Here is a 144179-nt window from a genome sequence, read left to right as displayed (position 1 = left end):
GAAAAGTGGTCCCACCACACTGTGGGTGCCCCCTCTGGGAGCTGCTTCAGAAGCTGACCAGGAAAAACCAGCTTGACCCATGAGGGATAGTCCTGCCTCAAAAGCAATCAAAGCCAATGAGGGCTAGGATACATTTGACGGTGGCAGTGCTCAACCCTACTGCAAAGCAACATTGGTTCAAAGTCCATCTGAAGCTGGACTGGAAGTTTGCTTGCTTACCTTCTGAGCTGCAAGCAAATAGTTGGAGCCTCAGGAATCAGTCAAATATGGAAACAGCAGGGAAAACCACAATAAAGAAGAACCAACATAGAGACATTAGAAGTGATAAAAATGCCACAAAAGATTCAGTTGGACAAAATAAGTTTTTATCATCTGTATGTGACAAATAGCTTAATAGTGATGTTATTTCCAGACATTAGCAAGTCAATGGTTATATGAAATGTAATCCTGTAGTTGTTAACTTTCACACACATGTGCAGGTCAATAAGAAAATTCCCTCATTATAACCCCACCATTCCTAGACAACCTTCAATCTCTCTGCCATGTGTAGTTATGACAAATCGCATTCCATTAACAACATGAAACTAGTTATGATTCAAATCAAATCCTTTCATGGCTAAAGGAGAGAGGGAGAAAGCTGTAACCCTGAAACGCAAAGCATATCCAGTTTGAGAAAAGTGCATTTTCAGTTAAGGCAAGTTCATAAAATAAATATCAATAACATGGCAGGACATGTTTATTAGGGAAAACTCGTGAAAAACCTTCGTTGATAGTAGACATTGCTTCAGTGCTGATGGTTTGTCCCAGACTCTGTCATGATATTTATTCCCACGGGTAACTTATTAGTGAATGATGCAGTTATTCAAGAAGACCTTCATGATGTCTGTGGTTGGTCCCAGAATCAGCCTAAACAAGACTGCACAGCATTAGACTGAACACTTTCAGTGTGGGCTGAGGCTGACATCAGAGCAGAGCACACCCTGATATGAAGCCTCCCAAAGCATACCCATCATCTTACTCATTTTTTCTTTTTTTAGCTGCATCAGTTAGTTAGTGGATAAGAACATATCTTTCTACATAGCAAAGTCACAAAAATCTTAATTGTTAAAAAAAAAAAAAAGCAAATCTAAGCCCAAGTTTCTCTACTAATACAGATCAGTAAGCATTCTCTTTCTACTTCATGTTTATCTCAGACCACAGCACAATACAATACTGCCAGTTAGCCCACAGGCATTTTATATGTCTTCTAGGGTGTGTTCTATAAGAGTTTAAGATCTGAGATAACTATCTTAAGGACACACAGTGTTCAGAGATCACTGTATATAGAATGTAAAGAAAAGAAGCTGTGAAGTTTGGAAGAAAAGGCAAGGGGTGTTCTCTTCAGAAGAACTGAAATCAAATTCACTTGTCCCTTCTCCACCTCTAACTAGGCTTGTGTATGTTAGCATTACTGGACCTCAATTTCCTCACTTGCAATATGGGTAGAATAATATCTAATGGGATTGTTATGATAATGAAGTAAGATGGTATCTGTGAAAGGGCTTTGTAAATTAAAAATTTCTACATAAACAAAAAAGAATGCAGTCAAAATTTTGAGTATCTATTTTAGGCACCCAGATAGAGCTCATAAGAAGCATTCCTGCTAAATTGATCAGATAAAAGTCCCATTGTGCATTCTAACGTCAAATTAAACAATGCATTAGTTGACTTTTACTTCAAATCTGATGATGTCAGGATTTTAAATAGAATGTGGTTTTTCTTCATATGTGGTGAAAGTTCTGACTTAGAAGATAAGATACCTTCCCAAAAAGCCTTATCCAGGTGCTCAGATTTTAATATATGATTCCCATAGGCATGGTTATTTAAAGATTTACACACAGGAAAATGTTTAGAAACTCTTTGGATGATTTGAACAACTTGGTTTTTAGCATTCTAGACCATACTGGCTACCAAGTTTGCTTTTAATTTGAAAACTTATTTGTCACCATCATGGCAACACAGTTCATATTACAAAATGAAATGAAAGAAAACTGTCAACCCAAATACATGTAAAGGCTTAAAGTCTGTAGCATCACATTAAGTAAAATACCACCTTGGTTTCCGAGAAATACAAATCCAAAGAAAACATGATGGATACAGGCAATCATAATTTTTAGTTGTTTCTTTATTATTTGCATACCATATTCTTATTAGTGATAAGTTACACATTTTTCACTGAAGAAAGGAAGACTATTAGGAACTCCCTAACTCTCCCCACCCTCCAAAAATAAATGAAATCTATGAACATATAATGGAGACAAAGGGAGTAGATGCTATCAGGTGACAAAAATAAGCTGAGCACAGAATTTTATTGTAGGTAACCTGAAAACTATGATTAAAATGCATGCCCACATTACCATCGAAATGACAATATAAGGGATATAAGAAGCATAAGACAAATTTAAAAGTTTCATTTGTGGCCCAGCTCGGGGGCTCATGCCTGTAATCCCAGCACTTTGGGAGGCTGAGATGGGCTGATCTCTTGAGCTCAGGAATTCGAGACCAGCCTGGGCAACATGGCAGAACCCCATCTCTACAAAATTTTTTTTTTTTTTTAATTAGCTGGACGTGGTGGTGTACACCTGTAGTCCCAGCTTCCCAGTTATTCAGGAGGCTGAGGTGAGAAGATCACTTGAGCCCAGGAGGCAGCGGTTGCAATGAGCCAAGTTCATGGCACTGTACTCTACCCTGGGAGACAGAGCCAGACCCTATTTCAAAAAACAAAACAGGAAAAAAAGGTTTTCATTTGTTAAATGTCTCTATCAATCCTGAACATTTAATCTAAAAAAATAAATAAGAGGTAGGATTTGATTTTCTCTGAGCTCTCACCTAGCTTTCACACTTTAAAACCCATGCAGAGTTGGACACTGTTATAAAATCAAACTGTGATGGGCTTCTACAGTCAATATGAGTTAGGCTTAGTTTTAAGAGCAAGGAAGAGCCATTGAAGAATGGAAGAGAAGGGCAATTTTAAAACTCTAATACATTTATGAAAGTGCTTTCAGAAATATTGTCGCCTTGAGCTGTACATTAACTGTGAACACGTGGGAAATTTCAGGCTGAGAAACAGTGGGTGTCTTCCCTGAGGTCACTGGCAAGCAAATGACAGGTATGGAGCTCACACCTTCACCTCCTAGCCAGTCCTGTAGGCTCTACCTAATAGTATTCCAGGGAGTCTGATTGTGAGAAGGGACTTCAGGCCTCTTGGCCAGAGGTGGGAGCACATTTCCAAGGATGAATGATGGGGCCTGGTTTCATCTGCACCCCTTTCCCACCCCGCAGCAGAATCCCTAGGAATACATTCATGTATATTTCACACTAGTCCTTTCAAAATATTTATCCTTTCACTTACTTCTATTATTTGGGATAAGATGGCTAGTCCCAATTCTCTCTTCCTCCTAAACCTATTGATTGGGTGTCCCCAAATCACACATCTTAAGGAATGCTTATTTCCTCTGTTTTTCATTCCCGCTCACTTAAATATCACCTTAAGTATTACCAAGGGGATGCTTCACATTCAGCCCTGATGAAGCAAGGGGCTGTAAGTACTCCTGGTTGCTAAACCGTGTTGAATTTGAGATTCCTACCCAGGTTCATCCCAACCTAGCAGCATCCTCATCCTCTGTCACTATCTTAGATGAACAAAAGCTGACTAGAGGCAATGCAGGATTCTAAGTAAACTATTTTTTTAAGAGTCTAATTAACAAAATAAGTGAAACAAACAGTAAGTTGAAGGGATATCATCTTAAAAAACAAAACTTCTTTTCCTTTCTCACCCCTCTGGCCTCCAACTCCATGCACAAGCGAGGAACAGGCAAACATAAAACACAAACCACATGCAACGGCCTTGATAGCCTTCTGACAAATACCTTTGTGTTAGAAAATGTCCTAAGAAAGTCAGAGAACTAATCATAAGGAGGAAAAGGCATGAAGGTAATGAATGTAATTTAGATGGTAAACATCCGCATTTGTCTTCCCCCCCATGAACTCCCAGCGAGTACGCCCTCTCCTTAACCCTCATCTTAAGCAAACAGGAGGTCATGTAAGCCAAACCAGGGTCCCTGAAGATTTCAGAATAATATTTATTACTATTTTACAAAAAGCTTCTGGGATACCATTTTTTTTTTTGGTAGGATTAATTTACATTATTGAATTCGAGGCATGCTAGAAACATCAGAAACCTCTCCCGACCCACCATAAGGACAAATTGCTCACTGTCCAGATGCCCATATACGGCCAGACTTCCTATAAGTCTGACAGCTCCGTGTATGCATTGCGTATGGGTCTTGGCTCTGAGTCACATTCCTCCGGTATGTTTCCCTGGGAGCTTTGATTTCCGCTTTGAGGGCTGGCACTAACTCCTACTTGCTCTTATAAGAAAACGTCTACAACTAAAAGTTGAAAATGTGCAAGATTCCTTCTTTAAGTACACAAACACTCCAACCCTGGCCACTTTTCTGTAGTCCTGCCAGGTTTTCTCTGTGACTGATACCTGATCAAGAAACTTTTTTTTTTAGGGAGGAAAAAACAACAAAAAACATAAGGGAAGGAATGTAGTACATCCACAGCTGAACATCTTACAAGACTTAACCAAACGACCGGTACAAATGATGCCCTAGCAGACACATACACATACCTTATATAGCTTGGTAAACAGGACTCAGTGGCCAGCTTAGTTAATTCCTCATTTTACCACGAGGAAAAAATGCTCTCTAAAAAGCATTTGCTAGATAAATACTTGCTTACAAGTCAAAATTAGTGCATCTTAACCATTTTGCACACAAATTCAAAGACCTTTTTCTCCCAATTCTGACCTGCTGTCAATCAAAAGAACTGAGGTAAGTCAAAGTTGGATGAAGTTATAAGAAGCCACTATTTCCCACTTTACCGCCCAGGCACACGCAAACATTTGCTGAGTCATTTATAATAGTGCAAGAATTCAGATCCCATGGCATGAATTAAGGATGGAGTGTCAGCCTTTCCCTTTGAGTTTCCTGGCATTTGATGGTCCATATCACAATAAAAACATACTTCTGAGTCTGTGAATGTCTTGGGTGTCTTCTCACATTCTCTCTCTCTCTGGGTGTGTGTGCCTGTGTGTGTCTGTCTGTCTCTGTGTCACTTTCTTAATAATAATCTTTTATTTTAACTCCTTCAAAAAGAGATTTGATCATAAAGCCTCAACCTAACCTGATAATGCACAGAACCTTTTTCTATCCCGAGATTTCATAAGTTCTATATATTTCAATATGCTTATTTTCTCTTAAGCAACATTAAAATCATCTATTTGGAACTGACTATAGATTTTTTTGAGACTTCGAAGGACTATGAGAATTTTATAGTAAAATCAAATTCTTTCTCTTGACATTTTTAACAACAGAGCAGAATGGTAATATACTTACTATACACAGACAATGAAAAAAAAAAAAATCAAGAAAGACAAAACAATAAAGCACCAATTCCCTAAGAATTTTCATCTACTCAGCTCTCACTGAACCCTATTAAATTAAAAAAATTATGATTACCTCCATTTTTTTAATGGAAATGGGAATATGGCTCCTACGTGTGACTTCCCTGAGATCTGTGAAAGGCAGTTCCAAGAATACAACCTAGGTCATCCAACTATAACCCAGTACAACAATTTATCCCCTCCATGAATGAGTCTTCCTGCTGCATAAGTGAAGATGTTGGTGGTAGCTTTCAGACTTTCCTGAGGATTCAGAAATTCCCCAACCCTTCTCCCATCTACCTCATTCTGCAAGTTAGGTGAGCTCACCACCAAGCCCACATCCCACCTTAGGTGAGACTTGTACTGCACATCCCTACCCTTCCCCAGCCACCACACCTTTCCAACCATTAGTGGTAGATGTAATTGGGGGTTTAGGTCTTGAAAGGTTTCACTGTGGCTTCCCACATATTTTGGACTTTTAAAATCATCCACAAGGGAAGAAAAAGTTGAGGGCCAAGTTGCCTTTAATACACATGTGGCTATTAAGTTAACTTAGAATGTTCCTTCTTTAAATAGGAACTCTTAGGCCTCTTCTTTTTGAGGAATGCTTGGAAAAGACATTAAACAACAATGATGAAAATTCTTCCTGAGCTTCAGAGGGCACCCCCGCCCCTTTGCTGGCCATTCACACTACTGACATGCAACTACACTGTACAACATGTGGCTGGCTTAATGAGGTAATTGTGCACAGATGATATGCTCTGTGCTGAAGTTGGAGTGGTTATATTTCTTCTTGGCTATTTTTCAACAGAATGTACTGAAACTTTAAAAATTTGATCAGCTTAAACAGGCTGTTTTCAAATGATAAATCTATAATATGTTGTTTCTAAAGCTGATCTTTGCACCAGAAACAGATATGCTTATCTTGAACCCATGCTCTGAAGCATCAACAACTTAAAGGAATCTACTCATTGGTAACACCAATGTCAAATGATGCGATATTACAGAATACGAAAACGGTATGGCCCTAGAATCACTCTCTTTATATAAAATGGGAACTGGAGTTATTAATAAAAAGCCACTAAACAACATAGATTCCAAATGAAAGCCCAGTGAACTAATTGGGTCCTTAGTGAAGCTAAGTAGCACTATATTAAGAAATGGAGATATGCTTAGGTTTATTGGCCATATTCGACATCTGCACACACCAAGGGAGAATAAAACCTATTCTTTCCTTGTCCTGACCTCACTCCCTCAGGCTGCATGCTCCTAGGGTAATGAGAAGTCAAGTAATGAGAACTCACAATCACTATTCATAGATGTGTGGGGAGTCACTAAAAATATATTATTCACTGTCAGTCTTAGTTTATATCCACATACAACGGGGTACACTGCTCTTGTTATGGAATTAGGCTCTTATTTTAACAAGACAAACCAAATCCAATCCACATTTGAAGATTATAGGTTTTAATATAAGAAAATGCACTCATTTCTCAAAGACCCTAGTGAAGCTGTGTTTAAATGCCCCTAGGTGAACACCCTTTGAATCCCAGTGTTCCCACTCTGACACCCAGAGACCCTACCTACCCAACAAAGAATCATTTGCTCTGGTAGAACAATGGATCCATTTTTCTGGAAACATTCATGGCCACTCGTCCCTTGTCCTTCCCTATATAAAACTCCTACACATATTAAGAGAAAACTAAGCAAGAGTTCTGGAAATCTGCTCCAGGAGACTGCATCCTGAGTCAGACCCCCGGCTTTGTTTTCTTTTTTGTCCCAAACCCGTTACCTCAAGTGACAAAGGATCAAATCTCAAATATAGAATTCAGGGTTTTACAGGTAGGCATCTTGAGGATTTCAAATGGTCAAAAGCAACTCACTCCTTTTCTGCTCTTTGGAGAGTTTCAAGAGCCTATAGCCTCTAAAACGGAATCATTGCTAAGGAGGGGGGAGAAATCTTTTCGAATTTTTTAGGAATTTCTGCTGTTTGCCTCTTCAGCTACCTACTTCCTAAAAAGGATGTATGTCAGTGGATAGAACAGGGCACATGTATTCGAAAAAGAAATGATATAAGAAATAATTGCCAGTGTGTTTTTAAATGATATGAATCAAGAGTGGTGCGAAGAGGATAGGGTAGAAAAATTCTATTTAGTGCTGGAAATACTGCGCTTTTTTTTTTCTTTCTTTCTTTTTTTTTTTTTTTTTTTTTGTGAGTTGGAGTGTGCCAGCTTTTTCAGACGGAGGAATGCTGAGTGTCAAGGGGTCAGGATCAATCCGGTGTGAGTTGATGAGGCAGGAAGGTGGGGAGGAATGCGAGGAATGTCCCTGTTTGTGTAGGACTCCATTCAGCTCATTGGCGAGCCGCGGCCGCCCGGAGCGTATAAAAGCCTCGGCCGCTCGCCCCAGCCTCACACAACAACTCTTCCCTGCTGAGAGGAGGCAGCCAGTGCGACTCCACCCTCCAGCTTGACGGCAGCCGCCCCGGCCGACAGCCCCGAGAGGACAGCCCGGCGCGTCCCGGTCCCCACCTCCGACCACCGCCAGCGCTCCCGGCCTCGCTACTACCCGCTAGCGGCCACCGCGCCCTCAGTTCCGCCCGCAGCGCCAACCATGACCGCCGCCGGCGTGGGCCCCGTCCGCGTCGCCTTCGTGCTCTTCCTCGCCTTCTGCAGCCGGGTAAGCGCCGGGAGCTCCCGCTGCGGCCGGCGGCTGCCAGGGAGGGACTCGGGGCCGGCCGGGGAGGGCGTGCGAGCCGACCCAGCGCCGCTGACCGCCTGGTCCTCCCCGCAGCCGGCCGTCGGCCAGAACTGCAGCGGGCCGTGCCGATGCCCGGCCGAGCAGGCGCCGCGCTGCCCGGCGGGCGTGAGCCTCGTGCTGGACGGTTGCGGTTGCTGCCGCGTCTGCGCCAAGCAGCTGGGCGAGCTGTGCACCGAGCGCGACCCCTGCGACCCGCACAAGGGCCTCTTCTGCGACTTCGGCTCCCCGGCCAACCGCAAGATCGGTGTGTGCACCGGTAAGACACGCACCCCCGCCGCTAGGTGTCCGGCCGCCTCCTCCCTCACGCCTACACGCCCGCTGGAAAAAGAAACTGCTCGTACTGAGTTTCTTTCACCAGCTGCTGCCAGCCCGCCCCCTGCAGCCCAGATCCCAACTCGCATCTCTGACACTCTGGATGTGAGCGCCCCAATGCCTGACCTCTGCATCCCCCACCCCTCTCTTCCCTTCCTCTTCTCCAGCCAAAGATGGTGCTCCCTGCATCTTCGGTGGCACGGTGTACCGCAGCGGAGAGTCCTTCCAGAGCAGCTGCAAGTACCAGTGCACTTGCCTGGACGGGGCGGTGGGCTGCATGCCCCTGTGCAGCATGGACGTTCGCCTGCCCAGCCCTGACTGCCCCTTCCCGAGGAGGGTCAAGCTGCCCGGGAAATGCTGTGAGGAGTGGGTGTGTGACGAGCCCAAGGACCAAACCGTGGTTGGGCCTGCCCTCGCGGGTGAGTCGAGTCTTCCTCTAAGTCAGGGTCGTGATTCTCTCCCAGGGAGGGAGTCCTAATTGTGCCAAGTGAAGGGGGTAAATATCTTATCCAGGCGTTTTACATGGTGTTTTTGTGCTCTGCTCTCGCAGCTTACCGACTGGAAGACACGTTTGGCCCAGACCCAACTATGATTAGAGCCAACTGCCTGGTCCAGACCACAGAGTGGAGCGCCTGTTCCAAGACCTGTGGGATGGGCATCTCCACCCGGGTTACCAATGACAACGCCTCTTGCAGGCTAGAGAAGCAGAGCCGCCTGTGCATGGTCAGGCCTTGCGAAGCTGACCTGGAAGAGAACATTAAGGTACATGTTCTGCTCCTATTAACTATTTTTCACAGGAAAAACAGTGGATAGGACCCAACTTAGGGCTCTTGCCACCCTTGTTAGTATAACTCCGTTATCTCCAAAACTATCTAGCCATTGAGCTGTTTTGCTGGAATGAGAGCTTGTGTAATAGCAACCACGAGTTTTCCACTACGAAATCTTCGGCAGGGTTAGTTAATTCAAGACATTCCAAGAGAGGCCCTGGCTATTTTTGGACATAGCAAATGAGACTCAAACTTCCTCCCCTCAAAATATAAACAGAAGTCAGACAACAGAAGACTAAAACACAGAGGGTTGAAGAAAGCCACTCCCCTTGTAGAGTTTATGATTTTTTTTTCCTCTTTCTTTTCCCTTGTCTATCTTAGAAGGGCAAAAAGTGCATCCGTACCCCCAAAATCTCCAAGCCTATCAAGTTTGAGCTTTCTGGCTGCACCAGCGTGAAGACATACCGAGCTAAATTCTGCGGAGTATGTACCGACGGCCGATGCTGCACCCCCCACAGAACCACCACCCTGCCGGTGGAGTTCAAGTGCCCTGACGGCGAGGTCATGAAGAAGAACATGATGTTCATCAAGACCTGTGCCTGCCATTACAACTGTCCCGGAGACAATGACATCTTTGAGTCGCTGTACTACAGGAAGATGTACGGAGACATGGCGTGAAGCCAGAGAGTGAGACATTAACTCATTAGACTGGAACTTGAAATGATTCACATCTCATTTTTATGTAAAAATGATTTCAGTAGCACAAGTTATTTAAATCTGTTTTTCTAACTGGGGGAAAAGATTCCGACCCAATTCAAAACATTGTGCCATGTCAAACAAATAGTCTATCAACCCCAGACACTGGTTTGAAGAATGTTAAGACTTGACAGTGGAACTGCATTAGTACACAGCACCAGAATGTATATTAAGGTGTGACTTTAGGAGCAGTGGGAGGGTACCAACAGAAAGGTTGGTATCATCAATAGCGTCTTATACGAGTAATGTGCCTGCTATTTGAAGTGTAATTGAGAAGGAAAATTTTAGCGTGCTCACTGACATGCCTGTAGCCCCAGTGACAGCTAGGATGTGCATTCTCCAGCCATCAAGAGACTGAGTCAAGCTGTTCCTTAAGTCAGAACAGCAGATTCAGCTCTGACATTCTGATTCGAATGACACTGTTCAGGAATCGGAATCCTGTCGATTAGACTGGACAGCTTGTGGCAAGTGAATTTGCCTGTAACAAGCCACATTTTTAAAAATTTATATTGTAAATATTGTGTGCGTGTGTGTGTGTGTATATATATATATATATGTACAGTTATCTAAGTTAATTTAAAGTTGTTTGTGCCTTTTTATTTTTGTTTTTAATGCTTTGATATTTCAATGTTAGCCTCAATTTCTGAACACCATAGGTAGAATATAAAGCTTGTCTGATCATTCAAAGCGTGAAATGGATACTTATATGGAAATTCTGCTCAGATAGAATGACAGTCCATCAAAACAGATTGTTTGCAAAGGCGAGGCATTAGTGACCTTGGAAGGCTGATTTCTAGGTAGGAAATGTGGTAGCCTCATTTTTAATGAACAAATGGCCTTTATTAAAAACCGAGCGGCTCTTTCTCACCTGGAAGCATTTGTTTCTACTTTGATATGACTGTTTTCCGGACAGTTTATTTGTTGAGAGTGTGACCAAAAGTTACATGTTTGCACCTTTCTAGTTGAAAATAAAGTATATATTTTTTCTATAAATGGCTTGGTTATTCAATTATCCTTCTAAACATTTCTGAGTTTTCTTGAGCATAAATAGGAAACTCTTGTTAATCGTAACGTAATTCACCAATAGTTTTCTAAATATTTTTTATTGTTCTATATATTAATAAATTGATTATTCCATAGAATTTTTATGTAAACATACTTCACACTGAATCAAGTATCACAGACTTGCAGGTACAAACACCACATTGACTACACAGTCATTTTTTTTAACAAAAAAATGTGTTATCTTCACAGAACTTTATGGACATTTTAAATTCAGTTCTATCTAGATTAGTTCAGTCTCCATTAACCCTGCTGTATTATACTTGGTCCTTTTGGCATTTAGTACCTCTCTGGCCATTATAGGTTAATTTCCAACCCTTCACATCACAAACTAGTCTATGTGCTTTGCATGTAGAAAATGTTTAAATTTTAAAAAAAATTTTATGCTCTAGGTCTATTTCTGAACCTCATTACCTGGCTGTTAAATCTGAATATTATGAAATGAAGTCCTCATTTAAATGGAGCTATGTCATAAGTCTTGTTTTGTATAATTCTGTTTTCAGTTGCCATGATAACCAATGACAAATAGATGGCATAAATAGAAAAGGGAGGATGAGCAAATCTGCCATTCATTAACATTAATAGAAATTTGTTTTGAAAGTAATTCCTCCATTTGCCCAAGTCTTTGACTTTATCAGACCTCCAGATTAATGGATCCTAACTTACCAAGTGGTTTATACGTGAGAAAATGGAATTGTTCAAGAACACTGGTGTGGAAACAATATGGTACCTACCCAGGTAGGTTTTTACTAAAGAGTGAACCAAAGTGAATGGTAAACAAAAGAAACACACCAAAGGCAACTAGAATCTTCTCCACACGAGGGTAGCTGGGGATTCTAGGGGAAAAAAAGATTGCAGACAGACTAACCTTTCCCAAGGTAATTAGCAATGTTGTAGTGCCAGTGTCATTTGGACAGACAAAAATACACCTGAAAATAAAGACTAGCTCTACAAACAAATGTCCACACCACAAACCAAAGGGGAAACTTCCCATGTTCAGAATGTGAAGATAATTTATGGTCAAAGCACAGGGCTTTAAGGATACACCCACATCTGTATACAGCAGTGCTGCCAGGAGCAGCACCCCACCTCCCCAAATAAATAAAAGTGCATACACCTAGGCATGCACACAGAGTACACTGTTAGTTCACACTTCCTCTCTGTCAATTCCTAACAGCAAAGATGAAGGGCCATGCATGATGAACGAGCCTAACTATGCTGAATGAGAGCATTCTGGAAATGTAGAAGTAGCGGGAAAAGCATAGATTTCACAGTTTCCAAATACCCACATTAAAAAAAAAAGAGTCACTAGATTGCAAAACAAAAGTCCCACAGGCAATATTTGTAAGAAAATTAGATGGTAATGCACACTTTCACCCTCCAAATATCAGAGGTAGGGAGTGCCAAATCATCAACCACCATAAGATCTGCACTGTGTCAGCACGTGTGTGAGAAAAGCAGAGAAACAACAAGGTATCTGATGCTTCTGAGAACCCAAGAGCTCTCAAACAGCCAGTAGGTAGTCACTAGATATATAGAAGGCCAGGCTGAGAGCAGCTGTTGAACCTAGTAGGGGTTTGGCCTAGCACTCCAACAAAACTTACAAGCCAGGGCTCCCACCCAGGAGAAGACCCCCACACTCTTGGAAGTGGAATCTAAATTGAGCAGGTCACCAGACAGATGTTTCTCAAAAGAAGACACACAAATGGCCAACAAGTATATGAAAAGATGTTCAACATTACTAACCATCAGGGAAATGCAAATCAAAACCACAATGAGCTATCACTTCGCACCTGTTAAAATGACTACTATCAAAAAAAACAAAAGATAACAAAATTGTCAGCAAGGATGTGGAGGAAAAAACAACCCGTGTGCATTGTTGACGGGAATGTAAATTAGTACAGCCATTATGAAAAACAGAAAGAAAGTTCCATAAAAAATTAAGAATACAATTACTCTATGATCTAGCAATCCCACTACTGGGTATATACGCAATGAAAAAGAAGTCAGTATGTTGAAAAGGTATCTGCACTTCCATGTTCACTGCAGCACTATCCACAATAGCTAAGTTATGGAATCAACCTAAGTGTCCATCAACAGATGGATGGATAAAGAAGATGAGGTATATATACACAACAGAGTGCTATTCATTAAAAAGGAAGAGAACCCTGTCATTTGTGACAACATGGAGGAACATTGTGTTAAGTGAAATAAGCCAGGTTACAGAAAGAGAAATATAGCACTATCTCACTTACATGTGGAATCTGAAAGGTTGACCTCATAGAAGTAGAGAGCAGAATGATGGTTACGAGGGGATTGGGGTTGGGGAGGAAAGTTAGTCAAAAAATATAAAATTTCACTTAAGCAATAAGAATAAGTTCAAGAGATCTATTTTACAATGTGATGACTCTAGTTAATAATACATTCTATTCTTTAAAAATGCTAAGAGAATGGTTGTAAAGTGTTCTTAGCACAAAACTCTAACTATATGAGGTAATGCATATGTTAATTAACTAGATTTAGTCATGCCACAATGTATATATACTTCAAAACATTATGTTTTACATGGTAAATTACGACTTTATCTGTCAATATAAAATAAAATAAAAATTGAGTGGGTCAGGGACAACAGAGACATTAAAGGATTTGGATTAAAATGAGGAGGGAAACAGAGGTTCAAAATCTCAGAAAGTAAACTGCAATATTTTTAATGCTGCATGAAAACAATAAAAGAGGGAGGTGTGTGAATTTAGAAAATTAAACCAAACCTCCTTCTTGAGCCAAGTTTAGTAAAACTAATTTTATATAAATTAGGAAAACAAAATTACTGAAGCCAAATCCCTACAAAGTCACTATATTTAAAAAAAGAAAATAAAGAATAGAATAACTTTTCTGCAGATAATAAAAAATGTGAGAAATACATACCTACAAAACATAGCAAAATTATAAACTACTATTTCAAAAGAACATTAAGAAAATGATGTTGGACATAAATGACATTAATAGTAAGGAAATGACTAATGACATAAAATAGCAACATAAATCAGAATTACCATAACTTAAAAATATAGTGTCAGAAATCAACAGAGATTTAGAAATAAAGGAACTATATCAAACTAGAAGGAACATAAGAGTGAATAAACTCTAACAGATAAGAAGAAAAAATGTTTAAATATAAAAGAAGAAATAAAAATGTTTAATAAAAAGCAACAAATATTGTGGATAGGCAAAGAAAATCCAGTATGTGGAGGGTAGAAATTCTTAAAGAAGGAAAAAAAAAATCCTAAAAGCTATAAGTCAAAAAAAAACTTTACTAGAATAAAAAAATATTTGAAAGCACGTGTTGAAAGGGCGTGCCATGTGCCTAAACAAATCAATCAACACCAAAACACATTCTAGTAAAACTACTGGAGTTTAAAGAAAAGGGAAACGCTATTTGAACATGAAGACAAAAAGAACATGAGCCTTATAAATAAAAAGAAAATTAGCTCATCGTTAGATTTTTTTAATAGCAATACTTTATGCCAGAAAAAAAAAAAATGGAATAACTTATTTAAGATACTTAAGGAAAGAAAATGAGAGTCAAGAAACTTTTATCCTCTAAAACTGACTTTCAAGAATAAAGGACACAGACAAACTGTATGTGAAGGACACATACAAAATCTTGTATGTTAAAAACATACAATAATTCAGGGCATATTGTTCCTGTGAGCCCTTCCTGAGGAACCTACTAGCAAACAAGCTCTAACAACACAAATGTCTGAGAGATATTAACCTAAGGACTGTAGTGAGAATTGAATATAGCTTAAACCCGGGAGATGGAGGTTGCAGTGAGCCAAGATCACGCCACTGCACTCCAGCCTGGGTGACAGAGCAAGACTCCATCTCAGAAATAATAACAACAATAAATTAAAAATAAAAAGTAAAAAAAAGAAGAACTAATTGCTCACCTGGGAGTAATAAGGAACTGACTCAGTATACACAAAATACAATTTTTTCTGATGACTTCAGTATCATTTTGTGTGTGTGTGTAACACATCTCTCGGTGCCTCAGAAAAGACAGGTTGAATCTTTACCAAACCCCAACATCACTTAAAGATGGCTTTTTTAAAAAAATAAATAATCTTTTAGTCAATAGTGCTCATCTCATGATGGTTAGTTTAAAGTAATTTTCTATTTCTTTTAATAATTTTTAAACTTTTTCATATTTTCTGAAATGAATACACATTATAAGAGAGAGATTTTTAAAAAAAACAAATATTCCATCTCAATAAAACAGCAAGGAAAAGTGTTCAAGTATTTTATGATTTTCATTTAGATGAAACAATCCACAATATATAAATAAGTAAATAACTTAGCTATTCAAACCACTGTATCTTAATTAGCCACGTGCCTAAGAGTACATGCAACACACATAGAATCTCTAGGGAATGCACATATTCATTGTATATTCAGTGTTTTCTTTAACTCCATTTCTCTATGCCATAAATAAAATGGTGAATGATTTTCCTCTATATAGCTATCCCTTACCTCATGAATCATACTAATTATATATAGACTGTTCCTAAGACTAAGAATAAAATAAACAAAATAAAATATATTCTTAAAATACTGTCAGATTCTAAACCTAAATATAGGATTCAAAGCAATAGATATGTAGACCCATCTTCTATATTAGATGTTTAAAAGATAGTCAAAGAAGAGTTAGTAAGAAATGAGGAGCATCACTGATTAATTTGAATTTCTATCTCAATAATATAAAACATTTATATTAGGTCAACAAATTCTAACACAATTTTTGTCAGCACAGTTAACATGTATAATTTAGATAACTACAATAACTTTTAGTCTTTGGTATATATTCAAGAGAAATGAGCAAAAGACATACAAAATTCTCAAAGCAGTTTCGTCCATTCAAAAACTGAAAGTAAAAATCTGAATTCTGTAAACAGAAAAATTGATAGAGTGTAGAATATTTATATAATGGAATAATATACATCAATTAAAAAGTGCATTTCCCCAAAACATGTTTCTTTGCCATATTTTGAAATGGCCCTGCAAAGTTGTTCTTTGTGGGGGGAAATTTGCACCTCTAAAGAATCTCTATTAATATAGCTAGATCTTTTTCTTCCAGGCTCTCCCAATCCTAAAGAAATGAACTATGATTTGAATAGGAAATATTTGTCACTTCTGGTCTCTAAGGGCAGCCACTGTAAGACTTCAAAAGAACTTGGGTTTCCACAATGTTTATCTTAACCTGAACATTCCGTTATTCCCTATCTATCCCGGGTTTTTGTTTTTGGGGTTTTATTTGATACAAAGTCTCTCTCTGTCGCCCAGGATGGAGTGCAGTGGCACGATCTCGACTCACTGCAACCTCCGCCTCGCGAACTCAAGCGATTCTCCTGCCTCAGCCTTCCGAGTAGCTGGGATTACAGACATGCACTACCACATGTATTTTTAATAGAGACGGGGTTTCACCGTGTTGCCCAGATTGGTCTTGAACTTCTGAGCTCAGGTGATCCGCCCGCCTTGGCCCCCCAAAGTGCTGGGATTATAGGCATGAGCCACCGCGCCCGGCCTCGATCCCAAGTCTTTAGACAAACTCAACCAATTGTCAATCAGAAAATGTTTAAATTCACCTCCAACCTGGAAGCCTCCCCTTCCCCCTACCACCCGCTCCACATCTGGAGCAAACTAATGTATTTCTTAAAATGAATTTGATTGATGTCTCATGCTTCTCTAAAATGTATAAAACCAAGCTGTGCCCTGACCACCTTGGCCACATGTTCTCAGGACCTCCTGAGGGCTGTGTGGTGGGCCATGGTCACTCATATTTGGCTCAGAATAAATCTCTTACAAAAAACAAAAAGAAAAAAAGCACTATTATGGTGAATGAAAGAAGTCAGGCACAAAAGCATACACACTGCATAATGTCATCTATATGAGATTGAAGAGAAAGCAAAACTAAGTGGTGATAAAGTCAGGGTAGTGGTTACTTTGGAGGTGGGGGCATGAGAGAACTTGGCTCACCTTATTAAATCTATATTATATTTCAATTAAAAAGTTTAAAAATTAAATAAATATATTCAAGCACTTTTTCTTTTTTTTACTTTAAGTTCTGGGATACAGGTGCAGAACGTGCAGGTTTGTTACATACGTATACATGTGCCATGGTGGTTTGCTGCACCTATCAAGCCATCATCTAGATTTGAAGCCCTGCATACATTAGGTATTTGTCCTAATGTTTTCCCTTCCTTCGCTCCCACCCGCTAACAGGCTCTCCTGTGTGATGTTCCCCTCCCTGTGTCCATGTGTTCTCATTGTTCAACTCCCACTTATGAGTGAGAACATACAGTGTTTGGTTTTCTGTTCCTGGGTTAGTTTGCTGAGAATGATGGCTTTCAGCTTCATTCATGTCCCTCCAAAGGACATGAACTCATTCTTTTTTTACGGCTACATAGTATTCCCATGATGTGTATATGCCACATTTTCTTCAGCACGTTTTAAAAAGAATATTGCCAAAATATTAAAAGTGATTATTTAGGGGTTTTTTTTCATCTTTATTATATTCCACACTTTCCAAATCATTTACAAAGAGTAGTTATTCCTTGTAATTAGAAAAAAAAAAAACCTTATTTTTAAATATTTAAGATGAATTCCTGAAAAATGCTCATAACAAGTTTCATTGCATAATTAAATTTCTACAGCACCATATAAATGTGACATTGGAAGGACTATTTAATGAGGATAGAAACTCAAAGATAGAAGTACCTATAAGAAGAAATTCCCTCAAAATGTACAAATGTCTTAGGGAGTCACTGAATTTCCCTTTTAACATCCCATGTGTAGGCATGTCAATTTTTATTTAAGTCTGAGAGGATGGGTTGCTCTCTTTCAACATTCATATTTTTATTAACTTATCAGCAGGCTTATTCATTAAGTCATAATTCCAAAATAAAACTAATGAATAGAAACTGCTGAAACTATATGTTTATGTATATATAATGGGATGCAATCAATATCATTTAAGTATAGAGCATGACAAGATTTTAAGGTTTCTGGAGTCCCATGAGGAAAATAACTTCTCACTGTGTGTGTTCCACTTCAGCAATAAGGGTTATCAACACATTACATCACGTGTGTGTGCACTACAGTAGGACACTGACAGTCAAATAGAAAATACCACTTTTATAAAAAACAAAAATTGCTCTTATTTACTCTGCCTGTATCTAGTTAAAAAAAAAATACAAAAACTAACAAAACCAAAAATTAGAGACACTAGTTCATGAAATATCCTGGAACTGGCAGGAGAAGCCAAAAGAAAGGAAGAGATAACACTTTCAGTCATTTTTACTCACATGTGAATAAATATTTTAAAGCAAATTCAGCTTTTGTTTTTAAGTTACTCTACATAGACTCACTTTCATACAAGAAACTAGGTTTGATGAATGTCACTTAGGGCATCTAGGTCCCTTCCCTGCAAAAGCTGGGCTATAAATAAATACTGCAGTAATTACATTTTTAGTCCAAGATACAATAAAGACGAAGAGAATGATAACAAGGCCCATAAATCTAATTGACTGAAGACCATTTTGTATTCATTATCTTGTATTTTCAAATAACCTTCAGTCTACCATCATCTTTATAAAAATAATGCACAAAAACATGTAAAGTGTTCCAGTTTAACTGCTCCTGTGCTCCACGAAAAAGTTGGAGTTTAGAAAATACAGACATGTAACACAAACCATATGTAATCCAAGAGTCAAAAAAGCAATTTGAATTGGGAAATTTTGATCAACATTTTGAACTTAAAAATCTTCATTCACCGACAATGTTGACTGTTCTCCATTTTTCAATCCAATATATGTACTTGGGATTGAAGTCCTTTAAAATGGAAACACTTAGCATTGAAAAGGAAAAGATAAACTGCCATTCTTTCAGTCTTTTTAAAAATGTTCTTTTATGTCATTCCAGAGGGATTTATTTTTAAATGAGATTAGGTCCAACTCCTTATTTTTCTCCCCAATCTGAATTCCTCCCCAGCTACATTCTTTCTGATCTGTGTCATCGTTGTTCAGTATTTGTTATACCCTCTCTAGGGAGGTGTCATCAAACTCTAAAAATGACATTAAATCCAAGAGCTTAGGAAATATTTTCTACAACGTAAGACTGGTTTGTGTGTGGGTTTTTTTGCATTTTATTTATTTGTTTGTTTTTAACCTTTAACCATAATTTGAGCTGATGACTCCCAGTGTGAAGATTATTTTATGTCATTCATAATTTTAAACTCAGGGTTATTAGGCAAGCTTGCATATTTATGTTAAGGAGCCCTGAGAGGTCTGGGCTATTTTCCAGGACTCTGTTTACATAGATGCCTCAATATCATATCCGGATGTGGTTAGAGAGAGGAGGCATGTGGAGCATCAGCCAATGCCATGCTTCCCTTGCTTTTGCTATTTGGGGGAAGAAGTTATATGCTTCCTAGTGTGAACTTTAGGAGACAACTTCTAGGGAGGACAGGAGCTCTGCCTGAGCACTGGGAATGTATGTTCCTGTGTTTGGCCTCGGTGAACAGCAAAAGAAAGTGGGAAAGGCAACTAGGAATGGGACCCTGGATGGTATGAAACACACTCGTAGTTCACTCATAACATTTCTTGTTGGCATTCATCCTTTTTAATTTGAGTCTGTCAATTTTCTATCTGTGGTATTAGTCTTTCTGTTGCACTGTCCCTAACATGGTAGTTTAGTGACCACACATATGCAGAAGATGCTCAGCTAACCGGAGTACATAGAGGATCCGTTTGATGAGAAAACATTTACCAATATTTCAACCCTGAAGCCCAGAATGTCTGTCTATGGGACTCTTCTACCAGAGGTATGTATAGTAGCCAATGGAGATAATAAAGGACTTTGAAAAAACAGTGTGGCATTCTAACTGCCCCCTAGGGCTTCGTAAGGAGCCTATTGAGACCTGGCTTGGGGGTGCTGCTAGAAATCCAATGCTCCCTCTAGCTATTGAAGAAATCTGACGTTTTGTAGAAATGTTTGGGATTGAAGTCCTTTAAAATTGAACATTTTAGGATTCACTGAATGAGATTCTAGGGGAATGGAAGTCATTAATCACTTGGAGCAGCATTCACCAGCAGGAAGATCTGCAGGGAGGTGCTGCTGGTGGTAAGGACCCAGGCCAAAAGGAGTGGCTGCTAGAAGCTGCTGCTAGGGAAACCCATGCTAATTACTGTTGAAAGAAGCAACCAATGGAAGCTGCCATGGCCAGGAGCAACAGCCAAGAGGCTCTACTGGGAGATGTTTGAGAGCACCATTGGGTGTATCTAAAAGAGCTCAGTCAGGGGATCATCTGCTTGAAGAATCTTTAGGGTGGAGGGTGTTGTTTTGGTTCTGTTGAAACATGCTTAGGTGAATCATCTTTGATTTTGGAGAAAAAGAAAAAGACTATTGGTCTTATTACCCTCCACACTAAGACAGCATCATAATTTCCCTCAAAACCAGCTTTTCTGTGTGATTCTGTATTTCTATTACCAGAAGTACGAATCTACTTGTTACCCAGACAGAAACACCCCATTGTCAATGAATCCTCCATTTCCCCTTTTTCAGTTTTAATAATAGTTAGATTTTATTTCATTACACATCTATCTTGAGGAAAATATAAATTATAAAAGATCAGAGACATTCTTTCAATAAAAGCAATTAACTGATTAATTCAAACACCTGTGGTATTGGGTTGCCATTAGTAGTACCACTGGTCAAATTTTTTAAAAGCCAGATTAAAATAGAAATTTTATTCAAAAAGGCTACAGTTGGCCCTTGAAGAACATGGGTTTGAACTGCACAAATCCACTTATACATGAATTTTTTTCAATAATAGCTACGCCAAGGGACAGCAAAACCAACTCGTACTCTTTTCCCTTCTCCTCAGCCTGCGCGTCATGAAGACAGTGAGGATGAAGACCTCTATGATGATCTACTCCCATTTAATAAGTATTAAATATATTTTATCCTCCATATAATTTTCGTAATAGTATTTTTTCATTTTATTTTTGCTTACTTTATTATAAGAATTCAGTGTCAAATATATACAACACACAAAATATGTGTTAATCTATTGTTTGTGTTACTGGTAAAGCTTCCAGTCAACAGTCGGCCAGTAGTAGTTAAGTTTATGGTGAGTCAAAAATTTTATGTGAATTTTTAACTGCGCAAGGGGTCAGCACCCCTAACCCCTGTGTTTTTCAAGGATCAACTGCACTGCAGCATGGGGAAGGGGACTTTGCAATAGGGAGAACACTCTAATTGCAGGAGTGGCAAAGTCTAAAGTTTGAACAGAAAAAGGCCTTTCTTTTATAAGGAGAAGTAAATAGGGCTAGCAGGAAGTTTGTGGTTTGTGACAGAGTGGGGCAAGCGAATGGGGGTAGACAGATGGCATGAGAGTGGCATTTGACAGTAAATTTTTATTCTCTTTGGTCACCGGATTCTTGGAGCGAGCCACTGAGAAGATATTCTGTATCTTAGAATTTGCTTAAAAGCTTGGGTATAATATAAAGTTCTGGGGCCTGTAGGGAGAAGCCTGACTAACATTTGGTCAAGCCAAGTCAATGGGTAAGCAATGAGCAATTGTGAGGGCTTGGGCATAGCACAACTCACAGTTTTAATGTATGCGTATGTATACACAGACGTAAATATAGAATGGGTTTATATATGCATGTAGGTGTATGTGTATTTTCTGTCAACTGAGCTGTGATCAATCCTTAAGAGCTGTGACACCCCAGAACAATTAACATATATAGAATCCAAATTTTAATAATGTCCAATAAAAGGAACTAGGGCTTTTTGGAAAAATGGCTGATTTCATGGCTCAGGCAGAGAAAATACAAGATAAACCTGCAAAAATTTGTGGCACCAGCAAGTAAGAAATTGCTGAAAAATGTTAGTTTTATACTGAAAAGACACCTTGAAGGAGCTTCCAATAATTAAACCTGAGGCAATTTAAGCAAAAAAAAAAAAAAAAGGTAATGAGTCACAAGTATCAGAATAACTCCATTTCTTTTTCACCAACACTCAAATATTTGAACTTCAATTTAGAGATTCATTTATATAAAAAGTGGTCCCAGATACAGTCATGGGCCCCCTGTCCCTCCACCCACACATGTTTTGGGGAGTTTTATCTCCCAAAATATTGGAGAAAAATTTCCTTGCACTTCCAGCAGTGGGAGGAGGAAAGCAACCATTTTGAAATACACCAGAGTAGTCTTCTGAGCAGGGACTACCCTCGGGAGAAAGTATTTTACTAGAATTTAACCTGTGGGTGTTTTGTCAGAGTCTAACCAATTTAACATGGGTTTCTTACAGACAATAATTAGTTGCATCTTGATTGTTTGTTTGTTTGTTTGTTTTTCTTTGAGACAAGGTCTCCGTATGTTGCACAGGCTGGTCGTGAATGCCTACGTTCAATATCCTCCGTGCAAAGTCTCCCAGGTAGCTGGGGTTACACAAGTGCACCACCACGGCTGGTGTGTTTTTAATCTACTTTAACAAGCTCTGTCTTTTAATTGGCATATTTAGACCACTGACCTCTAAAGTGATTATTGATATAGTTGGCTTAATATCTACCATATTTGTTACTGTTTTCTATGTGTTGGTTGTTCTTTATTTCTTCTTGTGTTCCACAGGGCTTTTGTCTTTTGTGGCATTAATTGAGCGTTTTACATGATTCCATTTTCTCTCCTTTCTTAGCAAATCAATTCTACTTTTTTAAAAAGTTTTTTTTTAATGGTTGCCCTAGAATTTGCAATATACATTTACAACGAACCCAGGTTCACTTTCTTTTTTTGTTTGTTTTTTTGGTTTGTTTTTTTGAGATGGAATCTCACTCTGTCACCTAGGCAGTGGTGCAATCTCAGCTCACTGCAACCTCTGCCTCCCGAGTTCAAGCAATTCTCCTGCCTCGGACTCCTGAGTAGCAGGGACTACAGGCACCTGCCACCAAGCTCTGCTAATTTTTGTATTTTTAGTAGAGACGGGGTTTCACCATATTGGCCAGGCTGGTCTTGAACTCCTGACCTTGTGATCCACCCACCTCGGCCTCCCAAAGTGCTGGGATTACAGGCTTGAGCCACTGCACCCGGCCCAGCCAGGTTCACTTTCATATAACACTATACAGCTTCATGGATAATACAAGTACTTTACAATAAAAAGTAACCCGAATTCCTCCCTCCTGTCCCTTGTATCACTGTTGTCATTCATTTCACTTATACATAAACATGCACATATATACATGTATACACACAGAGATATACATAAATGTACATAACTTCTCTAAAATATATAGTTTATTAATTAAAAAGTAGTCTCAGGCTGTAGTACCAGCAAGGCAACTGGTGGAAGGAAATGCAAAAAATGCAAACAATCTCTGGAGGAACACACCCTCATCTCATATCCCACCTCATTCCTCTTGTACATCTAGTTCCTAAGGGTTGAAGGGAGCTCCTGGAGGGATACAGAAGCAGGTTTCTCTTACATATCCGGTCACATGTAACTGGGAAGGAAGGCATCCGTGGTTTCACTTGGGATGATGCAGCTGCTGCTAACAGCTCCTACCAATGAGACTGTGAAAATGTTGGGCCTGGTTTCCTCGGGTTGGTGATCAGCTTTCTTCCTGCCTCTTCAGTCATTGGGAAACCATTCCCAGAGAGACAGTCACGCCTCTCTTTAGCCCCACAATCTATCCAGACTGCCAAGCCTAAGTGCGGCTTCCTAAGGGGGCTGATCACTGGCTAGTCCTATCACTCCTGCCCTTCCTCTAACCCCTCATATGCTTCAGTGAGCAGTGGATACCAAAGTCTTCTTTCCTTTTTTCTCAGAAAGCTTCCTAAAAGTGAGGCTGAGTTGGGCTTTCCCCATCTTATTCCCAGGCACGAGGTCCCTTCTTGCCCTGATGATGGAAGTCAACACTGCAGGCCATCCTATCTTCAGAAATTTCTAGACAAGAAGCAATTGCCAATCTCTATTCACATATTCACATAACTCCAAACTCAGAAAATCTCTTCTAAATCATCTCCAACTTTCCATTTCCATAGTTCTCATTACAGGCCTCACTATTTTTGACGGCAATGTGTGTATGAGTCGGCTAATTAGTTTTGCTGTTCCACCCTCATTCTCCTTCTTAATTACTGATGCCAGATTAATATCTCTGATCACATAAGTTTGTTGTTCAAAAAAAAAAAAAAATTAAGCATTAAGTAGCTTCTTAACTATTATCAAGATAAATACTAACTTTTCTGTATGGTATCAAAGATTTTCTGCAAAATAGCCTCGAAGGAACGACAAGAATCTCAAATTACTCTTGGACATACCTTTTATGCAAAAACCAAACTGGACTTACTCGTATTTCCTAAATAGTTTCCACATGTAACTTCACTTAATCTAGTGTGTCTCTGCCTGAAAAATTCTCTCCTTGATCTTTTCATAATGTATGTGTGTATATGTATATATAAGCACATATACATTTATATTTAAGTCAACTTCACTCATCATTTAAAGCCCTTCCCAGAAGTCACTTCCATGATCTTTGAATACTACCCTGAATCCCATAACCTTCTGGCAGTTCTCTTTCCTTTAAGATGCCCTAACAAATACTGTTCATAACTTTATCATTTATATCAATTTTACCCATATTCTAGTTTTTTTCTGTCCATAGTAGCCAATAGACAAATGTGGCTATTACATTTAAATGAATTAAAATTAAATACAGTGTAAAAGTCAGCCTCTGTGTCACAGTAGCAATATTTCAAACACTCAGTAGTGACATGTGGCTAATGGCTTCCACTCTAGACAGTACAGATATAGAACATTTCCATCATCACCAAAAGTGACATTTGAAAGCACTGTTCTGGTTGTTTACTGAAGTTACTTTATTCCTCCTCCTTTCAGCTCCAATTAAAAAGGAGAGAATGTTCGGAGATGAGGCTGGGAGGGTTGAGGAAGTCTAGGTCATAGAGACCTTGTAAACTATGCTGAGGTTTAGTTTTAAACACAAGGAGGCTGTGCATGGTGGCTCACCACCTGTAATCTTTGCACTTTGGGAGACCGAGGAGGGCGGATCACCTGAGGTCAGGAGTTCGAGACCAGCCTGGCTGACATGGTAAAACACCCTCTCTATTAAAAATAAAAAAATTAGCCAGGTGTGGTGATGCATACCTGTAGTCCCAGCTATTTAGGAGGCTGAGGCAGGAGAACTGCTTGAACCTGGGAGGCAGAGGTTGCAATGAGCCGAAATCATGCCACTGTACTCCAGTCTGGGTGAAAGAGGGAGACTCCGTCTCAATAAATAAATGAATAACATAACATATAACATAACATAACATAATTAGAGGTCATGGGAGGATTTAGATGTTAGAAAGATCATTTTGGCTGCTGAATTGAGAAAGGACAGGAGCAAGAGGTAGGAGGGAGAGTGGGGAGGCTACTGGAGAAGTCCAGGAGAGGCATGTGGTGACACAGGTGGGAGCTGTGTTGGTGGAGGTAAACGCGGTGGTCAGATTTAGTGCATATGCTGCATTTGGGACTTGCTGATAGGTTGGGTGGGGGATATTAACAGGAAAAAAATATATCACCCCAGCCTTTTGCCTAAATGAATGGAAAAACTGTGGTGCTATTACGTGGCATTGGAAAAACTAGGGAAGAAGTAGATTAATTTTTCTGAGGAGAGAGGTTTTATATTTTAGCATGTGAAAGTGTTATATCTAGAAGCAAATCATCTGATTCTGGGGCTGCTACTGTCCATAGGCTTGCTACCATGAAGGCTGCCACCTTTCTGCCTGGATCCCAAGCATCTGCAAAAGCTACCACCTGGACACTCAGTAGACCATTTTAATCTGAGGTCACGTGAACTTCAGAAGAAAAAGAGCTTCCTAAAGTCATCTGTTATGGCTCTTATTACAAAGAGAGAGAAAAGCTAAAGACCCAGAGAAGTAGGATATCTATATTATTCTATGCATGTGGTGGACAATTGTTGCTTGCTTTTACAGCCTGACTTCCAGTCTGATAAGTGTACTTAATCTCTCTCTAGTGCAGGAGTTTGCAAACTATGGCCTGTCATCTGAATCTGGCCTGCTCTCTGATTTTGTAAATAAAGTTTTATTGGTACACAGTTATGCCCTTTAAAAAAAAAAAAATGTAGTATCCATGGCTGCTTTTGAGCTACAGTGGCGGAATTGAGTGACAGATTGTACGGCCCACAAAGGCTAAAAATATTTACTGTGAGGCCCTTTTCAGAAAACAAAAATTGCTGATCTTTGCTCTGGTGGAACAGTTATTACCCAAGTTTCAGCCCATGTGCTTTGGATAAAGCTGACCCCACTCATGGTCTCTAAGGCTTGCCTGGGCTAAATCAGCCTGCACATTCACTGCCACTGTCATGAGTGATGGCTTCAGAGGTAAGTGTTAGCCTCTGCTTGCCTAAACCATGAAAGCTCAAGAATTTTGTTGGGACTTCTGTGACAAAGATTAGAGCTTTTTGTGCTGGTTCTGAGTCCAGAAAAATCTAGCTCTGGAAGTGCCAATAGCCACCTTGGAACAGCTTATCTGAGGCTGAAGGTACCATAAAGGAGAAAGAAGAGTTAATGCAGAGATATAGAAAGTACTAAATCCTGGTGATATGTTTTCAGCTTCTTTATCCTTCTCTGTCACAGTAGCAATATTTCAAGCACTCAGTAGTGACATGTGGCTAGTGGCTTCCATTCTAGACAGCACAAATACAGAACATTTCCATCACCAAAAGTGAGATTTGAAAGCACTGTTCTGGTTATTTTATTATTACTTTTTTTTTTTTTTTTTTTGAGAGATAAGAGTCTAGCCCTGTTGCCCAGGCTGGAGTACAGTGGCATGATCTCGGCTCACTGCAACTTCTGCCTCCCAGGTTCAAGCACTTCTCATGCCTCAGCCTCCCCAGTAGCTGGGATTACAGGCACCTGCCACCATGCCCAACTAACTTTTGTATTTTTAGTAGAGACGTAATTTCACCATGTTGGCCAGACTGATCTCGAACTCCTGACGTTAAACGATCAGCCCACCTTGGCCTCCCAAAGTGCTGGGATCACAGGCGTGAGTACTGCGCCTGGCCTATTCTGGTTGTTTATTGAAATTACTTTATGCCTCCTCCACATGGGATAATATGGAAATGTTCAGAATAGTGCAATAATCCCAAGCTTCCAATGAAAGACAATCTCTCTGTTTAAAGTTTCATTGCCTGGTCAGATGGTTGCACAAGAACACTTAAAAGTAGCATTCAATCAGTCAATCAATCAATCAATCAATGAAAATAAACCAGAAACAACAACAGCAACAACAAAATCTTAGCAGTTTCTACTTTTCTATAATTAATAAAAGGTTATGTTCTTCTGAGTCAGGGTACCTCATTTAAGCTCAGAGAAGAAAGAACAGATTCACACCATATGGAAATAAGCAGTGTGTTAAATGAAGCCATTGGGAGCTGAATTGATTTATTTAATGCTGATTTTCCATGAAGTGCAGAAAGTACCTTGCAAAGAATTCCTAACACTAGCAAAATTGGCAACAAGAATATTTCACACTTGTAGTTGAAAAAAGCAAATTGCCTACCTCAGTAAATCCTAGGAGGTGTCATTGGAGACAAATAAGTAATGTTATTGGACGCTCAGATACCTCTATGACTTCACTCCCAGCATCCTGACGTGGAACCTAGTGACACCATGACAAGGATTCACTTCATGTTAACTCTCTAATTCTGTTAAAGTGCTAGTTACTGTAAGGTATGTACAACACTATTCTAGGAGAGTGGAACATACTGTTCTGTTGTTGTTGTTGTTGTTGTTGTTTTACCGATTAATGCAAAAAGCCCCATTTTTCAAATTGAATCATAGAAGAACTACTAGGGAGCTTTCCTCCTGAACAACTCTATCAGTCAGCGTTCGTGTAGAAACAAACGGCCCCCAAATCACAATGACTTGTAACAACAAATGTTTATTTTTTTGCACAATTACATTTTGGCAGCTGTACCTCTGTTGCTGTGGCTTTGCTCTTTGCATCTTCTCATTCCAGGAACCAAGCTAAAAGAGTAGCCCCTACTGGGGACATACCATCATTTCTGAGGCAGAGGGAAGAAAGTAAGAGGCAGAGCCAAATCACACAATTCCCCCTTCAAGCTGCTGCTTGGCTGTAGCATTGTACACTTCCAATGGCTGAAGCAAGTTACAAGGCGAACCTGACCTGGTGCAGGAAGTGTATGCTGCCAAAGAGGGGCTCTGCAAGGAACATGGTAAGAGGTGAAAATGCATAATTATCTCACAGGGCCGAGAATGAATCCTTGGAACAGCAATGCAATCTACTACAAGACCAAATGTGTACAACCACCTTAACTGTATCCTTCCTGCAATAGACAATACCAAATTTCATCTTTTTAAAGTTTAAATTCACACAGGGTTTTGCTGTATTGCTCAGGCTGGTCTCAAGCTCCTGGGCTCAAATCATCTTCCTGCCTTGGCCTCCCAGATTGCTGGATTACAAAGGTGAGCCACCACTCCTGGACACACCAAATTTTATAAGGATAAGTATTTGATCCTATGTTCAATTCTACTCTTACGGAGAATTGAACAGCCTATTCTTCCACTGTGTACAAAGACTTAACCCCTGTCCTCTTTTTCCCAGACTCTACAACCAACCCACTGGGTAGCATCATCTGTAATCCTCCCAGAAATAAGAAATATCTGCATATTTAAATAAACGAAAGAACAGAAAGGCTAATGAAGCTGCCAAAATTCTTCTTTTTTTTTTTTTTTAAATGGAATTTTGCTCTTGTCCCCAGGCTGAAGTGCAGTGGCACCATCTCGGCTCAGTGCAACCTCTGCCTCCTGGGCTCAAGCGATTCTCCTACCTCAGCATCCCGAGTAGCTGGGATTACAGGCATGCATCACGCCCAGCTAGTTTTTGTATTTTTAGTAGAGACAGGGTTTCACCATGTTGGCCAGGCTGGTCTTGAACTCCAGACCTCAAGTAATTCGTCTGCCTCAGTCTCCCAAAGTGCCTGGATTACAGGACTGAGTCACCGCACCCAGCCACTGCCAAAATTCTTACTGCTAGAAATTTGTATGTTCCACTGACTCTTTTTGATACACCACGCTACCTACTACGTGCAATTGTCCTGTCAGGGAAATGGAAAGGCCAGGTATGGTCTGGGTGGAAAGGGGTTTTCAGTGTCATTTTTTTTTTTGAGACGGAGTCTCGCTCTGTCACCCAGGCTGGAGTGCAGTGGCCAGATCTCAGCTCACTGCAAGCTCCGCCTCCTGGGTTCACGCCATTCTCCTGCCTCAGCCTCCCGAGTAGCTGGGACTACAGGCGCCTGCCACCTCGCCTGGCTAGTTTTTTGTATTTTTTAGTAGAGACGGGGTTTCACCGTGTTAGCCAGGATGGTCTCGATCTCCTGACCTCGTGATCTGCCCGTCTCGGCCTCCCAAAGTGCTGGGATTACAGGCGTGAGCCACCGCGCCCAGCCTTCAGTGTCATTTTAAGGCCTTAATAAACTCTGAGAATTCTTGCTATGGAGGTTCCTCTCTATAGCATATTAAAAAATCAAAACAAACCCTCATCCCACATTAAATATAATTCAGGACTGTAAATTTTTGAAGGGATGTTTATAATTTTGCTTTTGAAATCATTTGCCTCCAAGTGGCATTTGATTTATGATTGGCTATGATTTGTGAGCTATTATCACCCTGTATACTTAGGAATTCTTTCAAAGTAAGAAATCCCAACTTCCAAAATTATTTTCGAATGTAATGAAATTCGTATGCATCCTAAATTTTACAACTAATACAATTGACATACTGTTATAGTCATAAGACTTTAACATTTATTACTTTCAGTTTTCCCATTTCTAATATTATTTTGAGCCTGTGCGTATTTTTTCAGGACTCAGTCATTTCACAGCCCTCTGAAAAGTCTCTGTGCCTATGCTGCCCAAGGAATAAAATAGCCCCAAAGATGTATTATCCCGAAACTATTCTGGATGAGAAAAAATGCATCCCAAAAGTGGATCTCAGAAATAGAACCTTAAGAAGAAACTAAAATAAAAAGTCATTTTGCAAAGGTCAAAGAATAGAAGCTATGTGTGAGACAGCAGCACAAAAGCTAGAAACTTGAAATTAAAACTGAGGAACGGGAGTGAAGGGGAAGAAGTGGAGGGAAGGATGCTTAAGCAGTAAGCTGCAGACATTGCACTCCAGTGGCCTCATGGAAGTAGGGCCTGTTGAAGAGCTTGCTTTTAAGTATATTACATTTTTATGGTGATCTGGAGCCAAAAATATGCCTTCATTTTCTCGCTCCAAATAACTACTCCCCCTGACTCCAGAACTCCTGCCCTGACACCATTCTTTCTCTAGTTTTCTGAGAGGCCTCTTAGCTCCCATTCCAGGCTCCTTGCATGATGCCTTCCCTCAGTGGGCCCCAGGGGTTCCTCCTTAGGCACTGGGCTGTCCTGAACTGATCTTTCAGTTAAGAGTCTCTGACTCTTATCCCAGAAAAGCCTATATTTTTTTGGATGTTTTTCTCCTCTTGATTATTTGTCTAAAGCAAATTGTCACCCCAGTTGTTAAGGCAGATTCCTTCCTTAAGGCAAGTTGCACTTCTGCTCCCAAGATTCAAAAGGAAGTCTTGCTATCACTCTTTTATACTTATACTTCTAACCCCATTACTCTTAGAGTCAGGTGATCTCAGTGATTAAAGGATTTCTCTGACTGTGATGGAGCATCTCAGTCCTCTGACTTCCCATTTCCCACTAAATTCATGTTTCCAGTCTGAAGACCACTAAGTTTCAGGCTTTGAAGCAGAGACAATTGTTATACCATAAGTAAAATTATTTCCATAGATTCTAATGATAAAATCAGATGTCTCTTCACTCAATCTCAGAAAGAGAACTTCTGGAATCTAATTACTACCTTTTTTTTTTTTAAGTTTCATTGTTGCTCTTGTTGTTGTTTTACTTTTAGTAATAATGCCCTGATTGATGAGAAGCAAAAGTGTAAGTCTGACCCTCAAGTCTAACCTCATCCCATCTTCTTCATGGAATGAGCAGGCAAGACACAAGCAGTCTCTGATCATGGAGCCATTGAGAAGTTGCTTGTTCATGGTAAAGAGTTCTTGGGGAAGGAAGCATCACCAGTGGAGCTGTGGCTGCCCACCCCAATCTCGGGTGGGTTAGGAGGGAAGTTGAGGTGATTGAACAGAGCACATGATGAAGGAGGCTGATGGACAAAGAGGCCTGGAGTTGAGTGTGCTGGATGCCCCGGACACCCACCCACATCTGACCTGATGGTATCAGCTGGAGGCCACTAGCAGTGCATGACGGTGTGAGTGCCATCCCTAGAATTACAGCATGTGCCATATGTGTCATTGCCCACAAGGGGCCTGAAACAGGGAGCTGAGCCTGGTAACAGAAATGATGTTGAAAGCAGGACAAGCTGGCAGGAACCAGAAAAGCCATCCTCTAGGTCTATATATGAAAATGCAGGTGAGATGCTACGGAAATCCTTTACCACTGCACTGTCCAGAGCTGTCGCCACTAGCCACACATTGTTACTGAGCATTTGAAATATGTCTAGTGCAACTAAGGAACTAATTTTTAAACCTTATTTAATTTGAATGTATTTAACTTTAAAAAGCAATACTCTGTTCAGTTATTGAAAAAGTTTAATATATGACTAGAATAATTTAAGTATATGACTCTATGTTTCAGTTATTAATTTTATAAAATCTGTACACAAATCAGATATTTTCAATGGAAATTTAGTGTCTGAGTTGAGATGTGCTTTCAAAGACTAAGTATAAAAAAGTGTAAAATATATCAATTTTATAATGAATATGCATTGAAATAACAACATTGTAATGGGCTTAAATAAAATATATCACTTTCACTATGTGGCATTAACATATTATTAATAGACTAATTTAATATATATTTAAATATAAATATACTAAACATTTATATATTTTATGTAAAATATATAACTATATAAATGTATAAAGTAATATATTTAAGAATATATTAATGTATCATTGAAACTAATTTTACCTGTTTCTTTTTATTTTTTAATGGGACTCCTGAAAATTTTTCAATTATATATATGACTCATGTATTTCTTCTTCTTTTTTTTTTTTTTGAGACAGAGTTTTGCTCTTGTTGCCCAGGCTGGAGTACAATGGCATGATCGCGGCTCACCGCAACCTCCGCCTGCCAGGTTCAAACAATTCTCCTGCCTCAGCCTCCTGAGTAGCTGGGATTACCGCATCTGCCATCACACCCAGCTAATTTATTTTGTGTTTTTAGTAGAGACGGGGTTTCACCATTTTAGCCAGGCTGGTCTTGAACTCTTGACCTCAGGTGATCTGCCCGCCTCAGCCTCCCAAAGTGCTGGGATTACAGGCGTGAGCCACTGCGCCTGGCCTGACTCATGTATTTCTAATGAACAGCACTACTCTATTACATGTTGCTGTGTATATCCATCTAAATTGTTCAATAAATATAATTTTAATGGTTAAATACTGTACAAACTATTTGATAACCATTTTTTCCACTTCTCAATATGTCAAGAACATGTTGCCATAGCAATATTCATCTACAACCTTGCAAAGACTAAAATGAATGAGATATCCCTATCTGCCGGCATGAACTTACTGCTAAGCAAATTATTTGTACTGGACCTCCATTCCTCAATTAGACCTCCTCCTAAAACACTGAGGGTAGAGCAGAGAGGTAGCAGGTAGGGGAGCCCTGGACCATGCAATGAGATGTATTTCCAAGAATCTAAGTACGGACTTGGATGAAAGGAGTATTTACGAGCTAAACTTTTCATAACACATCTGCCCTCGTTGTAGTAACAATAACAGACAATCATCTGTCAATAGTTTCTAGGGCTATTCTCTCATTCAGGATTATGATCAAGCAATAAATACCATTTTTAGGAGGTGACTGTATAGTTGACAAACCATAGAGTACCCACAGAGTGCCTCTAAGCAACCAATACAAAAGAGATTGATGAGACTTGCTATACTTAAAGTCTTGTAAGAGAACAGGGAGTAATAAAGTCTCAAAATAGATTCTCTAATAAGAAAAATTTTCCTTAAATGTCAACTTTTGAATTTCAGCTCAACTATAGGAAATCTGGACTTCTCATACTTAAAGAATAATTATTCTTAGATGGAAATATAGTGTATTTGATATATTGAATATACTGGCACAAAAAGACTAAATTATTTCACAAATTTTCAGATCCCAAAGGAATTGTTAATGGCACCAATACTCCTTGCACAGTAAAAATTGTCTAGAGACAATATTCATCATCAGTGCTACTTCTCAGAGATGCAGCATGGTATTGGGGAAAAATTATGTGTTTCTAGTGTTTCAACAACCTGCATTTAAATACTGGATCCCCATTTACCAGTTGTGTGGCCTTAGAATGTAATTTAATCTTCCTAAACCTTTCCCCATCTTAAAAGGAAGCAGTAATAAATGCCCTGTATGTCAATGTAAATATCAAAATTTAGTATTTCATTCAATGGATCCTTTGAAGCATTTATTTTGTGCTAGGTACATAGTAGCTCATATATAAGTGCTAAGTAAACATTCTTTTTTTTTTTTCTTTTCCCCTTTATGTAACTTAACCATCTAACCCAGCTACATTGGAGAACACACAGGTAAAAGAGCAGAGATAGGAAGAAAATAAAAATAAAACATGACACCCTGCCATAAAAGACAAATAGGATTATATACAGTTTGGGTTTTTTTCCCCCTCATTTCACTTGCCCCTAATGATTTTGTTTCAAAAGATGTTGCAATGGAAGTCCACTGCAATAGAGTCATTTGCGCTTTCTTTTGTATTACACTGACATCGCGTGGCCATCTGAAGACGTCTCTAGAAATTGACAACTCTCATTCCCAGTTTTTAACCTTCAGCTGCAGAGATGCCGCATGAGTAGGTGAATCTCTACATTTAAGAACCAAATGACAAAACAAGTCCCTTTTGGAGGCTTTAAACATACTATATACATAGATAATTCTAAGAATTCAGATTAGTTGAATAATTTGACGTATTATTCTTTCGTGCTTTAGATAGTTCATAAAATATTTATAGTTTGTTTGTAAGTTTTAGGGAGACAAGGTTTCACTCTGCCACCCAGACTGGAGTGCAATAGCGGGATCATAGGTTACCACAATCCCAAATTCCTGGGCTTAAGTTATCCTTCTGCCTCAGTCTCTGAACTAGCTAGGACTACAGGCACATACTATCATGCCTGGCTATTTTGTTTTGTTTTGTTTTGGTTGAGACAGGGTCTTGCTATGTTGCCCCGGACCGGTCTCAAACTCCTGGCCTCAAGCAATCCTCGAGCCTCAGCCTCCCAAAGCACTGGGATTATAGATGTGAGCCACTGCTGTCGGCCCATTAGTCTTGATTTACACTTTAGTATTTTTCTTTTGTGATTTGGAGACAAAACTTTACAAACATTTTTGTAGGCCTTTAAAACTTTATGTCCATAAGCACTCCATCTGGAGTTCCTAATAGATGAAATATTGTTTTATGACAAGGCTTCCCAAACTTTAATCCGAATCATCAAAATCCTTGGCATAGGATTTGTTAAAACAAAGATTGGTGGTCTCCATCCCCAGAGTTTTTGACTCTGTAGGTCTGAGGTGGGATCTAAAAATTTGCATTTCTAACAAATTTCCCGGTGATGCTGATACTCCTGGTCCCAGCACTACATCTGAGAAAACCACTGGTGTTGTGTTTGCAACTGCTAGAATTCATAGCAGACCATGAGTGAGGCGAATTCCACTTAGAGGAGCAAGGGTATGTGCAGCTGTATAGGAGATATTTGGTTTTTACCTCAAACTGTTTACTATGCGGCAAGAGATACTGTCCAAAAGACTTGGTGGTGGTGCAGTGGGCAGTGAATTTCCAGCTCTTCTATTAATTTGTAGGTTCCCCTGGGAAGGTAATTGCCCCTCTTTGGGGTTCAGCACTGCCTGCATACAGTGAGTTCTGAGGATCAAAAAATTATGAGATAGCAGGGCACTGTATCCATGAGAGTTATTACTTTATCTGTATTAAGTGAGAAGTGAAAAGAATGTGGAAGCATAATATTCTTGAAATAAATATATGCAGTCTAAACACTAACACAATGCAAGAGAACAGGAAAATGTGAGAAAGAACTGGTTTGGCACACATTAGCTAAGGCTAAAAGGCCCTCAGGACCAGCTACTCTGCCATAGCATCAGAATACAATTGCTAAAAATCTGGAGTGAACTAAAGACTGTAACCTTGTCGTACAAATGAGAGTACCAGCACGGTTGAAATCGCAGTGGCAGACAAGTGGCCTCTGAACCCAGCAAGACCCATGTCCAACAGCGACACCTTGTGGCAATGCCTGAGATAGCTGCACTGAGGGACAACAGACTCCATTACTTGGAAGAGGACCAACTCCCTTGTATTGAATAATCCTTAGGAGTTCTTCAATAATTTAGGGGAGAAAGTAAGACCTCAAAAAAGAGACACTGAATTCTTGCATAAAGAATAAAATCCAGGCATCTGGATTTTTTTTAATTACACAGAAAATTTGTGACCACATTTGTGTATTAAAAATCAGTAATATGGGTCATGCCTGTAATATATTTGTTTCTGCCATGGGAGAGTGAAGAAGGGCTCAGTCTTCTATATCTAGATCTGCAAAGGACTGAGATAATCAGAGAAGGAGCAGTTGTCACTGGTCCTACTTTGTTGCTAAATGTATCTAGGATGCTGAGGACTGCTTGAATGAATGACCACAGGTGTTCAGAATTCGCTGGATGGATTTATGTTTCTGAGCTGTAGATAAACTGAACATTCTCCCACTACTAACCTAGAAATGCTGGGTAAAATATAGCCAACATTATTTTAAATGCATTGTTGAGCTCACAAGAAAAAAGAGGAATTCTACAGGGTCTTCAAATAATAATAAACTTAAAACCATGGCTATGAGTGCCAAATAACACGGAGGCCACCCTGGGAGGGAGGAAGGTTTCCAGTCCCAGTCACCAAAAGTCTGCAGTCTTAGCATCCACATGAGCACAGAATGTAAATTCTGAACCCAGCAGATGAAGCTGAAACTACAATCACCTCCCCGTGACCATCCCCCCATAAAGCCAGAACACTTATTGAACCAAAACCTTATTGAAGGGGTGGCTTAGAAAAAATCCACCCACTAGCACAAGGAGAAACAGTTCGATCTGTCTGGATAGGAAAACAATTTTCCCCACCATTTATATCTGTGAGTCTTCTCATAAAACTGCTTGAGTTTTGAAGTAGCACTACCTATGTAGTCTGAGAACCCCCAAGACAGGAGATGAATATAAAGTTAGTCCCAAGATACTAATATCTCCAGGGTGTCTGACTAAAGCACACTGGAAACCTCTTCAGAGGGGAATGTTTCCAAGTCACGTTGTAGAGGATTTCCACAGATGAAGCCTAAGATGAGTTCTCTATTCAAAATTACAAAACATGATTTAACGTAATCATTTGTAAGAGAAGGTTGGGATACAAAAGCAGGAATGATAGACCACACGCCACGAGTTAACAGAAAGGAGGAGCAGAACATCAGTTAGGGATGGGGACGGGATGAAGAATAGGCCTCCACTCCATGCAAGTGGAAAATGGCTGCTAGTGGCTCTCCCGAGCTCTGTGTTGAGAATATTCTGAGGCCATGTCCCGGCTCCATGGGAAAGCTTCATTGCCTTATTTCGTATTCTCTTCCTATTGGAAAAGTGTGTTTATTTTCTCTCTTTCTTTATTTGTCAATCTTCTCAGACAAATGAAAACAATTCACTTTACCCAAAGCACTAAAAAAAAAAAAAAATACACACATATATTTATCTATGTCTTCCCTCCCTGCCCTCACCAGAACCTGTGACTATCTTAACACATAGAAGGCACCCACCTGATTTTTATTTTTAATTTTTGTGGGCACATAGTAGGTGTACATACTGACGAGGTGCTGTTTTGATACAGGCATTCAATGGTAACTAAACACATAATGGAGAATGGGTTATCCATCCCCTCAAGCATTTATCTGTTGAGTAACAAATCATCCAGTTACACTCTTTAAGCTATTTTAAAATGTACAATTAAGTTATTATTGACTATAGTCACCCTATTATGCTATCATATAGTAGGTCTTATTCATTTTCTTTCTTTCTATTTTTTTTGTACCCATTAACTATCCCCACCTCCCTGCCAGCCCCCTACTACCGTTCCCAGCCTCTGGTAACCATTCTTCTTCTCTCTATGTTCATGAGTTCAATTGTTTTGATTTTTAGATCCCACAAATGAATAAGAACATGTGATGTTTATCTTTCTGTGCCTGACTTATTTCACATAATATAATGATCTCCAGTTTCATTCATGTTGTTTCAAACAACTGGATCTCGTTCTTTTTTTTTTATGGCTAAATAGTATTCCCTTGTGTATCTGTACCACATTTTCTTTATCCATTCATCTGTTGATGGACACTTAGGTTGCTCTCAAATCTTAGCTATTGTAAACAGTGCTGCAACAAACATAGAAGTGCAAATATCTCTTCAGCATACTGATTTCCTTTCTTTTGCATGTATGTCCAGCAAAAGCGGGATTGCTGGATCATATGGTAACTCAATTTCTAGTTTTTTTGTGGAAACTGTAAACTGTTCTCCATACTGTATGCACTAATTTACATTCCAGTCAACAGTACACAAGGGTTCCCTTTTCTCTACGTCCTTACCAGCATTTTGTATTGCCTGTCTTTTAGATATAGGCCATTTTAACTGAGGTGAGGTGATACCTGATTGTAGTTTTGACTTGTATTTATCTGATGATCAATGTTGAGCACCTTTTCATATGCCTGTTTGCCATTTATGTGTCTTTTTATAACTTTTATTTTTAGTCCAGGAGTATATGTGTAGGTTTGTTACACAGGTAAACTTGTGTCATGGGGATTTATTGTACAGATTGTTTAGTCACTCAAGCATTGAACTTAGTAATCATTAGCTATTATTCCTGATTCTCTCCCTCCTCCCACCCCCTTCCCTTCGACAGGCCCCAATAAATATTGTTCCTTCACATGTGTCCATGTGTTCTCATCACTTATAAGTAAGAACATGCAGTATTTGGTTTTCTGTTCCTGCCTTTGTTTGCTAAGGGTAATGGCCTCCAGCTCCATCCATGTTCCTGAAAAGGACATGATCTCGTTCTTTTTTATGGCTGTGGAATACCATGTATTCCATGGTGTATATGCACCACATTTTCTTTATCCAGTCTATCATTGATGGGTATTTAAATTGATTTTATGTCTTTGTTATTGTAAATAGTGCTGCAATGAACATGCAAGTGCAGGTGTCTTTATAATAGAATGATTTATATATATTTGGTATATACCCAGTAATGGCATTGCTGGGTAGAATTATATTTCTGTTTTCAGGTCTTTGAGGAATCACCACACTGTTAACCACAATGATTGAACTAATTTACACTCCCACCAACAGTGTATAAGCATTCCCTTTTCTCCACAACCTTGCCAGTATGTTATTTTTTGACTTTTTAATAACAGCCATCAGTTGTTCTGACTAGTTTGAGATGGTATTTCACTGTGGTTTTGATTTGCATTTCTCTAATGATTTGTGGTGTTGAGCTTTTTTCATGTTTGTTGACTGCATGTATGTCTTCTTTTGAAAAGTGTCTGTTCATACTCTTTGCCCACTTTTTAATGGGGTTGTTTTTGGAAATTTGTTTACGTTTCTTAGAGATGCTGAATATTAGACCTTTGTTGGATGTATAGTTTGCAAATACTGTCATTATGTAGGTTGCCTGTTCACTCTGTTGATATTTTCTTTGCTGTGCAGAAGCTCCTTAGTTTTATTTAGATCCTACTTGTCAATTTTTGCTTTTGTTTCAATTGCTTTGGGTGTCTTTGTCATGAAATTTTTGCCTGTTCCTATATCCAAGGTGGTATTGCCTAGGTTGTCTTCTATTGTTCTTATAGTTTGGGGTTTTACATTTAAGTCTTTCATCCATCTTGAGTTGATTTTTGTGTATGGTATGAGGAAAGAGTCCAATGTTAATCTTCTGCATATGGCTAGCCAGTTATTCCAGCATCATTTAGTGAATACAGAATCATTTCCCCATTGCTTATTTTTGTCAGCTTTATCGAAGATCAGATAGTTGTAGGTGTATGTCATCATTTCTGGGTTCTCTATTCTGTTCCATTGGTCTATGTGTCTGTTTTTGTACCAGTACCATGCTGTTTTGGTTACTGTACTCCTCCTGTAGTATAACTTGAAGTTGGATAGCGTGATGCTTCCAGTTTTGTTCTTTTTGCTTAGGATTTCCTTGGCTATTCAGGCTCTTTTTTGGTTCCATATGCACTTTAAAATAATTTTCTCTAGTTTAGTGAAGAATATCAATGGTAGTTTAATAGGAATAGCATTGACTCTATAAATTGCTTTTTATGATATTGATTTTTATATTGATTCTTCCTATCCATGAGCATTGCATGTTTTTCCATTTGTTTGTGTCATCTTTGATTATTTTGAGCAGTGTTTCATAATTCTTCTCGTAGAGATCTTTCACTTCTATGCTGAAGACTGGGTGCAGAGTACTGTCGGATGTGGTGTTGGCTTGGGGGCAGGGCACTGGTGTGAGCAGGTCTGGACACCTTCTCTGTGCCCCGTAAGCAGGAGTGATCACTCAGGGTGGAAGGAGGATCCACTGTTCTCTGCACAGTGTTAGCACAAGGGCCAGGTGCTGGGGCGGGGGTTGGGGGGAGTTGGCTGGCTCTGTGCCCACCAAGGCTCTGTCTTCAATGGCAGCCAGAAGGGGCAGGGGGCAGACTACACTCCCATGCACTGGCAGGGCAAGGAAGGCAAAACCTACTTGTGCAGACTTGTGCCAACAAAGAGATATGAGGAGTTTCCTGGGCCTAGGGAAGCTGCAGTATGGGGAGGGGGTGGATGGGCTGGTGTGTTGCCTAGGGGCAGCCTTGCTGGAGTCTCCACCAGTCGGATACCGTCTGCCAGCACAGAAGCTACATTGTGGCCTCCAGGGCACCCAAGACTGCCCTGCAAGCAGGTCTGGCCAGGCTGGGACCCCAGAAAGGCCAGCAGACCAAGGGGTGCTCAGGTTGAATAAGCCCTGTCTGATGGACAAGACCACCCTGCAGAGTTCAGGATGGACAGTTCCCCTAGGGCTAAAGTCTCCTATGGGAGCAAGTCAGGCCTGGGGAGATGGCCGTCCCTGGCTGTGCTCCACTTCAGGCGCTCCCACATCAAACCCTCCTGGCTGACAGTTTGCTTGCCCTCCCACAACTTCTCTAAGGAGCTCTTCCTGCCAACTTGAGTGTCCATGGTGATCAAGGGATCTTCTCCTACCGGGGTTCCAGAGGCCTGTGGAGAGATAAGGTTGCTCCTTGCCAGTTCAATTCACCCATTCTCCTGGAGCTGCTGTGGTCCAAAAATCAGTACCAGTGAACAGTATCCCCAGGCAGCGTTCCCAGGTCTCTTCCCCTCCAACCCAGCTTCTGTGTCTTCCCTCCATCCACTCTCAGTGCCTTCCCTCTGAGGATCTGTTATAAGCATGCCAGTCATCTGGGTCCCTCTGTGGGAGATGTTCCACCTGGCTGTGTCTATCTGGCTATGTCTAGCCAGCTATTTTGCATTCCCCCCACTTGCCCCCATATCTGTACGTCTTCTTTTAAGAAATGTCTATTTAGATCTTTTGCCCTTTATTTTAATCAAATTATAATATTTTTTTCCTATAGAGTTGTTTGAGCTCCTTATGTATTCTGGTTATTAATCTCTTGCCAGATGGTGATTGGTAGATCAGCTTTCATGAAACAAACCTTCTCTTCCTCTTTGCTAAGTTACCTGTCTTCCTGAAATTCTTGGCCTGAGTAGTGAGTGACACCAGCTGGTTAGAGGCATCAAAGGCAGCAATCAGCCCTCAGAGGACAGTCCCAGTGGGGCACAGGAAGTCAGCTAATGAAAGGGCTGGCCACCGAACCTCCTCATATGCCACTTAAAAGCCACTATTTTTACTCTTTGCAAGATATTTTCCACTTCAAAGCTGCTGCCTTTCCCCCCTTGATATAGCCCTTACTTCCCAATTAAACTTCAGGCATGCTTTCTTCCAGTTTCAAGCCAAAATTCCCTCTGAAAAGCTATCTCTCCAAACATGGTTTTATGAGGAAAGCTAACAGACCTGAACTGTGGGGTGTTGAGGGCACCTTTGATATGGCCCAGAGCACAGACAGCCCAGTCTCCTCCAGGGAGCACTGCCAAACAGACAGCTACTTTAAATAGACAGAACTCCACCTCTGCCAGCCTTGCTCTCCTCCCCTTCACAGCCCACATCCGAAATCTCTATCATCCACACTCCTCTGTTTGGTCTGGACAAGGGAGTGACTTTGACAAGGCTCTCAGAATATTCTTCATGAATGCCAGCATTCCTCTTTGTGGTCTGGTTAACCACAGTGGATGGGTTTAGTTTCCCCTTTTCATGGAATTTTAGAAGTTAGTGGACAGATGCCACACTGTAGAGATCTGATTACTGAGAGTGGCAGAATCAAAAGGAAAAGAAGAAAATAGCTTCACAGAGAAAACGGCATTTGAGCAAGACCCTAAAGGAAACATGAAAGGCCGCCCATGAGGAGGAAAGAGCACACACAAAGATGGAAAGAGAAGATGTGAGGTGGATATGGGGCAAACCAAGGGCCACGGCTTGAGAAAAATCTAGCAAATATCATGAAGATGAATAATAAAAAAAAAGTTAATAGGTTGGTTGGGGTCAGATCATGGAACAAAAAAGAATTGGAAAGTTATTCTGTGGTAAAAACAAAAACCAAAACCATTTAATGAGCATCTATCTACCGTATGCCAAGATCTACCATAGCCACCGAGGTTACCATGAAGTCACATGGACCTCAAAGTCCCCTCTAGGAACACAGAGGCTAATGTCTAGCCACTAAATTGTTGAGAAACCCATGTTATAAAATAAGAGTATTTTACCCTGTGACATAAGCAAAGAGCTTTAGGAAACCAGAGGCAAGGGAAGAAGAGGTGATGGTGGGAGAGTGGCCAAGTTCAGTGTCAGTGCAGGGGAAGAATTTGGACAGAGCTTTGCAGAGTGAGATAATGAGAGGTTTGGGGATTGATGGTGTATTAGTGTGTTTTCACATTGCTATAAATAACTACCTGAGACTGGGTAATTTATGAAGAAAAGAGGTTTAATTGACTCACAGTTCTGCAGACTTAATAGGAAACATGACTGGGAGGCCTCAGGAAACTTACTTTATTAGTCTGTTTTCACACTGCTAATAAAGACATACCCAAGATTGGGTAATTTATAAAGAAAAGACGTTTAATTGGCTTACAGTTCCACGTGGCTGGGGAGGCCTCACAATCATGGCAGGAGGCAAAAAACACATCTTACGTGGTGGTAGACAAGAGAGAATGAGAGCCAGTCAAAAGGGGAAACCTCTTACAAAATCATCAGATCTCATGAGGCTGATTCACTACCTCAAGCACAGTATGGAGGAAACCGCCCCATGATTCAGTTGTCTCCCACCAGGTCCTTCCCACAACAAGTGGAAATTATGGGAGCTACAATTCAAGATGAGATTTGGGCAGGGACACCACCAAACCTAATCACTTACAGTCATGGTAGAAGGTGAAGGGGAAGCAAGCACCTCTTCACATGATGGCATGAGAGAGACAGAGCTAAGGGGGAAGTGCCACACACTTTTAAACCATCATATCTCATGAGAACTCACTCAGTATGATGAGAACAGCATGGGGGAAATCCACCCCATGCTCCAGTCACCCCCCACCAGGCCCCTCCTCCAAGTCGACATGAGATTTGGGCAGGGACACAAATTCAAACCGTATCAGATGGGATATGTTGGCAGGAAAAGGAATGTTGTTCAAGGAGAAAGCAAGTGTGCTTAGATCAGTGTAACATTACTAAATATTGAATAAACAGCTGGAGGCGAGGGGGAGATCTTTGTCGGTAGAATTACAAGACTTCTATTGTAAATGCTTCCACTGTGGATAATTTCAAACTACCAGTGTGAAGTCAACCAGCTTGCAAAACCTCTGACAATTCATCAGTGGACTCTTCTAAGTAGGTGGAGGTTGGTCCCTGCATACCACTGCTTGGTTTGAATATACTGAATTCGGATGACTTTGTAAGAATTACAAATTACTTTGTAAGAAACAGACTTGTAAGAATTCCATATCTGTTGTTCCACAGAGAAGTTGAGCCAAAGCAGGGTCTTCAAAGACTCAATGGTCTGCTGTATTTGGGGAAGATGGCACTGAGTAGGTAGCCTCCAGATCTCATGCCCTCTATTCAACTGAAGCAGCTCTACTGTAAAATCTACGCTCAAACAGTATGCACCACTTCACCAGCTTAGAGGCACCCAATAAAACAGTATTACAGTTGATATCTAAATTAAAAGCTAACTTCAGATTCTCAGAATGTTGAAAAGTTAATCCTTCCAAGTAGCCCTGAGTATACTCTGAAGTCTCTTACGCTGATGGTTGTTACCATATTTCTTGTAATCGCTTACTGCCACCTGCTGGGCAAAGAGATGTAGCCCTTAAGGACAAATTGTTTCACAAGAACAAATTTAACCCTAAGCAGCTGTAACATCCAGTTCTTGGTCCTGCGGTGTCACTACAGTTGTTAAGACAGAAGCCGTTGAAAAATGACAGTCTAGACAGTTCAGAGAAATGTTCCCAGTGGCAGTTGCAGCCATTGCCATTCATTCTGAGAGCTTCCATGTGACTGGTGAAGGTCCCACTGATTGGCCCAGACTGCAGTGAGCCATGAGGTACAAGGGAAGGTATTTCTCCCCATATGATGTTCCTCTCCGTATTCAAAGATTCCAGTGGATACTCCTTGATTCCCCCAAAATTCCCATGGCATCTGTGTATCTAGTTCATGAGCACTCTTACGTCAAATACCCCTAATATTTCCTAAACTAAAAATATCCAAGGATGATACTTCACCGAGATCTAATATTTAAAAGACTTTGCATTGTCTATTATACAAAAACATAATTACAAGAGCTAAATATAGTTGCTGACTTACTTTTCTTACTTCACAAAGAAGAGGGCTTCATTATGAGAAGAAAGAAAAAACACTCAAAAGAAGACACAAAAGATATTTTAAAGTTACTGATGGACTAATTATTAATGTGATCACCACTTTTCATATGATTACCACAAGGTGAAATTTACAATTATTTATAAATATGCTAATATGAGTATTAAAAATTTTTACCAGGAGTGCAAGTTTTTCTTTGCATTATTTATTATTTTTTTCTAGGGGTGTATGTGTGTTTTAATAACTACTATTTAGTGTGACTCTTTTATGAGTCACCTGCTCAACATCACATATGCTATGGTTTAAATCTGTCTCCCAAAAGGCATGTGTTGGAAACTTAATCCCTAATGCAACAGTGTTAAGAGGTGAGAACATTAAGGAGGTAGGTAGGCCACGAGGGCTCCACCTTCACGAGTGGATCAAGGCCATTATCTAGGGAGTTGGTTTGTTACAAAAGGACAAGGTTAGTTCATTCCTCTCTCACTTGCCCTTCACCTTCCTCTGTGGGATGACATAGCACAAAAGTCCTCATTAGCACCAGCACCGTGATATTGGACTTTTCAGCCTCCAGAAATGTGAGCCAATAAAAATCTCTGGTTTTGATTAAAAAAATAAAATAACTACTATTTAATACAAAAGTGGAAACTTTATAAACATAACAACTAACATTCTGATTTAACTTGATTGAGAAAAATTAAATAAAGTGGAGTTTCTTGCACCTTAGAGTGGTGGACAAATTCAGATGTTATATTTGTTTCTAAAAACAGAGAATACTAATATCAACACCCCCAAAAATATCCCTACAGCTAACATCATTCTTCAGGATGAAAGACAATACGTTCTTGCTAGAATCAGGAACAAGGCAAAAATGTCCACTTACCATCGCTTTTCAGCATGGTACTAGCAGTGTGAGTCAGTGCAATAAAGCAAGGAAAAGAAATAAAAGGTATGCATATTGGAAAGAGAAATAAAGCTGTCCCTTTTTGTAGAGAGCATGATTGTCTATCTACAAAAGTCCCAAGGAATCCACCAAAACACCCTCCTAGAACAAAAATTAATTGTATTTCTATATACTAGCAATGGAAATGTGGAAGCTAAAATTTTAGATACAGTAGCATTCACAATTGCTAAAAATATTATTGGGTGTGAATCTAATAAAAGCATGCTGAAAACTATAAAACAGCAATGAAAGAAATCGAAAATCTAAATGAATGGAGAGACATACTGTGGTCATGGATCAGACAACTCAACACAGTTAAGATGTCAGTTCTCCCCAAATTGATATATAGGTTTATTGCAATTCCCATGACAATCCCAGCAAGAAATTTTGTTGATAAGGACAAAGACAAGATTATTCTAAAATTTCTATGGTGCTGGGCACAGTGGCTCTTGCCTGTAATCCCAACACTTTGGGAGGCCAACCTGGGAGGGTGTTTGAGCCCGGGAGTTCAAGACCAGCCTTGGCAATGTAGGAAGACTTTGTTTATTTATTTATTTAGAGATGGAGTCTCGCTGTCTCCCAGAATGGTGTGCAGTGGTGCCTCCTCGGCTCGCTGAAGCCTCCCACCTCCCGGGTTCAAGCAATTCTCCTGCCTCAGCCTCCCGAGTAGCTGGGACTACAGGCGCACGCCACATGCCCGACTGATTTTTTGTATTTTAGTAGAGACAGGGTTTCACCATGTTGTCCTGGCTGGTCATGAACTCCTGAGTTCAGAAAATTCGCCCACCTTGGCCTCCTAAAGTCCTAGGATTACAGGGGACCACGCCCAGCACAAGACCCCGTTTCTAAAAATTTAAAAAAAAAAAAAGAAAAAAAGAAAAAAAAATTAGCCAGGTGTGGTGGTCCACACCTGTGGTCCTAGTAACTCAGGAGACTGAGGCAGGAGAATCTCCGGATCTTGGGAGGTTGAGGCTGCAGTGAACAGTGATCATGCCACCGCACTCCAGCCTGGGTGATAGAGTGAGAACTTGTTTCAAAAATAAAATAAGATAAAATGTATATGGAAAGGCAAAGGAATTAGAATAGCTAAAAACAATTTTGAAAAAGATGAATCAAGTGGAAAGATTCACTGTACCCAATTTCAAGACTTACTTTGCTGACACAGTAAACAGGTTACATGGTATTGACGGAGGGACAGTGACATAAATCAACAGAACAGGATAAAGAACCCGGAAGTACACCCAGGAAAATACACTGAACTTAGTCTTAACAAAAGTCAAAAAGCATTGTAATGGAGGAAAGATAGCCTTTTCAATATATGATCCTGCAGCTATTGTATATTCATAGGTAAAAATGTGAACCTTGACCTAAATCTCACACATTATTTAAAAATTAACTCAGATTTTTGAATCATAGATTTAAAAATAAAATATAAACTATAAAACTTTAGAAGAAATCATAGGCAAACATTTTCAGGACCTGGAGTATGATGAAGAGTTCTTGGACCTGACACTAAAAACTGCTTCATAAAAGAAAAAAAAAAAGATAAATTAAACTTCATCCAAATTAAAAGTGTTTGTCTTGCAGAAGACTCAGTAAAGATGTGAAAATACAAGCTGAAGACTAAGAGAAAATATTTGCAAAACACATCTGATAAAGGGGTCACGTGTAGAATTTATAAGAACTCTCAAACTGCAACAGTAAAAAGTTAACCTATTCACTTAGAAAATAGGCAAAAGACATGATGAGGTATTTCACCAGAAAGCATATATAAATGTCAAATAAGCACATGAAGACATATGCAACATCATAATCCAATTGTGAAATGCAAATTAGGATCACTATGAGCTATCACGGCATGCCTATCAAATCAAATCAATGAAAAATAATGACAATAATGAAAAATAATGCCAGTAAGAATATGGAAATACTAGATGTTTCACACATCACAGGTGGTGATGTTAAGTGTTATGGTCACTCTGAAAAATAGTTTGCAGATTCTCAAAAAGAACTAAACATTCACTTACTAATCAACCTAGCAATCATCCTCCTGGACATTTAACTCAGAGAAATGCAACTTTATGTCCACAAAGGAACCTGCATACAGTTGTTCATAGCGGTGTTATATGTAACCGATAAGAACTGGAAATAACTGAAAATGTCCTACAATAGGTGAGTGATTCAACAAACTGTGTACCTCCAAACTAGAAACATAACTCGGCAGTAAAAAAGCAACAAGCTATTGATACACGCAGCAACTTGGCTTGATTACAGGAAAGTGCATTGATTAGGGGGAATAAAGTCAATCTCAAAGAGTCACATACTGCATGATTTCATTTATATAACATTGAAGTTACAAGCTATTACAGGTTACAAGCTTAGTTTATTCTCTGCATTAGATTTGCATGATTTACTTGTCTGTGTCTCTGTTCGATGTCATCTCCGGTGCCAATGTCATCCTTTAATAAATGAACAGTTGCCAGGGTTCAGTGATGCTAGAGGGAGGAGGTTAGTAGTATTGTAAAGGGGTAGCCCTGGGAGATCCCTGTGGTAATGAAATAGTTCTATATCTTGATTGAAGTGGTGCTTATCAAATCTAAACATATGGTAAAAGGACATAGAATTATGCACACATTTTTTATCGTTGTCAATCAACTCCTTGGTTTTGATGATATAGTTGCTGGGGAAACCAGGTAAAGGATACACAGAACCTCTGTGCTATCCACCTCTGCACTATCCACCTCTGCAATTTCCTGTGAATTTGTAATTATTTCAAAGTGAAAGTCTTTAAAAAAAAAAATCCAGCTAACAAAAACAGAGAGAGAATGTAGTGTGTGCCTGTAATCCAGCTACTCAGGAGACTGAGGCAGGAGAATGGCTTGAACCCAGGAGGGGGAGGTTTGCAGTGACCCGACATGGCCCTGCACTCCAACCTGGGCAACAGAGCGAGATTCAGTCTCAAAAAAAAATAATAATTTTAAAAAGGGCAGGAATCCGATATATTAATTATACTCCTGCTGGATCCGTTTACTGCTTCCTTTATACCCCAATTCTTATACTCTAGCACATAGATGGTTTCTATTACACTTACAACTCCATCAGATATCAAACCTGGGTCCGCACCAATGTCATCTGTGAAATCCCAGTGTTTAGCACAACAGTGCATATTAAGAGTTAAATACAGGTCGGTGAATGGATGAGCTATAGTCCAATAAATTGTACATTCATTTTAAGAAGTGGAAGAATTGGATTTAATCATTCTGCAATGTATGCACATATCAAAAGTTTACATTGTACACCGTAAATATATATAATCTGTCATTTGTCAATTAAAATATTTAAAAGAAATAAGTGGAAGAATGTATTAGTGAATAACTTCAGATAATAGCTATGGGAGTTTGGTATCTTTCTAGGAAATATTTTGATGAATGAAAGCACCTACGTTTTAATGACGAGAGTATCTTACTGAGAACGTTCTCGGGCTAGCTGTCCTGGTTCCTTCCCCAAACTGAACAATTCCAAGACTTGCCAGCAGGGGGAGAGCAACTCTTTAGAATTGGCCTCTAACTACATCCTACCCTGCATATATATAAAATTGAAATTCCTATGTTCAATTTTATCTGATGTGTAGAGTTAACAATGTTTCTGAAGTGACAATTGTATTTATTGCTGTTGTTTTTAGTATTGCTATGAAACATAGTCATAACAAACTTGCAAATTCTCCATCTCCAATCAGGATTTACCATGTATGCTGTCAACACCTCCTCCTCTTCCTCCTCATTAAAATAAAAATTGTGGTTAATCACAATTTTTAAAAAACTCACATAAAATAAAATTTGTCATCTTAAACACTTGCAGTGATGTGGTTTAGAAGTGTTAACATTGTTGTGCAACAGATCTGTAGAACTCTTTCATCTTGTAAAAGTGAAAATCTACACCCATTAGCTCCCCATTCTCCCAGTTCCTCGTAAGCACTATTCTACTTTCTATTTCTAGAAATTTGACCCTTTGGGTGCCTTATGTAAGTAGAATCATACTTTGTCTTTTTGTGAATGGCTTATTTTACTTAGCATAATGTCCTCAAGGTTCATCCATGTTGTAGCATGTGTGAGAACTTCCTTCTTTAATAAGGCTGAATAATATTCTATAAATATCCCACATTTTATTTCTTCATTTATCTGTCAATGGCCACTTGGGTTGTCTCCACCCCCTGGCTACTGTGAACAATGCTGTGAACATGGGTATGCATCTACTATGTCCTTTGAAGTATGGAAGCAATATGCTCACTCAAATGACTTCTGCCCCAATTCTACTTTTTTATTTTTATTATTATTATTATTATTTTTGAGATGGAGTTTCACTCTTTTCACCCAGGCTGGAGTGCAGTGGTGTGATCTTGTCTCACCACAACCTCAGCCTCCCGGGTTCAAGCAATTCTCCTGCCTCAGCCTCCCAAGTAGCTGGGATTACAGGCATACGCCACCACGCCCAGCTAATTTTGTATTTTTAGTACAGACGGGGTTTCTCCATGTTGGTCAGGCTGGTCTTGAACTGCCAACCTCAGATGATCCACCCACCTCGGCCTCTCAAAGTGCTGGGATTACAGGTGAGAGCCACCGCGCCGTGCCTCAATTTTTATTTTATTTTTTTGAGATAGGGTGTTACTCTGTTTCCAAACTGGAGTGCAGTGGTATGATCATGGCTCACTACAGCCTCAAACTCCTGGGCTCAAGGGATCCTCCCACCTCAGCCTCCCAAGTAGCTGGGACTACGGGTGCACACCACTATGTATGGCTAATTTGTTTTCGTATCTTTTGTAGACATGGAATCTTGCTTTGACACTTAGGCTGTGTCTCAATTAGTAAACTTCACAAACAACTGATGGAAAGAAGTAAAACTGGACCTATTATTCTCTGAAATGTTAGATTTATGTCAATTGTATTTCTCAAAGTATAGATCACTAGCCTCAGAATTACCTAGTGTGTATTTACAAGGAAGAGCTACAGACTGTTGTGAGAGTGATGGGCAGGATTCTATCCATCAGTAGGGTTTACTGAGTTTTATAGACAGTAATGGTAGAGAACCACAGCCTCAAGCCAAGTTTCCCCAAGCAGACCATAATTAGGTTCACCCAATCCAAGGGAGAGAGGCCAAAGTAGCTTTAAAATGACACATTGTATTATAAGAATGAGCATAGCAGAAGAGTGGCTTATACTCCCTCTTAATTGGAGAAACAGCTAAACCTCCTGAAATAAACAGGAGATTCTGAATGTGAGAAGTAGAGCCAGAATTGGCTCCGAATTCTGCCCCAGCCTTTCAGAATCCTGATTTTTCTCACTAATTCCCTCAAATATGAAGAAAAGCAAATTGACTATATAGGTTTACCTATTCCTTTTCCTGAATACTTTGGGATGGAAATCAGTTGTCTTATTTAGCTAATGCTGCATAACAAATCATATGTCTATTTATTGGCTTTGCACAAGTTCCTATTTTTCACGATTCTGTGGCTTGTCTGGGCTCATATAGGTTGTTCTTCTTATGGGCTTTTCTGGGGTCACTTGTGCCACAGCAGTCATCTGGCAGCTCTATTGGGACTGGAGGGCATAAAATGGCCTTACTCTCTCATGTGGGGCCTTGGTGCTGGCTGTGAGCCTGGGCCTCTCTACTGGGTGGTCTCTCAACATTCAAGTAGTTTAACCTGAGCTTTTTTTCATAGTGGTAGGAGTTCCATTTTTGGAACCTAAAGCAGAAGCTGCAAAACCTCCTAAGGATGCCTTATAAAACGCAAAACGTCACTTCTGCCATATTCTATTGGCCAAAGCAAGTCCCAAGGCTAGCCTACATTCAGAGGATGTGGAAACAGGCTCTGCCTATTGACGGGGGAGCAGCAAAGTCACTGCAAAGGAGCATGCAGGATGGAAAGATAAAACAATCACTACGGAAAATGGTAACATGATGGGAAAATTGGTGAAACCAGGAAAGGGAAAACATAGGCCAGAGACAGTGGCATGCACCTGTAGTCCCAGCTACTTGGGAGGCTGAGGCAGGAGGATGACTTGAGCACAGGAAAAAAGTAATAGAAAACAGAGTTGACAGAGATGTGATATCTCCTGGGTAGGTGATAAATAAATGGGCCAAAGTACAAGAGCACTCAACACAGGAATTATTTATACCTCAAATGAAGAGAAACTTCATATGAGACACAATTTCAGAAGAGGAAAACAGCCCAGATATCACGGAAAGTCTGAGGACAACCTCAATCCATCCTTTCTTCTACCCCTAAACTTCCTTTGGGCTTCAGAAAAGCTGATAAGTTACAAAATGTCCCTCCCTGACACTGTAGTTTAAAAGAAGAAACAAACAACTCAGACACAATTTGGAAGATGGTCACCTATCCGTCTTAGAGTAAAATAGGATGTCGATCATGAATGGCATAAAAAGAAATGGCATTAAACTCAGTAAATATACTACAGGGTTAAAACAAGGAAACAAAGAAAGGAAGAGAGGGAACAAGGAAGGATGGAATAAAAGAAGGAAGAAGGGAAGAAAGAAATGGAGGGAGAGAGGAAGGGAGAAAGGAAAGGCTCATTCCATCTGCTCCACTTACAAGAAAATATAGGGGAAAATATAGGGATAAAAAATGAGAATAAACACTGAAAAAAATGCTTCATGTTATATAACAGGTTGATAGGAAGGAATACAAATCCAATAAATAAAAATAAGCTCAAAGAAGAAATGATAAAACAACAGAAGGAGATTTTAAAACAGGGAATAGCAGGTCCCAAAAAATAAAAATATAGAAATAATAAACTACAAATAGCAGGCAATACAATGTGTTAATAAAAAATGAAAGCAATGGGATATATAGGAATGTTTGAGATAATCACAGTGATGAAAAATATTTTTAAAAGAGATTAATGCAATAATCAAGAAGCTAACAAAAAAGGCAGAACGTTAACTGTCGTGGGTTGCATGGATGCTTGTTATTTTCTTCCTTGTACTTTACAGTATTATTTTTAAATTTTCAAAATAAAAATAAAATCTGTCCATTGGAAAATCACTATTATTCTTTAAAGGGAGGTTATGGGAGGTGAGGAGGTGTTGGGAGGGGGTCGGAAACGGACATATAAAAAAGGGAGAGCTTAGTAAGGAAATAAACACAGAAAACATAAACCAAGCACTTATTAGTCCTGTCCCACAGTAAAAAGAGTAGCCTGAGAGAGCCAGAGGGAACAAAAGGAATGAGGTAAAGACAATAGAAAAATGGAAGGAAAAGAGCATATTCAAGAAGAGAGACGGAAGCAGTGCGGAGGTGGGAATTACAGGGCTGTGTGTGTGTGTGTTATATGAGAAACAAAGCCTTGTAGGAAGTGAGGTGTCGGGTCTGAAAGAAAAAGTGTCACACTTCCTCTATGAAGGACTAGAAAGGTCAGCAGGTGTGAACTCAGAAATGCTTGAAAGTGAAAAGGAAGATGATAAAAAACAAATGTCTTGTGCAGTGCAGCAGAATTCAAACCAGAGCGAGTCTTTTGGAAATCTGTTAACATCGCTATCGCAAACAGCAATACAATGAGGGGATATCATGTATTCACCATGAAACTGCACCTAATCAATATCATTAGGTACTGGATACTTTCTGTTGTTTGTACACTTATTATCGCATATATAGAGATGGGTAAAGATACTTCAAGAACTTTAGGACATTTAAAAATATCTTTTGCCTAAATGAATTTTACTGATCACTTTTTCCAGGTTATAAAAGTAGCTCATTATAGAGGAATAAGAATGTGAGAATCATCCTAAATCCCACCACTCAGATGTAGTAACTGTGAGCATTTTAGTGCATTAAGTTCCAGAGAGAAGAATAAGAGGGAAGAAACTGAAGACAAGAGATAAGGAAGCAGAGAAAGAGGAGTGGAAGGAAGAAAGGAAGAAAAAGATTCCATTTTTTCACTCACCAAAATGGATATATTATCATAATAAAGAGCTGTCATTTTCAATTAAGACATTGTGAAGTTTTCTACTTTACAAAATCAAATAAACATCAAATTTTTTATCGTTAGTAAATTAAACATCAAATTGTTTTAATGTAGTGTCACATAAATATACTGTATTGTTACCATTTCACCAATAAAAATAAACCATTTTGATTAAACTTCACTTTGCATTTTTGTAAAAATATACAATGGTTTCTTCTGAATAAATTTGAAGAACTGAAATATGAGTCATAGTTGAACAAGCATTAGAGTTTTGGAACACAATTATCAAATCGCCCTCAGATATGTCACAGCACCTTATGACACAAGATGTCCCCAAAGTATGGCTGTCGATAATTACACCTTCACAGCACTGGAGATCTGCATCTTTTCAATCTTTTCCCGTGTGGTAAGCACAAAAATATGTCACTTGTTTATCTTTGATTCAATTAATAAACTAAAACATTTTTATGTATCTGTTAGCTCTTCGCATTTGTTTCCTATGAACATCTTAATTTCATCTTGTGCCCATTTTTTCATTTGAGAGTTAACTTTTATTGATTTTGTTTTTAAGTGTTCTTTTTTACTGATATTTCATGTTGTTAGCACACTATTAATAAATTTATTTCAATAACTGGTTTAGAATGCAACTACTGATGGTATAGAACTTAACGAAAGAACAGCAGCATTTTCAATGTGCTTTCAAAGGAGACAATATAACGTATTATTTAAATATATGAGCTTTGCCAAGTCCTGGGTTCAAATTCTCCCTTGGATAATGTAAATCATTTAGCACAATGTCTGGAACAAGACAGGCACCCAGTAGATGATAGCTATGATTATTTTCATGTTTGTATTTGATCTATTTCAGAGATATCTTGGTTATCACAATATTACTGATTCATTGGGTCTATGAAAATTTATGTTCCATATTTCAGTTTCACTGTCAACTTTCCATCAGACACCTGATGGATGGGATGATTTGTTTACCTCTAATTCACTTCACTACTATCTTAGCCAATGCTAAACTCCATTGCCCTGAATTTCAAAGATAGGAGGGAGGGTGAAAAAATGTCTCTCCTCTTTGGTAAAGTGTGTGAAAATTGCCCAAAATCGATTTGTTCCAGATGCCCCGGTGTGTTTGCTACTGGGGTAGTAACACCAGTAACACCGATGTGCTTTTCCTCCCTGCAGAAGGTGTTACCTGGAGTTGAGGGACGTGAGAACCAACAGGCACTCCCCTCCATCTCCACCTTTGCTGGTGAATGTTTATGATAGCTGGTCGCTGGAGAAACACCATGTGCTTTGTAGAGAGGTTTTCATTTGAGATGTCAAAACTGAAAAGCTCGTGCTTTCCCTTCAGCTCACCAGGCAGCAGACTTTCCACAGGACAGATTAACTGAAACAATTGTGAATGGCTCTTGAAAAGTATTCTTATTCTTTTATTATTATTTTTAAAAATTCTGCTTTGTGCACTGGGATGATATCTATAAAGGAACTCTTTCAAAAAATATCCCATTGAAAGTGTCATCTAGCACTTAAAAGCTAGGGAGGCAAGGAATAATTACTGTGAAATTGTCCTCTGGCTGTATTTCTATAACCTGTTATTCCTTAGCTATCTTTTTTTTGTTTTTTTGTTTGTTTGTTTGTTTTTTATGAGATGGAGTCTCGCTCTGTCGCCCAGGCTGGAGTTCCTTAGCTATCTCAAGTGGATATTTGCTATGATTGTACCTTTGGTTTTCATTCATCTGGACATTTTTTACTGAGCAACTCCTATGTGCCAGACATTATGCTAGAAATAACAGATGGTTTTGGAGACATGACTGATGTGGTATGGATGTTTTCTCCCCTCCAGATCTCATGTTGAAATGTGACATTCGATGCCGGAGATGGGCCTGGTGGGAGGTGTTTTGGTCATGGGGGTGGATCCCTCATGAATGACTCTGTCCTTGCGATAATGAATTCTCACCTTATGAGCTCACACAAGACCTACTGTTTAAAAGAGCTTGACACCTCCCTGTCTCTCTTACTCCCTCTCTTGCCACGTGATATGCTGGCTCACCCTTTGCCTTCTGCTATGATTGGAAGATCTCCGGGCCTCACAAGAAGCCAAGCAGATGCTGGTGCCATGCTTACATAGCCTGCAGAGCTGTGAAGCAAATAAACCTCTTTTCTTTTTAAATTACCCAGTTGTGGGTATTCCTGTATAGCAATGCAAATAGACAAACACAGTGACGATAAACACATGAAAAGGAATCTATCTCTGAAGAAATATATGCCAACATGGTTTGGGTCTGTGTCCCCACCCAACTCTCATGTCAAATTGTAATTCTCACTGTTAGAGGAAGGCCCTGGGAGGAGGTGACTGGATGATGGGGGCAGACTTCCATTTCTTGTTCTCATGATAATGAGTGAGTTCTTATGACATCTGGTTTTAAAGTATGTAGCCCATCCCCTTATGCTCTTGCTCTCTCCTGCTGGCCATGTGAATATGTGCTTCCTTCCCCTTCACCTTCTGCCATGATTGTAAGTTTCCTGAGGCCTTTCGAGAAGCAGAAGCCTGTGCAGTCTGCAGAACTGAGCCAATTAAACAACCTCTTTTCTTTATAAATTACCCAGTCTCAGGTATATCTTTATAGCAGTGTGAGAATGGACTAATACAGATTCTAAAATGCTAAATGAGAGTTACAGTCACTGAAAAAAAAAAAAAAAAATCCCACAGTATTGAGCTATCGCCCTGTGAAACTGCCTTTGCAAAGATTATGACAGTGAGAGAAATCTAATGTGGTTGACTCTATCTTGTTTCTAGCCTCACAGGCTGGCTGTCTTCACTCAATTCAGTGAAGCAAATTTGTGACTTTCTCAATTGTCCCTATAGATAACGTTACTATTGTAGAACCCAAGATTGACCTTTTGATAAATTTTTCTGATTTTTGTGTTCTGGCAACTGACTGACTTCACCTGGACCCATGACTCATAACTTAACCAGTCCTGTGGTCTCCCACTCAGAGGTGGACTCAGTGCATGAGGACCGTTTTCACACCCCTATGATTGTCTCCCCAACCAATCAGCAGTATCCATTCCCCAGTCCCATGCCTACTAAGCTGTCCTTGAAAAACCCTAATCTCTGAGACACGTGGCTAGCCTAATATTAATTAAATGCTTTCTTTACTGCAATGTCACAATCTCAGTGAACTGGTTTTGTCTAGTCACTGGGCAGGAAGAACCCATCTGGTGATTACACTTGTGAAACAGCACTCTTGGGACACATAAATCTCATCAGGGTTACAGTTTTCAGGAATATGCTCACAGTATGCAGTCTAAGAAAATGTAACTGATGTTGACCTAAAAGAAAAAACTGAACCAAACTTAATACAAGCAGAGTTTATTTGGGCCAGTTTTGAGAGTTGTAATCCAGGGACATGGATTCAAGTTTGCCCTGAATATGTGCTCCAATTAGCAGCAGTTACAAGTGGGTTTTTGAAGGACAAAAAGACTGTTCCTAAATTGTTTACCAATTAGTTACATCAAAATAACATAAGCTATTGACTTGCTGTACATTGTTATTTGCATCACAAACTCCAGGTACGTGAGGATAATGAGTGAAGCAACTAATGAGTAATGAAATGACTTTAAACAACTGCCCCCAGGCATGGGGGGAGGTGGGTGGTAAGAATAAAGTCTCGCACTCACATCTCTCTGGGCCTAATAAATTCTACATGCCTCACACAGCTCAGGCTGCCCTGAGCCATTTTTCTTTTCTCACAGGATCACAGGCTGGGAAATGTTTAGGTGGCGCAGCTTCTCTGGACTTCCCAATTTCCTTAAGAGGTTGGTGTTCTCTGTAGGATAAGATCTTGCCAGGTCCCTGGAAGCCCCAAGTGGAAACTAACAATCCTCTTATACCTATAACCACACCACCTTGAAATTATTTTATTTCATGTTAAGCTTGCAAAGATTGCTTTTAGTAAGTTGTGTATTTGGATTTGGAGTCTGCGTTCTGGGTAAAATTTCTTAATAGGCCACAGTGCCATCTAACAACATAGCGTGTGGGTTACGGAATAATCAACTGTATTACACATCTGTAGTTGTATTGCAACCATAATACATAACAAGAACTAGACTGAGTGCATGTACTGTCTGTTACCTCCAATGTTGGGAAAGTCTGACCACATGACCAATGGATCCTAAGGATATGGCTTTGGACTGGACCTTGAAATAGAGGTAACACATTGATGAGAGCACCAAGGGGGTAGGCATCCCATCTGCCCTGTTCTCCAACTTAACCCAATGCCTGACACAGAGTAAGCACAGCTTTGAAATCTACTGTCAACCCTGAGCTGGGAAAATCTATTCCAGTGCCAATGTCTTCAAGTGTGCTGTTGAGTAAAACTGCAGAGACAGCTTATGAACAAGTACACAGACAAAAGACCCACAGATTTACCATCTTGTTTCTGTTTGGACCTTAATACAAGTGGTTAACTCTCCAGACAGTGACACTGTGTCAAGATATAGAATATAACAGAGAATCCAAAATTGTAGGTATCATCAGATTTTTTTTTTTTTTTTGAGACAGAGTCTCGCTCTGTTGCCCAGGCTGCAGTGCAGTGGCGTGATCTCAACTCACTGCAAGCTCCGCCTCCCAGATTCAAGCCATTCTCCTGCCTCAGCCTCCCCAGTAGCTGGGACTACAGGCGCCTGCCACCACGCCCAGCTAGTTTTTTTTTTTTTTTTTTTTTTTTTTTTTTTTTTTTTTTGTATTTTTAGTAGAGATGGGGTTTCACTGTTAGCCAGGATGGTCTCAATCTCCTGACCTTGTGATCTGCCCACCTTGGCCTCCCAAAGTGCTGGGATTACAGGTTGAGCCACCGCGCCTGGCCAGTGATATTTACTACAAAAATTTGAACAAGATCTATTCATTGGACTGAAAAAATTTGTCTCATTTAAAATCCTTTAGAATTTTTAGTAAGTTATAAACTTTCAGTTCGGAGATCCCTGTTTTATTTCCTTTATGTCACAGCCAGTACAATGCCACCTAAGTAAATGCATACATTTTTTGACAGTGAAAAATATCTAAACACTGTGGGGCAAAACTATGAGACACTGTAAAAAATTGAAAAAAAATTGTAAAAAAATTGAAAAAACTATGAGATGCTGTAAAAAATTTATTTCCTATATATTTCTTCAATTGTTTTGTATCTCTACTATGTGAAAGCCAAAGTATATTCCACTCTGAGTTCTGAATTTCTGATATATCATTTAAAATATGTCATTTTAATTAAAATCCTAAAACTATCCCTTGAATCGAGAATTTACAGGCAAGTAAAAAGTTAAATTTAAAACAATAGCATTGGGTAGGATGAAAGAGACTTCTTTTATGTTCCTTCCTTTTGACATCCCATGACCATAATGCCTCTTCCAGGGATTCTTCCATTTCTAGTAGACTAAAATGTATTTCACGTATCTATGGGTTCTGGTATGAATATGATTTCTAGTAAACATTTTTTTGTTCAGTCACTATAATGGAGAGAATAAATACAAAACTTTCACATTAAAAGAATCTACAGAAGTGCCAAGTTTGGTTCCAGACCATTCTAAATACTAAAGAATATATATGCCTGTCATTTGTTTTTACTTGGAAGTATGATTAAATATAATGAAAATACCAAGAACAAGGATATAGGTCACAGATCAGGAATGTTTACTCTATGAACCTGAAATGAACTCGACTTTTAACATTACAGCTGTGGTTAACTGTCAACAACCCTTGGACTCAGTTTCACGCCTGCAGAGAAGCACCCTCGGCCGTGACCCTACCCATCCTCCACACACACACATAGCCACAAAGGAAAGCACCCAGCGTTCTGTATATATGTTTTATTTGAACATCCACATTTCTTAGCTTAGAGACAATTATATTCCGTACACTTTTCTTCTCTCTCTCTTACAATATTTAGACTGGCCAAAAACCAGGGAAAATGTCCTTGGCTTCAGTCATTATGAAATTTTACTTAATGCTTATGAAAGCACTCCTGTGATAAGCTTCAGCATGAAGTGTAATCACCACATTCAGTTTCAAAGTTCAAAGGCCCATTCCTATGATGGGTAAACACCTACCACAGTACAAAGAAGGAAAGTGACTGTGGGTAATGACAGAGGAAAAGTGAAGGGGGTAACAACTTCTCCTAGAGGAGGGGATGGTCCCTGTTCCATGCCCATCTTGTCTCCTTAAATAGGAACGGCCAACAGGCCTAACAGTCCTTGTACTCTACGCAGCTACTTCCCTTGCTGGTACATGAGCATCTGCCTTCTTCTCCCTAAGGTTTGTCCTCTTTTCTCTGATTCTAGGAAACATTTTTAAGTTCTGCCAGGTTCTCTGCTCTTTCATGAATAAACTGATGGAAATTTTCTATGGAAGTTACTTACCTCACTTAAGAAGTACACAGTGGCTCACGCCTGTAATCCTAGCACTTTGGGAGGCCAAGGTGGGGGGATTGTCTGAGCTCAGGAGTTCGAGCCTAGCCTGGGCAACACAGTGAAACCCCGTCTCTACTAAAATGCAAAAACTTGGCCGGGCGAGGCGGCGTGCGCCTATAATCCCAGCTACTCAGGAGGCTGAGGCAGGAGAATTGCTAGAACTCGGGAGGTGGAGGTTGCGGTGAGTCAAGATTGTGCCACTGCACTCCAGCCTGGGCTACAGAGTGAGATTCCATTTCTTTAAAAAAAAAAAAAAAAAGAAGAAGTACTGACTTGAGGCATGGCAGTAGAAATCAGGATAAGGTTTCACTTTGCATTTGCAAAGCTAAGAACAGCCTTTATTGGAGAAAGTAGGATAAAGACATTTCCATATATGTTCACGGGAATTTATCATTTAAATTTACCATTCAAACTAGGGAGTAGAGATCAGTCACTTTTGCCATTTTATCAGTTTAAAACTCTTTCAAGAAAAGAAAAGAAAGGAGGAATCTCTTCCAAGAAAACAAAAGAAAAAAGTACTACTGTGTAAGAACCACAGAAGAAAAGCTAAGTAGGAGCAGATGTGGGTGCTCTTTCCTTAAGAGTCAGCATAGAATGTAGAGAGTGACATTTTCTTTAAGAGCAGATTATTATAACAAAGCAAGAAAGAGTATATTTGTACATAAGTTGGTCACAGTGACACTTGTAGAAAATATAAGTAGCTGTAAATGGGAAAATGTCAAAAATGTTCCATCCAAGGAATGTTAGAAGGTCCCTTCTTTGCCTTGCTCATCTGAAAAGTTCCAAATCACCCTACAAGCCTTAGCCCCAAGGCTGGGAAGCCACTGCCTCTACTACCAAGTAGAATCCAGAGTCTCTTTTGTGCTGCGTGGCACCCGTCCTGTGGCTTCATGATAACATCTATCACTCTTTAGGGATCATTTACACTTCTGCTGCCTCTTCTCCCTAAGACAGAGAAAATTGTCACTAGTTCTTTTTTGTATTCTTAGTGTCCAGCAAAGGGAACAGGCATCTATCTATCCATTTAATTAAGCTCTGCTAAGATGCTTTGAGTTAAATTGTGTATGTTTGTGTGCTGGAAGAATATATAAAAATCAGTGAGACACTTCTACAAAGACAGAGTAGATATCCTTCTGCTAAATGCATATAAAAATCCTGGATATTATATTAAAACACAGCAAGACTCTGAACAGTACAGAGAAAACAGACAGGCTGGGAACATTGGGGCCCAAGGAACAACACTGTGATGAGTTCCTTGCATTTTCTTTTCAGCTCATATATTTCCAACTTGGAGCTGAAAAAGTCAGCAACCTGGAAATGTCAACAAATGCAGGGGGAAAAAACCCTGAAAGAGTCCCGCTCTCTCTCCTGCCAAAGGACCAGAAAAGGGTAGCCAAGCAAGGGTAAAAATGGTTCTACTCCAACCAAACACCATGGAAAAAACCACAGCCCCACCCATACCAGCAAATGCTGAGTGGGGAGTCTAGACTTACACTCTCACCAAGCTGTAAAGAGGTGTCCCAGCTCCCCTATTTTTGTATTCTTAGTGTCCAGCAAAAGGGAACAGGCATCTATCCATTTAATTAAGCTCTGCTAAGATGCTTTGAGTTAAATTGTGTATGTTTGTGTGCTGGAAGAATACAACACCAGAGTGGTGTTGGAGAAGGCTGTGTAGGTCACTGGGAATTTCATTCTCACCTGGTATAATGAAGCCCTTCCTGGTCACTCCTGTCCCACAGCATTAGTGGAGATTCCCAGGGTGCAGCAAAAGGTGCCCTGCACATCCCAGCCAGGGAGGAATCAATAGAGGCCTAATGGGAAACTGAATTCTCACCTTGCTCAGTAGTAACAAGCGGACCCTGTCACTCAGTGTCAAGGGAGGCTGACTGGGGAACCTGGACTGCCAGCCACACCTGGTAATAATGAAGCAATACTCCCAATTCCCCTGCTGTGGAGGTATCAGAGACAGTTGCCTAAAGCAGAAGGTTTAAATAAGACCCATAGTCTCATAACATAATACCTAAAAATATCCAGGTTTCAATAAAAAATCATTTCACACACCGAGAAACAGGAAAATGCTTCTGAATGGAAAAAAGACCATCAGTAGATGCAAACAATGAGGTGACAGATGTTGGAATTATCTGATAAGGATTTTACAGCAGCCATTATAAAAATGCTTCAACGAGCAAGTATAAATGCACTTGAAACAAATGAAAATGTAGAAAGTCTCAGCAGAGACAGAAATTCTCAGCAAATAGAAGATATAAAGAAAAACCAAATGGACATTTTAGAAATAAAACACACAATAACTAAAATATAAAAATCAGGAATAAATGGGCTCAACAGCAGAACAGATTAGACAGAAGAAAGAATCACTGAACTTCGAGACAGAAGAATAGAAATTACCTAATCTGAACAAGAGAGAAGCAGGCTGAAAAAAGTATCATATACAGAGCCTCAGGAAACTGCAGGACTTAAAAACAAAAACAAAAACAACTTCCTAAATTATTAAATAATTTTCAGTTGCAAACTGGATTTTCCAAAGGTCTTTGCAGCTGGGCCTTAGGCTGTTAAAGAATGATCATACGAAGGACACGTAAAAATCTTTGGTGTATGTACTGATATTATACCTAAATTGAACCTAGCCTAAAAGTTAATGCAGTCTTTGAAGATTCACAGATAGGGACAAAAAGGTACAGTCAAGGTAGTAAAAAATCAAGATCACTGTGTCATTTATCATGTCCACCAAGAAGATGTGAGGTGACATGTTCTCTTCAATCTATGGAACTTCAAAATGCACTGCTTAACAGAGAACAGCTCTGCAGCTGGTAGGGTAAGTCTTGTGCACAGAGAGAAACATTCCTACCATCTCAGTAAAAAATGGTACCTTGCATGTACTGACTGGTGCTCTGAAGTTTCGCCAAAGATAAGATACAATTTTAACAGTCAAAGGGCCACATTTAAAGCCACTGTAAACCTATGTTAATTACCAGTGAGCAGGATGGGAATATTTCTCTTTTTTTAATACAAATACAAAGTAAGATTTTGTAATAGGTAAGTATGTTCAAAGATCATCCCTCAAAGTTGAACTTGTTTGAACCATTAAATCTAAAGAAATCCAATCAAAAAATTAAAAAAAAAAAAAAACACACAAGATTAACAATTTGGCTTTTGAGGGGATATACACCAAAGACTGAAACAAGATCTCAGAAGTATTTTGGCTTCTGTTAATTTTTTTTTTTTTTTTTTTTGATTAAAATGAAAAGAAATGAAACTCTAACTTAAAAGAAATCCAGAACTACTTTAAAATTCTCGTAAAGATAGTCACATAACATGGGCTAGCCCAATCCTACTAAGTCTACTGTTTGCCCAATGCCATCAAGGTTTATATAGTAAGATTCAAATATCTGGTATCCAGACAATGTTCACAGCTACTTCTCCCTTAAGAGAAGCAGAAAGGCAGTTTTAGGTGTGGTCTGTCTTTATCCCCCAAACTTGATCAATGTATACAATGCTTACACATCCAAATATGTGCAAGATTCAACAGGAACACTCTCCCACTGCTGTGCTGAGTACACAAGTTTCCCTGAGATGTCCGCATCACCAAGGGCTCCGTTCTAACTCTGGTCGACAGTTTCTGAACAATGCAATAGTGTAGATAGAGGACTATATAAAATATAAGTTTCTCTCAAAAAGATTTATGGTGTTTGGGGATAAAAAAATATATCAGTCTTCTTGGCTAAAGGTTGGCAAATGTGTTTTCAACTTTAAAATGTCTGAAACTGGCTCCTTTCTTTGTTGATAGAAGCTGAGTCCAGTGATGTGCTCAACATCTGTGATCCGTGCTCTGTGTAACATTAACAATTCTTCAACCCATGAGGATTCATGCTTCCCATGCTAGCAGAATAAGAAATATAAAAGAAAAGTTACCAAGAGAACACTCAGTTCACTTCTATACGTGCTCCATCTTCCCAGTTTAATCATTTATGAGACTTCAGCCCTAAAGTGGAACACGCCATATGATTTGTTAGGCATCATCTCTCCTCTCAAGTAGCTTTCCTTCTAATACATACCATGTATATTTGTTTAATTAGATGCATCAAGTTTGGGAAAAGAAAGTATACATGGAAAAGATGGTCCTGCATTAAATAGGTTTAAGAAACTTCAATGGTGTGGAGTTAAAAAAAAGTCAGAAAACAGAAATTACATGGCATGGTAGAAAGAATATGGGAATTAATATAAAGAATCTGGTTCTCAGTCAGAATGACTATTATTAAAAAGTCAAAAAATAACAGAGGCTGGCAAGGTTGTGGAGAAAAAGGAATGCTTTTACATTGTTGGTGGGGAGTGTAAATTAGTTCAACCACTGTGGAAGACAGTGTGGCAATTCCTCAAAGACCTAGAAGCAGAAATACCATTTGATCCAGCAATCCCATTACTGGGTATATAAGCACAGGAATATAAATCATTCTATTATACAGATACATGCACACATATGTTCAGTGCAGCACTAGTCACAATAGGAAAGACAAGGAATCAACTTAAATGCCCATCAGTGATAGACTGGATCAAGAAAATGTGGTTCATATATACCATGGAACACTATGGTGTATGTGGTCAATGATAGACTAAATAAAGAAAATGTGGTACATGTATACCAGGGAATACTATGCAGCCATAAAAGATCATGTCCTTTGCAGGGACATGGATGGAGCTGGAGGCCATTATCCTTAGCAAACTAATGTGAGAACAGAAAACCAAACACTGCATGTTCTCAATTATAAGAGGGTGCTGAAGGATGAGAACACATAGACACGTTTCGGGGAAAAACATACACTGGGGCCTGTTGGAGGGCAGGGGGTGGGAGGAGGGACAGCATCAGAAAGAACAGCTAATGGATGCTGGGCTTAATACCTAGGTGATGGGATGTTCTGTGTAGCAAACCACCATGGCACACATTTAGCTATGCAACAAACCTGCACATCCTGCACACATACCCCTGAACTTAAAATAAAAGTTGGAAATTTTTTAAAAAGAGACTGGTTCTGTGACTATCTTATCGGGTAAACTAAGGAAAGTTATTTAACATATAAATCTTGATTCCTTTATCTGTATCCTCCTCATTGGGTTATTTTGATGATCAAATATAATGATGTGTGCAAACATACTACAAAAATACTAGTTTTTATGAGAATGTGTTATCTACAAAGATGCATGAAGATGCCCACGTGGGCCAAAGCCACATGCTAAGAACGGTGGAGCAGAAAGAGGGAAAAGTTCTGGGTACCCAGTGGTGCAGTTGACCCAAAGCGCCATCCCAGGACTGTGTACAGCTGGACTTCCTGTTCTATGAGGAATCCCTGACTTGCTTAAGCCACTGCAAAGGGGTTTCTGTTATTTGTTGTAGAACCCTACTCTAATTGATACATTCAATGACGATATAATCTCTCAAAATAAAGAAGTAATGAACCAGGCAATAGCTGCATGTATCTAAGAATGCCCACAAAACTGACAACTTTCAGCGGAGTCAGATCAGGCAACCAACTAGTTAAAGTCTTGCTATTCTGTATTTAATTCTGAAGAATAAGGGGAAAAATAACTTAATGAGAAATGTGTTCTCTAGGAACAAGTATTTCTGAAAGTTTATCATAGAAACAAGGAGAGACATATCTTCATGAATTTTAACGATATATAGAAAGACTACTACCATCAAGGATGGCAAATGGACCACTGCACTGTATTCTACTCCTGGGCCCAGAGAAGAGCTCACTATTTTGTTTACTTCTGTGTCCTCAGTACCTAGAGCACTTGATTATAAATATCAAAGGAATGAATGGCTGAATCAAAGTAGTAGTGAATGAATGAATGAGTGAATGCAGCACTCTTCCCTGACGAGCTCATACTGGATCTCAAGATCCTAACTCCAGGTATACCTACCACCCATTCACTGGGACTGGTATGAAAGTTACATCTTTTTGCAGATTCAGGTCAAGACTTACTTGGTGTCACTTCAATGAAAAAAACAAAAAAACAAAAAAAACAAAAAACAAAAAACCGGAAATGTGGGAAGTACTCTGAAAGAAAAATGTTTTGGCTCACCATAAGGAAAAACTTAAAAATTGCTAAAATGGGCCGGGCGCAGTGGCTCATGACTATAACCCCTGCACTTTGGGAAGCGGAGGCCGGCAGATCACCTGAGGTCAGGAGGTCGACAACAGCCTGGCCAAGACGGCGAAACTCCATCGCCACTAAAAATACAAAAATTAGCCAGGCATGGTGGCAGGCGCCTGTAATCCAAGCTACTCGGGAGGCTGAGACAGGAGAATCGCTTGAGCACGGGAAGCGGAGGTTGCAGTAAGCGGAGATAACGCCACTGCCCTCCAGCCCAGGCGACAGAGCGAGACTCCATCTCAAAAAAAAAAAAAAAGAGGCCGGGTGCAGCGGCTCACGCCTGTAATCCCAGCACTTTGGGAGGATGAGGCGGGCGGATCACGAGGTCAGGAGATCCGAGGCTGACACAGTGAAACCCCGTCTCCACTAAAAAAAACATACAAAAAAAATTAGCCGGGCGCGGTGGGGGGCGCCTGTAGTCCCAGTTCCTCGGGAGGCTGAGGCAGGAGAATGGCGTGAACCCAGGAGGCGGAGCTGGCAGTGAGCCGAGATCACGCCACTGCACTCCAGCCTGGGCGCCAAAGCGAGACTGCCTCAAAAAAAAAAAAAAAAAAAAAAAAAGGCTAAAATGTTATGCAGTCATGATGTCCCAATCTACAATGTAGATTTTTAAAATTCTGAGCAAATAAGATAATATAAAACAATTATTCCCAAACACTGATATGACAATAGGATAAGAAAGGAAAATTTTTTTATAATTAAGTGATACATAGAAAATTTGAAATGTTGTCTAACAACTTTAAGACTAATTTATAACAGTGCTGACACTTTGAAATTATAAATCCAGTTTTGAAATAAGAGAAAATCATACTTCAGATACACCTAGACTTTAGTGGTTAAGCCATACAAAGTTTGATTCTGATCTGACTTTTAGTATCTTTACCAGACAAAGAGGCCAGGCAGGGTGGTTCATGCCTGTAATCTCAGCACTTTGGGAGGCCAAGGCAGGAGGATTATTTGAGGCCAGGAGTTCAAGACCTGCTTGGGCAACATAGCAAGACCCTCTCTCTAAAAAAAAGAAAATGCAAAATAAAAGCAGACAAGGGTAGTCTTCCCCAAAGATATGTCATCTTAAAAGATCAAATTTAAAAGCATCCTGTAATTTCAAAGTCCATGTATATTCAAGAGTTGTGCTTTCTCTCACTGTAATATCAGATGTATGACACAAATATGCGTATGTCTAGATTTTCAACATGCAAAGTAAATATAAAAAAGCTACTTACAACACAGCTCTCACTGTTATCAGTCCTGTGAGGCAAAATGAAAGCTAAGGTGTCTAAGTTTTCACAGTGCAAAGGAGTCTGAGATGCATCTTTACAGCTTGTTAGCACAATAAAGAAGTGAGTTGGAATCAAAATTTCTTGATTACGGATGACTCTTCTTTTTCTGTAAAATATGCCAATATTCATTTTAAGAAAGAAATAACTATCTTCCTTTTGATGACTATTTCAGTAGAGCATGCTTTTAATACATAAAAAAATCAAATTCAAACAAATAATTAAATATAAGAAGCTAGTAATCACAATGCCTCAACATATTCTGCCCGATTCAGAGTAATAATTAGAAGACAGGCAGATAAACACAGCCCAAATAATTTTTGTTTTCTGTAGAAATTTACTGACTTTTGGAATTCTTTTAGTTCTATTTAAAGACACTGAAATTGAAACACTAAAGAAAAGAAAATATCATTTTTAAACACCTACGACCAAGAGTATAAACCATTACCAATAGTCTTAACTTCTAGGCCATTATAGACAAACAGTGGGCAGAGAAAGAACTGGTTAGGAATGTCTTATTTCAGCCCCTTCGGACAGGACATGTTGTCATGAATTGTTTGTTCTAACTGGATTTTCCTCCTTACCTTAATAACTTAATCTTTTACACTGCAGTATATTATCAAAGATGTCCCAAACATCTTTACCTCATAGTCATTCTCCTATTTCTTTTCATTTTAAGGCTGTTTGTTTTTTTAACATCTTCCAAAACTTAAGGTAGTGGAATCATTGTTTTCAAATATGACCTTATGTAGAATCATAATCTATAAAACTATTTAAACAGAGGGCTCTGGGTGAAGCCGTGGGTAAGAAGCATATGCAGTTCTCCTCTTTATCCTCTCCAGTGCTACAGTTTCTAAGGCAGCTTTATGCCTCAAGGGAAAGTAAAAAACTGTAACTTTACAAATTGATGTGCTCTCCGGTGTATTTGTAAGTCACATATATCTAAGTCAGCCTGGGAGAGTAGGAAAGTTCTCAGAGGGGATGAATCTCAGTGGAATCTCAGTCTTTTTCCTACGGACTTAACAGCGAAATTGCTTCCCAAACTACTGTAATTATTGCTTTAATAAAGATCAACCAGTTTCCAAAATGTTCTCTCCCTCTCTTTTTTTAAAAAAGTGCCACCGATGGTTTCCTTCAGACAGTTGCTTTTTATCATGCCCTTCCAGCCAGAGTTGGGTAAAAGCTGTAACATTCACCCAAGGCCACCAGACTCCCAAGCACTATAGCTTTATAACCCTATTCATTCCTAGACTCAGGATATGTGTAGCCACACCATAGAGTTCTTCATCTTCTGAATGACAATATATTAAGATCATACCTTAACAATTAGCCACACAGAGATCTTAAATGAGTTCAACATTTAAACTGAGCTCAAAAATTACTCAACTGAACTAAATGGGTGAGAAACACTACTTCTTTTACCTAAAAAATATTTTACTGAATGTTGAGCAAAATGCCAAAATTGATCAGATATTTCAAAAGGATTCCTGTGTAGTCAGAAATGTCATACACAAACATATGACACTGGGTAAAAAGGGTTCTGTTGACTCAACTGGATGGTAATCCCATTTGGTTCCTATTTTTAAGAGTAATGAAATATGTTCTTACTGCCTCAGAATCTCTAAGGAATCATAACGTCCATCATAATCAAAGTCAAACACAGGACCACTGACGACATTGACACCATTTCTTTCTTCAGCATACTTTCGCAGTAGGGTGTCATGAAAGTAGCGCCATATAACTGAAACGAGATAGAAGACAGTATAGTTTCAAAAGAACAAGGTACCATGTTGTCATGTGAAATAAACTAACACCATGATTCAAAATTAGCATTTATAGTAAATAAAGATAAAGTCAAGTTTGGCTTCAGTCTTTGTTTTGTTTTTTGTTTAGAGACAGGGTCTTGCTATATCACCCAGGCTGGAGTGCAGTGACACAATCATAGCTCACTGCAGCCTCAAACTCTTGGGGTCAAGAGATGCTGCTGCCTCAGTCTCTAGAATAGCTAGGACTACAGGTGCACATCACCATGCCCAGTTAATTAAAATTTTTTGTAGAGACTAGAGACCGGGTCTCACTGTTTTCCAGGCTGATCTTGAACTCCTGGCCTCAAGCAGTCCTTCTGAGTTGGCCTCCCCAAAGTGCTGGGACTGCAAGCATGAGTCACCACACCCAGCCTTGACTCCAATCTTAGTGTGAGGCCAAAACTTCATTGTTCAGCCTTGGCCTTTGAAAGGACTCACAGACAAACGTTGAACCCAACTCTATTTGAGGCATCACTGAACAAGTACATCATGTTCAAATTGTGATCATATGTCATCATTAAGCATAGCAACATTGCAAACACAAACAAGGCATATTATTCAGATTTCCTATTAATATCTGAATATTAACTTTGAAATATTCACAAGTATTCTAGATATAGAGTAAAAACTCCTTTTATGCTTATATTTTGATATTCTATACATCAATATAAGTAACTATATTTTTATTCCTGTAAAAGTCAAATGCTGCAAGTTAATGATGATGTAAAATCTTTTCATTTGAAAGCACAGACAATTATCAAGAACTTCCAAAAAGTTAAATAAGGAAGCCGGATGAAAGTTAATATAAGTGATAGCAGACTGTATTAGCTGAATAACTTTAGGAAGCGCATCATATACTTTCTCACCAAAAATGTTTGCAAACAATTAAATACAAAGCAGAATGGATACTGGAATATACGATAATTCTAATATTTGTAGAATTTTTGTGTACTAGTATGCTCATAGTTAAGCCTTTAAGAATGTATTTGGTATTCATTTAATCTAGACCATAAGTCCTATTACATATGAATTATGCCTATATGTGCAGAAATTAATTAAAATTATCAAATATAGAGTTAACATTTTTTTACCTTGAAAACTCTGGTACATTGGCACTATATTTGTAGTAAGCAAAGCTTCAGAATATATTCCACTTGAATTTTTATTTAGTTCTACAAAGAAAAAAGAGGACAAGTTTTTCATTCTTCACAAATGACATAAGAAATTATAGTTTCTCATGGCAGAGGCGACCATTTTTAAAAACTAGCTGAGTACTATCTTAAACCTGCAAAACTTTCCCAAGTACTGGGTCAAGGGAAAATGTAATGTGTTTGGTCAAGTCCTTTACAAAAATAAAATATTTAAGTCTTTTCAAGATGAGCATGTCAAAGAAACATAAACTTTAATAACAAGAGCCCCAAATTAAACATATTCAAACTTTATTGACCTTATTTCAACTAAAAGGAATTGTGTTGACAATCCTCTTTCCTTACACTTTTTCACAGTGAAAAGAAAAAAGAGAACATCTGGCTCCAGAACAACACCTGCTACCCAGAAAAAACATCACAGGATGTCTGTCTCGAAACGCCATACAAGGCTTCTCTGTATGAATTTGAGGCTTGGACCTAGTCTATTTTTATAATGCAATAGCCAAGTTCTGACTTCAGACACATACTCTGGGAACTGAACTGGATGCTGATGGTAGTTGAGCACCTGCAGCTTTCGATTTTTGCCTTTTAAGGCTGGCCGCAAAATGGCTTCTCATCAACATACAAATTTGCCATTTCACAAAATAGTATACTTAGCTTCAAAAAAGCCATTCCCTAGAGGTTCTGGATCAGTGAAAAAGCAAGAATATTTAAGCCTCTACCTTTACCTACTTCTCTGACAATCGCATTTTCTTTTTAAACAACAAAGTTAGATCTCCTTCCTAAGAACCTTGATATATTCTTCCAACTTGATATATATATATATTCCAACTTCACAGTATTCTCAAATTCTGTTTAAAAGAAATGCAGAAAGGAACCATGACGTGTACTGCTTACCACATCTGCACTAAATCAACTACCCCCCCCACAAAAAGAACATTTTATAAAATTTAAGTTTTAGATTATTAAAATTTTTCCCTTGGTAGTTATAGACCAAATCCACAATTTTTCACCAATAAATAATGTATGGTAGGATTTATAAACAAGAAAGAAAACAAAAAGGAGAAGAGGATAAGAAAAGGGAAGGTCAGAAGAGGAAGAAACTTACGTGGTGGGGAGAGGAACCCGTAACTCACTTTGGTGTTATTTTTATAAAATGAACATTTATGGACAGGACTAAGAGAAATTCTAAAGTCTTGGTACAGACAGTTGGAAAAGTCTTCCGTAGAGAAACTGTCCTGAAGAACGAAATGAAAAGAACTCTCAGATATCAGACACAGAGAAGAAAATTGCTTTATTAATATTTAAAGGTGAACTACATCATAAAATTTTGAAGCTCTAGCTGTCAGCTCATGTCCTTGACTATTTTCCCATTTCCTACTAGTGTATTCATCTTTTTTCTAACTAAAATGTAAAAATGCTTTAAAATATTAAAGATACTAATTGTCATATTTGTGCAAATATTTTCAGATTCTGCTATGCTAATATGAAATAATGTTTAGAATGTTTTTATCTACAATTTTAAACTTCTATTTATTTATTTATTTTTTAAGACGGAGTCTCTTTCTGTCACCCAGGCTAGAATGCAGTGGCGCAGTCTCGGCTCACTGCAACTCTGCTCCCCAGGTGCAAGCGATTCTCCTGCCTCAGCCTCCCGAGTAGCTGCAACTATAGGCATCTGCCACCACATCCAGCTAATTTTTGTATTTTTAGTAGAGATGGGGTTTCACCATGGTGGCAAGCCTGGTCTTGAGCTCCTGACCTCAGGTGATCCACCCGAAACAGCCCCCACAAAGTGCTGGGATTACAGGTGTGACCTACCACGCCTGGCTAATTTTTTGTATTTTTAGTAGAGACGGGGTTTCACCGTGTTAGCCAGGATGGTCTCGATCTCCTGACCTCGTGACTCGCCCTCCTTGGCCTCCCAAAGTGCTGGGATTACAGGTGTGAGCCACCACGCCTGGCCAATTTTAAGCTTTTATATGGTAAAATGCTGATTTTTAGAGATCTCAGTCTATCTTCCATAGCCAACTACACTGCCGAAAGTCGCTGGAGCAAGGGAGGAGAGTCACTGAACAGCAACACAAAAACCTCAAGCATCGCAATGACTGTAAAGTCATGCATTTTAATTATATAAGAAAACTGAAAGTGGAATCAAGGAACACCATAATTAAGGTATAAATATTAATAAATAGGATGGGGTGCCTATAAAAAGTGGTGTAGACTGATCAATCACAAAGTCAAAAAAAATTTTTAAGTGTTTGGTGTTTGAAGACAGTCTTGAAAAATTTTTTAAATCAAAGTTCAAGAAACTTTATATAAATATATGTGTGTATTATATATTTGGAACATAGAAATTATATATAAACAGACATTTCCCTATCTTTTTATTTGGCCATCTCACTGATTAGTAAAAATAATTTTATTTTTTAAATCAAATTGCTGCCCTCCACTATGCTCTCTCAAATCCCTTTGTCGTTCCCTTAGGGCATCCTGTACCTTGCCAGTCACTTTCAGTTTCATCCCAGTTTAAAATTTCAAATCCATATAAGACCAAAATCTCATCTTCCCCCTTCTCTCTTTCCAACACCATCTCCTTCACCATTCCTCCTTCTACCAGAGCACCCAGGGGGCCATGAGTGAGGGGGAAGGCTGCTCTTATTCTGGGATATTTGTCCTCACTCCTTTCAAGGCCTAACTCCTCTGGTGTTGGTGGTGGGCAGGATTCTGGCCTCTCCCTGGTTTGGGCTTGTGTCTTCCTATAGATGACACATGCAATGATGTTACTGAGCTTTAATGGCTTTGTCAAACAGTGAGGGCTCCCTTAGATTTGGACGGCTGAGGGAAATACTTGTCCTCACACAGCCATGTACTTAGAAATGGGTAACTGTGACTGATCCTAAGGCTGATTTCATGCAATTATAAATTGGAATCATAAGATATTAAAACTGGGGTCAGGGAGGCAAAAGAGAATTCTTTTCTTTTTTCTTTTTCTTTTTTTTTTTTTTTTTTTTTTTTTTTTTTTTGAGACGGAGTCTTGCTCTGTCGCCCGGGCTGGAGTGCAGTGACCGGATCTCGGCTCACTGCAAGCTCCGCCTCCCGGGTTCACGCCATTCTCCTGCCTCAGCCTCCCGAGCAGCTGGGACTACAGGCGCTCGCCACCTCGCCCGGCTAGTTTTTTGTATTTTTTAGTAGAGACGGGGTTTCACCGTGTTAGCCAGGATGGTCTCGATCTCCTGACCTCGTGATCCACCCGTCTCGGCCTCCCAAAGTGCTGGGATTACAGGCTTGAGCCACACTCTGTAGTCCAGGCTGGAGTCTCCTGCCTGAGCCTCCCGAGTAGCTGGGACTACAGGCGCCCACCACCACGCCCGGCTAATTTTTCTGTATTTTTAGTAAAGACAGGGTTTCACCATGTTAGCCAGGATGGTCTCGATCTCCTGACCTCATGATCCACCTGCCTTGGCCTCCCAAATTGCTGGGATTACAAGCATGAGCCACTGCGCCCAGCCCAAAAGAGAATTCTTTACTGCACAACCCTCATTTCACAGAAGAAATTTAGTCTGAGTTCTCAAAGTCATGCAGTTGCTCAGTGGCAGGGCTTGAACTGGAACTGAATTTTTCTGACTCCCTGTTCAGTGTTCCTCTAATGCAGGAACTGAGTATAAAGCCAAGGTGAACAGTGAGAAACTATGCATTCAATGTTCTGCTTAATCATTAATTTGAAATAGCCACACATAAAGAGGTGACAAATACTTGCATTTCTGTCCACGGTATAGGATGTCCAAAGCGGCATTAAGATGTCTTGGCTGTATCCACTCATAAACTGGTGCTGGGAGAGAAGACAGATGGTGTTTTTCTTCTGGAGAACTCTGGGTCTTCCATAGGGTAAAGTTTCATGCTTAATATTCTTCTCTTGGGTCATAGGATGAAAATAAATAAATTTAGTTAGTGTGCATTATATGATAATATATAGTGTGATACCCTCATCTAATCCTTTCTTCTACTTAACCATATTGAAGATTTACTTTTAACTATTAAAAAAAACTGATTACAAAGGGTAGAAGCATAAACACTTAAGAAGACACATGAGATTCACTGTAGTTTTTGCCTATAAAGATTCTGAAATCAATGTAATATCAAGATCCATGAGGACACTACATGAAATTGCTAAATATTCCAGTTAATTCAAAGTTATATTATCAAAAATTCTTAAGCATTACTTTAATTACTTATTCTTTAGGACACACTCCAGAAAGTAAATTTTTTTAATGATATGTGTACTTGGAAAGCAGAAGTTCAGAATTGAAACTATGAGATTAAACTAAATAAAACAATAACAATATAGATATTATTTATTGCCCTTTCTCCAAATGTCAAGTGCTTGCTACACATCATATAACTAATTTTTACATTTCCATATGAATTAAGGTTATATGCCCATTTTACAGATGAGGAAACAGCAGTTGATAGGGAATACTCTTTCCATGAACATATAGTACCTAAGCTCATATTCAAACTTGGATCTATTCAATTCTGAAAGTGCCACCATTCATTACAATACTTTGCCACCTTGAAGATATTCTAGGGATTTTACAGAGACAAGCTTACATCAGAATTAACACAGAATTTACCTCTTTATTCTAGTACAAAGGAAAAAAAAATGTGTGCCAGGTAACTTAAGGATGAAAGAGTGTATTATAGTGACTCCAAACATTCAAGTCATAAGTGAAAAATTTCATCAGTTGTCTGTATATCCTTGATTTTTGGTCAAAAGTGATGAAGAACTAGCTTTAGATCAATAAATCAATATATAACCTTGTATGATTAACTAAGAACCAGGTGAGATAGAAACTTAGGTATTTCAAATGGGAATCTGAGTCTCTACTATCAACCTATAGAAATCGTCAAAAATTTCAGAACACCTCCATCATGTTCATAAAGTGTGATTCAGCTTCCACTAAATACATTACATACGATATCCACTGCAAAATATCTCTTCTTTCCTTATGTCTAACAGTCTAAACTGTCAAGCAAAAAAACCTCTATGTTTCATCAGGTGGTCCTCCAGAACTCCCTTTATTTTATTGGTTATTCTCAAATAATGTCCCCAAACCAGTTATCTGCATTTCACACCGATGAGAAAACTGTTTCACAATCCAAGGTTGAGGGTAGCATGCCTTACCTTCTGCCACGGTCAGATTAAACTGTGTCTGAAAATCCTCAATTGGCAAAATCTAAAAAAGGTTATAAAACTATTTTTAAGGACTGAGAGACATGTTTTAATTTTTGTAACACAGAACCGCTATAGATTGATTATCCCAACATAGAACAAAGATCATTTACAATAGTCTTGTATGAGTGAATGTTTTTTTCTCTCTTTAAAGGCAAGAGTCTTGCTCTTTCACCCAGGCTGGTGTGCAGTGGTGCAATCATGATTCACTGCAGCCTCGGCCTACTGGGCTCAAGCAATCCTCCCACCTAGGTTCCCAAGTAAACGGGACTCCAGGCAGATGCCACCATGCCCAGCTAATTTTTTTAGCTTTTTGTACAGATGGGGTCTCACTATGTTGCCCAGTCTGGTCTTGAACTCCTGGTCTCAAGCAATCCTCTCACCTTGGCCTCCCAAAGTACTGGGATTACAGGTGTGGCATACTATGCCTGGACAGAAGTTACTTTTTTGATGAAGAGGACAGAGGAGAGGAATGACAGTTGCAAAAGACAAAATTGTTAGTATAAGCATTACGCCAGTAATTAAAACATAAGAATATGATTGCTGCTTTGTAATTCTTATCTAGGTACCCCAAGTCTTTCTTCTAGTCTAACTCAAGTCTAAAACAAAATGTAAAGCATAAAATAAACTACTCTCCAAATTGCTATATATACAAATATATAGTATATATACACACACATATAGTGTATATATGTATATTTTTGATATATACATCAAAATACATATTTTTATATATTTATTTATATTATATTTTTATATTTTATTTTATATATATATTTATATATATTTATATATATATGTGTGCACGTGTGTGTGTGTGTGTGTGTGTGTATATATATATATATATTTGTTTTTTTTGAGACGGAGTCTCACCCTGTTGCCCAGTCTGCAATGCAGTGGTGCAATCTTGGCTCACTGCAACCTCCGCCTCCCGGGTTCAAACGATTCTCCTGCCTCAGCCTCCCAAGTAGCTGGGATTACAGGTGCCCGCTTATGGATGTTATCAAATTTGTTCATAACTTGTCTAGTATTTTTATCTTTTTATAATAATGATATATTAACACGGAAGTAAAAAAGGACAGTGTAATATATTCATTTCATACCAAGAAATCTTTTTTCCTCCCTACACTTAAACAACCTGAATTGTATTTTTAAAAAGGTACATTGTGATTGGTTTACTATGTGCTCATGACCTCACTGCTAGAGTAACAGTACAGATTCCCTAATACAGGATGCTCAAGAACTGAACTAGACTTCTTCACATCTGCACCCAAGTCAAGTCACAGCTCCAAGGAATTAAAAATAAGAGCATAAAATGCAAAAACTAGAAAGAGAAAAGAAATATTACAAAAGATCTGCATGTGCCCCCCAAGGATTAAAATACATGTTTACCTACCCCCACTCCTAAATTCTAATTTGATTATTAAGTATTTCTACAGCACATGCTGTGCAGAGGGTGCTATCAAACCATACATACTGGACCAAACTTCCTGACGATACTTACCGAAGGGTTACATGAGCAGCCAAGGTTATCTCTGGGGTTTCTTGTGAAGGGGCACTGTATCAGGGGGTGCACCTCTTTGGGATGCTTTGGTGTGTAAATGGGATTCTTTAGAAGGTGGTTAAGACTTCCATGAGTTCCGTTATTAGGAGCCGGTGTCAAATTCAGTAAATCTGCATCATTTCAAGAATGGTAGAGTTACTTAGATGTTTCAAATCAAACAAATAGTAGACTTGTGCCATGATCTTTACTTTTTTAAAACAAAATACATGAGTCCTTTACTCTTTAACTAAAAGAAAAGTATAAAACTCTCTTGAGTTTTAGAGTATTTAAGACTAGGTTCTTTTTAATAGAAATACTGATATGTATATGCTGTATTTCAGTACAAAATTTCTGATTTTTAAAGTGTACAATAACTACAGTCACCACCTGTTGAATGCATATTTTCTGTCAATCATGGTGCTAACATATTTTCTTATTTATCCCCCAAAACAATTTTATAAGTTATCATCAATATTTGGTAGATGAGTAATCAAAGTGTTTTGCCCAAGTCTCAAAGTTACCAATTAAATGATCTAGAATTCAAAACCAACTTTGTCTGAGTCTAAAACTCATCCTCTTAAATGTGATAACAGCAAATACTTATGTAGTAAGCACTTACTATATGCCAGGTGCTGTTTTAGGTATTTTAGGATATATTAACTCATTTCAGCCATATAGACTCCCACAAAAAGAATTATAGTTAAGACATATTTAAGGTTCTGTAAATGCCTAGGACCATCATGAGAATAAGAAATTGATATTTAAAACACAATGCTTCACCACAAAAGGACTACTTCAGAAGGTACAAAGTAAACCAAGAATATCCCTAATGGGTCCTCCGTCATTTCTACAACCTTGACATTGACTTACATTCAACCATTATGGCTACCAGAAGTTCCACAAGTTTTGTCCACCTTTCACTGCCCTCAATGTCTTTTCTCTGGCTTCTATCACTGCTCTGAGTCAAGAATCAAATAATTAAGCCAAGGATCTAGGAAAGTGCTGGGCACTGGGGGTGTGCAGACCACCCTGCTGTGAGTGGTGTACTTTAACCAGCAAGCAGCCTAGTGGAACAAACAGATAAGTAATAAGATGACATGTTCCCCACATTTCTTCAGTGAGTCCGAGTCAGGAAGAAGGTAAAAATCTGCCTTGCCTCACCGTCCTCTCCACAAAGGTGCCTACAATGTGACCTGCTTTTGACAATCCTATTTCAGGTCTGTTTTCAGAAGGGAAAAAAGCCACCTGTTCACACTTACCACACATTAAGTTATAGACTTCAATGTTTTCAAAGGTGTCAACCTCAATGCCATGCTTGAATCCAGGTCCATAGCCAACAAAGAGGGCCTAGATGGCCAAAAAAGGAAGTTTATCAGTGCATTTCAGGTGTCTGCAGTTTAGTCCAAAAAATTCTGTTATCCAAATTGTACATATACAAACTGGTTATGATAAGAGGAAAACTACCATGCTCAGTGGACTTTGTGGGAAATACAGTTTTAACTCTATCACACATATAATCTAAGAACATCTAGTATATGTCTCTTAGTTTTACTATAATTCTTGACTTGACAATCAGAACAGAATAAATGATAATTTTTTTTTTCATCTATGACATTGAATATAAACTTCACCCTGCACAACTTACACAGTGCTGCAGGGATCAAATTAGAAAATTACTATAAGTTTATTTTGAAAACGTTAAAGTGCTGGGTAAATGTAAGATATTATCTCTTCTAAGAACGTAAATATGATACTTTCTTATCTATCACTAGCTTTCTTAACTGTAAAGCAATATTCTTAACAGAGCACAAAAAACATGAAAAATAATTATTTGAAATATAATAGGAGATACGTCATATGCTTATGAAACATGAATATAAAATTTTATTAATTTTTTAAATTTTTATGGATTTAGGGGTATGAGTACAGTTATCTTTCATGGATATATTGCATAGTGGTAAAGTCTGAGCTTTTAGTGTTACCCGTCACCAGAACAGTGTACATTGAACCCAATAAGTGGTATTTCATACCTCACACTCCTCCCACCTTCCCACCTTTGGGGAGTCTCCAATATCTATTATTCCATTCTGTACATCCGTGTGTGCCTACTGTTTAGCTACCACTTACAAGCGAGAACATGTGGTTTTTAGTTTTTTGTTTGAGTTATTTCACTAAGGATAATGGCCTCCAGTTCCATCCATGTTGCTGCAAAGGACATGATTTCATTCCTTTTAATGGCTGAGCAGTATTCCACGATATCTATATATATATATACATACACACACACACACACACACACACACACACACACCACATTTTTAATCCATACTCCATTGATAAATATTTAGGTTGATTCCATGACTTTACTTCTGTGAACAGTGCTGCGATAAACATATGAGTGCAGGTGTCTGTTTGATAAAATGATTTATTTTCCTTTGGGAAATCCCAGTAGTGGGATTGCTGGATTAGGGGTAGTTTCATTATTATTTCTTTGAGAAATCTCTATACAGTGATCCACAGAAGTTGTACTAACTTACATTCCCTTCGACTGTGTATAAGTAAGTATTCCCTTTTCTCCACATCCTTACCACATCTGTTGTTTTTTGACTTTTTAGTAATAGCCAATGAATATAAAATTTTAACAAAATTCTTTAATGTTCAAAGAAAAATAGCTTTATGAAAGTATGTTTCATTAATTCTCATTCAAGACATATAATCACAGTCTGTTTTCAAATGTAAAACTTTGTGTATCATTTTTTCTTTAGATTCAATTCAATTAAGTATAATAGGCTTACTCACTTGCATATTTGAAAATATATTGTCAGAGCCATGAAATCCACTTCCACAATATTTCCGTTCTGAGGGATTCCTAATGTTGACATATATGAATTAAAAATGTAAAGTCCTTTCTTAAAACATAACATTATTTTCATTAATAAAAAGTATGTAACTATTTTGTTAAACCAACATAACGGGTAAATAAAACCACCTGGCTTGAAAAGCATTAACAAGTCACTTCTATCTTTTATTTCATGGACAAACAAACTATAAGCAATATAGTAGACAGAAGAAAAACCACTAGCATCAGGACAGAAGTGGTTTTGAACATAGGCTGTGTGATTAACTGCCCGTGAATTTAGATAGATTTAACTATCATCTTTGATTTCAATTTCTCATGTTGGTTATTTGTAAAAATTCAATGATGTAGCCTAAAGAAATGCTTCCAACATGGTGTTTAGATATTTACTAAATATTAGTTCTCTCATGAAGATAGGACCATTTCTCCTTTCATATTCTTTTTTTTTTTTTTTTTTTTTTTTTTTTTGAAAACTAAAAGCCCAGCTCTCCAATAAGAGTGGAGACAGTATAATTCTGTTTACTGAATTTTGGTTCACTGCTTAGGTTTTGCTTGACAGGGGTATGTATCATGACTGGCTTCTTGGCAACCACCAAAACAGTTAATGAACAAATTGTGAGATATTAACACTATTAACCATCCAAATAATTTGCCAAACACACCAATAAACTAAAGTTTATTGATGGATTAGTATGAGAAGAATGAAAAAATAACTGTGTATAATGAAGATAGTTACTCATTATTATAAAGTAAAGTGCTTTTACCAACTGTTGGCTGGGCTTTGGCAGCACAATTAGACATACTGCAATGTGTAGAAGACATGCAATGGCAAGTGGTAACAAATGTAGATTATAAGAAGTAATCAATATAGATATGAAAAGCCAGACCAGTGATTCTTAGCCAAGGATAGTCTGGGTGATCCCTCCTTCCCAGGGGACTTTTGGCAATGCTGAGGGACATTTTTGGTTGTCACATTAGAGAAGAAGTGCTACTTTCATCCAGTGGGGAGAAGTAAAGGATCCTTGTCAAATATCCCACAATGTGCAGGACAGCTCTCCACAACAAAGACTTATCTAACTCGAACATCCATAGGCCGACATTAGAAATCCTGAGTTAGAGTGAAGAGAATCATACTTCTACAGTTTTCACATAACAATATTGTTAGAAAGGGCCCAGTGGTCACCCTGAATCACTAACTTAAGTTTACCTGGGAGACTGTCAGAACTTACAATGCAAGTTGCCACTGAGGGTCCAAATAGAATGTCAAGGGCTCAATTCTATCACTCTTAGCAAAGTGCAAACGCTTAGGTAAGAAATGTTTCAGGTAAGGTTTGAAGTGTTGGTTTGGTTCCCGGCACTGAAATTGCAAACAGCAAAGAAAAAGTATTATTTCCCTGTTATCTAAAGTGTCAACTTTTCTTGAAATTGCTTTCTAACTTCACATGAAATTTTGTTTCACAAACATTTCATCAGCCAGCCCAATAAGTCAGATGAAAAAACAGCTAAAAGTTCTTACTATTTGTATAATGTAAAAGGTAAATCTTCCAAACTACTTGAAATATTTAGAGGAAATCATAATTATTACTGCATAAAAGCCCCAGAACTCAGACAGTGTCACTAGATTATATTAAGTTACCACTGATGGTTCTATTTTCAAACATCCTTATAACTGAAATTTAAGGGTTTTCTTGCAGATTTAAAATGTGTGAGTATAAAATGTAGTATAGATAACTCAGCACTAGTATAAAAACTTATTTTTTAAGGCATAAAAAAAGACTGGAAGGAAATATATCATAATGCTAATGGTGTTTATGGTGGTACAGACATATGGCTTTTCCTTCTACTTTAAAAATTATTTCTTGTAAATAGTTTTAAAATGATTTCTTCTTCTCATATAAATTTCATAATGCCAATAGATAAATTCTTTAAAAATTTTCAAATCTACATTATTGGGACACAACCTTAAAGATCTTTAAACTACACAGCATTTCCATGTTGGCCCAGGTTACTAAAATATTCTAATCCTTCAATCCCAATAATAGATGCTGAAACTTTCTCTCTATATATTATACAAAACTAAAAATAACTAGATAATGGAAAATAAAGATACTCACAGAAAGATTTCGAGCAATGCCTTCATAGTTAACTGGAGGGGAACAAACATAAGAATTAATAGTTGATTGTATGCTATAACTAAAACATAATACAAAAATGTAGAATGTCAGATCCAAACTCTATATTTAAACACCAAGGCAGGTTTTAAAGAGTTCATTTAAGTCATTACATTGTAGCCACTGAAAGGAATTAGACAGACCTTTAGGTATCACCCTGTAATGACACCCATGATATAGTGTCATATTGTTAAATTGAAAGACAAGTTACAGAACATCTACGTATCCATCCATCTGTTAATCCACATATCCATTCATCCATCTAACTATCCATCCACCTGTCCAACCATCTTTCCATCCGGTTAGTAACCAATATCCATCCATCCCTCAAAGTATCTATCCATCTAGATCTGGTATGGTTTCACTGGGTAAAAATAAAAACTGTATGTGTTTTGTAAAGCTGATTTGTACCTCTAGTTCCCTAGGAAATACTCAACAACAAAAATAATTATTCGAATATCACAATTATCCGGGAAGACATAATCCAAGCTTAACAATGGTTGTTTCTAAACAGGGGAAATGAGTTGTCAAGGAGGAGGACTTCAGGTGGGAAGCTGTTACTTTTTACTTTGTATACTTCAATATTCAATGACAGTTCTAGAATTTTCAAATAAGAGGGGTATGAGGAAACTTCAGAGAGAAGGCAAGTAGACTAATTTAAAAACTGAATTTGCATAGTAAGGCCATGGATTTACTTAGGGTACTTTCTACTACAAATCAATAACTGTCTAGTTTCCCAGATTTTATTTTAGCCAAACATTACATAAATTGGAGAAAATTATCCAGATAAGAGTATACATTTTATATACATATATTTTATATATTTATGTAAAGTGATATACATATATAGTTTTTGCTTTAATTTGGGAAACTTGAGGGCCTAACTGAGATAGAGGCATGGTACAGCTTAGCTATCCCATCCCATCTCTGGAGACTGCTATTGCCCTAGAGTTTTTTTTTTTTTTTTTTAGATGGAGTCTCTCTCTGTCACCATGCTGGAGTGCAGTAGCATGATCTCAGCTCACTACAACCTCTGCCTCCCAGGTTCAAGCGATTCTCCTGCCTCAGCCTCCCCAGTAGCTGGGACTAAAGGCACGTGCCATCACGCCCGGCTAATTTTTGTATTTTTAGTAGAGACGGGGTTTCACCATGTTGGCCAGGATGGTCTTGATCTCTTAACCTTGTGATCCACCTGCCCTGGCCTCCCAAAGTGCTGGAATTACAGGTGTGAACCACCATTGTGCCCAGCGTATCTGCATAGTTTTTAGAACAGGTTTTATAACAGTCATGTACTACTTTTCTAAATTAAAAAAATACTAATTAAAACTTGGTATGAGGCATACACCGCCTGTGCTTTGTAACACTGTGTAAATATATCTGCATAACCATTTTCCTGCAGTGAAATATATTTTCCTCATTAATAGTCAATAGTATCTATCTATTGAAACATATCTTACCAAATAGCCCAACCTAACCCAATTCTGATAATTGTCAGAAAAGCTTATTCTATTTCTGTTTCAAAGTTAACTATATCAAAAAGACAAAATTTGCTCTACACATCTGAAAGTTATCATGGATGGTAATCAAAAAGAGAGGGAGGTAACAGAGGTGGAAACAGTTATGAAATACACATGACTGGCAAAAGAATAAATATTTTAAAACATCTTTTGGCAGTTTATGTTCCACATGTGGTCAAGAGAGAATGTGTAATTCATTCTTCCCTATTTAAAAGATACATTCTTTATTGTTTCTGAAATGGTTTAAGGGAGGACAGGAATCAATTGCCTATAGAATTAATCATTTCTGCCAGCACTCCTCCTCACAACAGAATATTATTCCCATACTAAGTAATTTTAATGGAGTGTCATTAATTAATTAAACTTGAATAAATGTAGTTGGATTTTTCTCTTAAACTTTTCTTCTAGTATAATCTTCACTCTGATACACAAATAAAACACATACTTCAACATAAAATTGCACTAAGCTCATCGAATACTATGCTTAGTCCTCGAATAACCAATAGGTAAGTTGTGTTCTCACATCCAGTCCCATAAAATCCATTTGTGTACAAAAGATCTGCATTGGAGATTTAATCATGAAAAAAATTAACTCTGATTCCCTTTAGTTTAGAGATATAATGATTTAAAGGAAGGTATTATTATTTTTTTTTTTTTTTGAGACCAAGTCTCACTCTGTTGCCCAGGCTGGAGTATAATGGCATGACCTTAGATCACTGCAACCTCCACCTCCTGGGTTCAAGCAATTCTTGTGCCTCAGTCCCCTGAGTAGCTGGGATTACAGGCATCTGCCACCAAGCCAGGCTAATTTTTATATTTTTAGTACAGATACAGTATAGTATCATATGTGTATTTTCAGGGTTTCATCATGTTGGCTAGGCTGGTCTCCAACTCCTGACTTCAGGTGATCTGCCCACTTCGGCCTCCCAAAGTGCTGTAATTACAGGCGTGAACCACCGTGCCCGGCCTAGAGGAAGGTATTCTTAATATGACCATATTCAAAGTTATCACAGAGATATACTTACATGAATAGTATTTATCTGGGACATCAGAGGGTCTCAGTCGAGCTGCAGGTCCATAGATAACTTTAATATTTTTAACATCCCCCAAATATTTATTCAGATATATGTATTTCTTACAACTGCCTTGTTCCATGCCTAGGAGAAAAAAAAAAATCCCAAAACATGCTGTAACTTTAACAAAAAATTTCATATGCAGAGCAGAATTTCCTTCACTTCCAGAGTTAAATTCGTTAAACAAGGGTGTGTAGCACTCATATTAGTTGAACATCTGATAGGTAAGACAGAATTTCAGCTGTACCTATCGCTTCACTTTTTTCAAAATCTTTTCCATCACCCAAATGTAGTTTAATGTTTCTTGTTATTTATATATTACAATATCATCATGTGAGCAAAGAAGAATGTCTTATCACAGTTTTAGACTGAATGTGAAAGCCCAGTTATTTGCCCCAAACCACCTGGGAGTGGATGTGTATGATTCACTCTCATTCCAAGACTGGAGCTTCTTTAGCATGTAACTTCTTAAGACTGTTTCTAAACACAGATTTCTATAATTATTTCTGAAGCAAACAACAAGAACAATAACAAAAAGAAACTATTTTCTACTTTCTGTAGGCACACTGCTCCTATAGTCCCCAAACTGTACACAAGCGTGTTACAAAGATCACAGTAAGTACAAGTGAAATTAAAATACTATCGAAATTAATATATAATGCTTCTAAAGTCAGATTTATCATGCTAAAGAAAATTGAAGGCTGGGCACGATGGCTAATGCCTATAATCCCACCACTTTGAGAGGCAGCGGTGGGAGCTTGAGACCAAGAGTTCGAGACCAGCCTGGTCAACATAGCAAGATCCCATCTCTACCAAAAAAAAATCTCTTTATTAGTCAAGGCACATGCCTGTAGTTCCACTACTCAGGAGGCTAAGGCAGGAGAATCACTTGAGCCCGGGAAGCTGTGGCTGCAGTGAGCTGTGATCATGCTACTGCACTCTAGCCTGGGTAACAGCATGAGACTGTCTCAAAAACAAAAAAAGACAATTGAAGACATAATAATCAGTCCAATTAAATCTAAAATTATAGAGTTACAAAAATTTAATGTTGAAAATGTATATTTTTTAACTATTCAAATTCTTGGTGTATTCCTTTCTCAAATCAGAAGATTGGTACATTGTGCTTGATAGGCATTTAGGTTTCTGTGAATTCTGTGTTTCACTTATATTTTATATTTAATGTATTTTTGTTCTAAAGACTTTCCACAAGAAACTACATTTTTAAAAAAGAATTCACTGTAACATTCAGAAGAAATTGGGAAACAATCAAGTAAACTTTGTTCAGCCCTTTATCCTGAAGAGCAAATAATGCAAACTCAGATTACCATGATCCGAAATAAGGATGAGGTTCAGGCATCTGTGCAAGTTCAGCTCTTTCAGACCATCCATCAGCATGCCAACCATATTGTCAACCCTCTGCAAGGCTTTGATGACCTAAGAATGGGAAGCAACAACCTCATGCGATGCATTCCACACTAATGGCTATTTATACATAAAGCTATCTCTGTTAAAAAAAAGAAGAAGAAGAAGAAAAAGAAAGATAGATAGATAAGGGCCAGTGGATGTAACTAGGATGAGCTGATTCACATTAGACTAAGACAGGTCAGGGTCAGAGATACAAAGAACAGTAAATGACTGCAGATCATTAACAATGCAAAAGTCCTAATTCTATACATGTTCAATTTGAAGTTTTGTGAATGAGATTAGCTGATCTATTAGTTCTCCCCCTCCGAGGTCAGAATGCTACTACTTAAATTAGACCCAACTTAAGCCAAAATAATAATAGCTCAAATCTACAGTGTTTGGCCAGAAACCAATATTTTCTTAATTACCACTTCATTTTCCTCAATTAATTTCTTCTTATACTTACTGATCATTCAAATGGTCACTGTATAAATACGTTTCCTAATTTTCAAAAATGTTCAAATTATTCATGAAATGCTTCTTATAATTCAATGTATTTAATTTTCTAAATTAGAACTCAAAGGAATACAACTCATTATTTCCTTACAAACCGCATGTATTTTACATATGAATATCACAGGAACACAGAATGACAAATGATATTGGCAAATTGCTTTCCGGCACTCATTTTACCCTCTCTCCTTGCAAAACCATTTGAGAAAAATTCTTGTGCAGTTTTGTATGTTTTCTGTAACGTGTGGAATCAGTTTAATCTTCATTCATTGTCAGTATATTTCACTGTAATATGAGATAAGCTTTTTCACTGTAATATGAAACAAGACAAGGTCTTTCATTCAAAGATATCCAAGCGACATGAATTGGAATTTTTAAGCATTAAGATAAAGTGGGTTTTGCTGTGCCAGTAATGCTGGAGTTTACAGAGCTTGCAAATTGATGGATATGATTTGAAAAGTAATGGGCTCAACCTTAAATGAAGATGAGTCAGAAAAGCAGATGCTATGGCACATTGTTAGTGAATTAGAAAAAGTAGCAATGATTTTAAACTGTATGTAACCTTATAAAGAAGTATAAAATGATCCTTGGATTTTTCTGTAGCCAAATTGACCCAGACACAAGTCTTGGGTATCAGCGACTTTAGTGAAAGAGCAAAAATCAAACTATCATGTAGCTAATTGTTCAAATCAAGACAACAGCTACAAGAAACTTTTCCCTTTGACCAATTATGACATGTCCAAGTTGCTGGCATGCATCTTCCTTATCCTCCCTCTAAGCCAGGAGTATTTCTGCTAAGTTGAAGGACAGAATGAAAGGAAGGCACAATGGAGTTACTAACTACAGTGGAGCTGCTGGAGATGGATTTTGATGGAAAGAATACAAAGGGTAAAAACAGACCTAGGTGAGGGTCAACTTCCTTCTCTCTTCACTCTCTTTTATCCAAGGTGATAGTGATCCAGGCAGTACCTACTTTTTAAGAGGGGCAAATCTAGGGCAGACCCAGGGAAACGGAAATGAAGGGAAGATGGTTTAGGCAGCTGTTGTAAATTCAAGTGAGAAAAATAAGGATGCTTTTTTTTCCTCCCTCTGCTGTTGCTGAATTAGGCAAGCAGCACCCTCAAAAACAGGGATCATGACAGACATGTCAGAGTCTCCACTCTGTGCTGAAGAGTCCTTAAGGCTCACCGACTATCCAACCTGGGCTACCTGGGTGGAAGAACTGATAGGAATTTGGGAGTAAAGCCCTAGAAATTAAGAAAGAGTGTTTTTTTTTTTTAAATAGTCTACGACCCCCTTGGAATCATAGGCGGCACAAGATAACTACACAAGGATTCAGACAGGAGGGATCCTGGCAATACCTCTTTCCACTTTCATAATGAGCCAAAAGAGTCAAGATTCTTACTTTTTACTTCCTTTCATATCTTAGGTCACAGACAAAATATATATCAGAAGGAAAGTCAACTTAGAGGTACAAGGAAATATGCTCAAATCATTTTCTTTTTCTTTCTCTCTTTTTTTTTTTTTTTTTTTTTTTTTTTGAGACAGAGTCCCACTCTGTCGCCCAGGCTGGAGTACAGTGGTGCAATTTCAGCTCACTGCAACCTCCCACTCCTGGGTTCAAGCGATTCTCTTGCCTCAGCCTCCTGAGTAGCTGGGATTATGGACACACACCACAAGGCCTGGCTAATTTTTTTGTATTTTTAGTAGAGATAGGGTTTTGCCATGTTGGCCAGGCTGGTGTCAAACTCCTGACCTCAGGTGATCCACCCGTCTCGGCCTCCCAAAGTGCTGGGATTACAGGTGTTAGCCACTGTGCCCAGCCTTCAAATCATTTTCCGTTCTAATGCTTCCCGTGTTCCAAAATACTAGGTTGGTGCAAAAGTAATTGTGTTTTTTTGCCATTAAAATGGTAACAAAAATGATACGGCCACGTGAAAACTGAAAGCAGTGTTTGCTGTTTTAAAGTGCTATACAGATTAAAAATGTAGCTAGGAGCTGGCTAAGTTCCTGAAAGGGTGTCAGATCAAACGAGATGTTACATTGAAAGTGTTAGTCCATGAGCTGTTTCATACCTCTAGTTTCCTAGGAAATACTCAACAAAAATAATTATTCAAATATCGCTATAATTTTGATAAAATCTCCCATCCTTCTATGGGACCTCTGTTGTAAGCATGGTCTCAGGTGGCCAAAGCATATCTCCTAAGCAAGAGAGTTCAGAGGAGGCTTCCTCTACTATTTGACTTATTACCCTGTATTTTCTACTGGAGGTTTAGCTGTTTACAACATTCTCAAAAAGCACTTAGTATTTAGGCCAAGGTAGGGGGCGATGGAGTGGATAAAGGCTTTCACATTGAAAATATAGAAGCTAATTACATCATCAGTTCAATTTAGCACTGTGCAAAACACAGGCTAAACAATTCTCCCAACTCTTATTGTGTTTAAAGTGCATTCTTTTATTTAGTAATATTGTGTATAATACTTGCTTTTTCCAGAAACCATAGAATCTTACAGAATGGTCCAGCAGCCTCCTTCAAAGCAAGGTTCAGTTTGATGACTGGGTTTAATGAAATAATTACTGATAAAAATGTACTTACTTCACTGCTGACGGGTCCATATGAATGACCTGAAGAATCTGGTTCTTCTAAATACAGAGTGTAAAAGTGTGGTCTAAATCAAACAGTATCAAAATGTAATATTTTACGAACACATTGAAAAACAAAATGGAAAAAATAATTCATCAATTGATAGGGATTAAAGGGTAACAGTTCTACTGAGAAACAATTTACAACTTTGAAATTCTTCAAAATGTGGTATGATCATTAAAGAATTTATTTCGATATAAAACAGCATAGCAAATAGCAAAGTTTTGTTGTAGTCTATTTTTAAAATAGTGTATTATTTCTACAAAATGAAGTATTTACAATAGAAATTAATTGCCTACAGACCTTTCATCTTTAGGAAGCTGTAGCCACTGAAGAACAGCCAAAATCCTTTCTTCAAATGGTACTGAACTAAAATTAAGAACAAACAAAAATAAAAGATGTCTGACAACTGTTTGGGTTTAAAATACAGTTTTTTTTTTTTTTCATTGAAAATGTCATTAAGAACTACTAAAAGCTATTTCACATCTATTGTGTTGGAAATCAAGTAAGAGTTTTATTTGAAAAATTTATTTTCCCAGTGAAGGAATGAAAGTTAGGTTTTACACAGATAAAAGTTGCAACTGGATTTAAAACTTTGCTTGCTATCCTCTACTTGAGGATAATATTCATGGGCCTGAAAACAGTCACTGCATACCACATGAATAGCTCATGTGTTAATATACTTTGCAAAGCCTCCAGCACGAAGCACTCACTCACTGATGAGTCAGCACAGCTGTGAAGCAGGCACCTGAGAAGCAGACAGCAGTTCTCTAGGCAGTATTTCCTGAGCAGAATTGACTATGCCTTATGCCTTCCTCTGGACACAGGCTTTGTTTACACACCTCTAATCAGAGTTCTTGCCACACCCAAGTACAATTAGTTGTGTACTGTTAAAAAGCCAACAGACCATATACTATTAATCTTTGAATCCCCCATTCTTAGTACATAAACTCTTTTTTTTTCTTTTCTTTTTTGAGATGGAATCTCACTGTGTTGCCAGGTTGGAGTGCAGTAGCGCAATCTCGGTTCACTGCAATCTCCGCCTCCCAGGTTCAAGCAATTCCCCTGCCTCAGTCTCCTGAGCAGCTGGGACTACAGGTGTGCACCACTACACCTGGCTATTTTTTTCTTTTCTTTTCTCTTTTTTTTTTTGTATTTTAGTAAAGACGGGGTTTCACCGTGTTAGCCAGGTAATCTCCTGACCTCGTGATCCGCCCGCCTAGGCCTCCCAAAGTGCTGAGATTACAGGTATGAGCCACCATGCCCAGCCCATAAACTCTTAATTACTGTCCATGGAATAAAAACAGTGGCAAATAAGAAGGTGAAGAAGAGGCATTGCACTGTGCTCACAGAAGCCATAAAGAACACAAACTAGCATAAGACCACAAGGAAAACTGCTATGCATTTTGTATCTGGGATTTAAGATATTTTCTGTTCATCCTTCTAAATGCATTGTATTGATATTGTGACAGAAATTTTATAATTTAAAAATAAATAAAATTATTTCAGTAATCTTGCTCAAATGGGCCAAAGAGTTTCTCCTATTAAAAAGTTTTTGTTTTTTTCTCAACGCATCATGGATCTCAAATATCACACAGAGGTTAATTCTAATCCATTTCTTACATTAGAAAGCATATTTGCTAATTTAGAAATGGAAATTTTTGTATTTTTAGTAGAGATGGGGTTTTACCACATTGGCCAGTCTGGTCTCGAACTCCTGACCTCAGGTGACCCACTCGCCTCAGTCTCCCAAAGTGCTGGGATTACAGGTGTGAGCCACTGAGGCCGGCCCACTTCTCTAGTTTTACTGTCCATTTACCATCTATCTAAACTCTTTGAGAAAGAGTTCTTTAGTTCTCATTTTTCAGTCAACATATCACTCAAATGCTAAAGCTTAGGATTTGATAAAAAGGAGATTACATAAGAATAAGCTGTTCTATGTTACAGATCCTAGAAAAAGTTCATTTCACATACCCATTATACATTTTATAGATGTCTGGGAAAATTCCATTAATTTCCACATCTGATCCTGGCCAGAAAAACGTGCCAGACTTGAGGCCTTGATACTTAGCTGTGACCCAAATCTGGAGCAGATAATGAAGGAAAATTAAGAAATCATGCAAACATTCATCTCTCATGAAAGTATGTGTTCATGCAACACCAATGAATTCCTCTCTAGTGCTAGAATGTTTTTAAGGTCAACAAGCTTCAGCACTTAGATCACAATAATCATGTAATATGACTCTTAAGCAGCAACAAGATATTAAATAGTCAGAGATTAACTCCTGCAGCTTTTGGAGCTATTCCCCTAATTGACAGTTTTCTCTAAAAAGAAAAAAAAATTCACAAATATACATGTCTTTAACTTGCTGAGATATTTGTGTATGTAACTAACATTTATTAAGCACTTATTATGGCCAATCATGGTTCTAAATAGTATTCCTACAAGCATGCTATATTATTAATTCACATAATCCCACAATAATCCTACAAAGTAGTAAACAATATTATCTACAGTATAGATACGATAAAACGGAGGCAGAACAGAATGATTTGTCCAAAGTCACACAGCTTTAAATGTCAGAGCTAAAATTTGAATTCATAACCTGCAAACTCTTATGCTCTCTGTCCTTCTAAGAGGAATATCGTGATTATTTAAATAGACCTTATATAATTATTGTGGCAATTTAAAAAATTATGGCAACTTTTTAAAAAATTTTTTTAAATTGCGGCAATTTTTAAAAGTAAATTGGAGAATTGGAGAATTTTAAAAAGTAAAAAGGAGAATACAGCTAAATCACAATTGGAAAGAACCTCCTAAATTAGCACATGTAAATCAAACCAAGACTTTCAAAAGCAACATAGTTTTGTGTAGATCAAAGGTATTACCCCCATACTACTGCTTTATGCTACTGGTAGAAGAAGAATTTATCAGAAAAGAGAAATGGCCCAGCACAACCTGAATCTACCTCTGAAATAAACTACTCTCCTTTTACGCAATTATACAAGTTATGTTTAGGATTATCAGCATTCATCTCCATTTACAAAAGAATGGCCACAGACACACTAAATGAAATCGGTTATTAAAAGCTCCAGAGAATCTGGTTATTTTACTCTAATTGAAATAGATGAGAATAATAAACTATTTCAGTAGAAAAACAAAGAACTCACTGGTTCTCCTTTGTACCACTCAGGATTAAATTTCTCTTTACTTTTAAGTGAAAAGGAAGCATTCATTTTGGGATCATACATTTTATTGTCAATTATGCCATGAGATTCTGGATACAACCCCTAAAAAAGATAAAACAGATTATATGCAAGTTGTGTTTACTTAATGTTAAATAAATTCACAGAAAAAAAAATCATCAAAAAGAAACCGATAACTGAAGCCACAAGGAACTATAGTAAGTTTAAGGAAAGAAAAACAAAAAAATCGGGTAATGGCAAAACACAACCACTTAAGATTTTATGTAGTATTTGTGATTTAAATTATGTAATAGGAGAAAATAAGTCAGTAATACTAAGGATAAAGATCTATATAAAAAAGGCAGCCTTGGCTGGGCCCAGTGGTTCACACTTGTAATCTCAGTACTTTGGGAGGGTGAGGCAGGCGGATCACGAGGTCAAGAGATGGAGACCATTCTGGCCAACATGGTGAAACCCTGCAGGGAGCCGAAGGCCCCAGGGAACGTGACCAACTCAGCATTCCACTGGAGGCTATATGATCAAACAGCAAACTGTTTATCCTGAATGCAGGCTGTGGGCAAACTCACACTGCCCTGCCACCAAAAGATTTGCTGAGGGCCTCACTCCCTGGCGCCAGGATCCTTGAAGTCATCTATTGAAAAATCTAGCCTATTGTTCAAAGAATGCAGTCTCACAAGCCTGCTGTGAACCAAAAGGCCAACTGAAAATTAGCAGACAACCACTCGCTATCTCTTTTGCCTAATAAATATGGAGGGCTGTGTAAAGCTCAGGGCCCTTGTTCACTAGAGGCAAGGTACCCCCTGACCCCTTTTTCCAGATATACTCTTTGACTTTGTCTTTTATTCCCACATTCCCTGCCTCTGCCACTTTGTGCAGTCCCCCTAGGCCCATGCAGGCTACAAAACCCCGACTCTACTAAAAATACAAAAATTAGCTGGGCGTGGTGATGTGCACCTGTAGTCCCAGCTACTTGGGAGGCTGAGGCAGGAGAATTACTTGAACTCGGGAGGTGGAGGTTGCAGTGAGCCAAGACTGCACCACTGCACTCCAGCCTGGTGACAGCGAGAGAGCCTGTCTCAAAAAAAAAAAAAAAAAAAAAACAATGCTGCTATCTTTTTAAATTGCTGAGTAAAGCATTTCTGCAGAACGAATTCCTTTTTTGGTGAGGTCCCAGAGTAGCTTGAATCAATATAAGCTAACATACTAATTTTCTGGCTTCAATTCTAAAGTTTAATGAGTTCTACTGTTTTATTTGACTCAAATTAAATCTGGAAACGTTGAAACAAAAACAGGATTGTTATCCTATTTGGAGTCAGGCGAAGTAGCTTGCTTAAATTCATCATCAAGATGATTGGAAAGACAAGTTGTGAACACAGGAGTTTGGGACAGTTTTTTGGCTCAAATAAAGTAAGCCTCAAAACTAGGAAACAAGAATCACAGAATATTAACACTGAAAGGAAACCAGGAAATCGCTTCTTGAGGTCTTGAGTCATCTCTTTTCACAGATGAGAAAATGGAGACGCAGCCAGTAAAGTGACCTTTCCAAAGCCACAGCTAGTTCGTGGCACAGCAAAGATCAGAACCTGGGTTTCCTTGCTTAACTACATGCTGGAAAATAAGTTGTTTTTCTTTTATCTTAAATCTATTCCCTCAAAAAAATGTTACAATCCCATCTCACTTCTGCAAACAGATAGAAGTTGAAATGCAGAGCTTACGGTGACAATGCTGTAGTGATTGGGGAAAGTTTTTGTTGGATATACCGGTCTCATGTTTTTAGTATACGTTCCACATTTTTCTAGAAGGGAAAAAAATAAACATCGTTATTAAACACATCTGACAATTGGCCTACCTCTTTTAGTGGTGGTACCACAGCAGTCTAAATCACATAAAAAAAATTAGCCCAGGAGGGATTTTACTCAGATAAAAATTCAGGATGAATTATAAAGCAACACTGGATACAAATCCAATGTTAAAGATGACTTCATTTTTCTCTTAGTCAGAAAAACATTAAAATAAGTAAGCCAATTACCCATAACATTACTTCATTCAAGATGAACAGGTTATAATAAAATGACGCTTGTAAGTTCTTTGATACTACTTAGTGGTCAAATACCTAAATCATAAGAGGCAGAAAAAGAAAACCCTGAACTAAGTCTAAAAATTAAAACAAGGGTGAAGGAGTAGCTGGGAAGACAGTGTCCCAGGCCATAGATCTAGAACGAGCTAACCTTGGACAAACTCAGCCGCTTTAAAGACAAAAGGCATCTTGTGGCTTCAAGTCCAAGAAAGCGCCGAAGTCCGACTATTCCTGTTGGCCTGCTGATCTAGTTCTGGTGCCTCGTTCTTTTTCTCCTGCCTCTATGATTGAGGAGGGAACACATAACTAATGATTCCAGCGTTCCATACTCCATTCGCCCAAAAATGTCCCTCAAATTGGCATGTGTCTATATTATCTCACTGCCTTCTCTCAGTTCAGAATTACAGGCTACATTCCCTAATTATTCAAAGCTAGGGCTTGGGCTCATTGTTTAATGATTTATTGTAAACTTCATATACAGGTACCTCCACCTCTCAACTCTAAACTCACAATGCCGCATTTGGCACCATAGAGACAAGCTCTCCTGATAATGGTAACAAAGGGCTGTATTTAACCTTCAAAGGCCATGGGCCTGCTGGGAAGAACACAGCTTTGTCCATGCAAAGCTAAAGACTTTTTATGCAAAATATTAAAACAAAACAAAACCATCTTCTTCCATGTAGAAATTAAAAACTAAACATTTTTAAAACTCTCCCAAAATTATTTTGGCACTTCATAAGACAAGCATAGTGACATACATATGAATATACAGAGAGTGATGTTAATGTTTAAAGCACCTCACATACTCTAATCTGGTAAAAAATAATTTAGAATTCCAGAAAAAAGCTAAAGTAATTGTATTTACTTACTTCTGTTTTGGTCCAGTATTACATTATAGCTGCTTAAAGGTTGTTAACGTGATTTAAAACTTTAGCATCAATATTAAGAAAACACCATTCTACTATTTTATGGGGAATTTATAGAAAAACCACTTAATTAAGGCCTGATTGAGATTAAAAAAAAAAAAAATTGGAAGAATCCAATTCAATCCAAAGGAGAATACAGAATAACTGACAAATAGTCTGTCTGTACTTGTAATATCTCAGAAATACCTTTAGTTTTTGAAATTCTATTTCTGAAATAAAATATCTGTAAAATAAGGCTGGGCGTGGTGGCTCATGCCTATAATCCCAGCACTTTGGGAGGCCAAAGTGGGTGGATTGCTTGAGCCCAGGAGTTTGAGACCAGCCTGGGAAACATGGCAAAACCCTGTCTCTACTAAAAATACAAAAATTAGCCAGGCGTGGTGTCATGCACTTATAATCCCAGCTACTTGGGAGGCTGTGGCATGAGAATCGCTTGAACCTGGGAGGCAGAGGTTGCAGTGAGCCAAGATCACGCCACTGTACTCCGGCCTGGGTGACAGAGTGAGACTCAGTCTCAAAAAAAATAATAATAATATTTGTAAAATAAATAAACAAGGGACTTTTTCACAAGGAATTCAAAATTCTGAGAAAGAATAAATACATATAAAAATGGCCAAAGGTTAAAATTCTAAGATAACCATATTAACTTATTTTTTTTGAAGGACAGCTTCAGAGTACTCTATTAAAAGTAAGTTCCTTATCACCAGGTTCAACTACTTTGCCATAGAAAAGTTTAGTGAAACAATCAGGTTCTGCCAGTACTTTTCCAAGAAAGACTGCCTGCCTAGTCGATCGCACTGAAATCGTGATATTCCAGCAGTAAACTCCGAAGTTACTCACTTAGTTTGCTAATAACAGGAAGAAGTCCACCCCAAGTGTGTAAATATTCTGCCCTGAATCCATCCAAAGAAAATAAGAGGGTAGGAGGCGTTTCAAACCTGGGTAATGAAAAAGAAAAAAAAATGTTTAAAGAAGCAAAGACAAGACATATCCAATGAAGATGTGCTACCTTCTAGGCACAGGTCCAGTGAAGATTTTCCACTAAGGTCTGTGTGATCTTAAGAAAACTAACTAACAAAGTCGGCAAGCATACTTATAAAGTATATTTTACATGCGTTTATATTTATATTTATATACATGCTCTATCATTTCATAATACATATATCAAACAGTATATATTAAGCATTCATATCATTTTGAGCCACCATACAGAAACATCATTCATGGTTCCTGCTGTTCGAAAAGCTAAACCAATTGCTACTGAAATATAATATTGTTTTCCCAATTTGCAGGAAAATAAACAATAAAAAAACCCAGCATATAATATTTCCGTAAATATTTTTCCTGAACCACCACTTTCTGATATGGACTCTAATATAGTAAATAGTACTTCATATAGTATATACACTACACACTATTTTATTATTTTATTTTTGAGACAGGGTCTCACTCTGTTGCTCAGGCTGCAGTGCAGTGGCGCTATCACAGCTCACTGCAGCCTTAACCTCCTGGGCTCAAGTGACCCTCCTGCCTCACCCTCCTGAGTAGCTGGGACTACAAACACAAACCACCACGCCTGGTTAATATTTTTATTTTTATTTTTTGTAGAGACGAGGTCTCACTATGTTGCCCAGCCTGGTCTCAAATTCCTAGGCTCAAGCAATCTTCCCTCCTCAGCCTCCCAAAGTGTTAGGATTACAGGTATGAGCCACTCACCAAGCCTATATATACTGTATTTAGTTTTTAGGCTTATTATATTTAAAAGATATAAATACTTAATACAAAAGTTTGAAAGATACTATATTTAAATATATAAACAACAAAGAAATGATTCCAAAGCTGGGAATGATCAATGAGGTTTCAACAACACATACATACATATACAAAGAGTTAACATGTAGTGTGGAAATTCCAAAGAAGAGGCCAAAAACCATAGAGGATGCTAATATACTTGACAAATGAGAATAGCTATGGACGGTGGCTATGTGGCTACCCCCAAACAGTCATGGCTCAGACATTTTGTAGCATCTAGTGATACATGGTAGGTGGTAGGGAACTTGTATAATGTTGGGAACAGGCCCCCAAAAATCTGGTCATAAACTGGCCCCAAAACTGGCCATAAACAAAATCTCTGCAGCACTGTGACATGTTCATGATGGCCGTAACACCCACACTGGAAGGTTGTGGGTTTACCGGAATGAGGGCAAGGAACACCTGACCCACCCAGGGCAGAAAACCCACTTAAAGGCATTCTTAAGCCACAAACAATAGCATGAGCGATCTGTGTCTTAAGGACATGCTCCTGCTGCAGTTAACTAGCCCAACCTATTCTTTTAATTCGGTCCATCCCTTCCTTCATTTCCTATAAGGGATACTTTTAGTTAATTTAATATCTATAGAAACAATGCTAATGACTGGCTTGCTATTAATAAATATGTGGGTAAATCTCTGTTCGGGGCTCTCAGCTCTGAATGCTGTGAGACCCCTGATTTCCCACTTCACACCTCAGTAATTCTGTGTGTGTGTCTTTAATTCCTCTAGCGCCACTGGGTTAGGGTCTCCCCAGCCGAGCTGCTCTTGGCAGTTTAACACTGGATAACTGTGAGAGGACTTCCCACTGAAAGTTTACTCAGTAAATTTAAATTTGACAGCAAATATCTTACCTTGCCTTTTCAACTCTGCCTCCTCCCATCTTACCCTCATATACAAACACAAAAGCAACCCAACAAGGAGAAAATTTTTATACAATTTTCACTAGCTACTATCTGTAACATAGCTCCACTGAGAGACTCTGCAGAACCAGTGTATATAGTCTTAATGGTCCAAATAAAACTATATAAAACTAGTTTTATTCAATCAACAAAAATCATAAAAGCAGGTTAGTGGGCCATCAGGTAAACACACTGGTAAATTATCCAGTGTAATAATAAGTGGCCTAAGTTACGATCTTGTAAAGAAAGGGTTATGTTTTCCACTAAAAGATTCAATATTACAATTGAAAAATTATAAGCAATATTTAGAAGAAAAAGAAAGATTCAAAATTCCCTAAGTCTAACATTCCTAGTATTCCTTGGATTTAAAAGATAGTTTAGGGTACATGAAAAGTTTTCCTTAAAAAAAGGCTCTTCTGTTGAAATCATTTGGTTGAGGTTTAGTTTTGGCTGCTGTTGCTCCTGTTTATTTAAATCAAAAGTACTCTTCCTTCCAAAAGAAAAAAAGAAGACTTAAAACAAAAATTATATGCATGAACAAAATGAACTAAAATACAGCTTAAAAATTTTAATAGTCTGAGAAAACTATCATTTTAAAGAGGTAAAAATACATTTCTGAAAATGAATAATTCAAATGGATGCGATGGTAGACCTCAAATGGAACAAAGATAAATACACCTAACACCTTTATAAAATCTTCACCCTTTAAATTCCACACACACTCTTTTTGATAGTGTCATATATGGAAGACCTTGTACAAAATATTTGAAGGACAAAAAAAAAATACATGAATTATTTAAAAAAATGTATCATCTCTCACAAACAGGTTGTTTATCCCAAAAATGTATAAATGGACCAAAATACAAAAAAAAAAAAAAAAGAACTTAAATTTTCCAGAAGTTTAGCAGCTCTCAAAACTCCAAATGAAAGTAAAGATCCTTCCTTCCTGAAAAGGAAAATGCAAATATTTCTATCTAGCATTCTTCAATACTAAAGACTAAATATTCATGACCTCTCTTTTTTCTATAAACTTCCAGAATAGGGATAACTCCATAATAATCTCTGTTCCACCATTGCCAAACACAAGATCTGGCTAAAAACACGGGTTGGACATCCCAAATCTGAAAATCTGATATCTCAAATGCTTCAAAATCCATAACTTTTGAGCACTGATAAGATGCTCAAAGGAAATGCTCACTGGAGCATTTGGGATTTTCAGATTTGAGATGCTCAAACTGGTAAAACGCAAATATTCCAAAATCAAAAAAAATCCAAAATCCAAAACAGTTCTCAAACCAAACATTTTGGATAAAGGATACTCAACCTGTAATGTTTAATAAATCAGTGATTTTGTTATTTTTATCATCTTAATTTGGAAAGGAAAAAAATGATGCTGTACTTCTAAAAAAGAAAAAATGAATACCTCAGAATATAATCTTACCCTGCTGGGCACTGTGGCTCATTAATGCTCTCACATGGTTCTTCTACCCAACTTTTCTCACCTAAAATATTTTCAAGAAAATAAAATGAATTCAACACACTTAACAGTAATAATAATTGTGATGCTTGTGAGACACATTAGGACAGACTCTAAAAACAAAGTATGTGAACAGATTGATAGATAACACAGGACATGACTCTGGAGGTGTATAATCAATATAGATAATTATTCTGTTTCAAAATAAGAGTTAGTTGATATCAGGAATTAAAAATAGATGCATAACTGTAAGACTAAAACATACTACTGTATTTGTAAGAACTTGAAGGTATCTTTTCCATTTTCAAATTCTTAATATTTTCAGCCAAAATTTACAACCCTCTCCTTCTATCCACTCATCAAAATCCTTGGTATTTTGGTGTCTTAGTTCTCTCTCATATAGAGTCAGGTTCTGTTAAGAAATTTGAAAAAATAATAATACCTGGACAAGACATCATAATAGTATCACCTTACAAAATGCCCTCGAATCTTTCTAAACAATTTCACATCGACTCTCTCAATGCACAGCAGACAATGTCCCCATCTACTAGGAGGGAAGCCAGGACATAAAAGCCAGCCAGGACTGTAAGAAGGATCTTTCCACAAATACAGCATTAAGTATGCTGCTATTATCAAAATAACATGAGAGGGTGGTGGCAGGAGAATGCATGGTTATAGATAAATATGATTCGCCATGTGTACATAATAATAATCATTAAGCTGGGTGATGGGTACAATGTTCATTACATACTATCTCTCCTCATGTGTATGTTTAAAAGTTTCTTTAATAAAAAGTTTTAAAATTATTTTTTTCAGCTAATACAGTTGGCCAATAGCCATGACTCCTAGTATAAAAGATAACACCTATGTAAAGCCCAGCTAAGACGCTGGAAGATGCCAAGCTGCTGCAGAGCCCAACGAGCACCTGACCTTGACACACAGAACTGTAGTTGATGCAGCAGTCACCCTGGTCCTTGCAGTCATCTGAACAGGCACAGAGGCTTCTGGTCAACCTTTTCTCACCACACCTGAATTTGTTGCAAGTCCATATATGTTCTAGAAACAAACATCAGCAAAATGTGTTTTATGTCTCAAATTCAACATGTGCAAAGTGAACACAGAATTGCTGTCTTCCTGAGTGTGATCCATGAGCAACAATGAACAATTTCACAGCTTTCAGCCACTCACAGAATCTGCCGCTACCATGGCCACTCCAAACTAAGGGGGGTAAAATATGTAGGAACCAATTATTATTATTTCACTAGAACTCTAGAATTTTGTCATTTTCAAATTTAGATGCGCCTTACCACTATGCAATTCATATGCAGACTTGGCTTCTTCTACCTCCTAAAATTTAATCTAAGTCTGACTTTCAGGCCAAGGTGAGAGGATTGCTTGAGGCCAGGAGTTTGAGATCAACCTGGGCAATGTAGTGAGACCTCATCTCCACGAAAATTTTAAAAATCAGTTGGGCACAATGGTGTGAGCCTGTAGCTCCAGCTACTTGGGAGGCTGAGGCAGGAGGATCTCTTGAGCCTAGGAGTTCAAGGTTGCAATGAGCCATGATCGAGCAACTGCTCTCCAGCCTGGGTGACAGAGCAAGTCCCTGTCTTTAAAAAATAAAAACTAATGAAAAATAGATAAATCTCTCTCATTTAAATACTATTCCATGTCATATGCAGAGAAGTCCAAATCTAAGAAAATTTTCATATTCTGATAGTTTTATTTTTAAAAATATAGGTGGACATATAAGACCTCTTGCTGTCAGAGAACCATAATGAAACTATTCCTATATTTCAAGCAGGCTTTTAGAATTTGAATGCAAATTAGATTACAAAGGTTTTCAGCATACATTAAAAATAGGCAAAGTTCTGCTATCCATAAAATGTTTAACAAAGAATTCTGTAAATGTGTTTCTCTTAAGGAACTGTTGAAAGAAAATATAAAAGCTAATGTCAAAATGTGTATGTATGCTAAATAAAAAAAATTCAAATAAATTAGGTAAATCACATATCTGAAAGACATAGAACTTTCCTTGATCTTTTCCTAATGACCATAACTCCGTTTTTTCCTGCACATCCTTACCTGGTTCTATACACATCTCCTGGTAATCTAAACAGCAGTTTCCAAGCTCAACACAGGCAGCATCACAGCGACAGTTCCCAAATGTTCTCTCAAAACAGCGACCTTTGCAACTTTTAACTGAAAATATTGAACAATAAGTCAGATGTTTCTAATCATTATATAATTCAAAGAAAACATCAACTAATACAACTAAGTCAGGTGTATACTAGGTTCAAATACCACTTTAGAAAATACAGATGGAGTAATAAAGTAACCCAAAAATCTTTTCACAAATACACACAAAAAAATGATACAAACAGAAAGTAACCTTATGTACCTGATTTATGATTTTTATATCCTGATGTAGGAAAGAAAGGGAACTTTATTATTATTATTATTACAAACCTTACTGGGTCTGATAAGACTTAAATACCTATGGTATGATAAAATAAAAGTCAGAATAAAGGCTTGTTCTGAATATTTCATGCTATGAAAAAGTTGGATTAAGTAGGCATGAGGTTCCCTAAAATTTCAAAATGTGGGAAAAAAATTTTTTTAGAAGTGATTACGAATATTTTAGAAAGGAAAAGATTACCTAGCCTGCCTCACTCTCAATCCTGGTGTAAAGAAGTAGTGGGTTTGTTCAGAACATGCTCCCTAGCATAGATCTTCCCTCCCTGACCTGAAACACCCATTTCACCTTTAGATCCAGCCTGGCTCCCTACAAAAAGCTTTCCTAACTCCCCAGCTAGGCCTGATTTCCACTTTTTTAAGCTCATATAAAACCTTATCCTTCCCCTCAATTACTTAATTCCACTTGTAACTAGGTTATTTGATTAATATCCCAGTTAGATGGCAAATCAAGACCACATCTAGCTTTTGCCCAGCATACTGTATCTCTAAAACCCAGCCAGGTGCATGCCATGTAGTTAAGATTAGCACATTTTTGCTAAATGAATAAATGGTAGACATGGGAGGAAAGTACTTTTCATGACAAACAACAATTTAACTGTTGAAGTTCATTACTAGATACCTTGAATAAGCCAGGTTTCAGTGGAGAATGAGAAAATTAGGACAATGAGAAAAAGAAGAAAAAAAGGAACACATGGAAAATAATGGACATCCAACAACAACAAACAAGAAATAATCTTAGTTCTTGACTTTAATGGTGTTCTGACCCAAAAAGACACTGCCATGGAATTTAACTCTCATTTGATACTGGGAAATCAGTCAATTTTAAGAAGATGAAGTAACAATAATAATTTCTAGTGTCAGAAATACGAACTTTCCTAACCTGGAGTGGGGGTCAGGGAAGTCTGTTAGAATAATGGCTATTACTTGGAGCTCATTAATATGTACCTAATAATTTTTTAAAATACGATGCATACTATGTCGGGCTTGGATTAAAATTGCTATTTTTCCATTTGTATGTGTCAACTCAAGAGTGAATCACTTCCTGCTAAAAGATGACATAGGTAAACAATAAAGTCTGTAACTGTTGACTTCAGTTAAACTTAGATACATGTGTTCTGAATAGTTTACTGAATACATAAAATGACTACCTTTCAACAGTACATGATAGCTTAATAACCACTAAAAATTTTTTTAATAATTAATATTATAATCACAGAATAGCCAAACAGAAGAACCTGTTCAGTTTTCAAAGCTGAATTCTCTAGGATGACCATCAATGATTTTATTGCGAGGGGATGGGGGGGAACTACCTCAAAGACAAAATAATAACCGCTACAATTTACTGTGATCCAGTTTAATTATTTATTGTAATCTCATCAATGCTGGATAGATTTCTGCAATTGATGGAAAGAAAAAAATATATCTAGAAGTTCAAAAAATATCACTATGGCTTTGAAACAACCAATGTCTGCAATTTTGGAACCTTAAGAGCACGTACTGATAAGTTTCTGGTTGCCCAGGGATGGTAACCGTCACCTAGTAGCCTACAGGGTTGCTTCAGCAACTAACTCCTTAGGGGGAAAGAGCAGTAAAGAATGCCCTCCGAGTGTCTGGAGGAAGTCAAGGAGTGTGAGCTCCAGGACAGCTGCATCAGAACCCCTGGCCATGTCTGCTTATTCGTTCTTAATTTTTTATTATTTGAAGATGTTTGTTTGTTTATTAGTCATAGCCCTTCCTCCTTGTTTGGGGATAAAGTTTTGTAAGTTTTGTAAGTAGAATTTTATATAGCTAATATAATACAAGAGTTTCAAGAAGAAGGCTCAAACCAGGGTTGACTTGACAATATCTATGGAGTACTCATAGAAACAGGAGATAATGTTTACCTCAATCACATTCTCAATAAGGCTGTGCACACACATACACACACACACACGACTAATTACCTTCTTTGGCACAGCTTGGTTTCAACCCAAATATACAACCAAGTATTGTTGTTAACACACATACTGACAACACCTGTAGGGAGAAAAGAGAAAATTATATGGTTTCTTTTTTAAAACATATTTTATTATTTTATATTTTTAGAGATAGTGTCTTACTCTGTTACCCAGGCTAGGTAGGGTACAGTGGCATGATCATAGTTCACTGTAACCTCGAAATCCTGGCATCAAGGGATCCTCCTGCCTCAGACTGGGATTATAGGCAAGAGCCACTATGCCTGGCCTTTTACAGTTTCAAAATCCTTTTGTTTCTCCAAACGTTTTAGTGCTTTAAATGTTTCTAAACTTGCTGGTGCTGTTCTTTTTTCCAGTCTGGGGCTAGTCACGTAGATGTGTTCACTTTTTGAAAATTCCAACTATACACTTGTATACATTTCTGTAAGTATTTTGCACTTCAGTAAGTTTACTCAAATGTCAACCAATCATTCTATACCATCCTATGTTAATGTAATTAGAAACTCTCCCAGTTAGTATAAATGAATTAGTCATAAAAATTATAATTATTAAGGGAAAGACAGACAAAACTCTATTTAGAGTCTGGATTTCCTATGTATTAATCCATTAAAGGCAATATATAGAATATTACATGCCTCTTTTAACAGTTCAACACAAACCCAAACCTAACATCCTCACATGTACTGTGGCACCTTGTGGGAACAAGCCCTGAAGAGGGTCAACTGACAACCTCCCGGACCAAGTGTTACCACAAACTAGTTGTGTGATTTCAGGCAGGTTACTTAAGCTTCCTAGATACTACTTTATTCATCTATAAAATTTAAGGGTTGGCCTACGTGATCTCTAAACATCTTTCCAGTCCTAACGCTTTGCCACTTTCCCATTCTCCACTCTTCTGGTCTTTGACATTTTAAAATAAGTGGACACACCCTACAACCCCTAAGAATCGTGATGGAACTTCTATGAGTTAGAAGACAAAGGAGCGGAATAACCCACAAAACAATCCTCAATTTGTTTTTAGTGGGACAAAGTTTCCTTGAAAGCTCCCTGGAATGTCAGATTATAGGGCACCTCAATAAAATATTAATTGAGTACTAATGATGTGCAAAGACTGTTATACACAGAAGGAAAAAATAAGAGATAGCTCAAGGAGTTTCTATTTGGGTAGGAGAAGTTAAAAATAGCACATCAATGGCCCATATTTGGTAGGCCCTACAAACCTCCTGCAAAGTTCTACAGTTGTTTAAAGAAGGAGAAAGGTTGGGGTGGTTGGGGAGAGGGATATCAGAAAGAGTTTCCTAGAGCAAGCCTTTGGCATGGCTCTGAATGGGGGGAAATGATGGCATGATGTTGCCAGGCAGAACTGGAGGAAGGGAAGAGAGGACAGAACATGGCAAACTTCTAGGAGAAAGAGCAGCATAAAGAAGGGTTCCAGGAAGGCAGGCACATGGAAGGTGGCAGATGAATAATGAGCAGCCTATCATAGCTGGAACCAAGAAAATGCAAAGGGGAATGGACAATGGGTGGAGGTATGGAAAGATGGTGTAGTATTTCCAGAAAGCTAAGGTGAAGAGACAGGAGGAATGGGTGACTAGGACCAAGTGGATGGTGGGTGGAGGTGAATTCATTCCTTCAGATGAAGAATATCGAGTACCGACTATGTACTGGACATTCAGTAATAAAACAGACATGACCTCTGCTCTCAATGTGTCTACTGTCAAGTTACCGCAAAGACTTAAGAGGAAGTGAATAGTAAGGAAAGTGAGGCAGCAGGTCTAACTTACTTCAAAATAAAATGGATAAAAGAAAGGAAGAGTTTTTGCAAAGACAGCAAAAGGTTAGCCTTCTTTAAGGACACAAAAACGTGTGTGTGTGTGTGTGTGTGTGTGTGTGTGTGTGTATTCATTAAAATAAGGAGGCATCAGAGGAAAAGCTTGAACAAATAAGTTAACAAGGGTAAATAAGCAGAACAAGGTATCAGAAGAGAATAGTAATGGATTCTCCTAAACCTCTGATGGTGGTGTAAACTGACACAACTGTATGGAAAGAAAATCTCTAAAAATATCTATCAAAAACATCAAAAACGGCCAGGTGCAGTGGCTGATGCTTATAAGCCCAGCACTTTGAGAGGCTGAGGTGGGGGGATCACTTGAGGCCAGGAGTTCAAGACCTGCCTGGTCAACATGGTGAAACCCCATCTCTACTAAAAATACAAAAAGCTTAACCCAACATGGTGGTGCCCGCCTATAATCCCCGCTGCTTGGGGGTGCTGAGGAAGAATCACTTGAACCCGGGAGGCGGAGGTTGCAGTGAGCACAGATCGTGCCACTGCACTCCAGCCTGGGTGACAGAGTAAGATGCTCAAAAATAATAATAATAAAAAAAAAACCAAAACAACACAACAAAAAATACTGTTTTACTGTAAATTATAAACGTATAAGAAAATAAAACATAGTAAAACATTTATATTTAGTGTATTATAATTTAAAACATTTAAAATATGAAGAATCGACCAGGCACGGTGGCTCATGCCTGTAATCCCAGCACTCTGGGAGGCCAAGGCGGGTGGATCACGAAGTCAGGAGTTAAAGACCAGCCTGGCCAAGATGGTGAAACCCTGTCTCTACTAAAAATACAAAAATTAGTCAGTCGCAGTGGTAGGCTCCTGTAATCCCAGCTACTTGGGAGGCTGAGGCAGGAGAATCACTTGAACTCGCAGAGGCAGAGGTTGCAGTGAGCCATGATCCAGCCTGGGCGAGAGTGAGACTCTGTCTCAAAAAACAAAAAACAAACAAACAAACAAACAAAAACATGAAGAATTGAAACTATATTTATCTGTAAACTTATCTAGAATAGTCCAAACAGTACTTACCTTCTTCTCATCTATCACATAACTCACAATACAGAGTGAGAATATTTTCTATGCCTTGGAGAATTATCATATTCCATATTCCTTTCTAAGTTTAGATCAGTTTCCAATGTTTTCACATAACCTTTGCACCTTCAACACTATGAAATGTCTCCAAGAGGAAGTTTTGTACCAGTGTCACTTCCTCTGGGATATCTTCATTCTTTTTCTCACAACCACTTCCCTCATTTGTTTCAAAAAATTCAGTTTCACTAGACTCCTCTGGCTTCATATCTGGAGTCTATTGCACCATGGCAGTGTTAGCATTCCCATGGTTAGCTGTTTCTTCCATAACTCCATTTACTTTGGCTTCAATTTCACTTCCAGCATTATTACCTCTTTTATTTTCTTCACTTTACTTTCATTCTTTATCAGTCCATTCACTTTTTCAATTATCCACTTTTTGAAAATGTCATATAGGTTTACCTCTGAGAGGCAAAGCAACAACACAACTACATGCTTTGCTGTCTGTGCATGAACTGACTAAAAGATGCCTATGGGTTAATCACTGACAGACTTTGAAAGAAAAGATGCAACTGGTCACTGACCATAATTTGCACTTGCTATTTGCACAGCGATTTGTGGATTGATGAGCTAGCAGCAAAGTCTGTATTTTATGCAATTACTCACGGTTAATAGATCTTGGTAAATGAAATTTGAACTACGTTGTTGGGAGCTGGTTTTATTTAATTAAACTATAGTAACTGAAATTGTGCATGCAGAGAATCATGCAAAGCTAGTGCTAACTGTACTCTCACAAATGGCCAAAATAGTTGTCCAAGGGTGTTTATTTCAAAACTGTATTCATAAAACAAACAAAAAAATTAGGAACAATCTAAGCTCATTTTAAGGAAGATATCTTTAAAAAGATAAACATTTTAAGAAACACACGCAAGAAAAAACCCACCACATACACACAAAAAACAAACTAAGATATAGCAATAGGAGCTAGAAACAGCTGATGATGAACCTCTTCAACCTTCTTGGTCAAGTAAGAAGCATCTGGGTGGGAGTGTGGAAGGAATAGAGAGGGCTTAGGGCGTCCCATGTGAAAGATGGCAATAAACCAGTGGGGACAATGAAGACTAAGTCAACGAGGAAAGAGTAAAAAGACCCTCAAGCTCTGGGAGCCCAGCTTAATCTGAAATCATGGAACATAACAAATTTGAATGGCCTGAATTTCTAGGAGTAGAAGTGGGAAAATGGGGTGGGGGGGAAGATGATATGCCCTGAGAGAGGCAAAGGTGGCGAAAACAGAATACAAAAGGGGATAAGAGAATTAAGGCATGGGTGGAAGGGCTGAAAGGGTCAGGACCAATTGGATATGGGTATTTGAGTAGGAGAAGTAGATGGACAGGAAAACTACTGTGGAAAGACTAGGTGGTAAGCAAGCATTTAAGTGGTAATCATTAGTTTAAAATACACATGGTTTATATACAGCTCTTTATCCTTTTGTTAAGTAGCTGAAGACACATGCTGACTTTTAAAAATCCCCTCTTCATTGTTAAAAAGAAGTTCTTGATTTATCTTTTATAGGATGAGGCATAGCACAGAACTGAAACAAAAGTATGACATTAGAAATGATCATTTCTCATTTACAGTCACATCCATAAAAGAGGAAATTCAGAATATTTACTACTCTGTTGCAAAACACCTAATCAGAATGATTTTTAGTAGGAAATTCCCCTTCAACAGTTTTCAGAGCTGTGAAATCTAATTTAGTTTGAATTTTCTTGTCAAAGTAGTTGAATTCATCAATGTCATAATCTACCATCCATTATAATCTCCATAACAATTTAGGTATTTTTCAAATTTTAATATTTTCCAAGAAGCCATAGAAAAACATCTTATCATAGAAAACAAGAAACTGGGAGACAGAAAGTAAAGTTTTTGGAATATTTGGAGTTTCCTGCTTCTTTAGTTAACTAAATCACCAGTTCTTAGACATTTAGTGAGTCAAAAGAAATACTCAAAAAAAAAATGTTTTTCCTCACCGATTCCCTCAAATACAATGGCATTAATATTATGTGTATTATTCTTTCTGTATCAGGCATTCATTGAAATATGAGTGTCTACAGTGTGCAGTCCCTGTACTAAAGACCAGAGATACAAAGAAAACAACTCCTACCCTTACAGAGAAACAAAGAAGTTGGGTGCTGGGAGCATTAAAATAAATTATTGCAATGGACTTTGGTAGAAACATGTAAAAAATGCTAACACACTAACAACACAGTGGAGAAGAGAAAAGAAGAAAAGGGTTTCAAAAGGCTTTACAAAAAGAGATTTGGAGAAAAAGGGACCTTTCCCTCTATCAGTAAACAAAGGTTTGAGTATCTGCAAGATGCAATATATTTAGATTCTGTGGGGAAATACCAAAAAAAAAAAAAAATTAATTTGTGATAAAGTCCTAATGTCAGAGTTTATAAATCTAATAAAGGCAACAACAACTCTGGAATGATGCTATAGGCTGATGATTATGACATAGTTAGAAACAACCTAAGAAATGACATAGTGGTGACCATATACGCTGGTGCTTCGTGCAAAGCCACAGAGGTAGGGAAGACAACACCAGCCTGGGAAGGAGAAAATAGCAATAACAATCATGGCTGTCACTTCTCTAGTAATTCCTGCGTGCCGGGCACTTTTCTAAGAGTTTTATATTAAATCATTTAATCCCCACTATAACATCACAAGATAGATTATGATTAACACAGTTTAAGGAAGGTGAGCTACGGAGGTTAGTAACTTGCCAAGGACCGGGGGTTAATAAGCATCCATGGCAAGATTTGAACACAGGCAGGCAGAGTGTAAAGGAGGCAGGTAGGAGTGGGAAGGGAAGTGGCTGGAGGGAAAAGGGAGGGAACAAAAGGGTCCTGAGGCAGCCTGGGGGCGAGTGTGTTCAGGCACTGAAATATGAAAGTGACAGGACTGGATTTACAAATCCCAGAACAATCCCTTTGGATCATTGTGGAAGGCTATGTTATGAGTCCAGTGGGAAATAAGGCCTTGAACTTGCAGACCCCGCTTCACCCAAAAGATGCTAGCACCGTGTTTCTCTAGGTCTTTCCTCACCCCTAGTTACTGCAGCTCTTACCATGCTCCGTAAGATTTGTCTGTCTCTGACTAGACTGTGAGTTCCCGAGAGGCATGGATTTATTTACTCAGTCCTGTGTTTTCCATGTCTAGCACGGTGCCTTGCACAAAGTAAACATTCAACAAATAATCATTAAGCTGAACATCAGCAAGCTGTGATTTAATTAAACATAATTGGGGAGAAACCTTAAATCCCCTAATTTTCCTCATCTAAGCTGACAGAGTCAGTTTGTTAAGTGATATTGTGTCTGCTTTACATAAAGGATACCTACAACAAATATACAAACAAAATTATTTTTAGGAAATAGTAGATGACTGGATGTGGTATTCCAATGTGACGGATGGTATGAAAATGCCATTTGAAATGAATTAGCTGACTACATTGCCTATCAGTCCTCTGATCTTTGACCAAAGTTGTGTGCTTTCTGAAAAAGAACTGTGAGGATTCAGACCAGCATGGTGCTGGGAGTCTTCAAGGGATTTCGTTTGCTGGAGGATGGGGATTCGATCCTATTGAGTAAATCCAGTGCCAAGAAACTTCTACTAGAGATTCAAAAGGAGACTCAAAGACAATACATTCCTGAAGAACTTTTGAGCATTACAAAAGCTCAAAGCAGAAGTTAAAATCTTCTAAAAAAGTTCCTAAGTCCACTCAAGCAGTTGTTCATGCACGCTTGGTCTCTTACGCACTCAGTATCATTTTAGTTACGCTAGACTTATCTGAAGAAGATCCTCTCAAACTGCAGTGAAACTTGATGTGAAGCCACTTACAACATAACTAGTCACGTGAAAATCAGGAAAAGAGACATCCAGCACTGAACAAGCACATAGGGACAAATCTCACAATCTCTCAGTGAAACACTAAAACTGAAGAAATTGACATCTGTCTGGTAGAAAGAACTTCAAGTTCAAAATGACTTTGGTTCAAATCCCACGTTTCAATTCATGTATTCAGCAATGAACAAATATTTCTTGAGACCCTACTATATCTCAAGCACTGACCTAGTGCGAGAGATACACCTGTGCACAAAAGAACTGCAGTGGTCTCAGGCGGCTTGCATTCTTCTGACTTCTAGAAAATCAGCAGCTGTGAAAGTAGGGAATGTTTCAAATCCTCACTAAGCCTCATTTTTAAATCTATGAAGTGGTGATAATACCCACCTCACAAAGTTGGCAGGAGCCTTCCGCGGAATGTACCAAACATGCCTAGATCGGTGACGGGGGCACAGCGTTACTGAATAAATGGTGGTTCCCACTAGAAATATCCAATCACTGAAAGGACTGGGCCCACTACAGATTCTTCCAAAGGGATAGTACAACTATACTAATGTTTGTCAACTGTAGGACAGCCTAGTTCCTGTTTTCTTAAATGCTATAAACCAGTGCATTAACATTTTTCCTCTTTTTGTTTTAGTTCTACAGTAATCTGTTTTCAACAGTAGCTGAAGACCATGCAGGAGAAAGGAATCTGAGAAGAAATACAACATACTATTTTGCAGGAAATGATGGTACTAGACATTTTAGTTATAGGTATACAGTGGCCAAGCAGCCCATGCTACTGAAAAGGGAATCCATATAAACACCAATTTGTATTAATATATTAGAGATTTCTACAGATTCATATCTATCTGCACTTTTAATATATTACAGCCTTAGACTGATCCAAGCATTTTGGGTACAAGTAGCTGTGAAAAATCCTAAAACAAATGCCATAAAACATATTATTTGCACTTCTGGGAGTTTATACTAAGGTTAAGAAAGCATGTACAAATATTTAGATACAAATACAAACATCTAACTATACATTACAGTACTATGTATAAGGAAAAATAGACATACACATAATGTCCAAGAGTAGGAAAATAGCTAAAGAAAATATAAACCATTTATATAACTGGCTGTTATACAGCCATTAACAGTGATGATTTAGAAGAATATTTAATTGACATGGATAAATGACACATTATTGGGTACAAAGAACAGACTGTAAAACAGAATGGGTAATATGGTCCCAATTTTTGGTTATACATAAATCTACAGTTGATGGATGGGCTTACAAGTTATTTTGTCATCTTCTTAGTGTTTATATTTATTTTCCAAAGTTTCTCCAATAAACCCATGTATTTTTGGAATCAGTACACAGGACAACCACAGGGCTAGTATGGGTATTACTGACGCAGAGTAAACTCTTCCTCATTCCGGCATTTCAGGGGTTCTCAGCATAACAGTAAGCTCCTTCTCTACCTATTTACCTTAAGCAAACTCCAATAAACAAATTCTGCCTGAATACTCAAAGCTCTATGAAATCTACCTAATCTCTCATTCTTAAATATAAATGAACCACCATGATTCACCAGTCATTTGAGGTAAGCCTACAACAAAAGTATAAGGTCAACACAGAAGGGTAAAGGGGAGAGGGGAAGAGAAAAAAAATTAGAAATAAAAAGACATCTTATTAAGTATATTCAATGGGATTCAAAAAGACCTATATAAAACTTCACATCAAAGAGTCCTAATATCCAAAATAATAAATCATAGAAGAAAGCTCATACCGATTCACATCATTGCAAAATTCCAGGACAACAACAGTAAAAAGATCTTCAGGTGAAAGGCCATGCTAACTTCATAAACTAGGCTGTAAGGATGGTAAGATTAGAGTTCGTTTCTCCTTGGAGGTTTAGAAGAACTCAGTGGTAAAGGTATCTGGGCCTAGAAAAATCTGTGTAAGAAGTTTATTCATTTGTGGTTCAATCTCTTCATGGGTTACAGAATTACTTAGATTTTCTAATTGTTCTTGAGTCATTTTGATAAGTTGTATTTTTTCTTGTAATTTTTCATGTCACCTACATTTTCAAACATACTGTTATAAAGTTGTTTATAATAACCCTTTGTTATACTTTCAATGTCTGGAGCACCTCTATTTGTGTTATTTTTCATTCCTGATATTATTTGTACTGCCGCCCTATTTTTGTCTGTTTTTTGCTTAATCAGGCTAACCAGGAGTAATCTTATCTTCTCTTTTGTATGCTTATTGTTATTTGATTAATTTCTGGTCTTACTCTTATTTTTCTTTCTTTCCATATCTAGGCTTAATGGTCTGGGTTTGGTTTTTTTTTTTTTCTTTTCTTACTGTTAATATGGATGCTTAGATTATTGCTTTTCAGACTTTTCTTTTAATATTACTATTATTCTAACTTGTAAACCCCTTAAGACATCATTGTTTTACAAGTTCATTTAAACTTATCAAATATTTACCATTTTCTTTATGCATTTTTTTCTTCTCAGCTTTCATCTATAATCATCAGCCTAAAGTACATCTTTTAGATTTTTCCTGATGGCAGACTCTCTCAGTATTCGTTAGTCTGTACATGTCTTTGGTTTGTTCTTGTTTTTGAAAGATATTTCTCCTGGATATACAAATTCCAGTTTGGCAATTATTTTCTTTCGGCACAGTGATGATATCATGACACTGCCTTATGCTTTAATCATCACCACTGAGAATCCAATCATCAGAATATCATACGATTGAAGTGAATCTGTCTTATTTTCTCCAATACCTTTAAACTTTTTTATTTTCAACTTTGTGTTCTACAATGTTATTCTGTTGTCAACATATATTTATTTTATCTCTTCTGCTTAAGATTCAATAAGCTACATGAATCTAAAGATTGGTGTCATTCACGAGTTCCTGAATTGTCATCGCTTCAAATAGTGTTCAAAATAAGAAATAAGGCAAGATAGATAATAGTAACAGAAAACAGTATGAATAAAATTAACTCAATGTTTTAAGAGCAAAAGAGACATGGTAGAAGACACTAAGATTAAATATTAATGCCTGACTATGTGATGCCTGGGAACATTTAATATGATAATTGCCTTACAGCAGAATACCCTATATCCTCATAATCACGTCAGCCTTGGCAATTATGAGAATAGTAATATTTATTATCTCATTAACAGGTCTCAAGTTTCACATAAATCATTATAGGAATACCTATCAACTTACAGCCAGCATAGGTTGAAAATGACAATGATAGAAGGAAGGGGAAGTAGTAAAGAAGTAATTGAAGAGTTATTTTATAAACTTTTGTTTGTTTTTTTGTTTGGTTGGTTGGTTTTTTTTTTGAGACAGAGTCTCACCCTGTCATCCAGGCTGGAATACAGTGGCAAGAGCTCACTGCAACCTCCGCCTCCCAGGTTCAAATGATTCTCCTGCCTCAGCCTCCCGAGTGGCTGGGACTACAGGCATGCGCCACCATGCCCGGCTAATTTTTGTATTTTTAGTAGAGACGGGGTTTCACCACGTTGGCCAGTCTGGCTTCAAACTCCTGACCCCAGGCAATCTGCCCACCTCAGCCTCCCAAAGTGCTGGGATTACAGGCATGAGCCACCGTGTCTGGCCTTTATAAACTTTTAAGCAATTTAATAAACTACACACACACACAATGACAACAGGAACCCCAAATAAGCTAGAAAACTCACTCTGGTTCTTGGTGGACAAGGCCATTTATTACCAAACCACTGCTTGTAAAGATAGACAAGGAGCAATCAGTAGGCTAATGGCAACGTAACAGAGGGGAACCCTACTGGTTTCCTTTGGCTCTGCACAGATCCACACATAAGGTAGTACTTGTCACTACCTGCTCAAGTCCAGCTGCTAAAGCACGTCTAGGACCTCCCCGTGTGAGTTCTAAGCAAGCTAAGATCACAAGCACTTTCCCTAAAAAGGGATTCCTGCCTCTATGGATAAAAAGAATCTCTGCCCTATGGATGCCAGTACTGCACTTTCCACAAACATAAAAGGAAGAATATCGGCTTAAAAATGAGTAATGTTAAGACAGGAGTCCACAAAAACATGCTTCAAAGACATATCACAGCAATTTTGTTTGACTTTCCAAGAATCCACCAACAACCCATTTTTTTGCAATAATGATTAATGAAATTGCTGGACGCATGCCATCATGTCAAACAGTACTTGCTTCTAATTTGTGTCAGTGTCATGAATCTCGTGCATTTAAAAAAACGCCAAGTTCTTTTATTATTTGGTAAGTGGGGAAAATCCAGTAGCAGGCTGAGTTTAACAGATTTTATCTAAGTGGATTCCTATTGTGAATAAAGAGAACAGTATTCATATAAAAAAATAAAAATAAAAAAACACACTCGGCTGGGCGTGGTGTCTCACTCCTGTAATCCCAGCACTCTGGGAGGCTGAGGCGGGCAGATCACCTGAGGTTAGGAGTTCAAGACCAGCCTGACCAACATGGTGAAACTTTGTCTCTACTAAAAATACAAAAAATTAACCAGGCATGGTGGCGCGTGCCTGTGATCCCAGCTACTAGGGAGGCTGAGGCAGGAGAATCGCTTGAACCCAGGAGGCAGAGGTTGCAGTAAGCTGAGATCACGCCATTGCACTCCAGCCTGGGCAGCAAGAACAAAACTCCGTCTAAAAAAAAAAAAAAAAAAAAAAAACCACACACTCTTTTTGGGGATCTTTTGTGCTTTTTGTCACATCTTTCTTTTAAAAGAACAGAAGACAAGAGAAATAAAGTCAGAGAAGGTTGAGAAGTTTTACGATTATGACACGAAATAGAAATCCTTAAGTGGTCCCCATATGTCACTTAGGGGCTCTGGGCCTTTAACCTTTCTTTAAATGAAAAATTAAGATAAGAACACAATCCCCGGCCGGGCGCGGTGGCTCAAGCCTGTAATCTCAGCATTTTGGGAGGCCAAGGCGGGCGGATCACAGGGTCAGGAGTTCGAGACCAGCCTGGCCAATATGGTGAAACCCCATCTCTACTAAAAACACAAAAATTAGCCAGGAGTGGTGGCGGACGCCTGTAGTCCCAGCTACTTGGGAGGCTGAGGCAGGAGAATCGCTTGAACCAGGGAGGCAGAGGTTGTAGTGAGCCAAGATCGGGCCACTGCACTCCAGCCTGGGAGACAGAGCAAGACTCCATCTCAAAAAAAAAAAAAAGAACACAATACCCTAAATGTTATATAATGTTAAGAGTCACTGGTAATAGAAAATGCAGCTCAAAACAATTATTTAAATTATGAGAACACATGGACACATGGACACACTGGGCCTGTCAGGGGTGCGGGGAGGGAGAGCATCAGGAAGAATAGCTAATGGATGCTGGGCTTAATATCTGGGTGATGGGATGATCTGTGCAGCAAACCACCATGGCACATGTTCACCTATGAAACAAACCTGCACATTCTGCACATGAGCCCCTGAATTTAAAATAGAAGTTGAAGAAAAAAATAATAAAAATAAAAATAAACAATTATTTTAGATAAACACAGTATAGATTTGGTTGGACTAGTATCTTGGGCAAATAAAACTCAGATTCTTCTCTAAACTAAAATTAGTAATCCAGAAAAGGTATTTTAGTACCTCTGATATTTAAGCAAAGAATTATTACATCATTTCTCTTTTTAATTAATTATCCTGATAAATAAGTATTTGAAGAACAGACTCAAAGAAAACTCCTATCAGTAACTCATGGGAGCTGGTAGTGACAATCGACAAATAATTTTTATTAGAAGGAAAAGTTAAAATGAAATACCAAATTAAAAGAATGGCTTAAGAAAGCAGGAATGACTTATATTTTACCAGTTAAACTGTAAGTAAATTATACATTAAAATTCCAGCCATATTCAATTAAAAATACTAAGTTTGGTGAAATTGTGACCATAATCACAAGGGACCAGTAACTCTCAGTGGCTTCATATCTGAATTAAGACATGTATTACTTTTGGAGCTTTGTGATCTTGAGAAAGTTACATTATTTATGTCCCTTTATCAATAAAAATAAAGAGTTGGACTAAATATTTTCTGTGGTTCCTAATAAATGTAAAATGTCTACAAATTTACTTCTCTCTGGAAACTAATTATACCTTTATTTGGATAAACCCTGACCCTACATCCTGTACCCTCTTCTCTTAAAGACTATTACCTCGGCTGGGCGCGATGACTCACGCCTGTAATCCCAGCTCTTTGGGAGGCCAAGGAGGGTAGATCACGAGGTCAGGAGTTCAAGAACAGCCTGGCCAACATGGTGAAACCCTGTCTCTACTAAAAATACAAAAAAAAAGTTAGCCGGACGTGGTGGCCCACACCTGTAATCCTAGCTACTCAAGGGGCTGAGGCAGGAGAACTGCTTGAACCCAGGAGGCAGAGGTTGCAGCGGGCTGAGATCATGCCACTGCACTCCAGCGTTGGTGACAGAGTAAGACTCTGTCTCAGAAAAAAAAAAAAGACTATTACCTCAAATATGTACATGCATAAAATTCTTGGTTGAACACAGGCTATTAGAAGGAGAAGCTTGTCTTGAGAAGCTCCTGAAACACCAGCCCAGGAGCCTCACTTCCCCAGTTAAAGCAGAAAAGTGGTCAGAAACTCACCTGCAGCAGGCCCTTTATATTTGAAATCTTTCCTGGGTTTCTGCAAGCCCTTTAGACAGCTGATATTTCTAGGGCAATTATTCTCCTCTCCTACCATGCTCATTCATTTTTATTTCAGTAAGTACCAAACATTTTCAAAGAAAATATAACCAGCACCTATAACTTCTGCCTCAGTGGGCAAATCACTTCTTTACTAATATCTCACCAAGTGCTTTCACAGGTCATTTCTCTCTGAAGTTAAAGGTCAAAGAATAAAACATCCATCTCACAGTATAAAGCAATGGTTTCATTGAGCTTTGATGTTCACCTTCACTCCATGACTTGTAGACCGACATTGAATCTTAAGACACAAGCATCTCATCAACAAGGAGAGTGACAGAAAACACTTCAACTGCACAGCAGAATCACTCTTCAAAAGGCTAATGGGTCCCTCCTCGGATACACCTCCAGCCACTGGAACTTCTATTTAGATTCACAAATAGTTAACCCCCAGAAGTAATCACAGAATTATCAAATATCCATTCTTCTGTTCTTGGTCCGATGGTTTAACTGTTTCCTGCCTTCAGTAGGACTGTCACTGTAGCAAAATGCTGGCTTTGTGGCTTTTCTTTATCTATGGTACTGATTTACTTCAGCATCTTAAGAAAAGCAATCTATTGAGAAAAAACATCTTGAGGAAAGTGCTTAGTAAACAAAATTTCTATCTCTTGCTTGATAACAAAATTAAATGGCAAATAGAGCAAGTGTTTAAACGTATAAAATAAAATCACCAGAAGAAAAGATGAGCAAATATTTTTACAATTTTGCTTTACATGTATGACACAAAATCCAAAAATTATAATGGAAAAGTTGATACATTTGAGTTCATAAAAATTGAAAATTCCTGTAAAGCCAAAAAAAAAAAAAAAAAAAATCCACCACATTGGGATGGGGGAACTAGGATAAGACATTTTTGGTATATCACAATAGATAATAGGGTATAAAAATCAAGTAAAAAAAAAAACCCCCCAATTTTTAAAAATACCAAAAGTAATAAACCAACTATTTAAAGAAAATGGCTAATAAAAATATAAAACATTCACTTTCATTAAAAAAATCAAAGAACTAAAAATCAATGAGTCCCTTTTCTACCCAACAAAATGAACAAACATTAAAAAGACTGATGATCACCAGTGCTGACAAGCATGTGAGGAGAAATAGACCCTTTCACACTGTCTTCACAGAAGTGTAAGTTCCTTTCTAAAAGGTCATTTCAATGAATCTATCTAAATTCAAAGTGTGCATATTTACCACTCTTGCAATTCCATTTCTACTATCTGCTAGAAATATTCACATAAGCACACAAAGATATGCACACAGAGATATTTATTGTAGCAGTGTTTGGAACTGCAAAAACTTGCAAATAACCTACATTTCTGTTTATAAATAATGGAGCAAATACAATACAATGTGGTAAATCCAAACAACACAAAATACTATCCAATTCCTTTAAAGTTATGTAGATCCATCACTGGAATACTTGCTGTTAAAGCCTTCAGCCTCCACGTAAGCAGTTACCCTTACACAGAGGCTACCATGCTATGAGGAATCCCAACCATTCCATGCATAGAGACCACATGAGGAGGCCCTAAGACTGCATGAAGAGAGAGAAAGATGCCTGGCCAGCTCCTAAATGCCCAGCCCTTGCTGTTCCAACTCTAAGTCACCATCTAACTGCAGCTGCATGAGAGACCCTGATTCACACAGGTCCAGTCAAGCCTTTTGTGGACTCCTGACACACCAAAAACTATGAGAGATTTTTGAGTCTGCAGGGCTGATGACCAGGTGCTGAACAGAGATTAATTTATCAAGTTGGTCACACAAACCAAGATGGCTCCCTGCCCACATGAGGAAGCATGCTTGCCTTTCTCCTTCTCCCACATTTTATGCCTAAATCATTCCCAAGGTAAAGTGCACATCTGGCCAGCTTCATTCTGAGGTAATAATCTGGTTGTTCATCACTTCATTGGAGAAAGGGAGATGTCTGAAAATTAATCCACACATATGGTGCAATGGAGGCATGGGTGGTGTGATGTCGCCTTTGGGAAATGCACAGAGTTCAGGCACAATGGTTTATGTAAGTCTACCCCTAAGAGTTCAGGTACAACGGTTTATGTAAGTCTACTCCTAATTTGCAGGGTGGAGAAATTGACTTTTGATTATACACACTAGTTTTATGGTTATAGAATATTAAGAAATCTGTAAGGAAAAAAGAAAAAAAACAAGTCAAGAGAACCTAAAAGCCTGGAACACCCTGTAGGGCCAGAAAGTAAGGAAGTACCAAACACATACAAACATACGCACGTCAAAGGGTCACAGAAATTAACTGCCAATTGGCCATGGCCGGAACAAGTTGAGCAAAAATACGGAAAACAGAGTACCAAGCTATAATTCAAAGTATAAAATAGACATTAATGACTCCATACTGAAAAAGACTGAACAAATAAATATAAGGGGGAGAACAAATTTCCAATTCAGAAGAATTCCAAATAATGTATGCAGATACTCCACCATCAAGGAGGTGGAATGTAACTCTCTACCCTTTAAGGTGACTTCCTTCCAAAGGTACAGTATGGAAAGGGACAAAAAAGAGTATATTTACAGCAAGGAAACCTGAAAAAGACTACCTCAGCTGGGTAGTCAAGGTTAACATCATCAATGACAAGATGTATTAATAGCAGATACTCTTGAAATGATGTGTTAAGAATGGCACTTTACCATCTGTCATGTGCTTCCCAAAAATACATCAATCAAGTATAATCATGAGAAAAACATCAGACAAATCCCAGTTGAAGGACATTCCACAAAATACATGACTCATACTCTTTAAAACTGTTAAGATCATCAAAAACAAGGAAAGTCTGAGGCGCTTCACCAAGAAAAGCCTAAGTAAACCTGACAACTCAATGTAATGTGGTATTCCTGGATGGGGTACTGGAACAAAAAAACAAAAAAAGACATTAGGGAAAAAATAAGTAATTCTGAATAAAGTATGGACTTTAGTTAATAATCATGTATCACTGTTGATTCATGAGCTGTAACAAATGTACCTTACTAATGTAAGATGTTAATGACAGAAGAATTGGGTATGGAGTATATGGAATTCTGCACAAACTTCACAGCTTTTCTGTAACTCTAAAACTAGTTTCAAACAGTATGTTTATTGAAAGGAAAAAGAGAAAAGAGAAAAGAGAGACAGGCATGAATCCATATTATTCTACCAAAAAATTTCTATTTCATTTTTTTAAATTTTTGATCTATTTTTCTTTTTCTTTTTCTTTTTCTTTTTTTTTTTTTTTTTTGAGAGATGGGCTGTCACTCTGTCACCCAGACTGGAGTGCAGTGGCATGATCTTGGCTCACTGCAACCTCCACCTCCCAGGTGCAGGTGATCCTCCCACCTTAGCCTCTCAAGTAGCTGGGACTACAGGCACATGCCACCAGGCCCAGCCAATTTTCTGTATTTTTGGTAGAGACGGTGGTCTCATCATGTTGCCAAGGCTGGTCTTGAACTCCTGAGCTCAAGCAATCCACCCACCTCAGTTTTCCAGAATTCTGGGATTACAGGCGTGAGCCACCCAGCCTGGCCTTAATTTTTTTTTTAATTGTTTTAAATACATTTACACACTAAAACCCATATATGTATATAACTGAGAAATGATTCTATATGCAATTTTTGTTTCATCTTTTTGCATGTAATGCTATTTTTTAAATATTTTCTTGTCAATAAATCTTCTAAAATATACATATTTTAATTTAGGTAGATCTACAGGCTGGGACATGGAAATACGTAAATCATAAACAGAATTAAGTTTAAAAGGCAACCTGAACTTTCACTTTATACATTTCATCAATGTATGATTTTTTTAAATCAACAATGTGCAGACACTGCTTTCACATTCTTTCTGGACACTGTGGTCAGGTGCCTCGACTCCCCTTCAGAGATAAAGGCACCACTGCTCCTTTGGCTGCTGGGAGTAGTCCCCTACAGGGAGTGTCTCAGCTAAAGACAGCTACTTTGCCCAAAGTCTCTCCTCCTTCCTGGGGCAGCTTGCTCCCTCCTGGACCACTCTAGAGGGTCTCAGACTAGTTTAAGAAGATCCGTAGAGTGGGCATAGCCTCCAATGAGCACCACATCCACTGAGCACTGCAGCTCACCTTCACCCTCTGCACAGCCCTACTTTCCTGCCTTGCCTTCCACAGGTGCAGAGCCTCCAACAAGCATCACACCCAATGAGCACTGCAGCTCACATTCATCCTCTGTACAACCCTAATTCCTCGTCTTGCCTTTCACAGGTGCTGATCTCAAGAACATACTCCAGTGAAACCCCAGGCATGCTCATTTCCATCTAATAGTCTGTTTCCCAAAAAACCCAAGTTGTGTTACTGCCTTTCTTTTGATCTGCCAACTCAGAGAAATAAGTTTGACTACCACATTTCCCAGGCTCCCAGACTCCAAGCATCAGGCCAGGATAAGCCAACAGGAAAGAGAACATTGGAGGGTGGGAGGAAGGGAGCAATCAGAATGTATCTACCTTGTCTTCCCTGCTCCAGGTGGGACCCCTGCAGTGGCTGCAGCTCCCCAGGGTCCCAGCTGCTATAGCAAAGTCCTAGCTCCCAAGCTCTGGTTTCATCACCTTTTTCTTTTGTCCTTCCTGCTCTCCAGGTGGTAGTAGCTTTCTTCTGTCACTCTTCTCAGGGTTGCCTAAGGGCCCCACCATTCCCTGTTTGACCATTAGCTCTTCTAACACTTTTGGCATTTGTTTCCTATATTAAATTCTTTTGACTAAGCTACTGAGTATGAGCTTTGTTTCTCTAATTGGACTCTGACTAACAGTAAATAATCAGAGCAAGACAGATAAATACATGGATGGATGGATAGATAGACAGACAGACACACATCCCAAGGCACAATCCAAACTAAATTTAACATAGGCAAAGAACGCTCCATTTTGAGGGTTATCTTGTTTTCTAATTCTCAAATCTCTTTGATGCAAAAACATATTTTAATTAGATCTTTCTTCAGTTGGTTTTAAAAAAAAAATAAGAATTGTCCCCCAATAGTTGGTCTATTTTGCAACAACTATCAAGAAAGGTATATCATTAAGTAAAAGTAGTATTAAATTACTTTAGAAAAGAATTATAAAGTTTAGTTCAGCTCACAAGATAGGAAAGGGAGGAAAGCAGTTTTATTAATGGTGCAGAACAGCTCTTTCTGCCTTCAGGCAGAGGACCCAACAGACGGACCGAAAGGAGAAGCCTCATGAATCTTATCCAAAAAACATAGTTTTTCCTGCCTAGGCAAGTATCTTGCCTACGCAGACAGTAGGTCAGAGACGAAAAACAAAGTGTGGAAAGAACATAATGTGCAGTTAAGTTTCTGTAATTTATTTGCTGTTTTTATCTGAAATAACTTTCGGAACATAGTCATTCGGGCACCTTGTGTTTATCCTTGAAAGATGGGCTCAGTAGAAACAAACAAAAAGACAACTAAACAAAGGATTTCTAGTAATTCTTCCTGCGGACAGGAAATGGGAGATATAAACCACCACTTAATTTCTGTAAAGGCCTAGTATTTACTCAATCACAATTACAGTGACAACTTAAAGACAGAATTTTAAAATTGGTAATGGAAGGGAATGTGCAGGCCCAGGGCCCAGGGCTGGAGTCACACAAACGCTCCGGCTTATTTTCCAGCTGCCTACTGGACCTCACTACCTGGATGGCCCACAGGTACTGAAAACTCCACGTTTTCAATACCACACTCATTAGCCTCATCCACCATTGACCCTGTGGCTAAAGACAGGAAATTTTTCAATTTGAGACTGATTGCAGGGTTTCAGTTGGCCAGCATTCATAGGAATGAAGACAAACACAGAGATGGTACGTCTAAGAAACTTCAAAAGGTGTAGACCACCTGATTGAAGCATTTCTGATTTATTTTATATTTTTTCATTATATTTCTGTCCTCCTACAAGGGAAAGTCATGATTATACTAACTGAGCTAAAATGTTTATTAGCAGATGCCCAGTCATCTTCTCACATCTTAAAATCATAGTAGGATGTCTTCTGGTATTACATCATGTTGATCACGTGGACATGCTGGCTGGAGCTCTCCAGCTGACACAGAGCAGGGTTCTGTGCTGTCTTCATACAAAGTGGAATTTGACAATCACTGCGCCATGCCTTGGGACATCCTGAAAGCCAGCATAAACACATCCTCTAATCCTGGGACACCACTTTCTGCTCCCACTGGGAATCCAGAATGACCTCCACTGACAGCAGCACTCCTACATCAATGCTGTCTGTTACGAGAAACAGCTCCATTGGTTTGCAAAGTTTTTCCCCTTCCTGGTGCTCTTGCACACACTCTTTTTTGCAGCCTGCAGCAACTTTTGGCTTCACTACCCCAGTACCAGATCCAGGCTTGAGCATTTTATGGCCATCTTTACAAGCGCTTTGATTCTCCATGGACCACCCACGTCCCGTCAGAAACAGTGGCCGTGCAGTCAGTGACACCTCTGAAACTCTCCCAGTTCAAGATTTTGCTTTTGTCCTCAGGGTATTCAAATGACATGGATTCCAGCAAGCAGTCATTGTCCTACCCACAGCCGGGTTTGGAGTCAGCTGGTATAGAAAGCCCAACTTCCGGTGGCCTGGACAAGAAGGAAGGGCAACAGGCCACAGCCATCTTTGAAAAAGTGAGAAGATTCCGCATGAGCGTGGAACATGACATCATTTATAGCGTGTATCTGAAGCAGATAACAGTCAAAGTCATTTTCTTCGTGCTCATCATAACTTATGCTCCGTATTTTTTAACCTACGTCACTCTTTAAATTGACTGTTCAGTTGACATACAGGCTTTTACAGAATATACGCCTACCAGTGTGTCTATTCCTTCACAGAAATCTTGAAGCTTCTGGCTTAATTTTATGCCATTTTGGATACACTCTACAGTCTGACCTCCTCCTACAGGCTGTGGTGGATGCTGAGGAGTTCCCTGAAGCAATATTCCTTTGAGGTGTTAAGAGAAAAAAGCAACTATAGTGACATCCCTGATGTCAAGAATGACTTTGCCTTCATCCTTCATCTGGCTAATCAGTATGATCCTTTCTCTTCCAGACGCTTCTCCATATTCCTATCAGAGGTCAGTGAGAACAAACTGAAACAGATCAAGCTCGATACCGAATGGACAGTTGAGAAACTGAAACATTAGCTTGTGGAAAATGCCCAAGACAAGATAGAACTGCATCTTTTTATGCTCAACGGTCTTCCAGACAAATGGAGGTGCTAAGCCTGGAGCAGATCGCGGAGGTGCAGCTGCCCTCTACCGTCTCACAGCTGATCAACCTCAAGGAGCTTCATGTGGACCATTCATCTTTGGTAGTAGACCATCCTGCACTGGCTTTTTGGAGCAGAATTTTAAAATCCTCTGCCTGAAGCATCCTGAAATGGGAAAAATCCCATTCTGGGTATTTCACCTGAAGAATCTGAGGGAACCTTTTCTCTCCCACACAGGGAGGCTGTGTTCTCCCTGAACAGTTGAGTACTATGCAGTCAGAGGGCTTTCAGGACTGAAAAAAATCCAAGGACCCTCTACTTGAAGGGCAGCCTCTCCCGGATCCCACAAGTCATTGCAGACCTCCTGCCTTCACTGCAGAAATTGTCCCTTGACAATGATGGATGCAAACTGGCTGTGCTGAACAACTTGAAAACCATGGTCAATAAGAAAAGTCCAGAACTGATCAGCTGTGACCTGGAACGCATTTCATACTCCATTTTCAGCCTGAATAATGTGCATGAGTTAGACCTGAAGGAAAATAACCTTAAAACTGTGGAAGAGATCATTAATTGTGAGCATCTTCAGAATCTTTCCTGCTTAAAGTTACAGCACAATAACATTACTTATATTCCTGGATGAATTGGGGCATTATATAACCTAGAGCAGCTGTTTTGGGGTCTTATTAATATTGAGAATCTGCCTTGCAGATTTTCTTATGCAGCAAACTACATTATTTGAATCTAAGCTATAACCACTTGACCTTCATTCCAGAAGAAATCCAGTATCTGAGTAATTTGCAGTACTGTGCTGTGACCAGCAATAGTGAGATGCTACCAGATTGGGCTGTTTCAGTGCAAAAAGCTGCAATGTTTACCTTTGGGGAAAAATAGCTTGATGAATTTGTCCCCTCATGTGGGTGAGCTGTCAAACCTTACTCATCTGGAGCTCATTGGAAATTACCTGGAAACACTTCCTCCTGAACTAGAAGGATATCAGTCCCTAAAACAGAGCGGTCTGATTGTTGAAGAGAATTTGCTCAATACTCTTCCTCTTCCTGTAACAGAATATTTATAGATGTACTTAGACAAATGTTGACCTAATGAAGAGACCCATGTTTCAAAATCATTTTTAAAAGTATGCTCCAGGGCTTTAAACAAGAAGTAAAATTTTCTAAGTTAATAAATATGAAAAATAGGTGACTATTATGAAAAATATTAGTAATTGATACATGAGTTTATAATTAGAAAGGGAACACAATTTTAGAAATGTGTCACCTCTTCATGTATATATTTACGCTTAAATCAATTTAATCATATTCAATAATCATTTGGATAAGGAATCTTAAAATAATATTTATAAGAACATTGATATCTTAATCCTTGTAATTTGTCTTCTGGTAAATGTTTCTTGAAAAAGTACTATGTACATTTTCATCATTGTTAATTGGAGAACTATCAAGGTTTTTTTTTTTTTTTTTTTTTTTTTTTTTGAGACAGAGTCTTGCTCTGTCGCCCAGGCTGGAGTGCAGTGACCAGATCTCAGCTCACTGCAAGCTCCGCCTCCCGGGTTTACGCCATTCTCCTGCCTCAGCCTCCCGAGTAGCTGGGATTACAGGCGCCCGCCACCTCGCCCGGCTAGTTTTTTGTATTTTTTAGTAGAGACGGGGTTTCACCGTGTTAGCCAGGATGGTCTCGATCTCCTGACCTCGTGATCCGCCCGTCTCGGCCTCCCAAAGTGCTGGGATTACAGGCTTGAGCCACCGCATATTTTTTTAAAACTATAATATCACAATTTTTACACGCTATCCAAGATAAGATTTTAAGATGCTAAAAATGTTCCACACATCTATATTGTCAATATGAAAGTGACTAGCTGTGTGCCATTGCACAGCAGTACAGATGTGGCAAGTGTGATTGAGGAACTAAACTTCTTGCTTCATTAAACTTTAATTAAATAAAATTTTAATTTAAATAGCCACATGTAGCTAGTGGTTATCATCTTGGAGTGAACACATCTATCAACTCAAAATCTGGCAGGAAAAAGAAAAGTTACAAAGTGGTCAATTAACAACAACAACAAAAAAGACATGTGCTCTTTTTTTTTCAGGCTCCCTTTGATTTGCTAGTGCCACTAAAGCTATTACAGTTTTCAGGCTCCCGTTGATTTGTTTGTGCCACTAAAGCTATTATAAAATAACTTTTCCAAAAGTAAATCAGACCTTGTCTTGTCACTAAGAACAAAAACAAAAAAGAAACCAAACAGAAAAATATTTCAGTGATTTTCAATGGCTTTCAATTGCTCTTTTTTTTTTTCTTTTTTTGAGACACAGTCTCCCTCTGTCACCCAGGCTCGAGTGTAGTGGCACCATCTCGGCTCACTGCAACCTCCACCTTCCGGGTTTAAGCAATTCTGGTGCCTCAGTCTCCCGAGTAGCTGGGATTATAGGTGTGTGCCACCATGATGGGCTAATTCTTGTATTTTTGGTAGACATGGGGTTTCACCATGTTGCCCAGGCTGGTCTTGAACTCTTGGCTCAAGTGATCCGCCTGCCTCGGCCTCCCAAAATGTTGGGATTACAGGCGTGAGTCACTGTGCCCTGCCTCCAATTGCTCTTAAAACAAAAATCGGCCGGGTGCAGTGGCTCACACTTGTAATCCCAGCACTTTGGGAGGCCAAGGCGGGTGGATCACAAGGTCAGGAGTTCGAGACCAGCCTGGCCAACACAGTGAAACCCCGTCTCTGCTAAAAATACAAAAATTCGCTGGGCGTGATGGTGGGCACCTGTAATCCCAGCTACTCGGGAGGCTGAGGCAGGAGAATCGTTTGAACCTGGGAGGCAGAGGTGGCAGTGAGCCAAGATGGCACCACTGCACTACAGCCTGGATGACAGAGCGAGAACCCGTCTCAAACAACAACAACAACAACAACAACAAAAATCCTGCCTGGAGATGGCTCTGGCAACATTTCCCACCTCACCCCCATTACACTCCACTCAGCGCTGCACACCAGCCATCCTGGCCTCCTCCAAGCTCTGGGATGGGCCATGTCGTCTCCTCTCCCAGGGCCTTTTCCCTGCTGCTGCCTTATCTCATAATCCTCTTCTGCTTGCCTGTCGCTTCCTAAGAAATGCCTTCTCAGACCTCCCAGACAAGGCTAATTCCCCCTCACTATTTCCTCTCTAACCCGTACACAGTTTCTGGGCTGCAATTATTGCAGCTGCAACTTGAGATATTCTTGTGTAATTCTTTGATAAGTATCTGGTCCCCTTGAATAAAACCCAAAAAACAGACAGTAAGTAAACTTTCCCTTTGACCATTTAGCCCCCAGCCTCTTGCACCAGACTGCCCACACCATAGAAACTCTACATATTTGTTAAATAAGTTACAAGCCATAGCAATAACAATATTGAACCCTGATCTAGCATCTACTATCAGGCATTCTTCTCATTAGTTTATAAATATGAATCCATCTAACCCTCAAAACAAACCTATGAGGTACCTACTATTATTATACCCATTTAATAGGCAAGGAAGCTATGACACAGAGAAGTTAAGGGACCTGCCCAAAGACCCAAAGCAATTATTGGCAGAGATGTGATTTACACTCCAGTAATCTGGCTCCAGGGTCTGGCCCCTACTCACTAAGCTCTCTGGCCTCAACAGGATTCAGTAGCAATTGAGTGGTTCTGGGACAGGAAGATGGGGCCAAAGAGCATCTAAGGAATGTTTGTTTTGAGAGGACACATTGAGTTGGGTCTTGGTGGGTGCCTGATGTTGGGTGAGAAAAGGAGAGGTTAAACAAATCACTCTGGGGTAGAAAACAGATATAATCTGTACAAAGTGTATTTGGAGAACTGTACAAGGCTGAGCTGAACGTCATGGAAGGCATGCTTCAGAGGTGTGGAATGCTGCACAGAGATACGCATCTTCAGTCCTTTTTTGACTTTCTAAACTGGCAAAGTACCATCAGAGCAGCAGTTGACTGAAACATATCTGAGCCCTACAAACTCCTAAATACAAAGTAGGCACATAATATATGCATATACTATACAACATATAGGATACTGAGTCCCACTGAGGTATGGCAGCTAGGCCAGACAGACAATCCCAAGCCAACAGGTTTGCTCCCTCCTACCTCACAGAACTGTACCCATTAAAGAAGATAAGTGCTTAGCATAGGGCCGGACAAATAGTAAACACAAATATGTATGTATGTATTTAATGAACACACATAGCACTTACTACCAGCAAGGTCTACTCTAAGAGGTTGACAAATATTAACTCATAAATGACTGAACACATATGTCACAGACTTTCAGCACTGCTATGAATGGATGTAACTATTCATGGTGAGCTCCACAGTGATTAACGTCCTCTTACCCCGAGTCTGTGAAATAAAAACTAGTCTCAACTTAGGAGTATATATTTTCGCATTGTGTGCCGTGGCAGTCCCAGAAAAATTCTGAGCGGAAACATAATGCAGAGAAGTTATTATTTTAGAAAACCTAATACTCTAACCATGAGAAAGAGATATGAGCAACAGAGGTGGAGCTGAGGAATGAATAAAACAGAAAATAAACACATACCAAAAAGCTGAAAATTCTTGGGGAATGAGAATGTCTAAAGTATGCATAGAAATAGTTTCAAAGATTAGCTATTGAATTGAGGATACTAAAATAAAAATCTCAAAATCCTACTTACGAAAAGTACATTAGAAAGCTGTCTATCAATAGTAAACTTTCATAGTAGATTATAAATGAAAAAAGGCAACAGAATAATATGCACAAAGTTATCTCATCTTTGTTTATTTAAAAAAAAAAAAAAAAGTGATACATACACACAGAAAAGTCCTGGAGGGGAAAAAATCCAAAAGCAATTTTCATTTTCTTCTTTATACTTTTTTATATTTTCTGAATTTTTTGCAATAGATAGTATTTTTATAACAAGTGGGAAAATATTATAAGTTCTCAAAACAAATATTTTAGAACTAGAAGGAACCCATTTAATCCAACCTCTCATATTACAGTTAAGGAAACTGAAAGTCAAAGAAAGAAAGTAATTGTTCAAAGGTCACATAGCAAATGATTCTTGTGATTCAAGTTTAGACCCTTTACATAATCCCTGTCTCTAAAGACCTTTGCTTGAATCATTCCATAATAGTCAATATTCTTTTTCTTTGAAAGTTTCTGAGAGATAACAAATGTATAAATACTTATATATGTCAATATTCTTCACATTTACCTCCTTTATGCTGATTAGTAAGGTATTCAAATAAATCGTGTCCAAGTAGAGTTGTTTCCTGCTTATTTCCCCGACTAATCCAAAAGTAGATAAGACCAACAGAGTCTATCCATAATGCTCCTAAACCACACGTTCCCACATGAATATTTCATTCACCCATTTCCTAGGATCCCAGAGATTCTAATCAAAATGGTGCTGGGTGGCAGTTTATAGGAAGCTAGTGTGTTTGGATGATAAAGTATTATGGAATAAACTCTGGGTCAAGGACATTTAACCTCATTTTACATCACCTGAAAAAGCGTTGGTATAAGATTCCTTTGTTTTGGTTCTGTGTCAAGTATACTGTCGATTGTTGAGAGGGGACGGCAGTGGAAACTTAGAATTGGAAAGTTCCATTGATGGTGCAATGAAAAGCACTATCTACATGATATTTTAATAGATGGATGGCTGAATTGGAAAAACATCTGAATGTTATCAGGTAACAGCAAAGATAGAAGACTGGCAAAGCTAAGGGCAATAAAGAGCAATTAAAGGACAAGCCAGTGCAGAGTAAAAGAAGGCAATTAAATTATAAGCAACAAACAAGAGCACAGGCAGGTTCCTGAAAGACGCAGACTGCATATACAGAAGGAGGAGACTATGCCGTGTTCTATATGTGCAAAAGCAATCAGGCTACTTGTATCCATGTGCCACTGAGGTTCTCAGAAGGAAAGGGGCCAAATGCAAACCACAGTAGCACTAATTCAACCTAATGCAACCACAGTTAAGGTCATGGAGGCCCACTGAGTTTTTTCATTTTGTGTTAGGTTTCTAATCACAACATCACGTATGAAGTCAGTGGCACAGCAAGGGTTAATTAGAATTCCCAGCTACGGAAATTCCAGATGTGGTGCCTTCTGTGCCGTCTCATAGCCTTATGGAGTGTTGATACTCAAACTCAATTGTGCAGACAAACCTCTGAGGATCTATGAAAATGCAGATCTTGGTTTGGTGGGTCTGGGGTGGGGCCCAAGATTCTGCATTTCTTACAAATTCTAAGAGGATAATGCTGATATGTCAGTCTGCAGACCACACTTTGGGTAGTAAGGATATAAAGTGCCTTCTGAGTAAGGAAAAATAAAAAATTCTCAGTCACACTGAAGCTTATCAATAATAACAAAAAAAAAAAAACACTTTTTCAGGGTACATTATGTACCATTTTGTACACATTATAATTTACTTATCCTAACACACTCTAATATGATTTTGTCTCTATGCTACAGTTGTGGTACTATTTGGGAAACTTTTTGGTCTATATTCAAACAGCTAGTAACAGTACCGGGATTTAAGTCTGACTTTGTCTGACTCCAAAACTATTCACCAGTAAACTACAGAGATGAGATTAACAGAATTATTAATTTTGTGATCTTGGAAAGTCTCCAAACCTTTTCTGAGCCATGATTTTTTCATCTCTAACATGGGGATGGATAACAGCAGCGCTGTGGTTTGGACTAATGAGGTAGGAGGTGCAGAAGTATTTTGAAATCTATAAAAGAATGTAAAGATACAATCATTGTAACTAGGTTAATTTTCACTCTCCTCTCCCCAGTTCTTGAGAGTTTGTTTGGAGGTCCTAGCAGGGGAGTGCAGCTACTCATACACCCTTGACCAAAGACTGGTCCTCGTCTATGGAAGATGGTCGTCTTCTTCAACCAAGTGCACATCTTCGGGAGGGACACACGTGGAGTAATGAGGGAGGAAGGAGACACCCGCCTAGCCAGCCAGATCAGCCAAATCAGCCCTGGCGATCAATGAGGTGATAGATGTCGCAGCCAGATCGCCCTCACATCCCCTAGTTTTTAAAAATATTACTGAAAATATTACTGAATATACACCTATTTCCTAAATATTTGTAAATGTATTCACAAAATGTTTCTTATCAGGATCCCATTATATTTCTAAAAGTTACTAACAACCCTGAGATGCCTTTTCAGATGATTATGGACATTCTTCCTTAAAACCACACCAAAATTCTAAAAGTAGTAATTTCTTAAACTGTGGCTAGTTGCTCCGAAGCAGGGAAGGGGGGCAAGACGGTTTACATCTCGAACGGACAAGTGTTGGACAGCTGGAGTCAGTCTCCATGCAGATTATCCTTGATAACAGATTTCTTCTGGGGAATAGCAGAGTTTGTGGTTTTGCTTTTCAAAACTCTGCTTCAGCAAGATGAGGAAAAAAAAAAAGAAGCTATGGAAATTCATCTGATTCCAGATATGATGATGGAAGAGGGCCACAGGGAAATCCTCCCCAAAGAATGGGTCGAATCAATCATTTGCGTGGCCCCAGTCCTCCTCCAATGGCTGGTGGATGAGGAAGGCAAATGTCTGCTCTACGAAGAAGACAACTGGACATGCACATTCACAGCAGAAGAAAACCATCAAGAAGTGGGGGGCTGGCCATGCTGGAGCAGTAGACAAATGTGTGTGTCTAAACAGGGACTGCTCTGTGTCCTCACAGATGAATGAGGTAACGCTGAAAAATCCCTACTTGTACAACTGGTGCCACTGCAATGACTTCTGCTAAGGTGCCATCACTCCTTTAATACCACAGTATAAAGGTCAACATGCTGAAAGGGCAAATAATGTCTTAATCTACTGAGTTTCTTTTCAGTTCTCTCTCTCTAACCATAAAAAATCATCAAGACCCCCAGATGCTTGCTAATGTCAAAAAAAGCTTTCTAAGCAGGAGGGGGGTCGGGAAACACACCGTTAGGAATAAGCTACTTTCTCAAAAATATTCACCTGAAAACCAAGATAGAGTGATTTTTTTTTTAAGACTCTCAAATCACAACTGTGATAGGATGTTTGCCAGCTAAGTCTGTGCAAAGTCCTGAAATACAGTGAGAAAATGGTCAATCCATAAATGAGAAACACTTGTGACAATTCGCTGTGACAATTTACTTCCTCCAAAATGACTTTCTTATACATATTTTATATATATATAAAATATGGAGATATGTACATACACACTGTGTGTATGAGAGAGAGACAGAGAGAGATTGAAAGAGAGAAAAAGAGACATGGGGTTTCATTATATTGCCCAGGCTGATCTTAAATTATGGCCTCAACTGATTCTCCTGCCTCGGCCTCCCCTTTAGAGGCATGAGCCACCTCACACAGCCCAAAATCACTTTCTATCAAAGCTCTCTATTTTTCTATTCTACTACACTTAAAAATAAGCCAAGAAGGAAACTCTAAGAAGAAAAGCGTAAATTCCCAAAAGTATACCTATTTTGGAAGCTCACAGAAACAGTGGATTGTTGACTTCACACTAATAAAGTGCACTAATTTTGGCTTCCACCCAGGAAAATTTAGTCACTGAACTACCAAAGACACATATATATCTCAATATAGAGGCAATCTTTAGCATCACCACACCAGAAATTTCTTAGGTTCTAATTACATATTGTTATACTGAAGCAGGCAAAAGAGAGTTGGAAACCCAACAGCAGGCCAAGCTTGACGAATAGGATATAACATTTAGCTATTAGTCCATGATAAAAATCTGTAGATAAAAGTCCTTCCAGTTACCATCATAGTCTATTACTTACTAATGGTGTGGCTTTTGCCTATAAATTTAGCCCATTGTTGCTAGAAGTAGAGTAATTGAACCACCTACATCTGAATAACTTGAGGTGCTTGTTAAAAAGTGAGGATTCTTTGGGTCCATTCCAAATCTAAGAAATCATAATCGCTGAGATTGGAGCCTAGGAATCTCTGTCTTTAACACTTCCCAGGTGGTTTTTATGCACAATACTGTTTGCATGGAAACCTGACTGACTCCTTGACTTAGTCTCAGCTTCCTTATCTGTAAAGCAGAATTGACTGTCATCATACTTTCCTATTTCACAGTTGTTGAGTATTTGAGGATCAATCAAAAATATATGGGAAATGCTTTTTAAAACTGCCAAGTGCTACCAAAATGATTATAACCATCTAAACTTCTACCACCTACATTTCTACCAACTCTTCTAAAAACTAAAAGTAAAAAAAGGTAAAAATAATTTTTCAAAGACACTACAGATATTATCTTAATTGTTATAACTAAATCTCAGATAACTAGAATACTCAGAAAATAGTCTTCTCATTAATATTTAACTGAACATTCTGGTCACTCTTTTGAAAAACTTTAAATGTGTTACTACACTGTCTTTCCTTGGTAAATGCATAACTTAGTTTTTATCTGATGACAAGGGATTTTCGAGTTGGGTCAGAATTCTGAGTATCAGGTTTTGTTGCACAAGATTTATGCTTAGAAGAGTAATCTATGTTCGGCCCTGAGCTCATTTGCTAAACGTTTCTTGTTTATTTTTTCTTGTTTGGGGGATATTTTATGGTTGATGGAGGCATGCTTATTTTAACCAAAAGCAGATCTCTAATTACAAGTTGTATTCCAAACGCTTATTTGTTCCTAAGTTGTCTGGAACTTAAAATGCCTCTCCCCATAGCAAGAAAAAAAAAGAAGTTATAAATCATGATAAAGTTCTCTGGCTTGTACAAAAAGGCGACAATATAGATGAAATACATTTGCTGTATCTTAACTATCACACAAATACTTTACAGTGGTATTCATCAAGCTTGAGAGCAAAACTGAATATGAAACTATTTTCATTTACCTTTAATATTGCTACTTAAGATAAAAAGAGTCAGCTGGATGAAGATGAAAAGCTGATAGAGCCGGTGCGGTGGCTCACACCTATAATCCCAGCACTTTGGGAGGCCGGGGAGGGCAGATCACTTGAGGTCAGGTGTTCGAGACCAGCCTGGCCAACATGGTGAAACACTCTCTACTAAAAATACAAAAAAAAAAAATTAGCCAAGTGTGGTGGTTCGCGACTGTAATCCCAGCTACTCAGGAGGCTGAGGCAGGAGAATCACTTGAACCCGGGAGCCGGACAGAGGTTGCAGTGAGCCAAGTTCACGCCACTGCACTTCAGCCTGCACAACAGAGTGAGACTCCGTCTCAAAAAAAAAAAAAAAAAAAAAAAAAAAAGCTCACAGATAAAAGTTTCTGTAAATGTTCTAGAAAGGTTAATGGCCCCCAGTTCTTTATTATACAGAACACATAAGGTCTGTCAATGTGACCACCAGGGATTTTCTTCAGAGCCATGATTAGGATATGATGGGGGCAGGACATGACAAAACTGAGTGTCCAAAGTTAACTCAACAAGTGAAACACAAGAGAAATTAGCAAAGTGTTTTTGAAACAGTAGCTGCCTATCCCTGAGAAAGACACAACATGGAGTGGAAACAGCTGAGCTATAAATGGTGAGAAAGAAATACCAGAACAAGATTCAAGGCAGAAGAAAAGAAGGGACAGAAAGCAATGCTGAAGAAGAGCGCGCAGTCTACAAGAATCACAAAGACCGAATTCAGGATGTGGCAACAAAGTTACCAAAACCAAAGAGGTCTTGGTGTAAGTGAAGGAGGCTCTCCTTCATACATGCCGACTGCCACACTTGGACTGTTTGTACCTGAGAGAAGGTTCACTGACTAGATTTCTGATTCTGAATCCAAGTTATCAGAGGCCCTGTCTGCCTTCTTCTTAGGCACCCTCACCTTAGTTGGGTACTTCTGTTCCTTCACTACCTCCTCCATCTCCCTACACCCAAATAAAATTATATCCCGGTTTTAATCTTACCCCGGAATTTATATCCAAGTGTCATCTCTATTTGGATTCCTGACCATCACAGACCCTATGGGTCCCTGCTTGTGTATTCAGTCTTCCCACCTTCCTCATTTCCAAGTCAAAGTGGGGCTCAGTCTAACTAAAAATGCAGTACATTCATTCAAGTAATTAAAAGCTGACACTGAGTGTCAGGTACTATCTTCTACCTAATAGTAAACACAACAGTCTTGGGTTCCTAGGAATCCTTTATGTATTTTATTAGAACATGTGAAACAAATACCATAAAGGACACTGTGGACACTTCTCTAGCCTCTTAAGATGCTCTGGTAATTTTAAAATAAAATGTTCAACTATGGCTGGACAGACAAATTTTATAAACCAAAGGAACAATGTCAACTCCAAGTCTGATTAAGAGCAGAGACTTAGCTTGAACATTCTTCCTTCTGTATTCTAGAGTTTAGATAATAGATTATAAGGGAAGGAAAACGAAGCTAACTGAATTTTAATTTTTACACCCAAATCTCAAATAATGCCAGCTTCTGCCTCTTAGAAAGAACTCTTTCACAGCACACACTCAGGGCAACTTGAATCTATGCTCCTGGGTTGCATTCCTCAAACTTGGCCCAAATAAAACTCTTTAATTATATTACTTTAGCCCTGGTTTTTTTTTTTTTTTTTTTTCTTTAGGTCAGCAGGATTCACAGTGACTTCCCACCACCCCCTGGTGTTTTTCTCTAAAATCAGTGCTTGGTACCAGCATGAACTCACTGCATTCTCCATTCTTGGAAGTCCTACCACCGGTTGTGGAGATGAGGTCTCACTATGTTGCCCAGGTTGGTTGTGAACTCTTGAGCTCAAGCAATCCTCCCACATCAGCCTCCCAAAGTTCTGGGATTTCAGGCACTAGCCACTATGCTCCGCCAGAAATCTTATCTTTTGTGGTTGAAGTTGATTGAGATTGGATGGATCAGCATTTCCATTGTGCAAACCACACTGAGTCTTCCAGAGTGGAAGAATAAATAAATGGAATAATGAAAAGTTAATTGGCAAAGCTTACAGAAAGCTTTAACCTTCCCTGGCCTAAGGCTCTTCCATTTGCTTAACTTACATTCTACCCTGCTTGGAAAACATCAGCTTTCTCCTTTCGAAATAAGAATGGAAAGATCCATGCACCTAGATGAAGGAGCCTATGAACCAGCTCTCCTGAAAAGTTGTAAACTAAAAATAAAATCCAAAGCCCTCGACCAACTGAGCGGACCCACTCTTGGCCAAGGAGACCCCAGAGAAACCTCAAAAACTGAGTTCTCAGTCAAAATAGGAAAAGAGGTCAAACACAGCTCATTATACTCCCTCCCTTTTGGAGTTTAGGCGCAACAATTGACCGGCATTGATGTTACAATAGAAATAAGACTGCAAAAACAGTCTCTGTGGCAATAAGACATCAAGTTATAAAAAAGACCTTAAGGCTATGCCAGGAGAGGGTTAAGTCATGTCTGCAAACAATCAATCTTGCTACATAGTATGCTTAACTTACAATATCACTTTTTTTTTTTTTTTTTTGAGACACAGTCTTGCTCTGTCACTTGGGCTGGAGTGCAGTGCTGCAATCTCTGCTCACTGCAACCTCAGCCTCTCGGGCTCAAGCGATTCTCCCGCCTCAGCCTCCCAAGTGGCTGGGATTACAGGCACGTAATACCATGCCCTGCTAGTTTTTTGTATTTTTAGTAGAGATGGGGTTTCACCATGTTGATCATTCTGGTCTTGAACACCTGACCTCAAATGATCCCGTCCGCCTCAGCCTCCCAAAGTGCTGGGATTACAGGCTTGAGCCACCACACACCACACACCATAACATCCCTTTCTGTTGACATCAAGTTTCAGACAGAGTCTTACTCCTTTAATCAATTAAAAATTAAAGAATCTCTGAATTACCAGGCACGGTGGCTCACACCTATAATCACAGCACTTTGGGAGGCTGAGGGGGGTGGACTGCCTGAGCTCAGGAGTTCAAGACCAGCCTAGGCAACACAGTGAAACCCTGTCTCTACTAAAATACAAAAAATTAGCCAGGAGTGGCGGTGTGTGCATGTAATCCCAGCTACTTGGGAGGCTAAGACAGGAGAATCGCTTCAACCCGAGAGGGGGAGGTTGCAGTGGGCCGAGATTGCGCTATTGCACTCCAGCGTGGGCGACAGAGCACGACTCTGTCTCAAAAAAAAAAAAAAAGTATCTCTGAACACGCTGAATAAATAACCTGTAAGCCCTTGCTCTAAGACATCCCACCTTTTCATATGGAATCAATGTATACCTTTCATGTAGTGATTTATGTCTCTGCCAGTAACTCCTGCCTCCCCAAAATATATAAAAACAAACAGTAATCCAACTGCCTCTGGTGCACGTTCTCAGGACTCTTTGAGAAAGTGTTTCCCTGAGCCACAGTCACTCATCTTGGCTCAGGATAAACCTCTTTAAAATATTTTACAGAGTTTGGTTTTTCCATTAACAAGGTGATAACTCTTCATTATTGCCAAGGCCTTATAAGTTTCTCACTGAAAATTCTAAATTAATTAAGGATTCTTTTAACAACAAGCTCTCAGGAGAGAAAAACATCAAAGATCATGGTCTCCAACCTGGAGATTTTGTTTAATGGAAAATGCCACCAAATAAAGGACTCCCTCCAGCCATGTTAGAAGGGCCAATATCAGGCTGCCCTGCCTAAGTGGACATCTTTCTCAGTGGAGATCTTCAACACTTTGTTCTTTAGACCCCGACAAGAAGTGGATTAAAATATTCATTTGGTTACCTTCGGGAATAGAAACACTTTTCATATTTGTATTTCAAGTTGTTTTGATGATAATTGTCCTTATTTGTGTCATCTTTTTGATTCTTAAATTGATTACGCTTTGTATTTCAAGATGTCTAAAGTCTACCACAAAATTCTATAACAAAAAACTTATCACAACAGCTAGATGCTTAGAAATGACCCAACACGCCTCAACTCCAGTGTAAGTGAATGGCCTGAGACCCCACTGCTCTGTCCCCTTATTGTTAATCCAATCTCTGAATTGTTGCCAACCAATTTAGCCTTGGAGCCTCACTAAGTTCTTAAGTTATAGTACTTCCGCCCATCTCATTCCCTCTGACATGGGACCAGATTATCCAGAAATGAGCCTTCCCGGCAATGTGGGACAAACTCACATCCAAAATGCTAATCAGTATTTTCAGAAGAGAAAGATTTTTATTAAAAGGAGGAAATGAGAAAGAAAAATTGCTCAGAGCCGTCTGAGATATGTGAACTATGCAAAATGTATCAGGCCCAGAGGGACACAAGCATGGGACTTCTGTCACATCTCACTGCAGCCATTCCCAGGGGCAATTATTTAAAAGCATTTTATTCCTGACAGCTGCTTCACCCACTGTCTAGTGTTCCTGGAATCTGTGATACAAAGAACAATGTATAGCCAACTAATAGCTTGTTATTGTAACATAAATGCTTGATAAACAACTTAGGAACTGCCTCTTCTCTTTTCCTTTAAAAAACCATTTGTAACTGCTGCTAATAGGAGCATATACTCAAGGCAACTTGAATCTACGTTCCTCGGTTGCAGTCCTCAAACTTGGGCCAGACTCTCTACTTTTATTTAAAAAAAAAAAAGAAGAAGAAGAAGAACTCTTTCACTGAAACATGAAAGTAGTCTTCAGTGACCACCACCCATACACAAGCCCTTTACACATACACAGATACACAGATATATGCATTCATGAGCATAGCAGAAGGTCACAAACATACAAAAAAATGTTTTTGAGGAGTTAACTGGAGAAATGTATTGCAATGTAGTTGAGAATTACACGACCCTGTAAAATCATGCCAAGAAACAAAAGTGATATTTAAATACATCTCCAAGTCAATACATCTCGGTGGAAGTCTACACTTCAGTTCAAAACTTCATTTACAAGCAAGGAAAGGCATCTAATATTTAACATACCTACTGACGCATGTAGAGAATAATACTTGTTTTTCCCTCTTGCTGTTTTCCTCAGTTTGGCTCAGTACCTAGGCATAAGCATTCCAGGGCCCAGGGCCAAAAGCCTCTAAAGCAGAGCTTGGTAGTCCTCTCCTAAGATCAAACACCACGCTGGGGAGAAGCCAAGGAAGGACAGCATCCTCACTTCTTCATCCACTCTCACACATCTACATCATTTTAGTTTATCTGAGAAAACTGCAGAATAATGAAAAAATTACATTGCCACTACAACATGATTGCCTCTGCAAAGCAAGGCAACTTTTCTATTTATCCTGCTAAATTAAAACAGTGTAGCCGAGGGTCACAGTGGTGGGCCTCTCCCAATCCTAACCCCAGGGTGCAATTAATTCAGTCCATTTCTGCAGCTTTATGAAAAGTGTGCTGAGGTTTAGTCTGAAAAAAAAGGAATTCTGTAATTGCAGCTCCTCCCTAGAAGACATGTCCCAGAGCTCTTTGACAACAATTGTCAGGTTGTTTTGGGGCCTTTTCCCTTTGGAAGTCCATTGTTTGGGGAAGTTCTAGGGGGAGAGGGGGTTGGGGAAAAAAGGTATTGAAGTAGGGAAGGGAAAGAAGAATACGAGTTTGCACTTTATGTTCAGTAGCTAAATAGCAATTTCAACAATAAAGGGTCTCACCGTGTCACCCAAGCTGGAGTGCAGTGGCACAATCACGGCTCACTGAAGCCTTAACTTTCCCTGGTTCAGCTGAATCTCCCACGTCAGCCTCCCAAGTAGCTGGGACTATAGACGCATGCTACCATACCCAGCTAATTTTTGTATCTTTTGTAGAGATGGGGTTTCATCATGTTGCCCAGGCTGGTCTCAAACTCCTGGGCTCAAGCAATGGAACGGCCTCAGCCTCCCAAAGTGCCAGGATAACAGGTATGAATCACAAACCTAGTCTGTTTGGTAACATTCGTATGTTAATGTCTCACAGTGTTCCATCAAAAGATACGAAGTAAGAATTCTTTCCAATTCAATAGATGCAAAAGACCCCAATTAATGGGATTTAAAAAAGGTCCATAATAGTCCTACTTGTGGAAGTAAGTCCTAGGACACTTCTATGTCAAATGCTCAGAGTAGCATCATCACACAGAATGTTGTTTGACCAGTTGACTGCAGGTCTCAAAGACTGGACAGCTTGCTCCAAAAGTAGACCTTTGCTGATATCTGTTGTGGGTGGATAAGTAAATGAGCAAGAAAAATTTAAAAACTGAATTTTGCAAATTGGAAAACCTGTAAAGATTGGTAGGCATGTAGAAACGGTTTTACACTAGAGTTACACACAGATTCCATATACGATTACTGACTACCTTGTCGTGTGTGAAACACCCTAAGATATTGATATTAAACAATTTAAGTGATCAGGTTGTAAAAGCTAAGGTCTTCCATTAACAAAATTTTAAAAAGGTGACTCAAGAGACTAAGTTCTCATCAATATAGTGTTATTATAGACTCAAACAGTGTTACAAGAGGCAAAATTTTATCTTCAGATGCAAACATCATGTGGCTTGGGATATTTATTCTTTGAACCTTAGGCTTCTTTTTAAGTACTAAGTATATGACATCATCTCTTAAGTCTAGGAAGATTGATTGATTCCTCAAAGTATTATAGCATCTCCATGATATCCCAAATACGGTGAAAATGGAAATGCATACAAAATGAAAGGAGACTTCAAAAATTAGAAATTTTTCTACAAAGCATTGTTCAATCATATGTAAAGGGATATATTTTAGGGTGCACTATACATAGAAATCTGTGATTGCCATATAATACAATAAAAATGATTCTATTTCCTTGCGGTTTTCAATTTACTTCCCTACATACTTCAGCTTGATTTTCACAATAATCCCATGCAATGCACAAGGCAGCTGATGTTGTCCCATTTTCACACAGAAGAAATTGAGGTTTGGGGACAATTATGCAAGACCTCAGCAATTAATAACAGCCAGGAATCCAGGCCTTCTCTCAATCAGCACTTCCCACCACGAATTCAGAATAAAAACCAACCCCCACATTTCATAAAGTTGACTGTGGGTCCTGCAACTGTCATAGCAAAATAGCAGAGGAGTAATAGGTAGCTTTTGTTAGCAACACAAACCGTGTAGCCTATGGTTAGAAGAGTGGGCAAAGAATCATAAAGGTTTCTTCACAGTCATATAAATGTGAATATCCATGGAATTTCTGAGCAGCTGCAAGGAAACTCCAAAACGGAGCCAAAGGGAAAAAGTGTTCCCTAAAGTTCCTAATAAAACTTAAAGAGCTCTGCTAACTCTTCAGCTGGAATCAGTTAACCCAATTGAAGTCATGTATACTGCACCCAGAGCCCCCCAAAAGAAGCAACACGTTGATGCACCTTCTTAAGACCAACAACGTTCGCGTTTGTCATTTTTCTCTTCTAAAAACTCGTACTCTCCTGGGGCAGAGGGTCGAGTAATTTCTAAGGATGACGATTTTGAACAGCCTGCTTTCACAGGCATCCGTAATTCAAGTGAGAGTGAACCATCCTGCCCTGCCAGGGTACCGGGCAGAGGCGGCGGTGTAGGGCACTTGTAAAGGCTGCGGAGGAGAGCGCGCGGGCGAAGAAGCACTCCCGGGTCACGCCTCTCTCCGGGGCCCGGTGCTGACCGCGCTGCGAGTGCAGGAGCTGGGCGCCGCCCTCCCCGTCCTCCCAGCCCTCCCGGGCGCCAGGGCCTGGCCGCAGACCTACCAGCGAGAGTACTTTATAGGTGTTGGGGTCCTTGGCAGTGCGGGCGCGCGCCGCCTTCTCCAGCGGCTCCTCCCCCACGTCCATGGGGGCCAGCAAGGACGCGGCCGCCTGCGGGTCCCCGGGCGCCTCGGCGGCGTGGCTGCGGCCCCGATCGCGGCCGTTCCCCGCCGGGCCCTCCCGGGGAGCGCGCCCGCCCTCGCCGCCGCGGCTCCCGCCCCCCGCGCAGCCGTCGCGCTCCATCGTGGCCCCGGGCGCTCCGGCCCCGCCGCCCGGCCGCGCCTTTAATAGGCCCCGCCGCGCCCCGCCCCGCCGCGCCCGCCCATCGCGGTCAGATCTTTGGCTACCCGCCCTGCACCCGGTTCTCGCAGTCAGGGTAAAGCGACTCAACGCCCCGGATTATTTGGCTTCCTGTCTGATTTCGGGCACTCTTCGTGTCGGTTATTTTGGGTCCCTTACGTGGGCGTGTCTTGAACTTCCCCCCAAACCGTCCCCTCCCCGCGCCCCGGCCACTCTCCCGACACTTGCAGGAATCGCCCTGCGTGGCCTCACGGCGCGGGCTGGACTGGAATTGCAGCGTGTGGTCTGCAGAGGGCATGAGATCATGGGGCCCCAAAATAGAGCGGGGAGGAGGAGAAGGATGCAGCCGCCGATGCCGGTCCGGCTTCTCAAAGGCGGGAGAGAGTGGAGTCTTGGGGTCGACCTATGAGTTTCTGGCTGGAAATGCAAATGAACTATGGAGGAAGGCGACATTCTGTTTTCCCCCTCTGAGCCCTGTCCCCCACTACCTATGGTACTATGAGAAATCGTCCACTTAAAATACTTGGGTTTAATATGTACTGTACACACATGTAAGGGATAGTTAGTTTTCCACGGTTGTATGTGGTTTCTAGAGTTTTCTCGCTATTGTTTTTATGTATATTTGCTTATTTTTCTAGACTTTCTGCATTGAAGGTTTCAGGAGTTGGTATTGCCCTCTCCTGAGGTTGACTCTGATACCTAGCAATATCAAAAGTGTTAATGCAATCTGAAATACTTTGATAAGCCTTATTTTTCAACTAGGACGCTAACAGTAAGCTGATTCTTGGTGGGTTTTGTTTTACCTGTGATTCTGGAACTTGTACATTTTCTGGCTCGTCGGTGAGCAAAATCACCAGTGTTTTGTGAAGTGAGACAGAGGGAAACCAGTGACTTCGAACTACTTTGCAATACCTGGGACTGACTTCAGGGACCAAGGAACGATTTTCAATACATTTTGAATACACGAATACATACAAATGTTTACACATGAGAATGAATGTTTAACAAATATAAAATGCATGTTATTCCCTTTAAAATAGTCGACTTGGGATGCTCTTCATTTATACTGACTCATCCATCCACCCATCCATTCATTCATCAAGTAATGAATCCTTCAACTCAATCTTTTGGCCTCCAACTATGCATACCATATAAAAAAATGAATTAAAATGTATCTTTCCTCAAGTGTGGGTGGAAGCGGGGGTTGGGGGGGGTGGGACCAACTTGTAAACAAAAAAATTAAAACCTAAGTCATATATGCACAATAGAGTCACACATACGATATTGATACAGGAGCGAGAAAGAAATTATTTAGGCATATAGTGTGAGCAACAGAGCCCTCAGCACAGCTTACCTTCTAACAAAAAGCAGCCCAAGAGATCACTTCCTTTCTAACAAAGAGCAACTTGGAAGATTGAGCTGCAAGCATAGGTAAGTAAATTGGAAGCTTGCACGGGAGATGCCGGCAGCGGCACAGACAGAAGGGGCTACTGGGGACAAGGCATGTCCACCATGGGGGTTCCACCTCCCCTCTTTTTTAGCACATGCACAGTAGGAAGGAAATAAGCAACATG

The 144179-nt window shown here is 38.9% G+C and overlaps 2 protein-coding genes and 2 pseudogenes across 3 annotated transcripts; 3 read left to right on the top strand and 1 right to left on the bottom strand.

Moving 5' to 3' along the window:
* Window positions 1-7901: 7901 nt before the first annotated feature.
* CCN2 (cellular communication network factor 2) lies at window positions 7902-11076 on the top strand. The gene is made up of 5 exons (XM_008007024.3): window positions 7902-8167; window positions 8282-8504; window positions 8728-8979; window positions 9111-9322; window positions 9709-11076. Exons 1-5 carry the CDS (start codon window positions 8102-8104, stop codon window positions 10003-10005), a joined length of 1050 nt encoding a protein of 349 aa, XP_008005215.1. The 5' UTR covers window positions 7902-8101; the 3' UTR covers window positions 10006-11076.
* A 17129-nt stretch (window positions 11077-28205) lies between these two features.
* Window positions 28206-142549, bottom strand: ENPP1 (ectonucleotide pyrophosphatase/phosphodiesterase 1). Of its 2 annotated transcripts, none has more exons than XM_038000886.2 (25): window positions 142309-142549; window positions 103927-103999; window positions 101591-101707; window positions 100436-100561; window positions 99470-99530; window positions 96158-96255; window positions 94030-94109; window positions 92279-92398; window positions 91082-91191; window positions 89411-89476; window positions 89060-89132; window positions 85871-85979; window positions 84498-84629; window positions 81899-81930; window positions 81014-81141; window positions 79727-79796; window positions 78187-78274; window positions 76889-77058; window positions 75337-75388; window positions 73912-74066; window positions 71260-71389; window positions 70095-70175; window positions 68807-68939; window positions 67145-67307; window positions 28206-28445 (listed from the first exon to the last, which is right to left on the bottom strand). In XM_038000886.2, the coding sequence occupies exons 1-25, from the start codon at window positions 142546-142548 to the stop codon at window positions 28326-28328; spliced, it is 2727 nt and encodes a 908-aa protein (XP_037856814.1). In that variant the 5' UTR covers window position 142549; the 3' UTR covers window positions 28206-28325. The 2 variants fall into 2 exon arrangements, with proteins under 2 accessions (XP_037856814.1, XP_008005216.3); XM_008007025.3 differs by lacking the exon at window positions 28206-28445 and adding an exon at window positions 59136-63647.
* LOC103240371 (volume-regulated anion channel subunit LRRC8B-like) lies at window positions 123371-125795 on the top strand (annotated as a pseudogene).
* Window positions 131940-132358, top strand: LOC119625032 (selenoprotein K-like; annotated as a pseudogene).
* Window positions 142550-144179: the final 1630 nt, after the last annotated feature.

Source organism: Chlorocebus sabaeus, chromosome 13 (genome assembly GCF_047675955.1).
Source record: "Chlorocebus sabaeus isolate Y175 chromosome 13, mChlSab1.0.hap1, whole genome shotgun sequence".
In the NCBI taxonomy this organism is placed as follows: Eukaryota; Metazoa; Chordata; class Mammalia; order Primates; family Cercopithecidae; genus Chlorocebus; species Chlorocebus sabaeus.
Note: the sequence above shows the minus strand (reverse complement) of the source record. Positions and strands in the feature narration are given on the sequence as shown.

Coding starts and splice junctions, on each gene's coding strand:
- CCN2 (XM_008007024.3), top strand. CDS start 8,102: ATGACCGCCGCCGGCGTGGGCCCCGTCCGCGTCGCCTTCGTGCTCTTC. Junction 8,505..8,727: donor CAAGATCGGTGTGTGCACCG/GTAAGACACGCA, acceptor CCTCTTCTCCAG/CCAAAGATGGTGCTCCCTGC. Junction 9,323..9,708: donor ACCTGGAAGAGAACATTAAG/GTACATGTTCTG, acceptor TGTCTATCTTAG/AAGGGCAAAAAGTGCATCCG.
- ENPP1 (XM_008007025.3), bottom strand. CDS start 142,548: ATGGAGCGCGACGGCTGCGCGGGGGGCGGGAGCCGCGGCGGCGAGGGC. Junction 94,110..96,157: donor TCCTGTTATTAGCAAACTAA/GTGAGTAACTTC, acceptor TTTCCCTTCTAG/AAAAATGTGGAACGTATACT. Junction 68,940..70,094: donor AATGTACCAGAGTTTTCAAG/GTAAAAAAATGT, acceptor ATCTCGTTTCAG/TTATATGGCGCTACTTTCAT.